This window comes from Tenrec ecaudatus, chromosome 8 (assembly GCF_050624435.1).
Source record: "Tenrec ecaudatus isolate mTenEca1 chromosome 8, mTenEca1.hap1, whole genome shotgun sequence".
NCBI lineage: Eukaryota > Metazoa > Chordata > Mammalia > Afrosoricida > Tenrecidae > Tenrec > Tenrec ecaudatus.
The window spans coordinates 90,553,916-90,695,820 of NC_134537.1; the positions used below are offsets into that span (position 1 = coordinate 90,553,916).

At 51.4% G+C, this 141,905-nt stretch overlaps 1 protein-coding gene and 1 pseudogene across 2 annotated transcripts; one reads left to right on the top strand and one right to left on the bottom strand.

Moving 5' to 3' along the window:
* The first annotated feature begins 771 nt into the window (after positions 1 to 771).
* Positions 772 to 114,749, top strand: GFRA2 (GDNF family receptor alpha 2). Of its 2 annotated transcripts, XM_075556559.1 has the most exons (9): positions 772 to 1,508; positions 6,670 to 6,984; positions 15,009 to 15,092; positions 54,637 to 54,991; positions 103,261 to 103,370; positions 104,185 to 104,325; positions 106,404 to 106,576; positions 112,350 to 112,403; positions 113,288 to 114,749. In XM_075556559.1, exons 1-9 carry the CDS (start codon positions 1,469 to 1,471, stop codon positions 113,408 to 113,410), a joined length of 1,395 nt encoding a protein of 464 aa, XP_075412674.1. In that variant the 5' UTR covers positions 772 to 1,468; the 3' UTR covers positions 113,411 to 114,749. The 2 variants fall into 2 exon arrangements, with proteins under 2 accessions (XP_075412674.1, XP_075412673.1); XM_075556558.1 differs by having other exon boundaries at positions 112,350 to 113,362.
* LOC142454598 (fructose-bisphosphate aldolase B pseudogene) lies at positions 92,276 to 93,302 on the bottom strand (annotated as a pseudogene).
* Positions 114,750 to 141,905: the final 27,156 nt, after the last annotated feature.

Below are 141,905 nucleotides of genomic sequence, written 5' to 3' on the forward strand. Positions count from 1 at the left end.
CCCGGAAAAGGGCCGGCGGGCGGAGAAAGGGGGTCTCCAGGGCTGTCAGGCGGGTCGGGCAGGAGCCCAGACCGTCGCGGGCGTGGGGAAAGTTCTCGAGCTGCGCGAGTCTGCGTGCGCGCGGGGCTAGACCCGGGGCCGCGCGGGGGGCTGTGGCTGGAGGGGGTCTTTTTCCGTGTTGCCATCGGCTCCTCGGCGGAGGCCCGGGGTACCCCGTGGAGGGTGGAGCGCCCCCCTCGCCACCGTGGGCCTCTAGGCCGAGTTTGTCCTGCCACCCTGGCGTCCGAACTCCCCGGATGGCTGGGGCGCCCGCTCCCCGCCGCCCTCAGGCTTCGGCTCAGTCCCCGAGACCCCGCGGCCGCCAGGGCTGGGACCGTGGGGTGTCGGAGGGCCCGGGGAGGGCCGCCGAGGCGTCGTCGGCTGGAGCCACGCGCGGGCGGTCCGTTTCCGACCGCGGCAGGTCAGTCCCGTGAAGGACGGGCGGCCGAGCCGAGCGAGCCAGCAGCGCAGCTCCCGGGACCGGCGCTCTTCGGCGCCTCCGCCGCCGCGGCCGTGTGGCCGCTCCGCGGAGCCCGCGCAGCCGGGGAGCCCGAGCGCCGAGCCCCGCGCAGAGGCAGAGGAGAGGGGCGGCGGGCGCGCGATCCCGGCGAGGGAGCCGGCAGGGGGAGGGGGCGGGAGGAGGGAGGAGCCGGAGAGAGGGAGAAGGGGGAGGGCGAGCGAGCGAGCGAGCCAGGGAGAGCGAGAGCGCAAGATCGCGGAGAGGAGAGCGAGGGAGAGGAGCGGGGGAGACGCGCACGCCGAGACCGCCGGGCGCTGGAATTCCATCGGAAGCAAAGTGAGGCGAGCAAGGGTTCGCGCGAGAAGACCTTGTACAAAATCCATTTTTCCTTCGGCTCCCTGCGAAAGAAGCGACTCCCGTGGCTCGCCCACGAAGCGCCCGCCGGATTGTTTCTTGGCTCAAACACTCGTTGGTGGATTTCTTTCTTTCTTTTATTTTTTATTTTTGCCGTTTATTCGGACCTCCGCCCGTGCCTCTGCTTTCAGCCCTTCACTCTCCCGTCGCCTCTGCCCCACCGCCCCGGACCCCGCCCCGGACCCCGGGAAGCGCTGGGGAATCGGACCCGCGGGGAGTCGCGCCCTCCGGGACGAGCGGAGCGGAGGTCTGCGCTCAGGACGGAGCTGCTGGCGAGCACCGCACACACACACATCACACACGCACACCGTTTCTGTTAGCCGGGAAGGGGGGCGCCGAGAGACAGCCCACCGCCCTCTTTCCACCCCACCCTCTCCAGCCCGAGGCGAGAACCGAAGGACTCCGGATCTGCGCCGGGTGGACTGCCTGGCATCTCCGCATTGGATTCGGGCTGACTATCCCCGCTTGGCTATTAGTATTGTTGTGGTCGTAATTCATTTTTAATCCGAGGGAGAAGGAAAAGGAAAAGGAGAAGCACCGTGGGATTTATTTAACATGATCTTGGCAAACGTCTTCGGCTTCTTCTTCTTTTTAGGTGAGTGCCTGCGGGAGGCGGGGGCAGCGTGCCCGCCTGAGCCCAGGGGGCAGAGTGAGCAGCGCGCTCCAGCGCCGGCGAGAAGCCGGGAACGCGGGAAGGGAGCGGGCAGCGGGCGAGGGCACGGGCTGGAGCCGGGTCCCCTGCAGCCGGGCACGAACCTCGCTGCGGACCCCGGCGGTGCTGAACCCCTGGGGAGTGAGGGCTGTGAGGGGGCGGGTGGGATGGCGGGGAGGGGGGGGGGGCGTGACTGGCTGCTTGTGGGGGGGATTGGGAAGGAGACTTAAGATACCCCAATCGTCCCCGCGCACACTCACGCACACACGCGCGCACACTCACGCACACACACACTCTCCTTCACACACGAAATGATAGCACTGATTTCCTTCGAAATAATGGGTTTAAATTGCGACAACTTAAGGGGCGGTGGATCCAACTCTGGTTCTCGCCTAGAAGCAGGGGAGCAGCTGAGTGGAGGGATCGAGAATCACGTCACTCCCATCTTTCCCGGGTGGCTCCTTGAGTCGATCCGGCTGTGATCGTGGACACGAATTTCGCCCTGAGATCCCGGTTGGACGTCCGTGCGGTGCGCTGGCAGGCATTCTCTGACTGCCAATCAACCACTGGCAAATGCACCCCTCTCCTCCACTGCGCAGGGCTCGTCCCCGCAGCTCCACTCCCTTCAACACTTTTCAAGTTTCTTCCCCACCTTCCCCTCTCTGCCTCCCAGACTCCAGACTCCAGCCCGATTGGCAGGTGGGAGTGCGGGGTGGCGAATAGACTACCTTCTCTGGTCTCTTCTTCCCGCAGGGAAGGGCAGTGAGGAAGGCCAAAGTTTGCTTCCGTAGGCGAGGAAGATGAGGTTGAGAGGGAGGAATACCGATGTGGACAAAAGACAACCCCCCCCCCTTGTCAAACCCTCTCCTCAGGCTGCCTTGAAGACCCCTTAAACCTGACATCTTATTTCCCATCTGGAATTCCCAAATCCCCTTTCCATTGACGCGCGTGAAATCTCAGTGATTTGGGCAACTGCGGGCTAGAGAGAGCATTCTTGAGGTGGAGGAGAGGAAAAAGAGGTGTTTGCAAGGCACCGGTGTGCAGAAGTCCCAGGGGAGGCAGCTTGCTGCCAGGGACTGTGCTCCAGAGGGCTCGGTGCCACGGCTTGGTATCTGTGTGTTCTCTGTGTGGACTTTGTAGCACATCCGCTCTGGGTAGGTGCGGTGCTGGGCAGTTGTCAGCCAGGCTGGCCTCCCAGTGCACCATTTCCCTCCTGCCTCCTCCAGGAGGGGCTTGGGGAAGGGAAGGCTGTGGGGAGGTAGGTGCTGGTCTGGGAAGGTCCCCAGAGGTGTTCTAAGTGCTCCAGGGTCAGGATCCAGATTTTAATTCAGTGTTGATGCCAATCCTCTCTCCCTCATGAAGTGAACATTTATCCAACCCAGCCCCCCTCTCTGCCCTGCTGGGGGCCCTACTTTGGGGTGTGGTCTGCACCATTCAGTCTCCTGGAGCCAGAAGTAGTTTTCCTCCTGGATGGGAGGGGCTGAGGGAGAAATGTGGGCTGGTGCTCCAGGGCTCTCAGTGGTCCTGAAACCCTCCCCAGCAACCCTCTGGAAAGTGGACTTTCATTCTGCAGGGGCAATGATCAAACCTGACCTATTCTCCTGGTGCTGGTTTGAAAACCCAGCTTTCTGGGCCCAAGAAGGATTACAGCCATGGGAAAGAGACAATTTTATCTCAAGGAGCGCAGCAAGCTGAGCTGCCTGGAACCCTGGGCAGGCAGGGCTTCCGAGTGGGTGAGCTTTCTGAGGTGCAGAGTGGGTTGAGTGGTGGGAAGTCTGGGCCTTTTGGCCATTTCCAGGGCCAAGACTGTGGCTTCTCAGCTGCAGAGGCCTGAGGAATTGACCCCACTGCTGGGTCTCATGCACAGCAGTGTGTGTGTATGAAAGAGAAAGAAAGAGAGAGAGAGAGAGAGAGAGAGAGAGAGAGAGAGAGAGAGAGAGAGAGAGAGAGAGAGAGAGAGAGAGAGAGAGAGAGAGAGAGAGAGACTCCGACCAACCTGTTCAGTGTCTTCCTTGGGTAAAGACAAAGACACACTGCCCGAGACCACAGGGGCTGAGAGCAGTGTTCCCCTGTGACCACAGGCCTTCCGTTCTCCTGTGGGAGAAGCCACTTCCCAAAGCCCAGTGTTAGGCAGCCACCGGGTGCCCACCCGCTGCTGCTGAAGGCCAGGGCTTAGGGCAGGAGAGGGCAAAGAATAGATTGATGTTAGGGAAACTTCAGTCCCAGGGCCTCTTTCTTGGCAGGGAGCCTTTATTTGGGAACCAACTGGAAATCCACTTGGGGAAGAGACTTCTTTGGAACTGCAGAGGTGTGCCTTTGGCTGGGAGAAGGGGAAATGCTTTCCCAGAAGCAGAGGTTCTCAATGTACCCCTCGGGAGAGGCCTTTCCTGCCCAGCCATCCCCAGGGAGAGAATGAGGTGGGGGGGTGGGAGCAAAATGGGGGACAACCTGCATTTTTCTTGCCTTCTGGCGTTGGTGGGGACATTTGACACAGGAGAGGCAGTTGCAGCTCTGTGTAGTCGCTGGGTCCCCGTGTCTGTAGAAGCTGTTCCCCCATGTGTCTTCTTTGGGTGGGTCCAAGTTGTCTCCTGATCTGGAACTTGGAAGCATCACCAGGATACCTTGTGACCTCTACTTTCTTAGAATTCTTGGTAAACCTGTCCAGGTGGCAATGAGTCCATCCTCTGACTGGTCTTGGTTGGCTCTAGGGGCTGGACAGTTTGGTACAAGGGTGCACTGGTCCCCTGTAGATCTGCTCCCATGGTCAGGTGGCTCTCCTCCCCCTCCCAATTGACAGAGAGCCTAGGAATCGGTAAAGATCATCCCTTGGGGCTCTGGGCCCCACCTGATGGCAGATGGAGTGTCTCTGTGGCCTTCATCCCTTGAGGTGAATGTCCTGACCTTTAAGCTTGCTGGGAGGATGCTAGACAGGTTTTCCCAGCCGCAGGCTCAGTCATGGTCAGAGCAGCTTCTGAGGGCATAATTGGTGCAGGGATGGAGCATGGCTGTTTGGGAGGCTCCAGCAGACTGAGTGGTGGCAGCAGGTGCAGGTGAACCAGTGTCAGCTGCTCCTGGGTGCCCCAGATGCACCCGCTTTATGCCCTGGGACCAGAGAATCTGCTGAAGGCCAGAGCTAAAGATGCTTGTCTCTGTTTGTGCGGGAGGACACTTCTCCAGCCAGGGCGGGGCCAGGCGCCCCACCCCCCAGTGCTTCCGCAGCACTGCTGATTTCTTCTCTGGTTCTGTCTTCACCTCTTCCTCTTCTGGGACAAGGCCTGCTCAGGGGGAGAAGGCTACGTCTCATCCTTTGCTTTGACAAAACTTGCAGCTTCCTCCACCACAGACCCACTCCTGCCAGCTCTCCTGTCTCTTCCTGGTGTATGCCTCCTGAATCCCTTGTCCCCTGTGGCTAACCCCCACCCCTGCGTTTCCCCCTCCCTCTTGCTTTTCTCTGGGCGGCTCTCTGGTGTGACAGTCTCGCTGCCCTGCGCTCAGCCTCTAGGTGTCGCTGTCTCCCTGCGGTAGCTTCCCCTGAGCGGGGAGGGGGGGTGCTCCTTGGGGCAATGGATAAGTGGTGTTCTGGGTGGGGAATAGGGGAGTTGGGGTGCATTCTGCAGTTTTCTAAGGAGGGGGCTTTGGTCTTGGAGGATTTCACATTTGAGGGTGGATAGAGTGGCGGAAGCCCTTGGCCCCAGGAAAGCCAGACTAGGCTACTCGTCTCTGCTTGGGCTTGTCCAGGGACAGGAACTGGAGTGGGGACTGTGGGAGAAAGCGGGGACACCAGGGTGGTGAGGTCTGCATAACCATGAAACCATTTTGGAACCTGATCCTGGAAGGACCAAGTGGGCTTCTCCCTGCCCTTTCACCTCTGTTTTTCTTCTCTAGTCCCCTCCGTTGAGGGGGGGGGGAGGGGGACATGACCCTGCGTGTTTGGACCCTCTGGAGGCAATGGGTGAGGAGGATGAGGTCAGCAGCCCTTGTCCAGTTGGAGAAAGGGGGCGGAGTGTCTGAGGGAAGGGCCTGAAGGAGGGAAGCTCTTTCCCTATGGTGGCTGGTTTGCCATCTGGCTCTTTGGAAGGAAGGGGAAAGAGGAGAGACTGGGAGAGGGCTTTTCATTGGGAGCAGAGAGCGGAAGAGAGAGAGAGGAGGAGGGGAGGTAGAGAAAGCAAAGGCATTCAACCAGAAGAGGCGATGGTGGGTGGACAGGCCTCGGTGGGGGATCAGAAAGCATAATGTGAGAGCAAAGCAGGGGACAGGGACAAGGTAAAGGAGCAGTGGAGAGAGAGGAGGGCAACGTTAAGGTCTCTGTCAGGTAGATTTGGACGCTCAGGTGTGCAAGCCCCGGGCTCAGAACCGGGTGATACCTCCCGGGCTCAGCATGCCTCAGACCATGGGCCCAGCTCTGCCTCTCCCGGTGTTCTCTGGAAGCTAAGCAGTTCATGGGTCTCTTGTATGACCTCGGAGTACCACTTCCTTCTTTGGACCTCAGTTTCCTCGGGGAATGGCCTGTATGGTCTCCGAGGCCCTGCCAGACTATGAAAGTTATATGATTTTCTGCTGGTTCCAAGGCTGAGCACGCTGTGTTGGCCGGGCCTCTGGCTGGAACTGGGGTTTATGGGCGGGCTGGGTAGTATTAAAGGGAGAATTCCCTTGAGTCCCATTCCTTTGCTCTCCCTTGCAAGTCCCGCAGCCCCTGGCTTCTCCGCGGAGGCGGTGGAATCTTCTCTGGACTTGGCGTCTTAGGCTCTCTGTGCATTCCCGTGAAGGCCGAGCCCACAGTCTGGCTGGCTTTATCGCACTGTGTTCATAGGCCCAGAGCCAGCTCCGAGGAGCGATGGAGCGGAAGTACTAGAACCAAGATGAATGACAGCTTGAGTCCTCCTTTGGGTTTGGGAAAGGGAATTGTTATATTGGGTTCCTTTCACCGACTGCCTTTCGTCTGGTCTGCCTTGTGGTAGGGGAGCCAATGCATGGTTGGCCTTGGTGTGCCTTGGCATCAAAGGGGTGTGAAGGTCCCAGAAGGGTCCAAGCCCCCAGGCCTGTATCTTGCGTCAGAGATCGTGGCGGCCCTCATTCATGCTTGTCTTCCCTCCCCACTACCCAGACGAGACACTCCGCTCTTTGGCCAGCCCTTCCTCCCTGCAGGGCCCCGAGCTCCACGGCTGGCGCCCCCCAGTGGACTGTGTCCGGGCCAATGAGCTGTGCGCAGCTGAATCCAACTGCAGCTCCCGCTACCGTACACTGCGGCAGTGCCTGGCAGGCCGGGACCGCAACACCATGCTGGCCAACAAGGAGTGCCAAGCAGCCCTGGAGGTCCTGCAGGAGAGTCCGCTGTACGACTGCCGCTGCAAGCGGGGCATGAAGAAGGAGGTGCAGTGCTTGCAGATCTACTGGAGTATCCACCTGGGGCTGACCGAGGGTAAGTCTGCGTGGGACCTCAGAGGGGGTGGCAGACTGAGATGGGCATATGGGGGACCAGGGGTTCCGAGGCTGGACATGGCCATGGGATTCAATGAAGTACCCAGTTCTTTACCACCAGGGGCTCCCAGAACTCAGGAGGTGTAGCCACCTGATGGAGAGTGGCCACCATGGTCAAAGAAGCCCAAGGAGGACAAAGAGGCAGAGGGCCAGTGAGAATGTCAGAGAGGGCCAGGTGGCGGGGAGGATGAGGGTGGGCGGCTAGAGAAATGGGGAAATGAGCAGGGACTGGGGAAGAGGAAGGACAACAAGGGTGGAGTGGGACGGTGACAGAGGGTGGGACAGGAGTAACCAGGCCAGGGGGAAGTGAGAACAGGATCGAGAGATGGGACTGCTCACGTGTGCAAATCACGCTACACATGGATGCCCTCAGCGCCCAGGCAAGGGGCTGGCTGTCCTGCGCCCATTCTTCCTGATCTTGCCTCCTTTCAGACAGTGTCCAGATTTCTTGGCTGCTGCAGGCCTTTAAGTTGTGTTTGGACAACAAACCCCACGTCTCCTGATACACCTTCCTTCACAGCCCAAGGAAGAATCCTGTCAATCCCTCCCCTAGTGACACCCCCACACTATCTACTTCCTTCCTCACCAAGAGCTCATGTGTTTATTAAAAGATAAACTTAGTTAATTTTAATAGTTTCACCGACATACAACTCACACGTTACACGTTTCAATAGTTCAATCATATTCATAAGAGCTGTGCAGGTATCACCAGCATTGATTCCGGGACATTTCTTCTCCCTCGTACTATCGGCTCTGCATTTCCCACCAGTTTCCCCTGCCACAGCCCTTTGGACCCATCAGTCCAGTAGTTGTCCGTATAGGTTTCCTATAGAGAAAATCATACACAGTCAGGGAAAAATGCAAACAGACGGTCCCACCAAGAGGAGAGGATGAAGCCGAGAAAAACCTCAGTCGAGAACAAAGCAGAAAATATGAAAAACGAGCAATTCGACATTAGAGCAGGAGGGAGATCAGTGACAAGGTGTAACCCCCTCTCGGTCTAACTTCAGCCGCACTGATCCACCCTGCAGCATGCTCTGTCTGATAACAAGACCTTTCCCATCTCGGGGCCATCGTCAGAGGGGGTTCACAAGAGCCTTAATCCAATCAGGGATCCTTCAAATGGGGTTGGGGCTTTGACTGTCATCTGCAGCTTTCTGCGAAGGTGCATATTTATTAATTCCACTAATAGTCACTGAGAATTTACCTCGAGGCATTGTGGGAATGGCAGAGAACAAGCTGTGTGGCGCCTTTGCCGGGGGTGCAGATAAGTAAGAGGCTTCTGTAATTTGCTGGCATGCGTGCTGCCATGTGGAAGCCATGGGGTGCTGAGGGAACCCACCAGAGGGCCATGGCACCCCTCCTTGGGAAGCTCAAGAAGTCATCCCCAAAGAGGCGACCTCCAAGAAACTGTGTGAGGTAGAGGGACTAGCATGGGAAAAGCCTTGGATGTGAGAGAGTCGATCCTATTCACACAACCGGAAGTGATTCAGTATGAGTAAAGGGTGGGTCAGGAAGCGGTGATGGAGTGAGGAGAAGCGGAAAACAGGGCACAGTATGTGGTACACAGTAGGGAGCCCTGAAGGTTAAAGCAAGAGGTTCGGATGTGACCACCTCAGATGTGCGATGATCAGACCTAGACTTTGGAAGGAACTATTCAGTTCCAGTAGAGAAGGACTGTCAGAGGGACTGTCTGGAGGTCACCGCTGGAGTGACTGTGGTCGACCAGAACAGGGGTGGGCAGAGGCGAAGGTGGCTCGGAGAGCTTTTCACAAGGCCCCACCAACAGGTCCTCAAAGCGACCTCATAGAGGTCATCCTGTGCTCTCGTTGGCGTCCGTCCAGAAGGGTGACAGTGCCATTTCACAAGAAGAGGCTAAGGGAACAGAGGGAAGGCGAGGAGGTTTTTGGGGGATATGTGCCCTGCAGCCAATTAGACATGCAAGTTTGGAACCTAGACGAGGAACATGGACTGGTGATGACGGAGTTTTTGGAGGTGAAATCCTCTTGCACATGGCGCCTAGGGTCAACGGAGGAGTGGGAGGGGTCAGGAGGGGGAGGAGGAATAGACAGGACCCGGAGAGGATCACTGGACTTTGAAGGGATGATGGAGGCAGGAGGCCTGCAAGGCTGATGGAGGGAGCTGGCACTGGAGAGAGGTCGGAGGGCGACCAGTGGAGCAGGGGTGAGCGCATCCTCAGAAGGAAAGAAGGTCCATAGCGTGGAAGACATTCCGGTCAAGCAGGAGACGGACTGAAGCAGGGGACTTGCCCTCACTGCCCTCTGGGAGAGCTTCACGGGTGACCAATGGGAGCAGAAGCCTGGCTGAGGAGCAAATGGGAGCCAGGGAATTGGGAGTGAAGAGTCTGGACAACTCCTGGAACCGTGGCACGAAGAGGGGACAATAACGAGGGATGACTTTTATATATTTTTAAAGATGGGAGTGGCCTGAGCCATGTAAGTTCTGAAGGAGGGACAGGAGAGATGGCAATTTCTAGGTGGTGAAGAAAGGGGACTATTCTGTGGAACAGCACTCTTGGGACCAGGAAAGGGTGGACCCAGGGCATGGGGAGAGATTGGCTTTAGGTCAGAGGAGCAGCATTTCCTCGTGGTGCTGGCAAGGAAGGTGCCCACCAAGAGGCTCCTGCACGTCTGGTGGCAGGAGAGAGGGATCTCTGAGGGGGGCCAAGATGGCTCAAATATGGTCCGAGTATTAGGGAAAGGAAGTATATCTACTAATAACCTTACTGCCATTCACAATGTAGTAATTCTTCATGGGTCAGGCAGCCACTTCTCCCATTCTAGTCACTGCAGTTCCCTAGAGGGAAATACTGTCCTATTCTACAGGAGACATGGTGCTGCCCTTCCCGAGCACCTGACTCTCTTGTGCCAACAGTGAAGGCTCCTGGCTGAGGTGAGTTGAATTGTGCTTGTTTTTCTAGCAGCCCAAAGGAGCATGGGCAATACGTTGGGTGGGCTTGCTCCTGGCCTTGGAAAGGGCAGCAGAAATACTGGCTTGTAAAGCTGGGTGGGGAAGCTGGGCCTTTTACCCCAAACAGCTCAGTGGCTCCCTCCTGCATCCTTGCCTGGGAGCGCCGGGGAGGACTGAGATGATCTGAGCCAGAAGGAATGAGCTATTCTCACATCATGATCAGCACAACACCCCGGAGCACTTGGGCTGTACACCGCTCCATTGGTTTCACGGCCCTTTCCATCCAGGAAGGTGCCAGGTGGCACAAGCGGCTTACGCTTGACTACTCATCTACAAGTTGGCCCTCGGGCCACCCAATGGCTCCATGGAAGACAGTCTTAGAGATCTGCTGCTGTAAAGATGGATGTTGTCGGGAGGGACCCTCGAGTAGATTCTGACTCGTGGTGAGCCAATGCGTAGCAGAAGGAAACACTGCCCAGTCCTCCTGCAGCCCACCATCATTCCTTTGGCTGAGGCCACTGAGCCCATCCTTATAGCCACGATGTCAGTTTCACCTAGGATTTTCCTTCTTTTTTGGCCAACTTTACCAAGCATGATACTCTTCTCCTAAAGACTTCAGGATCCAAAGAGGCCATGGAACAGTTTTATTCTATAATGCATGGGATTGTGATGGATCAGAACTAACTCAGTGACGAGGAGCTCTTAGTTTGTTTTCAACCTCTGGGTCGCAACCCCTTTGGGGGTCGAATAACTCTTTCACAGGGGTCGCCTGATTCATAACAGTAGCAAAATGACAGTTATGAAGTAGCAACGAAGATAATTTTGTGGTTGGGGGGTTCACCACAACATGAGGAACTGTATTAAAAAGGGTTGTGGCATTAGGATGGTTGAGAACCACTGGTCTAGGGAATGCCTGGCTGGAGATGATTCATTTCTTTATTTACACCACCACCCCTGCTAAGCATCTACTATGAATGAAGAGCCGCAGCCAACACTCAGGCCAGCTTACAGGCTGGGAGACATTTCTCCTACCCCCCCCTTCTTAAGCAAGCAGACCACCTGCCTTTCTCCTTCCCCAGAAGCTTGCCTCTTTCTCTGGGAGATCCAGTAGCCCTCTCTGACTAGGTCTTGGGGTCCACAGGTAGTTCATTCCCAGAGCTGAGGAGGGGGAGCCAGGGGGCCTTTAGACAGACGTAGAACTCCTGTTAGTGCCAGGGTCTAGCTAAGAGTTGCTTATTCATGGTCAGGGTTGAGCAGTGCCCTTCACGGGGGAGGGATGGCTGCCAGGACTCCCTTCCTGTTCTTTACACTTCATAGCCTGGCTCGGGCTTGGGACAGAGGGGAGAGGAAGGGTCGTTGAGAAGAGAGGTTGGCACAGCTTTGGAATTTTCTTCCGACTCTTGGCCTTTGCTTGTCCTCTGCTGATGGGTGAGTCCCGGTTGGGTGTTCCTCCATGTGCTGTCTCTAAGGCTAGATTCCTGGTCCCCACTCAGAGCTGCTCAGCATGTGCGAAGGGCTGGTGGGTGGCCCTGGGTTGGGAGGAGTGGGTTGTGGCAGGAGTGTGGCCTCAGAAGATGTCAAGGCGCCAGGGATCATTTGGTCCCAATCCTCTCGTTTGATGGGGAGGCGGAAGGTGCAGGGAGGTGTAGTGGTATGTCTAGGCACACACAGCCAGTTGGTGGCCAAACCCAGGCAGAAACCCAGGCCTCCCCAACTCCTTATCTAGACACCTTTTCACTGACCCGAGGAAGACCTCATGGCCTAGGGCTTGTCTTTCTAGGCTGTGTCATTGCCTCCACCACCACCAGCAGCAGGATTTACACAATGCCCTGTCACTCTGCTGCACGGGCTATTAGAGGCCTATTGCTTGTGACACGGACATTCAGGGATAGGCCCCTCCCACAAGCCCTTTATAGGCGGGTGCCCTTGGAATTGGACATCCTGGATCTGGCGTCATCTTGGCTGCTGGGCCTCCCGAGTGGCCTTGACGTCAAGATTTCCCACTGGTGAATCTTGCTGCAGGAGCGGTTGCCATGTGCTGACTTAGACAGGATGGGCTTACCAATGGGCCCTGGAGGTGAGCTTTACCCTTCCAGAACCGTAAGTCCGGGGATAGGCAAACTTTTGAGAGGGAAGAGGCACGCGATGCGGTCCCTCGCAACAATTTAAAAAGGACCCGACAGCCACAAATCTATTTTCCCCAATAAAGGAAAGCACCACGATCTGAATAATGTCCTTTAAACCTCTTTAAGTTTCACTTCAGAACCACAGGTATGAAGCAAAACAGCCGCACGCGGCTCTGGGCCCCAGTTTGCCAACCTCCCTTTAGTGCCGTCAGCCATGCGGCCCTGCCTGGTCCCACGCACACGAGGCTCTAGATGCAGGCGGAAGGACACATGCTCCTAGGCAGGAGAAGGCTTGACCCGTGAGAAGCTCTACACCATTAGTGTCTGGTTTAAGAACAGGTTCGGTCCAGTAACAGTGCATTTTTTGGAGAAAGTAGTCTTGTGGTTAAGCATTTGGACTCTGAGCTGCGGTGGTCGGGTTTAAATTCGGACTGACCCACTCACACAGCTGTGGCCTTGGGCAAATTCTTTAGTGTCTCAGCCCCTTACCAGTAAAACAGGCATCTGGTGTGCCGCAGAGCGTTCTGTCACTGGAGTCGTCCTGGAAGCTGCGGGATACGGTGCTCTGCTTTGTGGTATAGACAACTCAGGACTGATGGACCTATAAGGACAGCAAGTAAAACAAGGGTTTTGGGGAAGGTAAAAGGGAGACGATGCCAGGATGTCCAGAAAGGAAAAGAGTGTTCGGAATCTGATTGTGGTAGCAGGTGTATAACACTGCTTGACGTGATGGAACTGTGGGATGGTGTGATCTATGTATTAACTCCCACTAATAATAAACCTAACAAAATAAAAGAACAGAAAAGGGTAGAACCTCAGCACTGAGTATTCGAGGATTAAACAAAGTGATGTGTCTAACGGCTTTTCAGTAGTGCTTTCAGTAGCTTGGAGAACGCTCCTACAGCGTAGAGAGGAGTATAGCCTTATTTTCGTTGTCACCGTGGCTCCCTAAGGCAGTGCAGTTGCTTAGACAAGTACACTTCGCCCAACAGAGGGCAACTGCCGGCAACCCCCCAGAAGGAGTTCTCCGGGAGTAAAAGTGCCATCGAGATTGTCCAGCCTCTGGTGGCCCCAAAGGCCCCAGGGAGAAGGGGGGAGTGGAGACTGGCTTTAAAGAGTGAGTAGCATTTGAATTGGCAAATACTAGCCGGGTGCCCGCTGTGCTGGCTGTGGGGGTGTAAGGAGTGCTCTGTAAGGAAGGGGGTGGAAGCCATTTCTCTGTGGGGGCAAGCACGTGCTCACTGCCCTCTGGGGCCTGACCCTTTTACGGGGAGCATGCCGGGCAGAGCAGACACTCCTTGATGTGGGACGCAGCTGAGGACACCTCAAGTGTCTGACTGGTGATCCCAAGGGCCTGGCTGAAGGAGCCTCTCACAGGAGGGTCCACGGCCACTCTTCTTCCTGCAGGTACACCCCAGCAGTCTGCTGGTTTGTAGGCTCTGAGCTCGGAGGAGATGGAAGATCAATGTGTGGGGCTGTGGGTCACACCTGTCCCCCCACCTCCTCAGCACACAGGCACAGTCTAAGTGATTATCCATTGATTTCTCCTCACGGCATCGTCTCAAGAGGGTATTTCCTGCTGTGCCGAGGTCCTGGCAGCGGGAGCAGATTCCCCATGAAGTGGTGGTGGTGGTGGGTCCCCAGGCCAGCCTGCTATGCCGAGGTCCTGGCAGCGGGAGCAGATTCCCCATGAAGTGGTGGTGGGTCCCCAGACCAGCCTGCTATGCCGAGGTCCTGGCAGCGGGAGCAGATTCCCCATGAAGTGGTGGTGGTGGTGGGTCCCCAGACCAGCCTGCTATGCCGAGGTCCTGGCAGCGGGAGCAGATTCCCCATGAAGTGGTGGTGGTGGTGGGTCCCCAGGCCAGCCTGCTGTGCTATTCATCTCCTGTCATTCTCTTGCTTTTGCCTTTCCTGAGCCTCTGAGGTACCCCCAAGTCAGGAGAAGAAGGTCTGATAAGCTGCAGGCACAGGCGGAGGACGGAGGAGGCTTGTGGGAGGAGGGGTCCGGCAGACAGGAGCTGGGGAGCAGGCCTTCCAGGCAGCAGATGCGCCTCTCAGGGCAGATCCACCTGGTGACCTGACTGAAAGTGAAGAGGCAACACTGCCTCCTTAAGTGGCTGGGTGGTGTGGTCGGTCGGGTTGCTCACTGCAAGGTGGGCAGTTCAAAATCACCAGCCACTCTGCGGGAGAAAGAGGAGGCTTTCCACTCCTGTGAAGACTGGACAGTCTTGGGTACCCGCTCAGAAACGCACAGGGGCAGTTCTCTGCTGTCTGAGAAGGTCGCCAGGTGCTGGAATGGAGTCGGAGGCAGTGAGACAAGTGGCCTGCGCAGAGAAAGTGTGGGGTGGTGGGGTAGGAGAGCGTGTCTACGCCGGAGTCAGGGCCCCCCTGAAACCAGCTGTGCCATCGCAGGCAGGCGGCTCTACCTCTGCCAGCTCCCGCGATCTCTGCCCTCCAGAGTGAGGGATGCGTGCCAGGTCACCTTGGCAGGCTCTTCAGGCCCCCATCCTGGCGTTGCCCCTGGCCACCCGTGGGGCCTCATTGTTCTTCCTCTCCTGTGCCTTCTTTCCCGAGCACCTGGAAGTCGGAGAAGGGGCTGGCACGCAGGGCATTCCATCATACAAAGTGGGTTGGTGGTAGCCTGTTAGGGGGGACCTCTCCTCTAGTTGTAGAGAAACAACCTTCCTTCCGTTATGGAATGTTAGCCAAGTCCCTCTTAACTTGTACAGCACGATCCACTTGGGGACAGGCTTCCCCATATACCGCCACCTTTCACAGCATGGGGCCCAGAAGTGGAAGTTCCCTCCAGTCACTTTGCTTTGTGGCCTCGGGGTGCCGTGGACAGGTGTTCATACTGCCTCTCTGACCAGCTTCGGGCCAGTGTCTAATGCCTGGTTCTCTCTTCCAGGTGAGGAATTTTACGAAGCCTCGCCGTATGAGCCGGTCACCTCCCGCCTCTCAGACATCTTCAGGCTTGCCTCAATCTTCTCAGGTAGGTGTGGTGTGGTGTGACCTCACCTGTCAGCTGTGAGCCTCCGAGACTCTCCTCTCGTCCACGTAGCAGCCAGAGCTCTGGGCGTGGGCTTGGGCCCTGCGGACTTTCTCTGGCTTTACTTTGACCACCAGTCTTTCAGGTTTCTGAGCCAGATCTGTGCAGTGAGACCAGGACAGGGACCTCTCCCGGTACTGTGTGACATCAGCATTTATGGAAACGAGGCAGCGTGATGCCGGTCATGTAGGAAGCTCTTGAGTCTGAAACCTGATGCGCCGCCCGTCTTGCCCTGCTGTGCGCTTCTCTCTGGTCCCCTGGCTCTTCTGCTTGGGAGCCTTTCTACATTCATTGGTCCAGTTCTTTACTTCCCTGCTCCTCACTCTCCTCAGTTATGAGGTAGGAGAGCCTAGTGGCACCTAGCTCGTTGGATCGGTGTGAGGGAAAAATGAGTCGGCGTATTATAAGCCATGCAGAGTCATTAGCTGGGGTTGGTGACATTCGTCTGCAAGTTCACTGGGCTCTGGGTTTCCCCTCCCAGCCTTCTTCCTCTCCTGAGAGTTCTAGTCTCCATCTACTCTGAGGGAGATCTGGGAGGGAGCCCCTCTCTACACCTGGCCTACTCTGGGACCCGAGGAGGATCAAGGTGGAGCTCTGGGTTTGCCTGCCACACTCCATGGAAAGGAAGAAGTGCGCTTTGGGGATTTTCCTTTGTGGCTTTGTTCCTTTGGGCTGCTGGGAGCTATCTGTGGGCTGAGGATAGCCACTTCCTGCTTGGGGTACAGGGAGGGGCTTCTCCAGGGTTGGGTTATCCAACTAGCAAGGTAAGCGCAGACTTACATATGCTTACTTACTCCTTTGTAGTGAACAGTTTCACATGTTTTTTTAGATGGGGTCCAGCCCCCCCCCACCCCCTTACTCTTTTTGTGCCCACCTGAGATCTAATTCCTGCTCTCTGGAGGCTGATGTTGCCCATGCTGAGGTGTATGCCCTCCAGGATTGAGGTGAGATCAGAGTGTCTGCCCCAGTGGGAGAAATCTTGGACCCATGGGCAGATGGTAGTCATCTGGACAGGCCTTTGGGTCTTGGTGGAGGTGAGGGGATTGTCGGGGTGATTGATATGGTGAAGAGTCTGCCCTGGGCCCTTCCCATCATGACTCTGTCTGTAAGTCTTGTCCACCTTCTGGGGCTCGACACAGCCGCGGACAGACTGAAGTCCTATCCAGTACAGATATCTGATCCTCCATGCTCAGATTTTCTGATGGGTCCTGAAGAGAAACCCACCGTGTTCCAGTCCTTTTGACTCAGTGTCCTGGATCTGAGATGTAGTTTCAGAATGGTTGGCATGTGGATGGTTGGCATGTGGATGCTCTGGTGGACCCGGATGCACCCATTTGCTACCCTACTATAGTGTTGCTATCAGCTGGGTACTAATGCATGGGCAGGTGCCACTGGGCTTACCTTTAGTAAATAAATAACGTTTGCCCTGTCTTCTGACTGTTCGAGATCACAGGTCCTCACCTTAGGCCAGGCCCCTGCTGCTTCCTGGAGTCACATTTAAGTGTCTTGCTAGCAGAAAATCTTTACTTAATGGACTTGACACTCTGCGGGACAAGGATGTTGACAAGACAAATGAGGAAATTACTCAGCCTGAAGCTCACTGAACAGCGCTGTTACCCGAAGCCCAGAGATAACTGCGCCCCACGCCGCCCTCCTTCCCTGTGCTCTTGGACACTGTCTACTGGGAGAGGGAGGCTCTGGGCTGCATGTCAGCTCCCGATGAGGAACCCCTGATGACCATGGTCCACCCAGAGCAGTCCTAGTGGGGTGCTGGTGGCTAGGCCTATAGGGGGAGATTGGGGTGCTTGGCGAGGTGTGGTCCAACTGCCCCCACCTGGTGGCCCCACCATCACGCCACCAAGCAGGTCAAGGGAGGGGGTGCGCAGACAGGAGGCTAGATCTGCAAGACCAGGGTTGTCATGCAGGCTCTGCGGCAAATCAGCTGTGGGACATCGGGCAAGTCACTTTGCTGCCTTGCCCAGTGCCTCCCGACCTCCTTGTCATCAGACAATGACAGTACTGTGCAGCATACTAGGCTGGGGGGAAGAGGCTGCTTAACTAGCTTGGTGCTAAGGACACAGCCTGCGAGCTAAACGATCAGATGCGGGCACATAGACATCACCTGTGGAACACTGACAGGGACGTCTTGGCTTCAGGATCCAAGACCCTGTGCTGATGGTCTAGCTGTACAATGCTCCTAAAGCCATTGTTCTGCAGGATTGTATGCAAGCGGATGGGCAGCCCCTCTCCACTGCCACGCACCCTGTTTGGGCATATGCATGTTCTTTCTCTGTGCCCTGGTGGAGAAGCCACAGGTGTGGGTCAAGAACTCTTGGTGGCCCTCCTCTCGGCCTATGCCACACCAGGGACTTGAAGGAGAGGGTTGTTGTTGTGTCCTGGGGGCTCCTTTGCCACCATCTCTTTCCGTCAACTGTCTGAGAATCTGGGACCTGCTGTGGGGGCCTCTGTAGAATGGGTGTTCTTTTTATGAACTCTTGGTTGTACTCTATGTTAGGGTTTTTGGATGTCCCACTAGGGTTATGTTGGTAGAGGAAGCTGCCAGGATTCCTCTGAAACCCTCTGACATCCAGAGACCCCCAAGGAAGGGCAGGTCTTCTCTCTGGCCATCCCACTCAAAGGCCTGGGTTCTGACACTGGCCCTGAGATTCCTGTATCCAAGCTCAGGAGGAGAGTAGTTTGCCCCCCCACCCCCATCCCCACCCCCACCTCCCACCTTAGGGACAGTGATGTTGGAGGCATTCAAATGCTCTGCACCAGTCTTACAGGTGAGAAGAACTATTTCATGGAGAAGAGCTGAGGTTTGTCCTCAGGTTAAGAAGGTCTGGCATGGAGGCAACCTGGAAGGCCTTAAGCCAGATGGTCCTGGATTTGTATCTGGCTCAGTCCCTTGGAGGCACGTGACTGTGTGAATCTTGGGACTCACTGTGACCTTGTTGAGCGGTAGTGCCTGTATTTGTAGAGTGCAAGTGGGATACTTACATGAACACTGATAAAGAGATTTCACGGGGAACGGATGTATGCAGAAGGCCTGCTCTGTGCAGGGTCTGCACTAGGCTTTAAGTAGCCAGCCATCCTCTCCCCTGGGGATGGATGTTCCGTAGAAGCGGGATGCCTTTGAGAGGGGCTGGAGGAGCGAAAGTTGAAAGTCCCTTCCACCCAGGCTCTGTGAACCTGTGACCATTGGGTCAGATCTGGGGAGGAGGAGAGGATGTGGGAGGGCAGAGAGAAGAGAGAAAGGCTTCTAGGGGCAAAAAACGGGATCTTTTCAGGCAGTGGCTGAGGGAAGGGTGGAGTGGAGACAGCAGGGTGTGCACCTGAGTGGAGAGCAGCCAAGAGGAAGTGCCGCTGCACAGCAGGGCGATGTGTATGGGGGGTGGAGGGGTGGGCGGCGGATCAAAGCCAGGATGAAAGGGACTGGGCGGACCAGGCAGCGCTTTCCCTCATAGCAACTGGAGCCAAACCTAAGTGACAGGGAGAAGCCACAGGCAGATGGTCTCTGCTGTCAGCAGGTGCTGCTTTTGCATTCTTGGTGCCAGGTGGGGTGGATGGGGCTCTCTGGGGTCGCTGGCATCCCACAGGGGCCTTGCCAGAGGCTTCCGCACAGGGAGTGTGTATGCAAACACCTACTTGCTTTTCCTTAGCTCGCAGGGTCCTTGGAAATCCTGGAGGGCTACTCCCACCAGCTGTCAGGGAAGGAAACTGACGCTGACAGAGGTAGACCCGGCTTTACATTCTACTCCCACCTGTGCCCAGTGTGTGACCATCACCCAGCCACTCACCTCTAGGCTCCGGTGTCCCCTTGCACAATATGAAGCTTCGAGAAACCTCAGCCGCCTAGGCAGCGGTTCTCAGCCTGTGAGTTGTGACCCCTTTGGGGTTCGAACGACCCTTTCACAGGGGTTGCCTGATTCATAACAGTAGCAAAATGACAGTGATAAAGTAGCAATGAAAATAATTTTATGATTGGGGAGGGGAGGTCACCAAAACAAGAGGAACTCTCTTAAAGGCTTGTAGCATGAGGAAGATTGAGAATCACTGGTCTAGGGCTGTGTGTGTGTGTGTGTGTGTGTGTGTGTGTGTGTGTGTGTGTGTTTACAAGGACTAAACGAGGTAATGTGGTTTAAATGCTAAGTCCCGTGCCTGGCAGACTACACTCACAATATGTCCACAATTTAAAAATGATCAAGTGGTGTCTCCAAGATCAAATGACTGACCGTGGCAGCGCCAACCTCCAAGATGGTATTCTGGAGATGACTGGCTGCTCCTCTGGTGGTGCTTGTGGGCTCGGTGGCAGCTGGAGTGGGAGGTGCCCGGTGCTCAGCTGGATGGCAGTGGGATCCCCACACTCAGCAGGAGTGCTGGGCAGAGAGAGGCAGCCTGAGCGCACTGCCCTAAGCCCGCGTGGGAATGCGTGGAGCCTGGTGAAGAGGCCTGGCTGGCTGAGTTTCCATGGATTTGGGAGGTGCTTGTAGGTAAAAGCGACAGACAGCATTTACTTTGGTTGACCAGCAAACCTCTAGGGAGGGCCACCTGCCTGTGTGGAAGCAGGAAAGGGCCAGGGATGTTCATGTGAGAGACCCCTGATGTCGCCTTCCGTGGGGTTCAAAGAGCGGAGGCCCTGTGCTCACGCCTACCCTGCCACAAGGCGTGTGGCATGGCCCCTGGAGAGCAACTGCACCCCTCCCCCTGGTGCCGTAGCCGTGGCCCTTTCTCCTGTGCTGGCTGGTGCATGATTGTGGACATTGCTGTCTCACTGCATAATGCAACCATTCTGCGCTGTTTTCTTCTTGAGTGCCTAATACATATTCATGAGAGATTTACGAATAATGCATGGAACATGGACTTTGTGGCCTGCGAGACCTAATTTCAAATCTTAGCATTGTCATTCCCAGCTTGGAGACCTCATGGGGGAGGGTGTGGCAGGGGGGGGGGTCACTTGGAGCTTCATTTCCCTCGTCTGTATGACAATCTGTGCACCAGCTGTGGAGTCTGTCCTGCCGGTGCCTCTGTCAGTGGGCAGCGACATGCCCGCAGTGCCTGGTGCACAGGGCATATGAGGTGGTGTGGTGATGGGAAACGGGACTGGACGGAACCGATGGTTCAGGGTAGAGTACAGATCTGCACGTGGACAGGTAACTGGGAGGTCCACAGCTGTGAGGTGACACATGTATGCCATTTTTTCCTTTTTAAAATCGTTTTATTAGGGGCTCATACAACTCTTATCACAATCCATATATACATCAATTGTATTAAGCACATTTGTACATTCATTGCCCTCATCATTCTCAAAACATTGCTCTCCACCCAAGCCCCTGGCATCAGCTCATTTTCCCCTCCTTCTCCTCTCCCCCTTCCCTCCTCCCTCATGAACCCTTGATAATTTGTAAATTATTATTTTGTCATATTTTGCACTGTCAGATGTCTCCCTTCTCCCACTTTTCTGTTGTCCGTCCCCCAGGAAGAAGGTTATATGTAGATTCTTGTAATTGGTTCCCCCTTTTCAACCCACCCTCCCTCCACCCTCCCAGTATCACCACTCACACCACTGGTCCTGAAGGGATCATCCGCCTTGGATTTCCTGTGTTTCCAGTTCCTCTCTGTACCAGTGTACATCCTCTGGTGTAGCCAGCTTTCTAAGGTAGAATTGAGATCATGATAGTGAGGGGGTTGGGAGGAGGAAGCCTTTAGGAACTAGAGGAAAGTTGTATGTTTCATCAGTGCTACTTCGTACCCTGACTGACTCATCTCCTCCCCGAGACCCTTCTGTAAGGGGATGTCCAGTGGCCTGCAAATGGGCTTTGGGTCTCCACTCCACATTCCCCCACTCATTCACTATGATATGATTTTTTTGTTCTGATGATGCCTGATACCTGATCCCTTCGACACCTCGTGATCGCACAGGCTGGTGTGCTTCTTCCATGTGGGCGTTGTTGCTTCTGAGCTAGATGGCCACTTGTTTATCTTCAAGCCTTTAAGACCCCAGACGTTATACCTTTTGATTTAGCTTTCTTCACCATCAGCTTTCTTCACCACATTTTATTATGCACCCATTTATCTTCAGCGATGGTGTCAGGGAGGTGAGTGTGGCACCTTCTAAGGTGGTGGTGGGACCTTGGGGCTGAGCAGGTGTATTGATTGGGCTGGTTGGGAGAAGGGGTAGCTGTAGAATGGGGACTTTAGTAAGCACTTGGTGGAAGCGGGGGTGTTGGGTTGGAGAGGGATTGAGGGGTTTGGAGCCAAACCTCACGGGAATAGTCTTCTGTTCGGGAAACACTGAGTGCTCAGACACCGGATCTGAGCTTTTCCCACCATCTTGTCGGGAGGCAGACTTGGAAGCCGTGAGGTGGAGTCTTGTTAATGCCATGCACAAGAGCATCCCTGAGCCCTGTTGGAAGAGTACTGGGGAGACTCTTGACCCTGGCCCTTCACCGGGGAGTCTTGGAAGAGGAGAGCGGGATCTGGAGCAGACATTCCCGCCTGGGGCTTGGCCCAGAGGCCTGACTGATGAAGCAGCCACACACAGGGAGCTCTGCCGGGAGCCTGGAGCCGGAGGGCTGTCCGAGGCTAGTGCACACAGGCCCCGTGGTGGATGGGAGGGTGGCCTCTCTGGACCGGGCTTGTAGACACTCCACTCCTGGAACCCCAGGTTACCTGCCTGGCTAGAAGGGCCTGGGACCCTCGGGAGGGCCTGTGGTGCACTGGGTGGGAGAGGGGCTTACTCCTGGGCTCCAGAATCACCCAGTCCCTCCAAGAAAGTCACATGAGTGTCTCCTCTGAGGGCTGGGGGCAGGGCTTGGGGTCCCACCCTGTATACCCCATACTCTGTCAAAGGAGTGCCCCCCTTGCCCCGTGTCTGGGTTGTTGAACAGACGGGTAGAAGATGAGGGTTTAATGCTTCTGGGGTTCGGGTGGGTGCCTCTGAGAGAACTCTTTCGGAGGGAGGGTGGGCGGGGGCTGGCGGAGGATGGAAGGCACAGGCAGCTTCGCTCCGCGCCCCCCTTCATGGTGGCTCAGGCGATAAACTGCTTATCCTCAGGTTGTCTCCCTGAGCCGAATGCAGAAGCGTGTTATTTAAATTTCAAAATCACATTCTGCTTCTAACAGCTGTCAGAGACTCTGAGTGTCAATGAAAATTGGGCTTTAGCTCTGCCACCTTTGATGCCTCCCCTGCCAGGGGGAATCGGTCTGATGGTCAAGTGGAGGGGATGTGTATGGGGTGGGGAAGAGGATGTGGGGTGTCGGGGTGAATAGGCTCAGGGCACCATATGCTGATCTGCTGTGGGGCCCAGCTGGGAGGAAGCAGACTCCTCATCAAGGTGCCAAAGCGTCGGCAGGGTAACTGACACCAGTGTTCCCAGGCTCTGGCTTGTGAGGGGGAGGGCTTGTTCACCCTAAGATGCAAGAGCAGGGTCTTAGTGTTTGGGTATCCTTGTGTCCAAGGAAGATTCGTGATGGGGGAAAAAAAAGTAAGAGAAGAAAATGTAACCCCAGTCAGTAACTTGTAATGGCGACAGTTCAGTTCAGATACCATGGTTGGGATGTGTGTGTGTGTGTGTGTGCGCGCGCGCGCGCGCGCTTTCTGGTATCTTAGAAATAACAACATCTAGCGCAGCAGTTCTCAACCTGTGGGTCACGACCCCTTTGGGGGTTGAATGACCCTTTTACAGGGGTCGCCCGATTTATCACAGTAGCAAAATGACAGTGATAAAGTAGCAACATAAGTAATTTTATGGTTGGGGGGTCACCACCACATGAGGAACTGTATGAAAGGGTCATGGCATGAGGAAGGTTGAGAACCACTGTTCTAGGGAGTCAGCTACTTCCTGCTCCTGCTGTCTCCATGATAGGCTTTGCTAGCAGCTGGGACGTCGGGTGTTCTTAGATTCTCCCTGCTCGTTGTTAGCGCTTATGATGTTCTGGGCAATCAAGAAGGCAGAGAGGACAAGAATCGATGATTTGAATGTTGGTGTTTGTGAAGAATATTGAAAGTACAAGGAGATGGATTGACACGGTGGCTGCAACAACGGTGGGGCTGGCGCAGGACCAGGTGCTGCTTCCTTCTGTTGTGCACAGGGCTGCTGTGGGTTGGAACCAACTCGGTGGCACCAAACAGCAAACAACCATGGACGAATGTAGAAAGTACCAGGAGAACAATCAAGTCTGCCTTGAAAGAAGTACCGCCCGGAGTACAGGTCCTTAGAAGTAAAGATTACTTTGGACATAGGATCCCTGGTGGTGTAGTGTTTATGCCCTGCGCTGTGATCAACAGGGTCGGCAGTTGGAAACCACAAGCAGGCAGCCCCATGAGAGAAAGACTGGGCTTTCTACTCCCGTAAACCCTTATCTTCTCAGAAACCCACTGGGGGTCGCCCTGAGCCGGCATTGACTCGAAGGCAGTGGGTTTACGTTGGACAGATTTATCAGGAGAGATCAGTCATGTTTGGTAAAGTAGAGCATTAGCAACACACAAACAAACAGGAAGACCTTTGAGGAGATGATGGGACGGACAGACACAGGAGCCGCGGCCATGGGCTCCAACATGCCCATCACGGGCATTGTGCAGACCGGGAAGTGTGCTCTGTTGTACGCAGAGCTGCTAGGAGCCAGACCGAGTCGAAAGCCCCTAACAACAACAGTGGTGCTCTTGCACGGAGCCTTGGTGGTGCTGTGGGTCAGGCAGTGGGCTGCTAGCTACAAGGTCAGCAGCTCAAACCCTTCAGCTTCTCCGATGAGAAAGATGGGAATGGGTGCTCCTGTTAAGATTTACGGGAACCCTTTATAGATCACTACCAGTCAGACTCGACTCGTCGGCATTGGGTTTGGTTGGGTTGTTTGGCATTATAATACTCTCACAGGGCTCGTTCCCTCCTTGGCATGTTCTAGGCTTAACTATTGATGATCTGCACTCTAGTCTACCCTGATATAAAACAGGGTTTGAGTGGATAGACTGGAAAAGTTGTGCCAACTCTGTTTCTCAACTAATTTCTTTATCGCCATGGGACTGGAGAGGTAGGCAAAGGACTAAGAGAGGGATTAGTGAGTGAGTGAGTGTGTGTGTGTGTGTGTGTGTAGGTGGGGAGTGTGTGCAAGCATGACACAGGTGGTGTGTGGTGGGAGCACCCGCTGTGTGGAGGGGAAGGGTGGTGGCTGTGAGCCTTGGCAATGACATCCTGTCTAGAGGTGACAGGGAAGGAAGGAAAGGAGGGAGGGAGAAAGGCTGAGTAGGGAAGTAGAGATGGGAGATGTGGCTCCTCCCTGACTCAGAACGGAGTCTCAGCTCTTAGTCCTCACTTCCACTACTCACACACCTCTTCTCCTAGGGAAGCTCTGGGGATAGTGCACAGAGATTCAGGGAAACAGGGTACACAGGGACCCCTAGAAGGCAGGGGGGCCAGTTTTGCTGTCAAAACTAATTTTTCTGTTATTTTTCAGTGGAATTGACCTTTGTATGTGTGGCTCTTGGAGCTTCCTACGGTCTGGAGGCTGTTTCTTTGACCTTGAGACATTTAGGCGCCCTCCCTGCAGAAGGAGTGCTCAAGCGAGTGTGCAAACAGGTCCCCAAGGATTCCATGGGCACCCCTGTGTACATGACCCTGTTGTAGATGCTGAAGCCATGCAAGTGATTAAGACACAAGTTGTATTAGCCAGAATGAAAACCAGAAGACAAGCCAATAAATTAATAGACAGGTAAGCTGGCAATGACAGTGCTAAGCAGAGAAACTGAAACAAGATGGCGACCCAAAGGCAGCGTGTGACCACTCTCTAATGAGCCTGCTCCTGGGGGGGATCACTCACAGCCAAAGTGCAAGTCATAAGAAGGCCCCAGCCACCTGAGGATCAGGCGTGTGGACCAGGAAACAACAAGGAAAAGCCCTAGGTGGGGACACGCGTGATGGGGGAATACACGAAGGGAGGCCTTGCGGCTGGAGCCCTGGACTGAGGTGGAGGGGCCCGATGGGAAGTGAACACAGAGATAGCTTGGCCAGATCATTAAGCTGCTGGAGTCCTAGCTGAAGAGTTTGGGTTTTATTTTGAGAGTGATGAGAAAGCTCTGGATGATTTTTTTCCCCCTTAACCCTAACCCTAACTCTAACTCTAGATTACAGTTGAGTAGCATAGTAAGACTTATGCTTTCAAAAAGAATATCGTTGACTGTGAGAAGGGTGGATGCCGTTGAGGGGAGGGCACAAGCAGGGAGACCAGGTGGGAGGCTGTTGCAGTGGTCCAGGGAAACAATGACAGGAGGAGAGATGAAGGAAATGGATGGAGCTGGGATAGATTTTGGAGGTCGAATAGAGAGAACATTTGGAGTTGGAGTTGGAAGATAGAATTAAGGACAACTCTGATATCTGGGGCATGAACAGCAGCGGTGGCATTTATTAGAATGGAGAAAATGAGGGGAGAAGCAAAGGGGAGAAATCAAGAGTTCAGTTTTGGCCAAGTTAGGTTTGAGATTCCAATTAGACCTCCACCTGGAAGTGCCACGTAGGCAATTAGAGGCAAACCTGGAGTTCCGAGGCAAGGTCAAGGATATATAGATCGGTAGTCATCAGCATATAGATGGTATTTATAGAGATAGCATCGAGCCATGGAACTGACCAGATTTTCCTAGGGAGAATGCATCTACAGAGAGGAGGAGGAGGCTGTGGCTCCCCAAGCAGTGGCGGAAAACTAGCAGAGGGGACTGAAGTAGGACCAGAGAGGTGGGGAAACCAGCTGTGGAAGGCCAGGCAGGCCCAGAGCCGATGCTTTCGAGAAAAGGAAGTGGTTAGCTATGGCAAATGCAGCTTAGAGGGCCAAATAAGATACATTTAGAGAAGTGACCATTGCCTTTGAAATTATGTAGGCATCATTAAGGATCTTTAAAAAAATTTTTTTAAATTAAGGATCTTGACTGAATACCTAGTGGAGGATCTTTGTGAAGTTACGGGGTTGGAAGCATGGGTTGGAAAGGACCAGAGAGAATGTGAGGTTAGAGGGTGAGCAGAGCAACAGTAGATAGTTTCATTTTAGTTCCCACTATGAAGGGAACAAGGAGCCCTGGTGGCCTAGTGGTTATACCTTAGGCTGCGAACTGCAAGGTCAGCAGTTCAAAACCATCAGCTGCTCTATAGGAGAATAATGAGGCCTCCTTCTTCCATAAACAGTTACACTCTCCTAAACCCATAGGGACAGTTCTACCCTGCCCTAAAGGGTCGCCATGATTCAGTGTTGACTTGATAGCCATGCATTTGGCTTTGTTTCTGAATAAAGGGAACAGTGAAATAGGATGGCGGCTGGAGGGACATGTGGGAAGTTTTATTCTCTGTTTTGAGGTTGGCTGTGAAAGGGCAGGCTTGTATACTGCTGAGACTGACTCACTAGCAAAGGAGAAAGTGAAACTTTGGAAGAGAGAAAAGAGTGATGCCATTGAGCAGGGGGAGAAATGAATCCTGGGCACAAGTGGCAGCATGGCCTTTGGGGGGGGGGGGCGGGCTCTTGCTCCCTAGTAACAGAGGGACAAGCAGTGTGTACAGGTGAGGTTGTTTGGTCATTGTCTTGGTTGAAAGATAATGAAGGTTTGTCCAAACCTATCTACCCCTAAGGTTTGAGGCAACGAAGTCAGCTTGGAGACAGAGGCAGACGAAACTGGGGAATGGCTGTTTCCAAAGGACATTTGCGGCTTGAGGTCTGGAATTTGAAACGAGGTCCGTCAGTCCGGTTGTGAGCTTCTCTCTAGTGACATTCTACTGCTCAGCTGCAGGCCCAGGGCTGTTGGGTAGTGAGAACAGCAGAGAAGGAGGGGCTGAGAAGTGCAGGGCGATTTGCATGTGAGGAGGGCAATGGAGGCCTGAAGTCTAAGCTGAGCGAGGAGGATCACGGAGCAGGAGCGAGTGGTGGGGTCACTAGATTTGAGGTCTGGTGAGGGTGGAGGATTTTGCTGGGTGGAGTATCTGAGAAGGAGTTGGAAAATGAAGTGAGGTTGGCCAAAGTGTGGGAGGCTTGATCCCAGTATTCCAGGGCGGATACGGTCATCAGTGAGGGCGAGGACCAGGGGATGGCGATGAGGGATCGGAATAAAAGATCATTGGAGGTAAGAAGGTCGATGAAGCGAAAGTGTTGTATTGGTGATCCTCATTGACCCGGAAGCCACTAGTACTGATGCCGGGGCAGGGACAGAAAGGGGGAGAGCAATCCAGGTGTAAGATGATTATAGTGTGGGGAGAGGAGTTGGGTCAGCAGATGGCAGCCCCAAGGAGCAACAGGGGGCGGATCTGGTGGCCTGAGCTTCCCAGGAGTCAGGCTTTTTGAGGGATGAGAGAGGTGCCACTAGGAGAAAGATTGGCAAGTTCCCCTGCCCCTGTCCCCCGCCCCTGTCCCCCACCCCTGACCCCGCCCCCATCCCCCGCCCCTGGCCCGGCCCTCGGCTCGGAGGTTGGCTTGGAGGTTGGTCATCCTACGAGGGAGATGAAAGCCAGGTCCATTTCGTCCAAATGGCTATCTCTTCCCAAGTCTGTCAAGTGGTCACATCACCGCATCTCTCCAAACTTGCTGACTTAGCAAAACTTGCTTCTTTTAATTATTACCCAAGCTTTTAGAAAGTCCAATAGATGACTTTCATAACTCATGATGGGTTTTGAAAAATGTAGCAAATGTTCCTCATTAGCTGTATTGTAAGATGTGCTTGGGTTTTGGAGGCTATGAGCTGATGGGTATTTATTGTTAGGGGGAAAGTATTGTTTTCATAATCAGCGAACAGATGTTAGTTTATGATGACACCTCACCTCCTCTGCCCATTTCCCACCATAAAAAGTGCTAGGGAGGCTTTCAGTCAATGGCATCTCCATCTATCTATTTATCTATCTATTTGTCTGTCTGTCTGTCATCTGTCTATCTGGAGGCTTTCAGTCAATGGCATCTATCTATCACCTATCTAAATTAATATTAATAAATCATTTTATTAGGGGCTCTTACAGCTGTGGTAACAATCCATACGTCAATTGTATCAAGCACACTTGTACATATGTTGCCATCTCATTTCTAAAACATATTCTTTCTACTTTCTTCTTTCCACTGAGCCTTGGTTGGTATCAGTTCTTCATTTCCTCCCTCGCTCCCCCATCCTCCCACCCCTGTGAACCCTTGGTAGTTTATAAATTATTTTTATTTTCATATTTTACACCATCCGCTGTCTCCCTTCACACACGTTTCTGTTGTTCGTCCCCTGGAGGGGGCGGGGTTGTGCATCAATCATTGCAATTGGTTTCCCCTTTCTCCCCCTTTGCCCTCCTTTCTTCCCCTTGCCCTCATGGTATTGCTACTCTCATTATTGGTCCTGAGGAGTTTATCTGTCCTGGATTCTGTGTCAAGGGCTCTTATCCATTCCAGTGTACATGCTCTGGTCTAGCCAGATTTGTAAGATAGAACTGGGGTCATGATATTGGGGAGGGAAGAGGCATTAGAAACTAGAGGAATGCTGTGTGTTTCATCGGTGCTGTACTGCACCCTGGGTGGCTCATCCCTTCTTTGTGACCCTTCTGTGAGGGGATGTCCCATTGTCTACAGATGGGCTTTGGGTCTCCATTCCTACCCCCCTCGTTCACATCAAAATGGTTGTTTGTTTTGGGTCTTCTGAATGGCATCAATATTAATGCCTCGATTCTGGTTATCAGATGGCAAGACAAAATGAAATCTGAAGTGCCATGGTGGAATGATAAAAATAATCTATCTATCTATCTATCTATCTTGTAAAAGGATGTGAGAACAGTCAAAAGTGACTGAAAAAAAATCTCCCCTTCACATGTGAAATAATGAAGGTTAGAATTTAATGGCCAGAACTGCAATGTTAAGACTAACATACCCTTAGAAGAGTTGGAGAAATGATCCTAAAAGTGGTTAAAAAGTTGACAAAACACAGACTGATCTTCGGGATTCCCAAAATAGTGTTTTTGCCTGGGTCTTCTGTGGATGTGCTGTTCACTGGAAAAGCTTGTCCGTGGTTGGCCTGCCTCCAGATTCACTGCCTCCCTGGCGAGCGTGAGGTGGCCACAGTGTCCTGCTAGGGCCGACAGTTCCAGCTAGGGTTGCAGACAAGGACAGAGTTCAGAGGGAAAATTGAAGGACAAGGGACACTTGTTGACAATGGACGCCAGGGGAAGGCCAGAGGAGTGCCGTTGCTGTGTGAAATGGGGCCAGTGCCCTGGATACACAGAACAGTAGGGGAGGAGGGTTTTGGTCCTGCTATATCCTTGGGGTTTTAGAAGACTGGTATTTGATGGCTAACCACAAGGTCAGCAGTTCAAAACCACTACCTTCTCCACAGGAAACAGATGAGGCTCTCTACTCCATAAAGATTTCCTTCCTACAGGGGCAGTTTGACCTGGTTTTACAGGGTCACTGAGTTAGAATGGGTTCTCTGGCAGTACGTTTGTTTGCTTTTTGGTTTGGGAGGTCAAAGGAGCTCTGGTGTTGAGGGGACTGCTAAAAGCAAGGTCCGAGGCTCAAAGCCAGAAGCTTTTCTGCATGGGGCAGAGATGAGCCTGTCTGCTCCGATAAAGCTTCACAAAGCCTTGGAAACTCTAGCCAGGGTTGCTATGAGTTGGAATTAGCTCACCGGCAGTGGGGTTTTTTGGGGTGGGTGGGAGGCAAGGCGGTTAGGGATGCAGGGTTTGGCCCAGCTTTCTCTCAGGAAGCTGAGGTATGGCTTCACGCTCTATGGAATTGGACTTCTGGCCACCACTCCCCGTGAGAAGGCTTGTCTGAGGCCAGTCCCGTGAGCCTGCTCTCTTAGGCTTCCCGCACGGAGCAGCGTGTCTCCTGTTGCTCAGGAACCAAGAAACAAGATAGTCTTTGACTCGGAGGAGCCGAGTGTTGTAGACAGACGGATTGACAGCGTGGCCTCCATAATGGGTGCAAACACAACAGCATTGTCAGGATGGCGTAGGGTTGGGGATTGCTCCGTTCTCGTGTACATGAGGTTGCTCTCAGTCGATGGCACCTAACAAACAGATGCAGAGGCTGGAACAGGAGACGCCACTTCAACTCGCAGGACTACGTGGAGGGGGACGGAAGGAGAGACGGAGTGAGTGCGGATGGATCCTGCCAGCCAGGCGGTACCGGGTGAGACATTTTCATTGACGTGACACCACTGAATCTCCAGCTTAGTCCTGCGTGGAGGCCGAGGGAGGAGACCTGCAGGTTCATTCTGCAAGGAAGAAGACAAGGCTCACAGAGGTTCCGTAATTGATGCAAACTTGCTCTGCTAGTTGGAAACCCAGCCTGCTGACCCAGCTCCTGAGTCCCTGCTGGGCCAGAGACCCTAACAGCCAAGCCGTGGGCAGGGAGGCTTGTCAGGTTCATGAGTTTAAGAGACAGGAGCAAGGTTTTCTCTAGCTTGCGTCACTGTGGTCTCTCAAGTGTACTGGAATGCAGGCTCCAGGAGGGCAGGGGCCATGGCAGTTTTGTTCATTTCTCCGGCATTTGCTTTACACATCGAGTATGTTGCATAAGTATGTGTCGAAAAAGTAAATGAATCCCCAAGGGACGTGGCGGGGCTGGGGGATGACCCATGAGGGTGAGAGCCATGGAGGTGATGTTGGGGTGAGCAGTCTCCTGTAGTGTCTTCTGACGGCCCCATCCAGTCATCTAGAGTGTGCTTCTTCCATCCCTGTGGCGAATTGCCACCCTGCCCCCCCTCTGGCCTCTCTGGGACAGTTTGGGCTCAGCTGACCAGTCTCATGTTGGAAACGCCCCTCTCGGCTCTCTACCTACTTATGGTCCACTACTCCCCGGTCTCCTTTGTGGGTTCTATTAAGTCACAGAGCTCAGCCTGTCCTCGGGCCTCACCTTCATTTTCACCTGAAGCCCAGGTGCCTTCGTTTCCTTAAGAGGCTTCATTCTGTAGCCTTTTACACTCATGATGCACAGTGTTGTGTCTCTAGCCCAACTCTGCCCCCGAACTCCAGTCTCAACCTTTCCACTTGGACAGTGAATGGGCATCTCAAGCTTAAACGGAAACCTGAACATCGATTGAGTTCTGCTTCTCCTCCTTCCCGGGATGTCCTTCCTTTTTGGGACCTGATGCCACCACCCACCTGGTTGCTTAGGACAAAAAATTGTGACTTTTCCTTGGGTTCTCTCTTTCCCGCCATTCTGTATCCAGCTGGCTTTATCTCTAAATAGCCTGTAGAACATGCTCACTTCACACCTGATCTGCACTCACCACCTTGGCCCAAGGCCTCACCACCAGCTTTCCCTTGCTGGTGCTTCACCTGCCAACTGTTTTCTCCTTTGTCCACTTCTGGATTCCATCATTTGTCTTCTAAAGGAGCCCTGGGGGAGTAATGCTATGCATTGGGCTGCCACCTGCAAGGTCAGCAATTCGAGAGCACCAGCTGCTTCTTGGGAGAAAGATGGGCTCTCTGTTCCTGTAAAGAGTTACAGCCTCAGAACCCCATAGGGATGGTTCTACCCTGTCCTGTAGGGTTGCTATGAGTCGGTGTCCACTCAATGGCAGTGTGATTGTCTTCTAAGCATGATCAAGGAACCCTGGCATCAGCGTGGACTATGTGCTGGGCTGCTGACCATAATGGGTCGACAGGCAGGAGAGTCACAAAACTAGAAGACCACTTAGTTCAAACCTCATTCCCCCCCCCCAAGGAGAGGCTATGGTTAAAATGAGATTCAGAGAGGAGAGAGATTTGGATGGGCCTCTGGCTAGAGGCAGAGACAGAGTGAAGGCCCAGGTTTCTAACTCCTGCCTGCTTAGCAGATCTCCAGGACTTGGTACAGGGGCCCAGGCCAGAGGAGGGTTTTCCCATGTGAATGATCCGGCCCCTGGGAATGCACTGCACCAATCTAGGAAGATACAGAGCCAAAAGTTACACTTGATCCTGGATTATGAACTACATTACAAAGGTTTTTAATTGCCGAGGGTGGGGAGAGGCTCTGAGTGTTTTTTTAATAAGAGGGGGTGGTAGGTCAGATAAATTTGGAAACCTATTGATCAGGTGCCTACAAGTAGCTGGAAGACAAGGAGGGGGGCTGAAAACACCCTGGCTGCTACTTCAGATTGGTGAGCCTATTACTTCTGCTCCTCAAGGGACATGCCTGTTTGTGGTTGGAAAGCCTCCCTTGAGGAGTCTCTTTGTTGTGGGGTGCTCACCCCCCAGGGGTGTACTCTGGTAAGAGCCAGGGCTACAGACGGCCTTCTGCCAGGGGTGGATTTGGTATGGTGAGCCGTGTGTGTGTAGTGGTTATGCTTTGGACTGCGAGCCGCATGGTCGGCAATTCGAAATCACCAGCACCTCCATGGGAGACAGCCTGGGCTTTCTACTTCTTAGAAAGTTACAGTCTCAGCAAGCAACGGGGTTGCTCTGAGTCAGGATTGACTTGATGGCGGTGAACTTGGTTTTGGTTTGGTGCTGGGTATGTGGGGAGAGGGGGCCATGGGCTGCTCAGCCTCTTCTTCAAATCATTGAGTCTCATACTTTATAAGGTGGCACAGGTGCCGCCCAGGTAGTTCACTAAGTCCAGATGCCTGGGGCCTACACAGACACCCTGATTCAGTGGGTCTTGAATGGGGCTGGTGCAGAAGAATGTAACAGACTTTTTGAGTGACTGACAAATGTACCAATATTTCCTGCTGTGAATCATATACCGTATAGTGACATACACACTCCTGGTAGGATGGGAGATAGGGTGTATGGATAATTACCGTATATACTTGAATACAAGCCGATCTGAGTATAAGCTGAGGTACCTAATTATTACCTGGGAAACCAGAAAATCTGATTGACTTGAGTATAACCCTAGGGTGGGAAATGCAGGATATGAATTAACACAGAGACCAGAGGGGAGAGATGGAGCGCAGCCACAGACACATCCTACCAGTTCAGCTGACGGCGTAAGTGAATCACTACGGGTGCTTCTGCGAATTGGAGCTGTCCACGTCATAGGACGGCTCTGATTGGTTAGATGTGAGTAAACAAACATTCAAAGCCCTGCAGTGTCAGCGGAGTTTTGAATGACGGCAATCACCCGCGGGATGTTACACCTCACTGGGGTACCACTGACCCGTGTATAAGCCGAACCCCAGTTTTTCAGCACATTTTTTGTGCTGAAAAACTCGGCTTATACATGAGTATATACGGTACTTTGATCTTACTAGTATCAATTTAATATACCAAAACACAGACATGGATTTCCCTACTAGGACAAAGAGGTATAGAAAAAAGAATTTCTTTTTAAAGCTTAGAAATGTAAGCATTTTATTTAAGAATGAAAGACTTTAAGGAGAAAATTAATTAAATATACTATACAGGTGGCACTTGTGACATGGCCCAGATTACCAAAGTGTTACTTGAGTGTCAGATCTTCGGTAAAACCCAAACCGTACAAGTCGAACCAATTGCTGCCAAACTGATTGCACCTCATGACATCTCTGCAGTTCAGAGTAGTGCAGCTGCCTGTGGTGTTCAGGGACTGTGATCTTTTGGAAGTAGATTGCCAGGCCTTTCTTCCGAGGCACTGTGAGGTGAACTTGAACCTCTCTTTCAGGGAGTTGCTGAATGCTTACCTGTATCATCCATGGACAGCTCTTTGGTAAACCCCACCCAATCCATGTGTTGAATAGTTCTTTAAAGAATCCCGGATTGAAGAGGTGCTCACAAATCACCAAGCAATCTTTTTTTAAAAAATCCTTTTATTGGGGGCTCATACAGCTCTTATCATCCATCCATCCATCCATCCATCCATCCATCCATCCATCCATCCATCCATCCATCCATCCATTGTGTCAAGCATATCTGTATATTTGTTGCCACCATCGTTCTCAAAACATTTTCTTTCTACTTGATCCCTTGATATCAGCTCTTCATTTTTCCCCTTCCTCATCTCCTCACCCTTCCTCCCTCCTAAACGCTTGATAATTTATAAATTATTATTTTGTCATGTCTTACACTGACCGATGTATCCCTTCACTCACTTTTCTGTTGTCCGCCCCCCAGGAAGGGGCTTATATGTAGATCATTGTGATTGGTTGCCCCTTTCTCCCCCCATCTTACCCTTACCCTCCTGGTATAACTACTTTCAATATTGGTCCTGAGGGGTTTATCTGTCCTGGATTCCCTGTGTTTCCAGCTCTGATCTGTACCAGTGTACATTCTCTGGTCTAGCTGGTTTTGTAAGGTAGGCTTGGGATCATGATAGTGGTGGTGGTAGAGGAAGCATTAAAAAACTAGAGGAAAGTTGTATGTTTCATCATTGCTATACTGCACCCTGACTGGCTCATCTCTTCCTTGTGACCCTTCTGTAAGGGGATGTCCAATTGTCTACAAATGGGTTTTGGGTCTCCACTCTGCACCCCTGCCTCGTTCACATTGATAAGATATTTTGTTCTGGGTCTTTGATGCCTGATACCTGATCCCATTGACACCTCGTGATCACACAGGCTCCACCAGGCAATCTTATGGTATAGATAGGGCACTGCCTCAGGGCAATACCCCAGGAGCTCCTTCACCCCCACTGTTCTCATTCCAGGGCTATCAGAGTGGGCATCATCCAGACCACTAGGCAATCTCTGCTGCATTGGTGTAGGGGAGACACAAGGAAGCGTGGCTGGGGTGGGAGTGGTGTGGAAGGAATGTGGGAGGCTGGCTTGGAACTTGTGGTCGTGGTGCTCTGCCCCCTTCTGGCCCCCCACCCCTCCACGCCCCGGCTGTATCCTCCCCTTGCTGTGTCAGTGGGATGGCTGTGGAACTTGCCAAGTGTGGTTAAATTCGGCCTTGCTCTCCCTGAGACAGCTGTTTACTATTTACTCCTGGGCTAGGTCTGGCTGATCTTTCCCTGCCTTAGCAGGCCTGGGAGAGCCCTGGGCAGATGGGGAGGGAACATATATGTGGGCAGAGGGTCTGGGTGGGACACGCTTGTCCTGTTCAGTTCAGGTCTGGGGATGACTTTCTGAGTTGCTCCTAGGTCTTGTGTGTTCTCGGATCTCTTTAGAAAGAGGGGACACGTGGAGGGAGGTGGTGTCTTGGTTTCCTGGACCCCTTGACTCTGCCATTTGGGCATCCTAGTTCAGGAGTTGGTGGCTGCACCCTGGGGTGGGTTGTGAGGAATCCTGAAGCATGGGGTCTGTGCTTGGAAGACCCCAGCTTTCTCCTCCGTGGGAATTGCCAATGACAAAAACAAAAGCCTTCAGGGCCTGAGGGACAGGGACCTTAATGATGGGTAGAAAGGCAATGGCCAGCACTTGGCCCTCAGTGCATGCCTGGACATGTTATGAGAGGTATGTTGCTACTGTCTGCTTACCCGTGCAGGCTCTGTGCTGAACCCTTACAGGCTGTCTCATCGTTTATGCAAACCACATGTGGAAGGCCAGCTTGGAAAGGAGGCTGGGAACGAGAGCCCGGCACAACACAGGCAAAATCCTAGGCTTTTTCTTCATAGTGGAGTGGGTCCCCTCAGTGGGCCCCCTCACCCCACGGTTTCATTCAGTGTACTGGGGCATCTTCCTGGATACTAGCCAATTGCTGCATTTATTTAATATTATCTTTTAAAGTCTACATTTTATTTTATTACTGTTGAGACTACACAGAAAAACGTACACCAACCCAGCCATTAGCAACATTGAATACATGGTTTCAGTCATACAATTATTCTCACCATCCTCTTTTTTTTAATCGTTTTATTAGGGTTTCATACAGCTCTTATCACAATCCATACATACTTCAATTGTGTAAAGCAATTTGTACATTCATTGCCCTCATCACTTTCAAAACATTTGCTCTCTACTTAAGCCCCTGGCATCAGCTCCTAATTTCCCCCCACCCTCCCTGCTCCCCACTCCCTCTTCATGAACTCTTGATAATTTATAAATTAGTATTTTGTCATATCTTACACTGTCCGACATCTCCCTTTACCCACTTTTCTGTTGTCCATCTCCCAGAGAGGAGGTTATATGTAGATCCTTGTAATTGGGTTCCCCTTTCTACTCCACCCTCCCTCCACCCTCCAGGTATCACCACTCACACCATCGGTCCTGGAGGGATCATCCACCCTGGATTCCTGTGTTTTCAGGTCCTATCTGTACCAGTGTACATCTTCTAGTCTAGCCATATTTGTAAGGTAGGATTGGGATCATGATAGTGGGGGGAACTGGGGAGGAAGCATTTAGGAATTAGAGGAAAGTAGTATGTTTTATCGGTGCTACACTGCACCCTGACTGGCTCGTGTCCTCAACCGCGACCCTTCCATAAGGGGATGTTCAGTTGCCTACAGATGGGTTTTGGGTCCCCACTCTGTACTCCCCCTCATTCACATGATAAGAATTTTGTTCTGATGATGCCTGATACCTGATTCCTTCGACGCCTCATGATCACACAGGCTGGTGTACTTCTTCCATGTGGGCTTTGTTGCTTCTTAGCTAGATGGATGCTTGTTTATCTTCAAGCCTTTAAGTCTACAGACACTATATCTTTTGATAGCCGGGCTCCATCAGCTTTCTTCACCACATTTGCTTATGTATCCGCTTTGTCTTCAGCGATTATTTCGGGAGGGTGAGCGTCATGGAATTCCAGTTTAATAGAACAAAGTATTCTTGAGGGAGTACTTGAGTGGAGGCCCAATGTCCTTCTGTTACCTTAATACTAAACTTATACATATATGCACATAGATCTATTTCCACATCCTCATATATAAATATATTTACATATGTACATGCCTTTATTTAGGTCTCTAGAAATGCCCTTTGCCTCCTAGCTCTTTCCTCTATTTCCTCTTGTCCCACTATCATGCTCAGTCTTCATTTGGGTTTCAGTAATTCCTCTTGGTTAGATTACCCTTGATCACACCCTACCAGGCCTCCTACACCCTCCTTACCACCGATTTGGATCACTTGTTGTTCCCTTGTCCCTGGGTTTGTTAACACCACTACCTTTTCCCCTCCCTCCCCCTCTCCCATGTCCTTCCGGAACTGTCAGTTCCATTGTTTTCTCCTCCAGATTGTTCATCCATCCTATCTTATTTAGACAGACCCGTGGAGATAATAACATGCCCCAAAATAAGACAGAGCAAAACCAAGCAATAATATACAACAAAAACAACAAACCGATGACAAACAAACAAACACGAAACAAAACACAACAAGAAAGAAAAGCTTGTAGTTAGTTCAAAGACTGTTTGTTGGCCTTTAGGAGTGTTTTCTAGTCCATTCTGTTGGGGCACCAAGTCCTGGTCCCAAAGTCCACCATCAGCATTCCTGGGGACCTTGCCGCTCTGTTCCCTTGCTGTTCTGTTGCACCCCCTTAGTATTTTGCCTCGGTGTCGCTGGATCATATCAGGCACAATTCCTACACTGTGTCTCCAGTGTTGTCTCCTGTATGGCTATGGGTCAGTGAGGGACCTCGTGTCTCATAGTGGGACCAGCCATGTGGTCCTCTCTGTAGACTAGCTCCTTTGAACAGGAACATCGTCCTCTAGGCCTGGTGGGCCAGGACGTGCTCCACTCTCTCCTCCTCCCCCTTCATCTGCTCCCGTGTGTTCTGATCAGACATGCCCCTCTCCTGGAGCTGCAGATTCAGTGACATCCACTGAAATAAATTATTCTGGGGGGAGGGGCAGATATCCCTGTAGTTGGGATTGGAGCCGGCCCCTCAGACCATAGTCATAGTTTTAATTTTTTAATTTTTATTCCAGAACTTCCACATTATTTTCCACAAAGACTGTCCCATTTTGCATTCTCACCAATAGTGGAGAAAGGTTCCAATTTCCCCACATCCTAAAGAACATGTTATTTTCTATTGTTATTATTTTTAATCTTAGCCGTCCTAATGGGAATGAAAGAGTATCTCAATGTGGTTTTGATTTGCATCTCTCTGCTAGCTAATGCTGACGAGCATTTTATTCATGTTTGGTGGCCATATGAATGTGTTGTTTGGTGAAATGTCTGTTTAGGTTTTTATGATTGAATTAGTTATCATTTTTGTGGTTATATTGTCAAAAGTTAAGACTCAGGCACCATGCAATGGACTAGGAGGTAGAATAATTCTTAGATTCCTGATGGACATAGAGTTCCTTATTATAGTTTCACAGTTGGTATTTTGTCTCGTAACTTTGCGGCAAAGACTTGGTGAATGAAAGTTTTCAATTTTTGTCAGGTCCCATTTACTTATTTTGTCTTTTTCTGTTTGTGGTTTAGTTATATTCGAAAACTAATTGTTTCAAAGTAGACTTGAGAGACCTGCTTATGTTCTTCTAAGAATTTTATGGTTTTAGTTTGCAAAGAGAGGTCTTTAATCCATTTTGAATTTGTTTCTGTGTGTGGCGTGAGGTATGGATCCTGTTTCATGTTTCTGCATGTGGAGATCTAATCTTCCTAGCACTATTTACTGAAGATATTCTTCTTTCCTCATCGGTTAGTCATGACACCCTTGGCCAAAATCATTTGGCCATAGATATTTGGGTTTATTTCTGGACTCTCGATTCTACTCCAGTGTGTCAATTGTTATACCAGAACCCGGCGCTTTGATTACTGTAGTTGTATACTTTGTTTCAGAATCATGGCGTGTGAGTCCTCTTGCTTGTTCTCTTTGAAAGTCGTCTTAGCTATTCAGGGCCTCTTGCTGTTCTATATAAAGATGAAGACGTATTTTCCCATTTCTGTAAAGGGTGTTGGGGTTTTCGTCAGGGTTGTGTTGAATCTATACATCACTTTGAGTAGTACTGGGGTCCATAGTAAGTCTTTTCATCCTTGAGGACAGAACATGTTTTCACTTTTGCAAGTAGTCTTTAATCTCTTGCTGTACTGTTTTATAGTTTTTATTGTAGAAATCCTTCATAACCCTGGTTACATTTATTCTTAGGTGTTTCATTCTCTTAAATGTTATTCTAAATGGAATTGCTCACCTAATGACCCTTTCTGATTCACCATTGTTGGTGGATAGAAACCCAACTGATTTTGTTTGTTAACCCTCTACCATACAACTTTGCTAAATTCCTCCATTGCTCTAGCAATTTTCTTGTGGGCTCATAGGGATTTCTTACATAGAAGATCATCTCCACAGATAGAGATAATTTTACTTCTTTTCCAATCTTTCTTGCCTTACGGTGCTAGCTAGGAATTCTAATTGGATGGAAGTGGTGACAGCTGCAGCTACTCTTGTCTTGGTCTCTGTTTCAAGGAAAAGCTCGCAGTCCTTCTCCATTAAATGCACTGTTGGTCGTTGGCTTTTCAAACATGCTGTGACTCATTGCATCAACCACTGGGAGTGGCCCGGCTTCCCTATTGCCAGGAGGCTGCCGTCAGACCTACCTCTGTGCCCCATCCTTCTTTATCCTGTTCGGACAGCAGCCGTTCCCCCACAGAACTTCACTTCCACTCGAGGTTTGCTAGGTCATTGCAAGACGGCAAGAAACTCATAGACAATACCCACAACTTATTTAGTTTTTTTCGGGACGTTACTAGGTTACCTCAAGTCAGGAGCAGTAAACAGTAAGGATATAGTCATTGGTCCAGAGCAGGAGCTTTCCTCAGCCAACAGTCAGGTTTTCCTCTGGTCTGCAACCTCTCAGCCACACAGTCCCCTGACTTCTGCCTCCACAGGCCAGGAAGCCAGCCCACTGCTCAGCTTCACAGCCTCACAGTCTCGGTGCCGCTCCTCTGTTCTGTCTCATGGTTTCCTTGCCTCAACCGCTCGTTCCTCTTTTCTCCGCTTCCACCAATTCAGGCAGAGATCTCAAATGTGCTCCCCTGGAGATCTTCTTTCAATGGTCCTGGGATTTTTCTCTCTTCAAAGATGGCTCATCCTTATAGCCAAGGGGGGTGGGGTGGTGGTAACCAAAACGGACCAATTCCTCTATTAGTGTGACACATCCCCTATTTGCCTAGTCCCACCTAATTATTTGGTGGGAGTTAGAGAGACATGTATATAAGAGACATATTAAGAAATTTCGGTCTACTGCAATCATATTGAAAATTCTCCTTTGTAGCCCAATCTTCTTTAAGGTTTTCGTCAAGAAAAGGTGTTGAATTTTATCATTTTTTCCCCTTCTTCCTGCATCCATAATGGTAATCATGTGGCTCTTTTGTTCTATTCATGTGGTATATTATGATGATTGATTTTCTAATCTTGAATCATTCTTGCATTCTTGAAATAAACTCCACTTGGTTCTGGTATAGGACTCCTTTATTATGCTGTTGGATTCTATTCATTAGTATTTTGTTGAGTATTTTTGCATCTATATTCATAAAATAATGGCCTGCATTTTTTTTATCATAAGGTGTTTCATCTTGGTTGGGTATCAGGGTCATGGGTCATGTTTGCTTCATAGAAGGAATTAGGGAGTATATGCTTCATGGGAAGAGTTAGGGAATATTTCTTTGGTCTCTGTTGGATAGAGTTTAAACAGTATTGGTGTAATTACTTCTCAAAAAGTTTGGTAGGAACTTTGGGGTCGGTTACTTATTTATTGTCTTCACTTGTTATAGATCTGCTGAGACTAGATTTTCCTTTGGGTCAGTATACATAGGACAAGTTATAAGAACTTGTCCATTTCATCTAAGTTACCCATTTCCCCCTATATTTTGTTCATAATATTCTGTACTAATTATTTTTGTTTCTATTGGGTCAGTTGTAATGCCCCTTCTTTCACTTTCATTTTAGTTATTTACATCTTTTCTCTTTGCCAGTCTAACTGAGGGCTTGTCAATTTTATTGATCTTTATAAGGAACTAACTTCTGTTTTATTGATTCTATCTATTGTTATCCCAATTTTGATTTATTGGTAACTGCTCTAATGTTTGTTATTTCTTTCTTCTGGTTAAAGGTTAGTTTTTTCTTTTCTCTCTGGTTCCTGGAGTTGTCAAGTGAGGCTGTTAATTGAGATCTTTCTTCTTTATTAATTTTATTTTGTTAAAAAATACTCTTATTGGTATATGATTTACAATCATGCAACCTAAAAGTTCAATTATTAGGATAAATTTCCATCTGAGTACTGTTTTTACTGCATCTCATAAATTTTGGTGTATGTTGCTTTAATTTTCATTCGACTCTAAGAAATCTGTGATTTCTCTTTGGATTTCTTCCTTGACACATTTGCAATTTGATTGCATATTATTTAATTATTTATTATTATTTAAATATTCATTTTAATTTAACTATTCTGTAGCCTAATTTTCTTTATTTTCCTTTTCTCTTTTTTTCCCTGTATGTTTTATTTTCCAGGTTTTATTCTATTATTGATAATCTAAGTCTGTTCCATTGTGGTCAGAGAATATACTTCGTATGGTTTCAATCTTTTAAAATTTATGAAGAGTTGTTTTGTGATCTCAAACGCGGTTTCTCCTGGAGAATGCTCCCTCTCCACTGGAGTAGACTGTACCCTGTGCTGTGGATGGGTGTGGTGTTCAGAAGTTGTCTATTCAATCTAGTTGGTTTATACAGTCACTCAGGTCTTCTGTTGTCTTGCTGATCTTTCTGGATGTTCTGTGCAGTATTGAAAGGGGTGTATTTCAATCTCCAACTATTATAGTAGCACTATCTAGTCTTTCCTTCAATTTTGTCAATGTTTGCTCTCTATATTTAGATGTCTTCTAAATTAATTGAATCTTTTGGCGCTATATAATGCCCATCTTTTTCTTTTGCACTGTTGACTTAAAGTCGACTTTGAATGATACTAAGGTTGCCATCCTCGCTTGCTTTTGGTCCTTAATAGCATGGACTTCAAGGGAGCTTCAGAAAGGTCATGGACAAATGGAATGGAAAAATATTGGGATTTCCCATGAACTTTAAAAATCCTTTTCTTTGTTCCCATCTTTTGTCTTTAAACCCATTAAGAATACCTTATTACTGGCCCTTATATTCGTGGCTTCAGGCTTAAATGTGTCTCTTGTATTCTTGAATCTTGGCTTTTTCTGAGATATTTATTTTTCCACTCTCTACCTTTTGATTGGAGTACGTTTCCCATTTTTGTCCATTGTAACTACTGATAAGAAGTGACTTACTCCTGCTATTTTACTACATATTTTATTGTTCATTTTTAGCCTTCTTTGCCTGTGTTATTGCTTGTTTTGTATTTTGTCCATTTACTGTAGTGAACCTTATTGGTTCCTGTCTTCTTTTCTTTTGTGTCTGTATTTAATATATTTTCTTAGTGGTTATTATGAATATTATAGCTAAGAGCTTGTAGTTTTAGCATTATCTTTATTCAGTATATTAAAGTGTATAAAAGCATTGTAAAAATATAATATTTATGTTGAATGAAAGCATAAGTTAACTTCAGCAAGATAGAAGAAATTCTATACCTATATCATTCCTTTACCCTCTTTTGTTGTGATTATCAATAATTACTTCTTTATGGTTCATATGCCCTTAGCGTAATTTTATCTTTGCTTTTCTGTTACAGTAAAGCATTAAGGGCAAAACATTTAGAATTATCAAGCATGAATACCTTATATTTGTCTCTATATTTCCCTTTATTAGGAAACTTTCTTTTTAATGTATGTCTTTGAATTACTTTCTAATACCCTTTCCCTTTCAATTACAGAACTTCCCTTAATATTTTTCTAGTTTTTTAATTTATTTTAAAAAAATTTAAAAAATCATTTTATTGGAGGCTCGTGCAATTCTTATCACGATCCACACATATACCCATTGTGTCAAGCACATTTGTACATTTGTTGCCATCATCATTCTCAAAACATTTGCTTTCTACTTGAGCCCTTGGTATCAGCTCCTCATTTTCCCCACCTCCCTCCCTGCTCCCCACCATGGACCCTTTATAATTTATAAATTATTATTATTTTGTCATATCTTATACTGTCCGATGTCTCTCTTCACACACTTTTCTGTTGTCCATCCTCCAGGGAGGAGGTTATATGTAGATCCTTGTAATTGGTCCTCCCTTTCTACCCCACTCTCCTCCACCCTCCAGATATCGCCACTCTCACCACTGGTCCTAAAGGGATCGTCTTTCCTGGATTCCCTGCGTTTCCAGTTCCTATCTGTACCAGTGTACAACCTCTGGTCTATCCAGATTTGTAAGGTAGAATTGGGATCATGTTATTTGGAAGAGGAAGAATTTAAGAACTAGAGGAAAGTTTTATGTTTCATCATTGCTAGCCTGCACCCTGCTTGGCTCGTCTCTTCTCCATGACCCTTCAGTAAGGGGGTGTCCAGTTGCCTACAGATGGGCTTTGGATCTCCAATCTGCACTCCCCCTCATTTACAATGATATGATTTTTTTCTTTGATGTCTGATACCTGGTCCCTTCTACACCTCATGATTGCACAGGCTGGTGTGCTTCTTTCATGTGGGCTTTGATGCTTCTGAGCTAGATGGCTGCTTGTTTACCTTCAAGCCTTTAAGACCCCTGATGCTATATCTTTTGATTGCTGGGCACCATCAGCTTTCTTCGCCACATTTGCTTACACACCCATTTGCCTTCAGCGATTGTGTTGGGAAGGTTTGCATCATGGAATGCCAATTTAATAGAACACAGTGTTCTTGCATTGAGTAGGCACTTTAGTGGAGGTCCAATTTTTTGTACGTTGGTCTGGTGGATATCAACTCCTAGCTTCTGTTTCTCTAGGAATGTTTTACTTTCACCTGCATTCTTGAAGTATAGTTTCACTGTATTCTTGGTTGACAGCTATTCAATTTTGGTGCTTCAAATACATCATTCCATTACCTCTGGCTTCTGATCTTTCTGTGCAAAATTGGCACTTAACCTTACTAGAGATACTTTTTGTGTGATTGTTTATCTCTCACTGCTTGTAGGACTCTGTCATTAATTTTGAGTTTATCCTGCTTGGGGTTCCTTAAGCTTCTTGGATTTGTCTGTTCATGTCCTTTCTTAGGTTGAGCACATTTTCTTTCCTTTTTTTATCTTTGTTATTTTATTTTCTTTTTCTTAAACCACTTTATTGGGGGCTTATCCAACGCTTACCACAATCCATACATACATCAATTGTGCCAACACATTCATACATTTATTGCCATTATCATTCTCAAAACATTTTCTTCCTACTTGAATCCTTGGTATCAGCTCCTCTTTTATCCCCCTCCTTCCCCAACTCCTCTCCCTCAGAAACCCTTGATAATTTATAAATGATTATTTTTTCATAGCTTACACTGTTCAATGTCTCCCTTCACCCACTTTTCTGTTGTCTATCCCCTTGTGATAGATCCTTGTGATTGGTTCCCCCTTTCTACCCCACCTTCCCCTTCCCCTCCTGGTATTGCTACTCTCATTATTGGTCCTGAAGGGTTTATCTGTTCTGGATTCCCTGTGTTTCCAGTTCTGCGTGTGTGTGTGTGTGTGTTTGTATGTGTGTTTCCAGTTCTTATCTGTACCAGTGTACATCCTCTAGTCTAGCTGGATTTGTAAGGTAGAATTGGAATCATGTTATTGGGTGGGGAAGGGGGAGGAAGAATTAAGGAAGTAGAGGAAAGTTGTATGTTTCATCGTTACTACACTGCACCCTGACTGGCTTATCTCCTCCCCTTGACCCTTTTGTAAGGGGATGTCCAGTTGCCTACAGGTATACTTTGGGTCTCCACTCTGCACTCCCCCTCATTCACAATGATATGACTTTTTGTTCTTTGATGCCTGATACCTGATCCTATCGATACCTCATGATTACACAGGATGGTGTGCTTCTTCCATGTGGGCTTTGTTGCTTCTGTGCTAGATGACTGCTTGTTTACCTTCAAGCCTTTAAGACCCCAGACGCTATATCTTTTGATAGCTGGGCACCATCAGCTTTCTTTACCACATTTGTTTATGCACCCATTTGTCTCCAGCAATTGTGTCAGGAAGGTAAACATCATGAAGTGCCAGTTTAATAGAATTAGTGTTCTTGCGTTGAGGGAGTACTTGAATAGAGGCCCAATGTCCATCTGCTACCTTAATACTAAACCTATAAATATATGCACATAGATCTATTTCCCTATTATAATATATAAATATATTTAAATATGTACATATAAATATATTTACATATGTACATGCCTGTATTTAGACCTCTATAAATGTCCTTTGACTCCTAGTTCTTTCCTTTATTTTCCTCTTGTCCCACTATCATGCTCACACTTCATTTGGGTTTCAGTAATTCCTGTTGGTTACATTGCCCTTGATCAAGTCCTACCAGGCCTCCTGCACCCTCCTTGCCACTGATTTTGGATCACTTGTTGTTCCCTTGTCCCTGGGTTTGTCAACACCTTTCCCCCACCTCCTCCTCTTCCATGTACTCCCCACCTCAACCGTCAGTCCCCTTGTTTTTTCCTCCAGATTGTTTATCGTGCCTATCTTATCTAGATAGACCTATAGAGATAATAATATGCACAAAAAACAAGACAGTAAAACAAAGCAACAAAAGAAAACAACAACAAAACTCCAAAGACAAAAAAAAAATACCTGTAAATAGTTGAAGGTCTGTTTGTTGACCTCTAGGAGTGTTTTCCGGTGGAGTCTGATGGGGTGCCACGCCTTGTCCCCAAAGTCTGTTTTGGTATTCCCTGGGGACTTCCTTGCTCTGCTCCCTTTGCTGTTGTGTTGCACACCCTTAGTGTTTTGCCTTGGTGTGATGGGGTCAGATCAGGGGCAATTCCTGAACTGTGTCTCTAGTGTTGTCCCCTGTAGGGCTATGGGTCAGTGAGGGATTGAGCACATTTTCTGTCATTTCTTTTCTTGAACTATTCTTTCTGTCCTTCTCTCTCCGCCCCTCCTCTCCTTCTGGGATGCCTATGATGCAGATATTAAGCCTCTGCAGTTGCCTCATAATTCCATACATTGTGCTCAGCCTTCTCAAACCTCTGTTCTGGTTGCTCTTCTGCATCATAATTTAACTGTCTTATGTTCTAATTGGAGGGCTGATGGTATAGTGGTTGTGCCTGGGGCTGCGATCCTCATGATCTGCAGTTTGAAACCACAGCAGCCCCTTGGGAGAAAGCCTGGGCTTTCTACTCCTGTTAACAGTCACGGCCTTGGAAACCCACAGGGGTCGCTATGAGCCAGCATTGACTCTAGGGCACTGAGTTTTCATTTATTTACTTTTTTAACCTTCTCAGCAGGTGTCCTGGTAGCATGGATTACCAGTTGGGCTGCTAGCCACAAGCTCAGCCATTTGAACGCAACAGCTGTCCCAGAGGAGGAAGAGGAGGCGTTCTGCTCCTACAGAAATATCCTTCCTTTCCCCCAGTACTTAGTGATTTTGTCTGCACTTCTTTCTGTAAGAGACACTTAGTTTAGGCCTTTGGTACTTGTTTACTAGCTCTCCTCCCTCTCTGATAGCTCCTTCTCTGCCCTTGGTTCAGTGGGATTCAAAACTTCCAGATCTCAGTTTTCAAGTTTCTCTGTCTCCCAAAACACCAGAGAACACACTGTGCAAGTCAGTCCACCAGCTGGTACTGCCACTCAGGCAAGGGAGCATCTACTCATCAATTGGGTCACTATCAGCCACAGTCCCCTCTCTCTGATTATTACTTCCTTTTTCGCTATTTTCACAATCACATGTTTAGTTTGTAAACCCCAGCTAGGGATTCCCTTTTGGGGTTGGGTGCTACCCTCCAGTTTTGCACAAGACTCTGCTAGTCAGTAGACATTGCCAGTATGCAGGCTGGTACTCAGGTAAGCCTAGGCAGATTTTCCTGTATTGTAGGTGGAAGAGGGGTGGACACTCTCTAGAAAGATCTTTGAGAGGATCTGTCTTACTGGTTTCAGAGTCCCAGTGGTTTGGAGGGTGATTGTGGGGACAGTGTCCACTTCAGGGGCCCACCCCCTGACTTCACCGTGGGGGATTTTCCATAGGAGTTTGTATCAGTCCAACATCTGACAGTTACTGGTCGGGGGAGCAGTTGTCACTCCACCTGTGTGACCTCCCTGGAGGTCTACCTGGTAGCTATAGGAGCTCGCTCCATACTTTGTAGACTGTGGTGTAGCCTCCGCTCACGATGCCTGCTTCCTCTCACATAGCAGCCTTAGTTGGCAGTTGCCAGTGCTGACTGTTAAGAGGGTGCGGGCAGACCCAAATTGATCTCCAGGAAGGCCTGTCCTGTTCATGTCACAGGCCTTACATGCCGGGTGCACAGGGAGCTAGGTAGAATGGTGACTTGGGAACAGTCTCTCTGGTGGTGGCCTTCGGTAGAAGTGGGCAACATCCTGGTAACCAGTCATTACAGGTGGAGGAAGGAGGTCAAGCTTTGGTCAGGTCCTCACAAAGGACTAGCAGAAGCCCACCTATAGATTATTATTATTTTTTTTTGAGGGAAACCTTTGCTCAAATCTCCTGTTTCCTAACCCACAGTAGCTTCAGCCAGCAGCCCTCAGCACCAACCGGAAGTGAGGGCATCCTAACGTGAATGGACTCTCTTGGAGGATTGGCCTGTTGGCTGTAGGGGTCAGAGCTATGGCGATTGCAAGGAGGCAGGTCCAATGTTGACTACAGGAGCAGATTCCAGTGCAGGCCCCCTTCTGTCACAATCCACAGCTGGCTTGCTGTCGCAATCCACAGCAGCATCTGGGGGGAGCAGGGGCTGTCGTGCTCCAATGAACCCCCAAGGAGTCTGCCTTGTTGCCATCAGGAAGCCCCCCCCCTCCCAAAGCGGGTATTGTCTGTGGGTGTGGCTTCCACCAAAGAAGACTGCTCCCTACTAAGTTGCCTTGGCAGAAGTTCTTAGCTCTGACAGACATGGGGAGCAGACAGACCGGGACTGCCTCCCTGTTGGTCCCAGAGGGTGGACCTGCGGTGTAGACAAGGAGGTCAGTGGAGTGTTTTCTGTGGGAGCAGAGTCCACTGCATGGGCTTCTGTAGCAATTCGCAGTAGGGTTGCCGCCCGCCGTGTCCGAGTGGGAGAGACGCTGGCCCGCTCCACCCATTTGCCTGGAGAGGTTGGCCTTGTTGATTTCCAGGCTGAGGCTTGGGTGCTGTCTCTCTGCCCAAGCGGGGACTGCTGTGGTTAGGGGAGCAGCTTCTTTGGGGGCTAGTTTCCCAGGTCCCGCGGCCAGTGGCCCATGTGACTGAGGGCAGGGCCGGGCCGTCAGGGTTGGAGCAGTGATTTTTCTATCCCCGCTGCTCTCTACAGCCCCCCAGTTCAGAGCCCCTCAACCAAAGCCCGTTTCCCTGCTGTATGTGGGAGGGAGGATCGGAACGCTGGTTTGTTTGTGCTGTCATCTTCCCAGAATTCCCCTGCATGTCTTGAATTTTTTTCCCTTCTTCTAGAAAATTTACCAAGTTTTAGTCCAGGGGGTTTACATTTCCCACCCCTTAGCAAAAGCTTTCAGTGTTCAAGCTCCCACTGGAAACCACCGGGGCTATAATTACACCGGCATTAGCTCAGCAACATGCTGAGAGGAGCCGGACGGAGCACCTGGGGAACCTAAAAGCAGCCACAGGCCTAAATTAGCTGCTGTTCCCGTTTGCAGTTGTCACCTTGCTCCTCTCTGGGGCCTTCTCCTGCAGCCTCTCTTCCCCACCTCAACCACAGGCTGCCGCTCTGCTCTGCACCCCGCCCTCCTCCCCTCCTCCCTCTCCCCTCCATTACCTGCACCTCTCCCCGCCCCCGCCCACCCAACCAGCCAGCCCCACAGTTGCACTGAGCGCTGAAGAACAACCTGGCTGACTGGTGGGGAGAACCTGGTGGGCATTCTCCCCAGAATAGCCTTTGGGCTGGCAGGCAGCTTTAGGTTCCTTACACCTGTGCTGAAGGAGTGGCGCAGTGGAGGGCAGTTGAGGAAATGTCCTGGGGAGCCAAATGCCCTAATGGGGTGACAGGGGCTTGTATCTCTGGAGGCCCTGTTTGGCTCCCTTTGCCACTTCACCTCTGTACTCCCCCTTTCGAGCTCTCTCTTCCGAAGCCTGTCTTGAATCGCTCTGTTCCTCCCTTGGCCCCTGCTGGTCCAGCCATTGCCCCTGCTGGTCCCTCGGTCAGGACTTCTTTCCGGTGTGTCTTGTTAGTCTTATTCTTCTGCTTCCTTTCTGATGCTTGCCTTGACTCCCGCCCCGGCCCCACCCCCAGACCTGTACCCCTGCAGCCCCTGCACCTCCCTGCCATGGTGAACGTCTGGGTGGTGTTGCCTGTGCTTCGTGTCGCCAGCTCGGCGTCTCCTCCAGGGCTGTGATCCCGTGGTCTGAGGAAGAGGTTGGCACGTAGTGAAAAGAAAACACCATACAAACCAATGGATGTAACGTTGACTCCAGCCTGTGGGGGTGTGCGGCTGAACTGTTCTCCTCAGGAGGGGCAGTGGCTAACCTTCCCCACGTGGCTCGTCCAGCCTCCCTTTCAGAGCCTCTCTGGGCAGAGGGAAACCTTCCTCCCCGAGGCTATCAGTCGAGTGCAATGCTGTTCGCCCCACGCAGGCAGATGCTGTCGCTGCTGTCAAGCAGGCCCCTGCCTCTCGGGGGTCCTGGGGCCTCTGAGGGTTTTCTTATCTGTCCTTGTTAGGGACATAGAGAGCCAGGATCTCTCATCCGCAGGTACCCGATACAGATTTGCTTATTGAATAGTTAGGAAAACAAGCGTGAGGTTGTTTCTCCCTGTGTCTTAATCTCCCGTGCGGTTTTAGAAGGAGAGGGAATGCCTCTCTTGTTGCCTTTGTCCACAGCTGCTGTGGACCAGGCCCAGGGTTGTGGTGGGTGGTTCAGTCTTTGCTGATCATTCCCTGATTTTCATTTCAGAGCTACTTCTGGTGGTCTCCTACATGGATACTTCTGCCCCCCGCCCCAAGAGTTTCACTGGCATATCATTCACATATCATACAATTCATTCGTCCCAACACCTCCACAAGTATTGTATGATCATCACCACAATCAACTCTGGAACATTTTTTGCATTCTTGTACTCAGTGTATTAGCTCCTCATTTGCCCCCAACCCCCCTGCCATCCACACGGAGACTTCTATCGTAAGCTCTGCAAAAGCCAGAATCTGCGTAAGGTGGAAACCTGCCAGAGAAGGAAAACGGCAGATGTTTCCCATTACAATGAGCAATCGAAAAGTGGTGCAAGCCTGCCCGCTATCAAAGGCAGACAACGCTTGAGACCCAGAAAACAACAAGACAGCCCCGTTGAGTGGGGCTTTCCCAGGTTCCACTGCATATCATTGTGTGCGGACTGAGGCCTGCCTCTTCGGTATCAGTTTTGCTTGCTTCATTTGAGTTGGGAGTCCTGGTGGCGTAGAGGTTACACATTGGGCTCCTAAGGGCAAGATCAGCAGTTGGGAACCACCAGTCGCTCTGTAGGAGATAGCCGAGGCTTTCTACTCCTGTAAAGAGTGACAGTCTGAGAAATCCACAAGGGCAGTTCCATCCTGTCCCATTGGGTCCCTGTGAGTCAGAATCGTTGTAATGGCAGTCAGGGAATGAGGCTTTGCTCACATTCTTGAGTGCTCGTTATCAAGTGTACACTATTTGAAGGGCAGTTTATTTTTTCACTCACCAAATACTTATTGAGCACCTACTTTGTGCCAAACCCTGTACTGGGGACTGTGGACAGAGCAGCCCATGGAACAGCCAACCCCTTGTCCACAGAGCTTAGTGTTGGATACAGACAAGCAAATACACGGGTGGCTGTCCAGTGGGACTGGTGAGGAGGGGTGTGCGGAAGCACTGCTCAGGGGAAGGAGTACAGGCAATGAGGGCGGCATCGGAAGCGCCCTCTTGATGGGATAACATTTCAGCAGAGACCTGAAAATGGAGGAAATGGGAGCTGCTGCTTCTGTGATGGCTAGTCACCCAGGCAGAGGGAACAACCAATGGAAAAGTCCCCGAGGTCAAGGCCAAGTTTGGTGTGCTCCAAGTAGAGCAAGGAGGCCAGCATGGCTGGGATGGAGTGAGAAACAAAACCAAACCAAACCCGCTGCCTTCCAGTCAATTCTGACTCATAGCGACCCCCTAGACAATAGAACTGTCCCCCAGGGCTTCAAGGCTGTAACCCTTTATAGGAGCAGACAGCCTTATCATTCTCCCTCCAGGTGGAGGGAGCCCATGCTGGTCTGAGTTCACCACCGGGGATGCAGGCATGGAGTGAGTCTGGTGAGAGGAGTAAGAACAAGGATCTGCAGGGACCCTCTAGAGCCGCATAGAAATGCCTTGCACATCACATGTGTCATTTAAAATTTCCCTCCAGCCACATGAACAAAGGAAAGAGGACAGGTAAACTTTATTTGAATAATATGATCCATATAACATACCATAGCCACTTCCACACCTAATCCAGGTTAAATTATTGAGCTAATTTGCATTCTTTATCCCTTTCTGATGAAGTTTTAAACATCTGGTGTGCATTTTCAGAATCTGGTCGCGCCTCTCATTTCAGCCCAGCCATGTCCAGTAGCCCCGAGGGGCTGGCTGCTCCTGGCGCAGGCGGAGTGGCTGCAGAGACCTGTAGGTCATTCTAAGGACTTGGCTGTGCAGGCGAGTGGAAAGCCCGTGGCAGGTTCGGGGCCCAGGGATGATGGCTCTTACTTATGTGCTGGAAGGTCCGCTCTAACTGCTGTGTGCTATTGTGGGACAGGGGTGGGGCATGAGGGCAGAGCAAGGTGAATTATTACAATAAGTCAGGCGACCAATGGTGGCAACCTGGACCAAGGCGGTAGCAGAGGTGGGGGTGAGCAGTGGTTGGCTTTTGAATATAGTTTGAAGGTAGAACTTCCAAGTTTTGTGATACAATGTGTGAAAGGATCCAGAGTCAGAAGCTCTGAGAACTGTGGCCTGAGCAGCTGTAGGGAAGACTGTCGGTAGGCAGGGGACAGGCTTTGGGGAGAAGGGTCGGTAGGCCAGGGGACAGGCTTTGGGGAGAAGGGGAGTTTGGTTTGGGACATGGTTGAGTCTGAGCTGCAGGTCTGAACCTTTTAAGTTGAGTTGCCAAATGGGCAGTTGGGTGGTGACATCTGGAGTTCAGAGAGGGGGTCTTGTCTAGCGCTCCAACAGTGGGGTGACAACATTCGAGGCTATGATGAGATCTCCTAGGGCAGCGGTTCTCAACCTGTGGTTCTCGATCCCTTGGGGGTTGAATGACTCTTCCACAGAGGCCGCCTGATTCATAACAGTGGCAAAATGACAGTTATGAAGTAGCAACGGAACGAAATGTATGTTTAGGGGGTCGCCACAACATGAGGAACTGTATTAAAGGGTCGCGGCATTAGGAAGGTTGAGCACCACTGTTCTAGGGAGCAGGTAGAGTGAGAGAAGGGAAGGACAGATGGAGTCCTGGGGCACCCAGGGTCAGGGAGCTGAGGAAAGGAGGAGCAAGCAGCCAAACAGGCAGAGGAGAGCCGAGGGAGCCAACTGGGAGGAAGGTAAGAGAGACAGACAGCAATTGGGGAAAGGGATGGAGGCCGCGGGGAGTGACCGGCCATGGCAGATGCTGATGGACTAAGTAAGTGGAGACCTGAGGACTCACAGCTGTTGACAAAAGGCCTTTCTGTGAAGCGGCGGAGGTGGGATGGGGCGGGGATGCCAGGCTGGAGTGGGGTCAAGATCGGGCCAGAAGAGAGAAATGAGACAGCTGGACAGACAACTCATTTGAAGTCTCACTTTAGTGGAGTGGGAAAAATGGGGTGGTATTGTGAGAATGGTGTATGGTCATAAGGAAGTTTCCCTCTTTTTACTCCTTTAACACGGGGACGATCTAGTAGATAGGGCAAAGGTATGATATGTGGGCAAGAAAAGGGAATGGACTGCCTCACTCATGCTCACAACAGCTGGACATGTGAAGCAGCTGTGGCATATTTTGCAGACAAGGAAACTGAGGCAAATGTTCAGAAACTTGTTACGTAGCAAATTAGTAGCAGAGGCAGAAGTTGAACTCAGATGGTGCCGTTCCAGAGTGCCCCGCCATAACCACTCTGCCGTACGGCCACTTGGCTCTTTATATTTGTGAGCTCTTTGAGAGGCGAACCTTCTCTTATACTTTTCTGTCCAACTCAGCACCTTGCAGAGGACAGTGCAGAGGTGGAGTTTGAAAGCTCTTTAATGATCATATGACCAGAGTTATGTGCAGGAGATTAGTTCAGTCACCTGGGCTCACCAGAGGGAGGGAAAGAGAGGCTCCTCCTTGGGTCTTCCTTGCCACACAGCACGGAGCGGGGCTCAGTAACTATTGAGACTCTGTGTTGGGCGGCTGGAGAATGAATGAAAAGTGCCAGGCCATCCTAGACTGTGCGTAAGCTGATGGTACGTTGGTGCGGATCTGGTGTTGGCCCAGGTTTGTTACTAGCGCTCTGGGTGGCCTTGGGCCAGTCACTTGCCCCCTCCAAGCCTCAGTTTCCTCATCTGTAAAGAGGTTGAATGAGGAGGTCTGGGGTGGCTCCTATCAGCTCCCACTAGGGTAGAACTTGTGAGGAAATCATGTGCAGAGTGAATTTCCTGCACCCCTCCTCCACGACCGGCTATCAGGATGGCCAGGAGGCACATTTTGGGTAGACAGTGTCTGGTGGTGGGGGATGGTGTGGTCTTGTGGGCCGAGGGCGGTCACCGCGGGAACATGATTCCTGGACATCCTGCTTATTTGGTGCCCCAGGGCATGGCATCAGACCCCAGGGCCCCAGCTTCCCCGCTCTTTGGTTGGCTCTGCACTTGACCTTTTTAGGTGCCTGCCTGCACATCAACCCTCACTGGGACGCTGCTGGGACCTTCACCGGGGGCTTCCTTCTCAGGTTTCTTCCACAGGTAGCACCCTGCCTCTCCCACCCCCAACCTCATAAGGGGCTTTGTTTTGAGCCGAGTTTGGGTGGCCTCCATGGTGGGGGTGACGAGGGTGGTAGTGGTTTTGGATGCTGGGGCAGGGGTGTGGAAGGTCCCATGATGCAGAGTTGACACACATGGAAGGCAGTGGCGTGCCGCTGCGTGCAGTGTGCTGCGGCCGGAGGAGCGGTAGGGCCAGACTCAGCTCAACTGCTGCCTGGTGGTGTGATCTTCAGCCCGTCTCTTCATTTTCCTATCTCCCATATTGGTAAAAGGGGCCATTCACACCCAATTGCTTGCCTGTTAGGCTTGGGATCTATTTTAAGGAGGATGTGGGATGAATCATCTGCATCCACACAGTTTGCTGTACATCCCACTGTAGCCTCCCTTGTATCCAGCAGTGTCTTACGAACCACAGCCTTACAGAAGGGAGGCCCTATGGAGTCACCCCCATTTTACAGATGAGGAGAGTGAGGCAGTGTGGTGACCTGATGGGGTAGTGGGTTAAGTGCTGGGCTGCCAACCTCCAGGCCATTAGTTTGAAACTTTCTCCACGGGAGCAAAATGAGGCTTTCCTGTCCCGTCAAGACTTCCAGTCTCGGAAACTCACAGGGCCCAGTTCTACCCCATCTCCATGAGATGGAAAGGACTCTCTGGCAGTGAGGTTGGAGCGTGTGTTTCTGAGACTGAGCAGAGAGCAGCCACTGACAGTGCGCTGAACAGTGGGAGGGTCCCCAAGTGTGCAGCGGTGCCTGTGTTCTCCACTGGGTCTATGCGGGCCTCTGATCTGCTCTCTCCTTCCTCCTCCAGGGACAGGGGCAGACCCGGTGGTCAGTGCCAAGAGTAACCACTGCCTGGACGCTGCCAAGGCCTGCAACCTGAATGACAACTGCAAGAAGCTGCGCTCGTCCTACATCTCCATCTGCAACCGCGATCTCTCGACCACGGAGCGCTGCAACCGCCGCAAGTGCCACAAGGCCCTGCGCCAGTTCTTTGACCGGGTGCCCAGCGAGTATACCTACCGCATGCTCTTCTGCTCCTGCCAAGACCAGGCATGCGCGGAGCGCCGCCGGCAGACCATCGTGCCCAGCTGCTCGTACGAGGAAAAGGAGAAACCCAACTGCCTGGACCTCCGCAGTGTGTGCCGGACCGACCACCTGTGCCGGTAAGAGTGCCCGCCCCTGCCTGTTCCGCCCTGCAGGGTGTCCTTCTTCCTCTGCTTTCCCTGGGGCTCCTCAGACTGTGAGGACCCAGCAAAACGAGTACTCCAAGGAGTTGAAGTTGACTGGGACATTCTCAGACTGACCTGTTGTTGTCCATCCATTAATCCGTGCACCCACCCATGAACCCGCTCACTCACTCACTCACTCACTCACTCACTCACTCACTCACTCACTCACTCACTCACTCACTCACTCACTCACTCATCACTGCACGCATTCAGTCAGCCGCGCTGTTTATCTGTGACGTACCTGGCCTCATGCCAAGCTCTGTGAAGGAAACCATTGAAGCTTTCATTTAAAACCCAGAGAGCCTTAACTTTAGAAGGACCTGCAGCCAATTCAGTCCCACTTCTACGGAATCCCCACCTCCGACTCCAACAGAGGCCGTGTGGCTCTCAGGGATGTGCCCGCTGCCCCTGAGCTGCTGCCCCTGAGCTGCTTCTGACTCACAGTGACCCCAGAGGACAGAGGGGAAGGGCTCTATAGGGTTTCTAAGGTGGAAAATCTTTATGGGAGCAGACTGCTGCCACATTCTTTCTCCCGTGGAGAGGCAAGTGGGTTTGAACTGCTGGTCTTGTGGTTATCAGATCAATGCTTAACCCAGTACACCACTAGGGCTCCTTTATCAGGGAATGGGCTCCTGTCCATCACGAAGAGATAGCCCATTCCACCATGGCAGCTGAGCCCGCCAAGTGCTGGGGTAAAGCATGGCCCTGGAGTCTGACGGCTTTGGGTTTGAATCCCGACCTCCCGTTTACTAGCTGGGTGCCTTGAGTCCATTAGGAAAAAAATTCCCGAGTTCCCATTCCTTACATTGTGCATTGGGCATAAAACAGCCTACTTTGCAGAGCTATTGGAAAGATTGGCTTGCACAATAAGTGCCCACCACTTAGCACACAACCTGGCATATATTCAATGCTTAATAAAATGTTGAGAAGTCCAATGATTGAGAAGGGCTTATTGTCATTACTTTTTGTTGTAGGGAGTGGAAGTTTCCCTTTTAGGTCTGTTTTCTTTCTTATTCACATACTGTCCGTACACGGAGCCCCGGCTGTGTGCTGAGCCCTGGAAATGCAGGGGGGAACGCGATGCCTCCGCAGGTGGCTCGGCCACAGGTGACTTTCTCTCCGGGATGGCACACTGACCTGGGCTAAGGTGGTGCCCGCAAGGGCAGAGGAAGGGAGGCTGCTTTTACATGACTGCTCAGTAGAATTGACGGGACAGGGGACTAGCTAAAAGCTCCCTGAGGTCAAGGCCACTTCTGTTTTGTTAACTCCATGTCTTAGTCTTGCACATAGAGTCTCGCATGTGGTGAGCCCTTTGTCCACATTTGGTGAATGGAAATAGTTAATGGTGAATGCCATGTGTCAGCTGGATAACTACGGGGTGACAGGCCATTCAGTGGTGGTGCTGTCCACATTGCTTTTGAGGTGCCTGTGGGACGTCCCCATAGCAAAGTCAGGGTCAAGGGTGAGGGTCCAGGGTTTGCCCACGAGGGTCTGGAACCTGGTTAAAAGCCTGGAGTTGAGAGATGGTTTGGGAGTTTGGAGGCACCACATTGGTGATTAAGGGCACAAGAGTGAATGAGTCCGTGTCTTGGCTGCCAAGATAAAGTCTAAGCTGGAGACAGCTTTTAAAGGCAGGTCGGAGGAAGTAGATCCAGGGGGACACTGGGGCGGTGGGGAGACAATCAGGAGAGAGTTGGTCCAGAAATCAGAGGAGAAAGGGCTTTCTGGAGGAGAGAAAGGGGGACACATGGCCTCACAGAGTGTCTGTGAGTGTGTGTGTGTGGGTGTGTACATTGTACGTGGAATTGGCAATCCACATGTGCATTGTGTAAGGTGTGTGTATCTTGTGTATGATGTGCGTGTACATTGTGTTTGTGTGATCTATGGGGGGTGTGCACTGTGTTTGATGTGTCTTACAACTTATCAGCAAGGGGGTACCGATCGCAATGATGACACAGAGCACCCCGCCCGGGTAAGGGAGACAGCAGTCAGTATAAGATATGAAAAAATAATAATTTATCAAGGGGTCACGAGTGGGGAAAGGGGGATGGAGGGAAAAAGAGGAGCTGATACTAAGGGCTCCAATACAAAGTAAGGGTTTAGAAAATAATGAGGGCAACATATGTACAAATATGCTTGATACAATGGATGTACGGATTGTTATAAGAGCTGTAAGAGTCCCCAATAAAATGATCTTAAAAAAATACAACCCATTGCCCACAGAAACAGATGGAGGTGATTTGCGCGAGCACTATGTGGGACAGTGGAGTAGTGAGAAGTGGAGACAGCTCTCGGCAGGAGGAGGGAGCGGAGAAACCTCGCAGTCACTGAGCGTGGGCTCTGAGCTTCCTGGTTTGCTGAGGAGAAAAACCGAATTCTCCAAACGTGATAGAAACCAACCCGACTCGCTGCCATAGAGTGTTCTGACTCATAGGAACCCATTGGGCCGAGTAGAACTGTTCCCTGGGATTTCCAAAGCTGTCAATCTTTATGGGAGCTGACACATCTCATTTTTCTCCCACGGAGTGGCTGGTGGATCCAAACTGCGGACCTTGCAGTTAGTAGCCCTGTGTAACCGATGGAGCTACCGGGGCTCCTAGAAAGAAGGGAGTGTGGTACTTCCTAAAGGGAAGCATCTTCTCTCTGACAGAGACCAAATTTGGACCTACCCACCCCAACCCTGTAGCGGGCGAGTCGATTCTGCCCATCTTGACCCCAGGGGTGCAGAGTGGGACGGCTCGTGGAGTTTTCTTGGTGGCGATGGAAGCCTTTCTTTGACAGTGCTCTGCTGGGTGGGCTAGAAAGCTACCCACCAGCCAAGCGCTTTGGATTTCGCCAGGAAGAGGCTTTGTTCAGAAAGAAAGACCATTACCGCAGGGAGAAGCCTTCTGTCGCAGAGATCTCAGACATCTGCAGACACCTCACGATCAACCAGCAAAAGACGCCTCCTTTCAGATGAGGAGGGGTGGCCAGAGATTAGCAGGACCTTGCAGGGGACAGCTGGACCTGCGAGGGGGAAGTGACCAGTGGGGCTCGGCAATTATCGTTATTAAAATAATACTTTATTTTTGCTTTAGATAACTTAAGAAAGGCCTTTTGCAGCAGGTACTGTTTGATTTCTTGACGGCTGCTTTCCTGGATGTTGATTGTTGATCTGAGTTGAATGGAATCCTTGACTGCTTCAATTTTTTATTTCTATCTCCACAATGTTGTTTATTGGCCCGGTTGTGAGAATCTTCTTTTTCTTTAGAGCTTATTTCCAGGAGGGATAATATAGTGTGGCTTCTAAGGAGTCTCTGTAGGGCCCTGAAGGAGATCTAGGAGCCAGTGAACCTGGAGACTTGGGGAATGTCTGTGTCTGTTGAAAGAACCCAAGTTATTTTCATGTTTTCTAACCTGCTGTTAGTAGAAGCTTGGACTAAGAGGACTGAGTGATAAACTTTCCATTGTGAAACCAGAAAAGTGTTCAAACAAGGTCAAGGCTTAAAAGGGTCAAGGACTGAGCAATCCCAGAAGACACTGAGCGAAGCAGACAGGCTTCAGGCTCTGGGATATAAATTTAAACAACAGAGACCTCAGGGCTTGTGAAAAATGCTGTGTCTCCGAAATTATTGAGTTAGTTTCGTATTACAGCAGAATGAAGTGTCTTCAACTTTTTCCAGTCGAGACCCCTTTTCCCCAGAGAAACTTACCACATGGGCAAGCGCTGCCGGAGACAACTCGGATTCATGACAAGTGTGAATTTGGATTCATATTTGGGTTCTTTTACTGTTGCCAAATGTTTCTTGGCCCCCACATTCAGTTACACTGTCCCATATGGGGCCGCGAGCCACTGTTTAAGAGGCTCGGGGACAGTGGGAGGGATGCTGTAGGACAAACAGGTGATGGGTGGTCTTGGAAGTGGTGGCTTTGGTGACCCTGGGGCCAGGCCATCTGTCGTCACCATGCTCCTGGTCTCCCAAGTGGTTCTGGGTGGGCCATTTCACTCCGTGTGAGCCCACTTTCTTCATTGCTCAAGGCCACAACCAACTGGCCTCCAGTCACCCTTCCAGCGGCAGACTTCTCATTATTTTGAAGTCCCCGTTCCAGTCTGCCTTCTTCCCCTCTTGCTACTCTTCCAGTTGAGACTATGTTCTTGGAAACAAGAGGAAGCGAGCAGGGAAACCTCTCAGGATCGATTGTATGGGAGGGTTTCTTGGAAAGACCCCATCCCCAGTCTCTTCCATAGAGCACGCCCTGTAGAGAAGCGGTGTTGCCTTTTCAAATTCTGGAGGGTCTGATTTCCTGCCCCATGTCCTGCTCTCCCCCGTGTACATGGTGCAGCCCAGGGGACCAGCCCTGGGGGTCTTCGCCGTCAGTTCTGGAGGCTGACGGAAGCCTCAAGGGGCATCTGGCGAACAGAAGCCAGTGCTTTAGAAAGCAGCCTTCTTTCTTTAACGTCCAGGTCGGGCATTTTCTTGGTTTATATTTTCCTTGCCAGTTGGCCAGGTGGGTGTCACCGGTACAGAGTTATTTTGAAAAGGGGCGCGCCCAGTGGCATGGTGTTTAGAACAGGAATTGGAGACATCTCCTCTATCCCCTCCCCATCCTCCCTTTCCCAGATCTGTTGCTAAATGAAGCCAGCCTTGATGTAGGCCCTGGAAGTAGCTCTCAGGGCTGACTGGTTGGAAATGAGGCCCTCACCCTGGGGCAGGCACTGCTTCAGAACGTGCCCTGTACCCCAATGCCGCCTTAGGTTGGGTTCTCTGGAGAATCAAAACCTGGGATGCTTCTATGCTTTTGTATCTAGAAAGAGATTTATATCAGGAAATGGCGCACATAGTTGTAGAAGGAGCTAAGTCCAGTCTGGACAAGTTAGGCTTCTGACTTATAAAAGGTGATGAACAAGAAGCAGGATGATGAAGCAGAGGAGGTGAGCACAGGTTAGTGGATGCAGAGGTAAATGAATCCAAAGTCGGTCGAGTGGATCTACCGTTTGGGAGTTTGCTGACAGCCCTTGGGATCACCAGGTGATACAACAGGAAGCTCAAGGAACCAGACGCAAAGCCCAGCTCCAGCAGAAGGTGAAGGGTCAAAGAGGGTTCAATGGTACTCAGTATCTTCTTAGATACCAGACCCAAGGAGGTGTTATCAAAGTGCTACCCCTACCCTTACTCATGAGTGTCTAGTTGACATATCCCCAACCATTCCAGGTGCCACTGGTCCCATCCTGGCTAAGCCAGCTCCTTCTGCTTATGCCTTAAGCTCGGGAAGTTGGCCCACCTGTGCATAGTTGGCTTCTTACTGAGTGAATCGTGGCCCAGGAGTCTTAGGAGACAGCCTGCCAGAGCTCACCTAATTGAAGCAAGGCCATTGATTTGCTGTGGGGCACACCTAGTGGCAGGCCTCATACATCACCTACGTGACATTTAACAAGTTCCCTTGTGCTGTCTTCTGAAATGTCACGAACGATAAAGTGTCCGCGGCTCTCTTTGATTGGGGGTTTGCAGAAGCCTTCCTTACAAAGAAGGGGTATGGATGGGGGAGGGGGTTATTAGAACCCTTACCCCATCCTTTGGTCCCGGATCAGTTTGGAGACTGACTGAGGGAGTCAGGGACACTTGGAAGCTTCTGTCTCTATCCATAGTTCCAACTGATCTTGACGTTGTCTCCCTGGAGACCAAGCTTTCTTTGCCTTTCGCTCTTTGTGAAGTTCATATTCCACGAGCCTCCAGGGCGATAGACCTAAGCCATTAAAGGTTCTAGGGAAAACCAGAGAGGCTTTTCCTTTGAAGGGCTTCTGACATGGAAGTCCAGAAACCCCAGAGAGTATCTTGGAATGAATCCATGAAATTTGGCTGAATTCTTTCACTTCGCTCCCTTCCCTTCCCCCAACCCAATTGGGCCATGACCTATTTTTTTTTTAAAGCAACTATCTCTTAGTTTGCTCCTTCTCAGGTTACTTTTGTTATAAGGATAGATGAAAAAAGAAAAAAAAGTGGTTGTTGGAGTGTTGTGGGAAGCATGATTCTGTTGACCTGTTGTCCACTGTGTCCCTTCAAAGCCTCACTTGGCAGAAGCCTACTGACACGCTAGTTTCTCTTGGTTTGCCAAGAGTATATAAATAGCTCCTTGCTGGCCCCGGGCCAGATCCTGGGCTGCCATTTAACCTCTGGGTGCTGAGGAGGTATAGAAATAGATTCTAGCCTGGGGCTACCCGGGCCCCTTAGTTCTGTGGACACTGTCCATGTCTAGAGCATTGCTAGGAAGGCGGAGAGAGTCGGGCTCTTGGACTTTGAGCAAGAGGACCCTCCCTCTTGTCTGGCTTGGTGAGTGTCCACTCTCTCTGGTCAGTGTGGGTGAACAGGTCTGGCTCATTGGGGTAATCCCACAGCTCCTCTTTGACTCTCTACAGAATACAGTGGTTGATACTTCAATGCAAGTTTCTCTCTAAATAGCTGCACATGATGATTTCTGTTGCCCCCCCCCCCCAAAAAAAAAGGGTTTGGAATTGACTCCCAACTGAAAGGCTGGTGGTTTGGATGCACTCAGCAGCATTGTAGAATAAAAGGCCTGGGAATCTACTTTAGGTCCCAGCCTTAAAATTCCTATGGATCGAGGCCTCTTCTGCATCTGTGGGGTCACCATGCATTGTAATCTATTTGCTGGTCACTCACAACAAAAGGTGGGCTATAGGGCTTCAGGGCCTTCCCTTACTTTAAAGCAGCCGTGCCTATAAATCTTGAAAGTACACTAAAAATTCTGCGTGTGTTTTCTAGAGAGAAACCCAATACTTTTATTAGAATCTCAAAGGGTTCTCTGATCCTCCCCAAGCTTAAGAAGCCCTGCTTTCTCTGGATGTTCAGCTCACCATAGCTGCCTAGGGGATTGTGAAGTAGTGTCCAGATCAGTAGCAAAGAGTGTTAGGATGGATTAGTGTTGTCTGCCATGGATGCGGGAGGGGCAGAGTGGATACCTGGCTGGAGTCTAGCCAGCCATTGCTGGGCTTGGTGGAAGTCTTTGCCCTCATGGCACCCGGAGTATAATGGCAGGGCTCTGTGTGTATTGCTTCTGTAATGTGAACAGAGACACATCACGCATTCAGTGCTACGTCATCTTGAAACCCCAATTCTCTTCTGATACCAGGTCCTTGGTGGCACCTGAGAGCAGCCCCTTAATGGGCCACAGGCTGCTTCAGACCATTTCAGGAACTTTCCTGGCATGAAGACCCTCGGAATCTGTAATGTCTATGTCAGAACAGAATTGTGCTCAGGAGTAATGCCGTCAAACTGATGGGTTGACGGAGGCCCAGGGGACTGCCCATGGTTCAAGTGCTTGGCTGCTAATGGAAAGGCTTGAGGTTTGAGTCTGCCCCGAGTCTGCCCAGAGGCACTTACTTCTCGAAGAAAGACCTGCTCATCGACTTTTGAAAAAAATCAGCCAGAGAAACACCTCCATGGCGTTCTGAAGTGGATAAGCACAGTTTATTCTGACACGTGTGGAGCCACTGTGAGTCAGACTCAACTCAGTGGCAACTGGTTCTTGGGCTTTTTGTTTTGGCCAAGGTGGTAGTGGGGTGAGACTCTATGTAGGGGAAGGAGCACACAATCCTTAGCCCAACCAGATGCTCTGAGACCCATCTTCCCTTTGCAATCCCGGGCTGGTTTCTGTTGCTGGTTTCAACCGGGGCTCGACTCATCCTTAACTGTGGGCCAAGGGTGTCCAAAGGACTTCCTTAAATGAAGGTTAGTCTGGATGGTTGAACATTACTAATGGCTCTGGGGAAATAGAAGTTCTGAACTGAAATATCCTGGTTTACAATAAACCAACAGCCAAACTCACCGCCATCCAGTTGGCTCCAACGTAGCCACTGTAGCAAGGTGTTTGATGTCTTAGCCCAGTGGTTCTCAACCTTTCTAAGCCACAGCCTTTTAATACAGTTCCTCGTGTGGTGGTGACCACCCAACCAAAAAATTATTTTCGTAGCTACTTCATCAGTGTCATTTTGCTACTGGTATGAATCGGGCGACCCCTGTGAAAGGGTTGTTCGACCCACAGGTTGAGAACCGCTGTTCTAAGGTATGGCTTCCTCCCCTTTCTATGGCCCCTGCGGGATGGTAGTCCAGTTGGTAGTTCTTTTCCTTTACCACCCAGGATGCTCCCGAGGTATCTGGGCTCCACAAAGATCCCGACGGCAGAGCCCAACTGCATCCCATCCAGGTGGTGTTCCCACTTGCACGAGGACCCACTGCATCCCTTGGAAAGGAGAATGACCTGTCTGGGGAGATGCCACGCATGCACAGTGTAGCACCATACAAGCTGGTGAGGTTTGTTCACACCAGTGGCGCTAACTACAGTTGTGTGTGTTAATAGGTAGTTCTGGTGGTACTGTTAAGGTGAGTGTTGGACTGCTAACTGCAAAGTTGGTGGTTTAAACCTGTCAGCTGCTCCATGGGAGCTGTCTGCTCCTGTAAAGACTGATAGCCTTGGAAATACTATCAAGGGTCACTCTGCATTGTGTGTGACTCGCTGCCAGTGGGTTTGATTGTGTGCTTTGGTGTGTTGATGGCGGTTTAAGACCCAGTGCCCACTCCATTGCTGATGCTTTGTTGCCTGAGGCTCCTTGGTTAATTCTGCCTCCTCATTGACGTAGGCTCTCTCCTTGCCTACACGGCCATCTTCTTTTAAACCCAGCTGCCATTGAGTCGACTCTGGCTCATTGTAACCCACGTGGGTCCCAGGGAAACTGTAGCCCATAAGCGTGTCCATGGATGATTTTTTTTTTTTGGAAGTAAATCACCAGCCCTTTTCCTAGAGGCCCCTCTAAGTGGACTCCACCCTCCAGACTTCCGGTTAGCAGCTGAGTGGGTGAACCGTACCACACAGGGATTGCTTCCTTCGTTTCCTTTTTGGGATCTGAGCCCTCATTGAAAGCTTGTTTGGGTCTCACCTCCCGGAGTCTTCCCTGCATCACTCCGTCCATTGATGCCTTAGGATTTGTCTGTGTTCTTCATGTGCCACCGACACAGCTTCATGTTAATGTCTGTGTAATTTTTCAACAAAGACCCACACAATACGACATGGTCTACCGTTCCAGTTTCATTTTCTTAAATGAACAGCTATTTATTGCTTGCTTATTATGGTAGGCACTGTGTGCAAAGCTAGAGATATACTGAAGAACGTGATAAAAAGGATCTCTAGTGCTTGGAGCTGCAAGCGTGGTCTGGGAGACAGTTAATAAATGTGAAAATGGACAAGTGTATAATTACGCTTTATGAAATGAGCAGGATGCAGGCATAGAGAATAAAGAGGGTTGTCTGAGAGTGCCCATGTGGACAGAGGGTCAGAAAACGCTTATGTGAGGAGGTGGCATTGAAACTGAGAGATAAAGAGTGAGGAAGTAGGCCTGGGGCAAATGGAGGAAAGAACATCTCGGCCAGAGGGAATGGCAGGTGCAGAAATTGATAGGCAGGGAAGAACTGGCATTTCCAAGGCACTGAACGAGGCTGGCCTGGCTGGAGCAGAGTGGGCCAGGGCAGTTCTGGGCAGGATGAGGTTGGGATGTAGGCCGGGTCAGACCACACAGAGAATTATTGGCTACAGCATAGAGTTTGGGGGTTCTCTGAGTCTGGTTGGAAGCAAGCTTTGGAAGCCAAGGAGCGACATTAGAAGCATGATATAAAATGATGACCTGCAGTGTGTAGACTGAAGAGGAGAAGACGAGGAGCTAGATACAGCGACTCCAGGAAGGAGGTTATTGTAATTTCTTGAGTTTAGTGATAAGGTTATGAATTGAGCTGCTAAGCACCAGGTCAGTAGTTTGATTCCATTATCTGCTTCTGGGGATAAAGATGAGGTTTTATGCTCCTGGAAAGGATTTACAACCTAGAAAACAGGGCGATTCTACTCTGACCTACTGGGTCATTATGAGTTGGAATCAACTCAATAGCGGTAGTTCAGGGATGATGGCAGACCAGGGTGGTGGCAGCTATACGGATGGAGATAAGTGGGCACAGTTGAGGTACTTTGGAAATGGAAATGATACACCTTGAGGATGGACATGAGGGACACATAGGAACTCTAGTGTGACTCCCGGGTTTCAGGTTTCCCGAAGCAGCTCAGAAGGTGACAGGAGAACCAGGCTGGGGAGCTAAATCAGGAATTCCATGCGGGGTTTGTTAATTTTGAGATGCTTCTGAGACATGCATATCTGGATCTTGACTGGAGTTATGTCTTCTGGGGTCACCAGCACATTCCTGCTATTCAAAACCAGGGCACTGGGCACGTCTTGTCCTAGGGAGAGGTCAGCCTGAGAGCAGGCACTCAGAGGCACCGGCACTGAAGTGGCCCAGCAGCTAAGAGAAGAGCGTGTTTGGCATAGGGAGCGGACAGCTCTGCCAACCGCTGCTGAGAGGCCCAGGAAGATGAGGACGCAAAGGGAACCACTGGGTTTGGCTAAATAGAGGGCCTGGCCGACCTCTCCATAGAGGTCTAGATGAGGTGCAGACCACAGAAACCTCACCTGAGCTCAAGAAATGTTGGTTAGTCGGCTGAACAGAGCTCCCCGGGGAAGATCCTGATGGAGAAAGAGAATGCATCCGGTCTGAAGAAAGAGCTGAAGAGCACCCAACCCCATCATTGTTAGGGGAAATGTGGGTGTGCGATTAACAGGGCCTGGGTTTGGGGTGGCCTCTGCCATCAGTGGCAGTCCCAGGACTCTGCCTTGGCTCGCTGCAGGATGGACCCTGCTTCCTGAGGTTCTTCCCTCATTGACCAGTGTCAGTGCTGAGGTCTCCCTGTGGCCCTGAGGCTCCTCAGCCTAGGGACAGACATAGGTAACTCACGCCGGTAGTCTTTGGCGCTGAGTCCAGACACTAGAACGAAACGAGGACTCTAAAACCCGTCCACCTTTCATGTCCTCTCTGGGATACGAGGCACTGGGTGATGGGTGCCCCTGACTCAGTTTCTCCTGCCACTGTCAAGAGTCTATAGCATGTGGGAAGGCCTTTTGCCCCAGCTTCTGTGCTCCTGTGAATGACCTTCGGCAGCCCACCCGTTCAGTGGGTCCACCGTCTGGAAGGCCCAGAGGAGCGTTGCTCTTCAGTTTTTAGTCTTCATCATGGGGGACGAGTTCAGCACAAGGCTGAGGATGTTGCAGAGAAGCCTCTGCTGCTACCCACCACCTGATTGCTTCCCTTGGTGATCCCAGGGGCGGTGAGTGATGTTTCCAGGGCCCACCCTTAAGGACGCGTGCTTTGTCTGCTCTGTTCCATATCCCTGGAGCTGAGGCAGCCCTCCTCCCCTTCTTATAGATAGCATTGACCTCCATGTCCCGAGAGCTGCCAGCTCAAGACCTTCCGGCCTCTCTTGAAAGACCCAGGGCCCTCTTGAAGGCAGCCTTATGATCCCAGGGTCTCTGAAGTGGATAAGCACAAGAGACCACCATCAGCCCCCTGTCTGTAGTGGCACGTGTGTTCTTGTGATTCGGATACCCGCAGGACCCGTGACACCTCCACAGGCCCTCTGGGTGAGAACTAGGAAGGGCTGAAGGGAAGAACCTCAAGGTGCCGTCTCCAAAGAGCCCTGGGATGAGGTAGGGCCCCAAAGGCCTGGCTTCAGATCCTGGCTTCGGTGTACTTGCACGGGCTGGACAGCTCAGGTGACGGCACAGAGCCTTGTTGTTCTTGTACAAGGGCAGTCACTCACCCCCATCAGGTTGATTCCAACCCCCAGTGACCCTACAGCACAGGGGAAACGTGCCCTGCAGGTTTCTGACTGACCCTCTTTACCGGAGTAGATGCCTCATCTTCCTCCCGAAGAGCGCGGGTGGTTGGGAACGGCTGAAGGTGCAGTTGGAAGCCCCATCAGGGCTCCGTAAGGGTAGTAATAGCCACACTGAACGTTTGTAGTCCATTCAGCAGGGTGTGGGTGGAGCTCCATTTCTAGGGGCTTAGCACTCAGACAGAGGGTGAAGCCCAGATCTAAGAAGCCCACAGAGTAGCTCTGGCTGAGAGGTGGAGCCAGTCCCAGCCTGGGCAGGGAGGGGTCCCGGGGGAGGCTTCTTGGAAGTAGTCTCTAAGGTGGAAGGGGGACTAGGCATATACTAGGACGTGGCCCATGTTCTATCCTTCGCAGAGGGAACATGCGATTAAAAGAAGGGGCACCTGAGGGACCCCAAAGTGGAGGCAGCTTCCCAAGGCCTTGTTTATTTTGCCAAGGAATTGGGATTTTCTCTGGAAGACAGTGGGGAGCCACAAAGCACTTTAAGCAGAAAAGTGACAAGAACAAATGGGTCTTTTCAAGAGCTGCCTTTGGCAGCTGTGTGCAGAATGGATCGGAGGAGCGAGACAAACCCAGCTGGGCAGCCAGCTAGGAGACTGCACTGCCATGGGCCAGCCATAAGGTCCAGGTTGAGTGAGAGGGGAGGGCAGGCCCCAGAGATGCTTAGAGACCTCCAGGGGTCATTACCTGAGGCCTTCTGGAGGCAGCAAGGGAGGCGGGGAGGGGGAAGAGCCCAGGATGCAGCCAAGGTTTCTGACCCGGGGCAGGCTGGCTGCCTCCAGAGGAAAGCGGACAGCAGGAGGAGATCCAGGTGGAGGGGAAAGCTCTTTGGGTTTTGAACTTGCTGTTTAAGAGCCCTTGCAAGAGGCAAGTCAGAATGTCAGTGCAGCATTTGCATACATGGGAATTTAGTTCAGGGGCAGGGGTTTGAGGTCTAGATTATGGGAATTAGTGAAATAACGCATGGAAAGCTGCAAGCATCGGCCCTGGCACATAGGCACAGGGTAAACATTAGTTCCTTCAAAGAGTTGATAAGCTCATTTGGGGAGATAGGGCCCACGCGTGTGAACACATTAAATAGGAATATGAGGCCCTGGTTAATTAGGTGTTGTAAGGATTAAACCGTGGGCTGTAGGCCTTTAGAGATGGGAGTGCAGAGTGGCTGGAAGAGGCAGCGAAGGTGGGGTAGAGACCGGGCACGCAGCTGAGCTGGAGGGAGCGGAGGGCTTCCTCGGACCTGAGCAAGGCTAACCTGAGGCATGGGGACTGCCCTGCTTAAAGCACAGGTGCACTTGAGTGGGTGGCGGTGTGTGTCTGGGAGCCTAGAGCTTTGAGATGCAGGTCAGGTCTCCCCCCACCTTTCCCCAGCCCCTCGGTCAGTCCTCAGTTTCTGAACCCAGCAGACTCAGGGTGCTCTCAGCTGGTTGCTTGATAAAAGGAGGAAATGCAGTTGGTGACCAGAGCCCTGGATTTGGGGTTCTACTAAGTCCTCCGACTACTAGTAGCTCCACTCTTTTGCTACCTCTGCCCATAACGCACTCTGACCTGGCTGGGAAGTAGAATGAGTTGCCCGATCAGGCAGTGAGCTCCCTATGGTCTGAGGTCCACAGCAGAGGTGGGGTCCCTTTGCCAGGCATCCGAGGACTGTCTGCTTAGATCCTCATTAAGTTCCTTCTGAGCATGTCTCATGGGGGCCAGGCAAAGGTGACGGGCTACACGATCCAGGAGGTTTCCCTTCTTCTCTCGCCTGCCCGCTTTCTCCGTCTCACTTCCTGCCCTCCCCAGGCTCAAAATGAAAAGAAATTTGCTGATGATGAGCTCAGTGGGTGCTCACTATACAAAGAGAATGTCAGCAAGGCAGGAAGATGGGCTAAGGAAGTAGAGCTCATCTCTAATCCTAACGCCCCCAGTAAGCCCAGCTAGCGTCCTGATCTCTTCATAGGCAACAGTGCTGTGTGATACAAGCTGCTTTGTCATATATTATCCCACCCCTCCCCCCGCCGCTCTAAATGTATGAACATTTGTTCATTTCAAGACATAGGAATATATGTTTATAGACTGTTGGGGGTTTTATTTTACATGTTTTATTGTGATTTGGGTGAGTCGACAGCACCATTGGGTTTTCTGATCAGCGATTCACGCATGTTTTGTTTCGTGGCATTGATTACAATCCCCACAATGGACAGCATTCTTCCCCACACCGGCTCTTCCTCCCATCGCCACAAATGGACTTGTGTGCTCATGGCTGACTTAGACGTGCTGTCTTAGTTTGCCCTCTTGTCCACTCCCTCCTGCCATTGGTCAAACATGCCCTCCTTGCCAGCCGTCCAGGGGCAGCACCCCTCTAGCATTCTGGAGGGAAGGGGGCACTGCAGCAAGAAGAGCACTGCAGGCTCCTGGGACTCAGCACCGCTAGTGGGTCGGCTCGGGTCACAGGGAGGATGCAGCAGAAGTCTCCCTGGCAGATGAGGAGTGTTTCTGGGTAGTTTCCATTTGTGACCTTTGCTTGTTCTCCGAGGAGGTGGGTCATTAAGGAGAGCAGGGTCCGCTTCCTGGAGCATAAGGATGCTCAAGGTGAAGGCGGTGACCGGGATGTGGGCTTTAGAATGTCTCCCAACAGGGCCGAGGACGCACCAAGGGGAAAGTTTCGGGATTGGCACGTGCGTTGCTTGCCACCCTTGAGCCCTACGTTGGGGTCTAGTATTGAGAGTGGCACAGTAGACGAGGTCAGAGAATGTTGGTGAAGCTGCACCATCTCCCCTCTTGAAGGTGGGGTCCCCAGAAAACAGAGAAGAAAAGGGGAATCAGGATTCTTCAGCTGCGCCGCCCACTTTTGGCCCTGGTGGCGGAAACCATTAAGCGCTTGACTCACTGAGAGGTTACGGGGTTGATTCCGCCCAGAGGTTCCTAGGAAGAGAGACCTGGCTGGCAATCTGTTTCTGAAAGGCCACAGACTGGTTTCCGTGCAGCAGAGCCAACTGCAAGGCCACGGGGCTCTGCTGCTCCTGTTCTGGCCTGACACTTGTCTCCAGGTTTGGGATGGGCATTTTCCCTGCACTCCCGTTTTCTTAAGTGCTTTGTTTCTCTGAGGGCCATTTAAAATAAACCAAGTTAGAATCATGGCCTGCTCTTTGCTAATCCACAACTAGTTTTTAGCAGGGTTGATCTCAAATCCCTAAGAAATCAACAGGTAGTCAGGACCAAGTGGTAACCAGTTAAGCCTGCAGGACTTGCTGTCAGCAACAGCTAGGTAACTAAAGCCTCCTAAATTCATGCTAATGCAAAGAGGTGTGGAGCTGTAATTAGAGACCTGGGCTCTATCTCCCAGCAGGCGGAGGGTCTGGGAAGAAAATGGGTCCCTCTGAACCTCATCCTCCCTACTAGCTTGGTTAATGCCTTTAAGGAAGCCCAGTGAGGACCAGGCTGCTCGGGCCAGCTTTTCTGCCTGTTTCTGCAGAGGCTCCCTCTGGAGAAACAGCTTTCTTTGCAGGAATATTGTGCTCTTGTTGCTTTAACTTGTACCTGTGCCTTTAAGGGGCTCCCTGGTAGAGGAGCCCCAGAAAGAGTCCCAGGTAACGGGCACATTGGTGGTGAAGAGTGGTCTCCACTCCAATCTCTGTGTGCGGCAGAGTTCTGGAGATTCCTGCCCATTGCCCCGTGCCCCAATCTTGTCCCCTGCCCGGGTTTGAAGGCATGTTGGTCCAGAGGAAGAGACCTTCTGATGGAATGGTGTCTAACCAGGCTGCCTGGCAGGAGTAGGGAGGGGAGTGAGCATCGGACTTAGCCTTCTGCAGCTCGTCTGTCTTTTGAGGGTCTCCAGTTTACTCCTGATGGGAGACAAGCATGTAATCTGACAGCCGTGGGGCTAGGGAAGCCATGGGGCCCAGAAATGTGTCAGGATTGGCCCCAAGGGTTCACGACTTTATTTTGAAGCAGTTGGAGGAAATCTTATATGGCAGCCCAACCAACATACGGTAGATGAAGACACTGCTCCCCAGAGAGGGCGACATTCTGCACCCCAAATCCCCCAAGTAGGGAGGGGTGGCGGGACCTAGACTAGTCGGGTCTGGACACCCCTGGGCGGTTCTCCCTTCTGCAGGGCAGCCTTGCATGGTAGAGGCTGCTGTCATACCCCTGAGTCGCAGTCTCCTTATCAAAACCAACGGAGCCAATCATGTCTATCCCGCCCATCTCACCAGGTTGGAATTGAGAGAGGGAGCACACACGAAGAAGGCACTTGCAATGCTGCAGAGGACCCCCGCCTCTCCCCCTGCTTCCCCCCACACACACCCCACCCCCCGGTTGAAAGCGAGCTGTGCTGGTGTGCAGACCTCACTAAGGAGCCATGGCAGAAAGGCAGGTCTGAGATGAGGCTGTCGGGTAGATATCTTGATGCCTGCTCAAGGGGGACTGGGAAGAAGCAGAATGCCAGCAGGCTTGGTGCCTGCCCCGTCTGGAGGTGGCTTTTGGTTTTTGGCTTCTGGCTGTGGGCAGTGGGTCTCCACAGGATCAGCTGGATCATGGGCTCAGTAGGCCTGGCAGAGGGGAAATCGCCTCTGCTTCCTCTCCTTTCCTTCCACCTCTTTTCCAGGCTCCGGCAGACAGTCCCCAGCTCTTGCACTCAGACTTGGCGGCCAACAAGAGCTGGCAGGAAGGGGTGAGGGGCCTCCAGTCCTGTGCCTCCCCCTACCTCTTCCTTCCCCCAGGAGGGCTCAGGCCTCCTTTCCTCCTCTCTCCCCACCCCTCTCCCCTAACTTGATCAACCTCCCAGAGGTCGATGGCAGAAAGGAGGGGAAGAAACAGAAATGATGATGACTTTGATTTTTTCCCTTCTTCTTCTTCCAGTGGAACCCGGGCGGGTGGTTCGTTTGCTTCCTGGACCTCAGCGGAGAATTCTCTGCCAGACAATCATCTCGGGGCTTTCATTGCTTTCTGATGCTTCTCTAGCTGCACAGGGTCGGCTATTAAATGGTCATCAAACCTCAGCCTCTATCCCATCAATAGTCATAAAGTTGGGGAGATAAAAGCCATCAGTTTTCCATTATAGCTGAAAGCAATGCTGTGGATAGCTATTTTCTGAATGCTGCAGATAGATGTGTTTTAACTTGAGCAGGGTTTCCTGTGACCCCCCAGCTCTGCTGCGGGCCCTGCTGGTTCTGGCATCACCTGCCAGGTGGTTAAAAGGGAGGTGAGGCCCGTTGTGGCTTTCTCCCCCCTCAGAGGATTCAATGGGGAGTGCCTGAGACTTGGGATGCTGGGAGGAGCCCTTGGTGGAAGGACTTCTTATTCTAGCCAGATACTGTAGGTAAAGGCAAAGAGATGGAGCTTTCTCCTTCTGGTGAGAAATGACCCCCTCTGTCTGACCTCAGGCTTCAGGCAGTTCAGGCCCCGTCTCAGTGGGACACAGTGAGGTCACTGTGGTGATCACCCTGCCTTTCTTCCTCCTTCGTCTTAGCTGCCTGGAAACCGGTGCAGATCACAGCAGCATAGAGGCCTCTGCTGCAGATGGACCACTGCAGGTGGCTTTGGGGTGCACTGGTCAGAAATCGAACCTGGTTTGCCCTTGTGGAAGCTGAGGACCACTGATGCCTTGCTCTCCTACCTCCTAAATGGGAGAGGGGCGTGGCTATTTGAGAGGTGCTTGGGAAAGGTCAGGGAGCTGAGTGCTTGCTAGCTGGGTCCCTTCCCAGGAGAAGCAGGATGGAGGATATGCTGGGGAGATGGCCTGTCCTGATAAACAGTCCCCAGGAGCTTCTCACAAAGGCGCAGGCCATTTGGCAATGGGTCTCGCATCAGATAAGTCCTCAGAATAAACTTTTAACACAAGAGGAGGCCCCTGTGACTCTTAGAACCTGGATTCCCAGACCCTCTTCTCTTCTGGGTCCCAGGGTGCCCACTCCCTGCCTACAGCCTTGCTTCCTGACTCTACTCCCTGGCCTGTCTCCCGCACTGGCTGAGGGCTTATCTGCTCAGGGGGTCATGTGCCTGGATCAGTGCCTGCAGGAATGCCATCCTCAGCCTGCCAGTGGAGAAGGCTCATTCATCTCCTCCGGCCCTTCTCTGGTTTTCCCAGAAAGCCGACGGCGCTGTGTCCTGTGCTCCGGCCCTGCCTTGTTCAATCCCATATCGGGGCTCTTCTTAGAATGTGTTGCAGTTGTGAAGGGTGTGGATGTTGCCCCCCAACACTGTGGGGCCAGATCATTTCCTGATTTTTCTAAATCTGCTGCCAGTTTTCCTCTCCCCAACCCGGGCAGCAGGAAATGCAGTCTCAGTTCATTGAGCTTTCTCTTCGCCGGTGGCAAGTACAACCCCCTCGCAAGACTCAGACTCACTGGGTCCTGGGAAGAGGAAAGAGATGGGGGCGTTGGTGATTAGACGGGCGCCACTCCCCCTGCCTGTCTCACAGTGAGCCTTCCAGAGCTCTGCTGCTTCGGCTGTGCTCCCCCAGACCTGTGGATCCCATCATGGCTGCAAAGCCCCCTGGTCTGCCCCTCCCCCCCCCCCCAGCTGCTTCCCTCAGACCACGGGCCTGCTGTGTTCCTCACCTGGGCCTTAGGGCAGGGGCACAGGACTCCAGGAGCTGTAGAAAACCATCCGTCGTTTCCCCCTTCACCTTTCTCTCCCTCCTCTCTTCTCTGCCCCCTCCACTCATTCGGCCCCAGAGCTCTTAGCTGGGTGGCCAGCCCTTTGACATGCCCTCCCAGAGCTGTCCGAGAGCCAAGCCTCAGACTCCCACTCACCCTGTGGCAGGGTGCTCAGGAAGGGGAGGGAAAGCACCTCTTTTATCCTTTTAGGAAGGATCGACACAGCTGATCCCCCACCAGGTTTCCAGCGCTCCTGTCCCCGTCCAGCCCCTGGGCTCCTGGGCAGCACACAGGCTTGTTCGCAAGGCCTGGTACAAAGCAAGGGCGCCATGAACACTTGTGGATTCTTGAGTGTGGTTTGTCTCCCTCATCAGGGACACCGCTGATCATGCCACCTTCTTTTGATGACATGGCATTTTATCCTCCCTCGGTACAGTGGCACAGATGGTGCAGGGTGAGGCCGTCAGGTGTGAGTGACTAATAAGGACTGTGTGCCCCATGCGCCTGTGCCTCGGGTGCCTGCGCCTCTCCAGCCGCTGCACCTCTCCAGCCGTCGCTTTCTTTGGGGATGTTTTTTATCTCCCCTGGGAGCTTCCCCTGCCATCCTTTTTGTCTTGCTGGTTGCCCTGGGACCGAAAACCAGATAAGCCGGGGCTTTAGCACCAATGGATTCACTGGGAGTGATGAGACTTTACTTGAAGAGATAAAGGATTTTTTTTTTAATTTAAGGACTCAAATCTCTGTGTTAGTGTACAAACTTGATACTAGCTCTCAGGAGAACTCTTCCATTGTGGCAGGCTGCCCGATCTGTGACCTACAAATGTGCCATCCCAGGGGCGCCCTTTAAAGATGAAAAATACATATTTTAAGATGCCTCTGGAAGAGGGACACGATAGTATATTAAGGTCTTTTGGAATTGGAGTATGTCTAGTGAGAAGGGTCAGCCTCCTCTTTGTTTCTCTGAGAAATGGGACAACCGACGAGGTTCTTAGCGGCCTCGGCTTTGTCTGATTAAAACAGTGGTTTTGGTTGCCAACCGGCAGGTACTGCAATTTGGGTGAGGAGAGTTTGGGTCCCCGTAGGTGGGGTTGTGGCACCAGCCCAGGTGGCCGTTCAGGGCATGAGGCTGCCTTCCTGGATGGAGCTGCCTAGTCTTCACCACAGGACCCTGACCAAGCTGATGGTGGTGATACAGTGCCTGTCCTGACCGGAAGGTCTGTGTGGATCAGACTGACAGAAGACACCATGAAGCCTTCACACGCAGATGGATAGCTCTTTCCAAATATGAAGTCCGTGCAGGCTTAGCATCAGCAGTATGCTGTAAAGGTCAAATGCCTGGCCCATGCTGGTCCAGCAGGTGAAATGCCGGCCTGTGAATCAGAAGGTTGGCAGTTCAGAACCACCACCGGCTCTGCAGGAGAAAGATGAGGCCACATGCTTCTGTAAAGAGTTACAGCCATGGAAACCCTACAGAGTCATTCTCTTCTGTTCCACAGGGTGCTTAGGTGTTGGGAGCCACTCCCTGGTGGTGAGCTCAGTGGGTCAGATCCTGGGTCAGGGGCTGTCTTTGTGCAGTGGGCGAAGTGCTTGGTTGCTAATGAAAAGTTGGTCATTTGAACCACCCACCACTCCACCTCGGTGTCTCTTGGTGTTTCTCTGTCCCCTCACACCTCACGCACATGTGTGTGCACTTAGCGCTCATCAATCCCTGTTCCAATTTACTAGTTTTCATGTGAACTCAAATAATCAGAAGAGGCACAGAATGACAACAACGTGCCTTTGGCTTTTGGGGCCCCGGTGACCTGCTCCTTTAAAGAGGACAGCCTCCGACACCCCTGGTGCCTGCCACACTCCTGTCTGAACTGGGACCCCGGGTTGCTCAACAACACACATCAGCAGGCTCTGGGGAGAGCAAATGGTTAAGCTTGTGACTATGAACCCAAAGGTTGGAAGTTTGAGTCCCCCCAGAAAGCCTCCCCTGCACCCTACAGTCAGGCCTGGCAGACTGCTCCTGGCGACAGCCCTGAAAACCCTATGGAAGGGAGTTCTGCTCAGCACCACAGGGGTTCTCCGGGAGTCAGGGTCATCTCCGCAGCAGCTGGGTAATACAAAAGGTAAGAGGTTCAAGTCCACCCAGAGGTGCCTGAGAAGGAAGGCCTGGCAATCTGCCTGTGAAAGGTCACCGCCTGTGGGGCTCGGTTCCACTTGGTGGGCATGGAGTGACCGGAAGCCACACGGTGTGTCTTCCTTACCTAGTGCTGCAAGGGCAGGAACACCGACGAGGGTGATCTTCACAGCCATGCGCTGTCTCAAGTTTAGGAGGCTAGAAGACTGAATGTAGTTGCTGGAGAAGGATCTCTCTCCCTCTCCCTCTCCTCTTTTCTATATCCTTCTCGAGGAGCCCTTGCGTCTTTCCTGGGTCCTTTGGCAGTCTTCATGTGGGGCATCTGTCTTCTTCCCTTTGTCCTGGCTGCTGGGCCTTATCTGCTCTGGTATCTCAGAACTGGTTGCTGCAAGACACACCCCACCTTGATATGGCTCCATTACTGTAATAAAGAAGACCCAGTTCTCAAGTGGGGTCATCCTCACAGGTATCTCGGTGCTAGGGGCTGATTCCGACCCACACTGACCCTACGGCCAGGGCAGAACTGTCCCTGTGGGTTTTCAACCAGGGCGCAGTATAGCTCCTAGAAAAACCACCAGTCCTCTGGTTCCTTGAGACTTCCTCACCCCCCCCCCACTCTCCCGACACCAGTCCTGCCTTTCATTTCAAGCTAGACCGTAGCATGTATGCTCGTACAGATAAGAGCACAGAATCCAGGTCAGATAATCCCTCCAGGAACAGGAATGGGAGTAGAGGTGCCAGGAAGGTAGGGGGAGGGGGGGAGAGAGGGAAGGAAGGGGGAACTGATTACAATGATCAACACATGAAGCCCCCCTCCCCCAGGGGGAGGAACAACAGAAACTATGGGGGAAATGAGATAGTGGTGGTATAAGATATGCAAATAATAATAATTTATAATTTATCAAGAGGTCATAAGGGTGGGAGGGGGAGGGAGGGAAGAGGGAGGGACAAAGGAGCTGATACCAAGGGATCAAATAGAAAGTAAATGTTTAGAAAATAATCATGGCGACATATGTACAAATGTGCTTGATACAATTGAAGTTTGGATTGTTATAAGAGCTGTCAGAGCCCCCAATAAAACGATCCATAAAAAAAAGTAGCTCTATGAGAGTAGAAACCTCATATTCGGCCCACAGAACAGCTGGTGGTTTCAAACTGCTGACCTTGCAGTTGGCAGCCCAGCATATAAGCACTGCACCACCAGGGTTTCGGATTCACAGCACACATTTCTGGAGGACAGAATCTAATCCATAACAAGACAGCGACTGGTTGCTAACTCTAAATTGACCCACCTCACTAGGAAACCTTAGGGAAGTATTGTCGCCTCTCTGGATTTGTTCTTTATCTGCAGACGAAGGGGTGGGATTAAATAATACTTATGCCAACTTTCGTGTTCCTTCAACTGTGACTTGCTTTATTTCTGGAGTTTGCAGGAAGAAGGGGTGTGTGTGTGATCCGAGGAGAACCACGAGGCTCAGGGCATTAATAAATTTCTTGCTATTTGCAAGGCTGCACAGCCCAAGGCTTTGCATTTTGTTACCACTGGGCACCTCTTACGATGATTTAAGTCCACTTGAGAATATGCAAATCAGGGTGTATTTCTGCGTACGTGTGTGCGCAGGAGGAGCACTGGTGGCACTCTCCAGTAAGTGGGGATGGTTGGGCTGCTAAATGCAACTACAGTTGGTGGTTCAAACCCACCAGCTGCTCTGCAGGAGAAAGAAGAGACTCTGCCCCCATATAGATGTACAGTCTTGGAAACTCTATTTAGGGTCCACTATGAGTCAGAATGGACTTGATGGAAGTGGGCTGAGTGTTTTGGTTTTGGGGTATGCGCATGTATGTGTGAGGAATGGGGTGACAGAGAGAAGTGCCGTGAGAGATGCAGGTGGCAGAGCCACGGCTATTGGGAACAGGCTCTTCAGAGTGGCATGAGACGCCCCAGAGTATGGATGGCGGATGAAGCTGAAAGCAAGACCTTGGGAGGAGGTGTGTCTTCATTTCCCAAGTTGTGGGAGGGGTGTGTGTGTTGGACGAACTGGTCTGTAAGTCTTGTCTGTGCAGTTGCACTGGGAATGTACTCCACCTCTTCCTGCCAGGGGAAGTCATGGGTTTGTCCCGCGGCTCTGCACCTTTTGTGGGGCTCCCTCCGGGACAGGACAGCCCTCTTCTTGGAATCACTGCAGTTACAGTCCGAGGGCTTGAGGGCTGAGAGCAGATTCTTGGACCTGCTGGGTTTCCCTGTAGCACTCGGACTTTCCAGACGCAGAAATCTGGGGACAAGGCAGGCCCCAGGGTGGGATGTGGCCTCATGGGAGTGTCAAAGCAGTGAGGACAGGGGGCCTCTGGTGGCTCCTGCCAAGGTGGCTAGGTCCCTTTGGGGAACTACACTGTATGTATTTATAGGAAGGTGTGTGTGTGTGTGTGTGTTTGTGTGTGTAGGCATGAGAGAGGGATTTTCTACATGTATGTGTTGTCCTCGTGTTCTCCCCAAAGTGTTTCTGAATTCTAGGTACTACTTCTGTAAAGAAATAACCACCTTATTTCAGAATAATGAAGTCCAGATCCTCCAAGGTTCTATAATGAGGAAATCTGCAAGTGGGATCAGGGGCAGGGGGTCCTCTAGGCTCCATTTCCAGCTCACAGGACCCTGTTGCCCTGGGGGATCTTTCTCTAATGCCTACCACCATTCCTGGTGGTCCTACCGGGGAGGGGCAGCCTCGCTCCCCGTTGACACTCCGACTTCAGTGAAAAAGCTTGTCTACTTTTTAATAAAGCTCAGAAACCCTGGTGGCATAGTGGTTATGAGTTGGGCTATTAACTGCAGGTTCAGCAGTTCGGAACCACCAGCCAGCTCCTTGAGAGAAAGACGGGCTTTCTACTCCCATAAGAGTTGCAGTTTTGGAAACTCACAGGGCCAGTTCTACTCAGGGTTGATATGAGTCAAGCTTCTTTTGGTGAGTATAGCTGTGGCCAGGCTAGGTATTTGTTAATGCTCATTGAAGGCACTGGAGGGTCAAAGGGCATTGGCTTGGTTATGTTTTCACAAGGCTTGGCTTGTCCCTTGAGCTTGCAGGCCCTGTCTGTTCTAGCCTCAGTCCACCTCACATGGTGGACATGTCTGTAAAAATCTACCACCCCAGGCGACAGGCCTAAGCAAAGGCCCAAGAGTGGGCCTGGTAGAGGGTCTGCCTCTTCCTCAGGGTGCTGACACTGGGATGCCACCACTTCTTGGCAGCTAGACTGGCCCCTAGGCCTTGCAAGATAGGTGACCAGAAATATTAAAGCTTCCATTGACCTCAAGTTCATTCCGACTTGTAGCTCCTTCATAGGTCGGAGTAGACCCGCCACTGTGGGGTTCTGAGGCTCTCACTCTTTATGGGAGTTGAAAGCCTCTTCTTTCTTCTGAGAGCAGCTGGTGGCTTTGAACTACTGACATTGCCGTTAACAGTCCAATGTATAACCCACAGTGCCACCACGGCTCCTTAAAGCTCTTGTGTGCTAGGCACTGTGTAACTAAGATTCAGGCCCACTCTCATACATCGATGACAACCTTGTAAGCATTGTTTTTATTTCTCCATATGCACAAAAGGAAACCAGAGAGTGTGACTTGCCCAAGGTCACACAGGTAGGCAATGGTGCAGCAGGCATTCAAACCAGGGCTGACCTCAAAGGCTGCATTTCTAAGGTTACCTTGTACCACTTCTCCAAACATGGCCTGTCGACCCCCAGCCCTTGGAATCAAGTGCTGTCCAGTTAAAATGCTGCTCCCTAAAGCCCTTCCAAAACTTACTGAAAGAGTCTGGTTTCCCCTGGCTTTCTGGGTGGCTTTGTTGCTGGGGAGGATGGAGAAGACTTGCAGGCAGACACACCCTGCTGGGGCGAGGCCCAGGCCTGGGATGGAACCTCTCTAGGGACCAGCACCGAAGCCGGGCCATGGAGAAGCAGCCTAGCAACCTACTTCCTCCTTACCACATACGATCAGGAGTTTATTTGCTCATCGTTGGCATCTCTGCATTCTCTAGAACTGCTCCAGTCGTGGATGACAGAGGGCTGGACCGTGGCCCAGATCTACCCGCCACTCACCTGTGGGGAGCATCCCAAACACCTTTGCACTAATAGCTTGCTGATATTTTAGCTATTAAGACAAGCCCTGCTTGTTTATCCTTTGGAAGACCAAGTATCTGCTGTGACTCCAGACAGTCATTGAAATTGAATGAGGGACCACTGTTGAGTCAATAGCACAGATGGGTTGGCCCGAGCCTGAGAGGCTGAGGGAGGCTCAGCGTGGCAGCAAGTGCCTGTGGTCAGATGGGGATGGTGCTCTCTCCACTCCTCTGACTGCCATATTTGGGGGACTCATTGCCTTGAAGCTGTGCCAGATGCCACCTTGATGCCTGACCTCTCTGACCCCTTGCTTGAGCTTGCTGGTACATTGAAGTCTGCAGACCTACGGCAGAGCCCTTGGTCATCTGCCTTCCTCATGCGGTGGCTGTGGTTGAGGGGCTGTCCAGGTCTGCAGCCCAAGGCCTAGCCCCCATGGCTATCACTGCCCTGATACTCTCTGAAGGGATCACTGCCCTCCCCCAGGATCTCTGTAGGGTTCAAGTTCTGGGAGTTGGCTCTGGTAAGGTTCTAGGCAGTCAAGACCAGCTAGCAGAGGCGAGGGAGAATCTGCCTGTGTCCCAGAGGGCCTGGGCTGTACCCCAGGTGGGCAGCAGAGGTGTAACCCTAGACTCTAGGGCCTAGAGAGTGAAAAGCTGTCCTTGTAAGAGCGTCCACTCAGGCTAGACACATGGCAAGTCTCAGCTTGCCCCTGCGTGGAGCTGGGAGGAGTGGGACCAAGTGCTTGTGAAAATGGGAGGGGAGTGCTGAGGTAGGCTCTCACACACTTCTCCAGGGGTGCCACTGCCGGGAGGAAGCTGTCTTACTGCTCTCACTGGGACCCCCAAAGCTGGTGGGACAGTTCCGATAGCATGAGAGGGGACTAGAAAGGGATGCTGATGGGCAAGTGCTGCCCAAGAAATGCTGTTAAAAATCACACACTCAATCAAACCACTAAAGAAAACTTTCTGAGGGCAGGGAGAGGGAGCAGGAGTGGTGGGGAAGATGGGGAGGGGGTATGTGGTCTGAAGGAGAGAATCTTGTAGTCTTCTAGGCAGAGAGAGGAGCCAAGAGAGAGATTTATTTCAAGGGTAGATATATTCCATGGGATTCCAGAAAACAACAGTAGGTGGGTAGATTATAGTGGCCCTGCGGTGGGCCAGACGCTCGTACGGACACAAGGTCCATCACTCTCTGGGGTGCAGTGCAGATGTGACTGTCCTGGGGAGAAGGGCAGAGTTCAGAGTTGTCAGGCAACACCAGCCCCACCCTTGGGACTGTCGTCTCCATCTTGGGGTCCTCCCTCTCAAATTCTGCCACTGCCACCCCCTCGCTTAGCCCAGGGGGTCCATGTCCACCCCGTATTGGAACCGTGACCCAACCTTTTGATTGATGTCTGTCGGCACCTCTGACAGGACTGACAGCCACAGGTTATGGTAGCCATGCTGCCGTCCACTCCCTGGCTCTCTGCTTCCCAGCCGCGTGACAGCCCTTTGCTTTTTTTAAACCTGTTTTTTGCCTCTGTACCACACTGGGGAGTTCTGTGGTGCCTATCCCTGGGTATTTCTGAGGAATAAAAGAGTTAATGTTTTGGATGGTGCCTGCCTGATACATCAGGCGTCCTGGTTGTGCTGCAGGGAAACGTTGGAGTGCTAAGCTCAGGGTCGGTGGTTTAAATCTCCCAGCGGCTCCACGGGAGGAAGGTGAAGCTGTCTGCTCCTGTCCACATGTGCAGCTCCAGGCTTCGTCGGCACTGCCCTCGACTCAATGGCAGTGAGCTCCATTTGGGTTTAGATGACACATAGTAAACATTCTGAATTGTTAGCTATGATTCTTTGTTATTCGTTTGGTAGGACTCCCTGTACATGCAAAGGCAGGACTCAAAGGAAATAATTATAGAAAACATAAGCCGGATCAAATACAGGTTTTATCCACTTGTGGTTTCAGCTCCTGAGTGTGTGGCTTAGCTTGCTCCCTTACTGGCGCTTCTTTATCCTGGGCTGAGTGCTGGCCTCCATGAAGGATGCTCCCCAGCCCCCTCTCCTGGGAATCTTGTCAGGCTATACCTTTAGAACCCACCGGTCTTTCCTGTCACTGACCCCAGCAGACCATGACATCTCACAGACCTGTAGCTCCTGGTCCTGATTGTCAGGAGCTGGACTGAAATGACCTCACCTTGAAGTCTACCTTAAAAAAAATTGTTTGCTTTTGTTCTCATTGGAATTTTTTAATTGACCATCTTACTGGGGGCTCTTACAGATATCATAACAAGCCATAAATCAATGACATCAAACAAACTTGTACACATGCTGCCACCATCATTTTCAAAACATTTTCTTTCAACATGAGCCCCATTAATATCAGGTTTTATCCACTTTATCCCCTCCCTCCCCACCCGAAGTCTATGTTTTAAGAAGAACTCAGGAATATCCTTTGGGATGAGCTGGTGTTAGTTCTTAACTCCTTAACTTCAAATTGGTTGGCGAGTTGATGCTTGGGGACCATCTTCTACTCTCAAGTCATCTGTTGTCACTCCCCCTTCTGTTACCTGGCGGAGCAGGATGACACCCAAGGGGTGTGTGTGTGTAAATTTTGAGAAGGTCTGCTATATGTGGCCCTCACCCGTCTGTCAGTTTGCTGTACTGTGGTGGCTTGTGTGTTGCTGTGATACTGGAAGCTAGACCACCGGCATTTCAAATACCAGTGAGATCATCCATGGTGAACAGGCGTCCGTGGAGCTTCGGGACTAAGAACAGATGAGAAGGAACGGACAATCTACTTCTGCACCATCAGCCACCCAAACCCTTACGAATAGCGGTGGAGCCTTGGTTGAGAAAGTGCTGGGCGCTGAGCGCCTCAGGTCGGAAGCCACAGAACCTTTCAGTCACCGCCCAAGCCTATGAAAGCTGGACAGTAAAGGGTCTGCAAGACTTCGGGAGAACTGGTGATTGTGATGTTGGCAAAGAAAATGGACTGTACCGTGGACTGCCAGAAGAACAAATCGATCTGTCTTGAGGGAAGGACAGCCAGAATGCTCGTTAGAAGTAAGGCTGGGTAGACTTCGTGTCACATACCGTGGCTATGTTCTCAGGAGGGACCAGTCTCTGCCGAAGGACAGAGGGTCAGCAAAAAAGAGGAAGGTCTTCAACACGGTGGCTTGACAGAGCAGCTGCAACAATGAGCTCAAACATGACCCTTGAGAACATGGTACAGGAGGGGGGGGGCAGTGCTTCCTTTTGTTGAGCCTGAGCCAACTAACTCTGTGGCACCTACTGACAGCAACAGCTGTGTGTGGGTGAGTAGCACCAGGTCCTAGCTTACAAGACCTCTGAGCTAGATGGCCGATGTTTACCTTCAAGCTTTTAAGACCCCAGACGCTATATCTTTTGTTAGCTGGGCACCATCAGCTTTCTTCACCACATTTGCTTATTCACTCACTTTGTCTTCAGTGGTTGTGTCGGGAAGGTGAGCATCATAGAATGCCATTTTTTTTTGGTAAGAATACTTTCGTCTATTAAATTGGCATTCTACCATTTGTAGGCCACTGGATATCCCCTTACTGAAAGGTCTCAGGGAGGAGATGAGTCAGTCAGGGTGCGATGTAGCAATGATGAAAAATACAACTTTCTTCTAGTTCCTAAATGCCCCCCCTCCCCCCACTATCATGATCTTAATTCTATCTTGCAAGTCTGGCTAGAGCAGAGGATGTACACTGGTACAGATAGGAACTGGAAACACAGGGAATCCAGGGTGGATGATCCTTTCAGGACCAGTGGTGTGAGGGGCGATACTGGGAGGGTGGAGGGAGGATGGGTTGGAAAGGGGGAACCGATTACAAGGATCTTCATGTGACTTCCTCCCTGGGGGATGGACAATAGAAAAGTGGGTGAAGGGGACACATTGGACAGGGCAATGTATGACAAAATAATAATTATAAATTACCAAGGGTTCATGAGGAAGAGGGGAGCGAGGAGGGAGGGGAAAAAATGAGGACCTGATGCCAGGGGCTTCATTGGAGAGCAAATATTTTGAGAATGATGAGGGCAATGAATGTACAAATGTGCTTTACACAATTGATGTATGTATGGATTGTGATAAGAGTTGTATTAGCCCCTAATAAAATGATTAAAATATCATTCCATAAATATTTAGGGTTTATCATTACTTAAACCAGAACTCTACCAAAAATATTCACTTTTTCTTATTAAAATAACACAAAATCAGTAAAAGATAAGCACTATATTTAAATTTTTATTTTAATGCACAGTTTAAGAAATGAACTTTTAAGTCAGCTAAATTTTATGGAAAATGAAATGTCAAATAAATTAGACCCATGTTAAAATAGAAGGTCAGCAAAAAAAAATGGCATTCTATGATGTTCACCTTCCCGACACAACCACTGAAGACAAAGTGGGTGAATAAGCAAATGTGGTGAAGAAAGCTGACTGTGCCTGGCTATCAAAAGATATAGCATCTGGGGTCTTAAAAGCTTGAAGGTAAACATCGGCCATCTAGCTCAGAGGCAACAAAGCCCACATGGAAGAAGCACTCCAGCCTGTGTGATCACGAGGGGCAGAAGGGATCTTCTCGTTTCCTGATGGGTCTAGGCTGTGGTTTGAGGCTTTCCACCTACTCTGCTTTAACACTTCCACATTTCTGCCCTTTTGGGCTCCATTTACTGGCCCTTGTCCACTGAGGCAGCCCTTGCCTTCTGCTGCCTGCTGTGGGGATTTACCTTGACTGAGACACTAAGATGCTGCCTCTTTCCTTGTACCCCCTTAGATGCCTATCACAGAAACAGGGTGAAAGATTTCAAGTCGCGTTACAGGCAATGCTGCAGATCAGTGGTGTCAAAGGCAGCCTGCCTTCTATCCCATAGGAAGAGGCTGAGTGAGTGGTCTGGGGGATCTCAGGAGGTTTAGAGCTTTTCTCATGGATCTGGGAAGCCTGCCCCCTCACATCCGTTGGAGAGGAGGAGAGGTTGCTGGCAGAGCCGGTAGGGTCGTTCTTCTTTCCAAGGATGGATCAGAGGTCCTGTAAAGGCTCCTGCTAATTCGTATCCCCATGTTCTTGGGCCCTCTTTCAATTCCGCTTTAAGGACCCACTTGTTCACATGCTCCCACAGCCAGATAGATCTATTTTTAGCTTTGTGCTACAGCATTAGCCTTGATGACCATCCCTCTTCCTGGATCTGCCCTCCCCTTTGCTTGGGACTTGGATTATGGCTCCCTTTCCTCTGTACTCCTCTGCCCTCTGCCCCATCCCTTGACAGCATCCTTCAAGATGGGGAGATGGGAATCGGGGGGGGGGGATGGGGCAGGAAACTCCAAGTAGAAGCAACAAAGATCATGAATTCAAAGTCTTGATGAGCTGTTCAAGTCTCCCGATTTCTTCTTGCTTGGCATTGTCTCCACATCGGAATTCCAATCTCTTTTCCCTCCCTTTATTTTATGGGAATAGTGTACTTCTTGGATGAAGTCAGAGGCTTCATCCAGATCCAATTCCCAGGAGCTCCAGGATCCTGGTGTGTAACGACTTTATTGTGGAGAATTTGTGCCTAACCACATGGGAACCGGTCACTGTTCTTGGCTGGAGTTGCCCGTTGCACTCCCGATTTGTACCTACGGGTTCGCTGCCCACGGGTAGAAGGCGGCCCATTGTGAGATGGCCTTTAAAGGAGCCCAAACCAAACCAGTCACCATAAGTTGACTCCAACTCACGGAGACCTCAGGATTCCAGCGTAGGATGGTACTCCGTAGAGTTTTCATAGCTATGAATGTTTGGAAGCAGTTCGCCAGGACTTTCTTCTGAGGTACCTCTGGTTTGGACTCTCCAACTTTCAGTGTGTAGCCAGTCATTCAATCAGTTGTACTGCTCAGGGACTCTGCAGTGAGAGGTGGCACACACACCTGCCCTGTACAGGGGCCGTTGTCTCCCAGGTTCGTACCCCCTCACTTGCTATGGAGTTAGACGGTAGGAAGAGAGGGCACGAGACACAGGGTGTCAGGAGGGGCCTGTGATTGGAGAGTGAGGGGTGCCTGGCCTTGCCTGTGCCTGTCAGGTTGGCACCCATGCTGTGAGCGAGCACACTGCAGGCAGAGCGGACCAAGTGCCTGTGTCCTGTTCCCCTGGATGGCGCGCTCTGTGTGCTTGACCTTAAGCTGACAGGTTGGAAACTCCTAGTTTATAGATTTTATTTTTTAAAAAGCCCTTTTTGTAAAACACTAACCTCAGCGAAGGAGAAAGAAGGAAGAAGGCGGGGGGGTGGGGGGGAGCTGAGTTCAGCAGCTGCAGTCTGCTGTATTTTTTCATCTTGCATCAGCAAGTTGGGACCACAAATAATCTGGTCTTATATGCTTCAGCGATGCTGCTGCCTAAGACTTTCCCTCCCCTCCAAAGGCGAAGGCAGCATATTCCCGGGAGCCAACAGCACGCCCCTGCCCCAGCCTCGCTGGCTCAAGCTGCGGGAGGTGGGCGGACGCTGGCTCCAGAGGGGAGGAGGAGCACTGAGGAGAAGGAGCCCAGGCACAGGCCAGCAGGGGGCTGGGTAATTAATTTCTGTGTGATTTCTGGAACCAGCTAAACATTTCCTTTTACCAGTCTCCCCGAGCCTCACATCCTTTGTTAGTTCAGGAAAAATGTCATTGATAATGGATGGTGCTTTGATAAATTGCTCCTGAGCAGCACAGTGTTCTCATTAGTCTATATAATGAGAACGAGTCCGAGTGGTAGTGCTGTAGCTGCCCAGCTATTTGCCTGATAGGAACAATATTTGTCTATATAACTTGCTAGAGAAGGACTGAAACAGAGGGTGGTGCAGGGGCTGGGGGTGCAAGTCTCCCCGAAGTCTCTGTTCTTTCAGTGGCTCCCTGGAGCATCCCTTAGCTACACCTGGGCCCTCTCACCTCCTGGTGGGCCTGGGCTGTGGTGTGAGGGCTCCTAACCTGTTCCGCTTACTCCTGCTCAATCCTGGCTCCTCTCACCAGGGGCTGGCCTGCTGAGTGAGCAGAGCAGGAGAGTTCAGGTGTGATGGTGCTCTAGAGGGCTTCTGAGGCTGTACATCTGCATGAGAGCAGTCAGCGTCATCTTTGTTGCATGGGCTTGAACTGCCAACATGGCCATTAGCTGCCCAATTGCATCATTCCTAAGGGGAAAATCAATAAACATGTAAAGCCAAAATCAAGCCCTATAGAGTCATTTCTGACTCCTAGAGAGCCGATAGGACAGAGTAGATTTGCCCCATTGGGTGTCCAGGGCTGCCAATCTTGACCGAAACAGACAGCCACATCTGTCTTCCCCAAACATTCCTGTAGTGAATGATGTTTTTCAGAAGTACTTTTGCATATGTGATTACATATGTGGGTATCACCGCACTGAGCCCAGGGAGGTGAGCCAGCATTGCCGGTAATGGATGCTGGGACTCGGAGAGGCGGCCTCTGCTTTTCTGCTTGTTTGAGAATGGACTTTTTACCAGCCTTTCTCCACAGGGACCCATTGGATTCTCCCCAAGGTACTTCGTCATGTTCTGAGTGGTGCTTAAGGACATGTGTTAATTCTTGCAGGCCACTGGGGCCTTCTTTAGTGAATGGCTATTAACGGAGACAGTGAAGATACTTTTCCAAGTTCCCAAACAAACTGCCAGGGAGGATACAAGGATGGAGGAGGAAGACGGATCCATTGTAGAACACTTTTTTTTAAAGGAGGGGGTGGGAAGGGCTGAGTGGTTTTGGAGAGCCCCCAAGCCCAAATTCATGCAACCTTGCTCTTTGTTACTGCAGTTCCAGGTCGAGCGCTCCCTCTCACGCTAGTGCAGGGAGAGGTTGGGGAGAGTTCTAGATCCTTTCAGTCCAGTCATTCATCATCCTTCCTTTTATTCATCCATCCTCTCATCCACCCATCCCTCCATCCTTCCGTTCTCTGGTCCCCGTCCTCCCTTCTTCTTTCCAAAGGTGCCAGGCACTATGCCGGGCACCGGAGATCCCAACATGAACAGAAGGATCTCTGTTCTGAAAGAACACAGTTCGTGGAGGAAACGGCTGTGCAAGCCATCTCCATTACGATACGTTGACTTAAGTACAGTAATGGGAGAATGGACAACCTGCTCAGAGTCGGAGCGAGGTGCTGCGGGGAGGTGATCTAGTGGAAGAGACCCTGAGTCGGGCAGGAGGGGATTTCAATGAGGACCCAGCAGAGGGCAGGGGGAGCAACGCCGAGGAAGAGAACATCATGGTTGGGGAGTACGTCCCCAGGGACCATGGAGGTCAACAGGGTCCTGATTATGGTGGTGGTCAAAGGAGTCAGTGATAGAGTTCTCCTTCAGGGAGGTTGGTGGGGGCTGTTGTCACCAGGCCCAGGGAGAGCACACCCCTTAGAGAAGCTGGAGTTGATCAGGCACTTGATAGCAGGCTCCATTTTCTTTCCTGAGACTGCAGACCCCTTGGTATTTATGGCTGAGGATGCTGGTCACTCACTCACTCACCACTTACTCACTCACCACTCACTCACCACTCACCCTCTCACTCACCACTCACTCACTCACCCTCTCACTCACCACTCACTCACTCACTCACCACTCACTCACCACTCACTCACCACTCACTCACCACTCACTCACTCACTCACTCACTCACTCACTCACTCACTCACTCACCACTCACTCTTGAGTCAATTCTGACTCATACTGACCCTATAGGACAGAGTAGACCTGCCTCTTTCGGTTTCTGAGGCTGTAAATCTTTTATTTTGCCTATGAAACTTTATGGGAGCAGAAAGCCTCATTTTTTCCCCCTGGGGGTTTGAACCACCGACCTTGTGAGCAGCACAATGTACACCCCCCTATGCCACTAGGGCTCTTTTACTGAGTCACGGGACTGAGCACCTTGCCCAAGTGTCTTCCACTCACAGTGATCCGAACTGGGATGTGAACCAGGTGGTTCAATGCCAGGAGTTTTGCTCCTGATCGCCACACTGTTCTGCCCCTCTCTCCAGTGGGTACGTTTTAGGCAGGTTTGCAATCCCCTCTGGCATTTTTATCTGTATGCTTTGGTTCAGGAAATGTAATTTGATGGGAAGACTTTTCTGAGTCTTTGTAACCATATGACCGAGGCTAACAGAGCTTGGGTGAATGGCATGCTGTGGAGTTTGAACGAGGGAACGTGGTGATAACAAAGATGTGGAGGAGTCTGGAGAATGGAGTACGGGGCGCTCCGTCTGTGTTAGCAATGGGGAGGATGGAGGCAGGGACTGAGAGGCTGAAAGAACTAAGAAAGCAAGATTTCGGGTGTCAGCGTCTTAGGACTGATCATCCGTGTTAGGAAGGCAATATGAGATGCGGGCCAACTGGGAAATTGGACCTTGCCCACTTTTGGCTTCCCAGGATCACCTGCTGCTACCTCAGACTTAAGGAAGTAGACATATTGCTAGGGAGAAGGAGGGAGAATGTAAGGGAAGGGAGAGAGAGGGAGGGAGGGAGGGAGGGAGGGAGGGAGGGAGAGAGAGAGAGAGAGAGAGAGAGAGAGAGAGAGAGAGAGAGAGAGAGAGAGAGAGAGAGAGAGAGAGAGAGAAACCTAACCTCATACCACCAGCAGGAACAATATAAACATTCAGAGAAAGTTGAAAGAAATCTTTCAGCTGGCTGGCTACCTAGCTCAAGGCTAACCACACTCTTAACACAATAATAAGTCAATCCTCACTGAATAATTAAATAGAGAGCCTTCATAAGTATTGACTTAATGTGACAGCAAGTCTATAGTGACTCGGGCTTTGCTTATGTAAACACAATCTCTTGTTCAGCTTACTTAGCAGTTCAATGAAATAGAACAGTCCTTCAATTAAAATCAAATGATGCATTCATTTAATTCCTTTCTCTTCTTACTGGGTAATAATAGGTTTGGAGCATAGGTGAAGGGAATTGGGGGGAAAAAATCGAGAATCGTGCATCTGCCCATCTGCCTGCGTTCTTGGAAGAAACGAAGGAGTGTATCCAGTGGTTGGCTCTTGGAGAAGGCAATAGCCTGGGTTTCCCACCTCTGGGAGACCTGTGTGGGAGACTCACTGGGGCGGTGGCTGGCTTCTGCCACACCCAGACCCTTCCACCCTCTCCCAAAGCAGGTGTGGGCCAGCTGCTATGGCTGACTGATCGGTCTCTTGGTGGTGTTCCAATGGATTGCTTTTGGTCAGCTAGGGCTCAGCGACTCCAACCACAGCCATGTCAGGTCATTTCCTACGGACACCCGCATGACTTGGGGGTGGGGAGAAGAGTTACTGGGTAAGATCCAGGCTGGGTGGGAGGCCAAGGGGGAAGGTGGTGCCCACACCCATTGATTTCCTTGCCAGTGTTCTCAGAGAACAGAAACCACCCTCCTCATGCTTTGATTCCAAAATACAGGTCAGTGGGGGCGGGAGAGGCTTGGGAGGAGAGCAGACTGGGCAAGGCTGGGAGCCGTGTACTGCAAGGGCAAATCCACGAGATGTGGAGCGAGGGGTTGAACCGCAGTCTTCTGGCTTTGTTGTTGTAAAATCCAGGCCACTGGGTCCTTATCTACAAAAAAAATAAATAATAGAGGTTTGGGGACCACATTCAGAGAAGCGTCAGAGTTAACTGGGATGCTTGCGAAAGCTCTCCGCATGGCTGTGTACTTCGTTGGAAGCGTGCTTGTTAAGAGGTAGACTCCATGCCCTTTTGGCTTGAAGGGACTGAGCTCATGCCTTCTAACCCAGTGCTTTGTGGTGAGGAGTGGTTAGCCGAGTCCCCTGATACGCATAGCCATGACAGTAAGTGTTGATGGGCTATCCGTGCTGTGCCGGGCACTCTCTAAGCACCTACAAACGTTCGAGCACTGTGTGCCCCATTCAGCCCTCTCACCAGCCCCATGATAGGAGCACTGCTGTCGCCTCCATTTTTCAGAGGAGGAGAGGGGCCAGCGACGTTTAACGACTTGCTGAAGGTGACATGGAGAGGGAGGAGCTGCATCATGGTCGAAACCCAGTCAGTGCGGCTCCAGAATCAGATCTGCCTGGAAGACTGGACGTGCTGCCCAGGACTGAGGGGCGGATGTGGAGTTCAGGGTCTCTCGGGGCACGAGACTCAAGTATTTCTTCTTGAGACAGCGTCCCGGGAGGTCTAGAGCATGTTCACAGTGGTCATGTGCTGCTAGCGAGGTACCAGGCCCTTTCTCCATCCTGCAAGCAGCAGCCCTTTCTGCAGGGAGGCGTCTGTTCTCTGAGATGACAGCTTGCTCCCTTGGCCTCTGAGTCTTGGCACAGAGGGTCAGTCGAATTTGCAGATGCTTCTGAAGCAACGGCATTTTCTCTAACCAGAGGCCTAGACAATGGTTGTTGATAATAATTTTGCATTCCTAAAGCCTGTTTAAATTAAACTTGAAAAAAATAATTATAACCTCAAAACACCCATATTACAAGGGAGCCTCATGAGAAGGAGATTCTCCTAACATGTTTTGAAATTTCCTTTGGAATCCCACTGGCTCGTACACTAGCATTGTGCCCCGCTTGTACCCAAGGGGCCCGCATGATATTGCCTTCTGCTTCCTGTCCCTTAACCTAATGTCCTTCCTTGTCAATTTTACTAGCTGGGTAGTTCTCCGTGGTGTGAAAACCCATCAGAGCCACTCCTTCGTAGTTGAGCAAGGGCCAGAGTCCAAGGCAGGCCTGTCGTCCTTAATGAATTTGATCTTCATCCCTAGGGGCCCCTGCTGTATGGGTTAGAGTTAAACAGACCCTTCGGGGGCTTGATTTTGGCTGGTATCTTGTTTAGGGCGTGTCTTTTTGGATTGCTCCGAATGTGAATAGGAACAATCACGTGAACTTTGAAGGGAAAGTTAAGCAGTAGTCATGCATTTTTGTTTTAAGTGATAGAGACCCAACTAGCCTATGAAACACAAAGACGGAAGGTATGGGCATATACTAGCAGTGGTTCTCAACCTTCTGAGTGCCATGGCCCTTTCATACAGTTCCTCATGTTGTGGTGACACCCCCCCCCACCATGATATTATTCATCACTGTCATTTTGCTACTGTGATGAATCAGGCGACCCCTGTGAAAGGGTCATTCGACCCCCAAAGTGGTCGTGACTCCCAGGTTGCGAACACAGTCAGGACGCGTGTACGGGACTCCACCCCTAGCGCCTTGTCTCTTGTTTCTGTTCTCTCGGCAGACTAGCCGCGTGTGTGTTCGTGCTGGGACGACGAGGCTGGAACTATGTTCCCAGTGTCTCTGGGCTCCCACCCCCGGGGTCACATACTCCAAACCAAACTCACTGGCATGCAGTGGATCCCAGCTCAGGGCAGCTCTATGGGGCAGGATAGCACTGCCTTGTGGGCTTCCAGGAGTGTATCTCTCTTGGCCTCTTAAGCTTTTTGTTCCTTTAGATCAATACGCTGGGGCATGGGGTGGGGAGCTGGGAGTGTACAAGGACATAGAGGCGTGAACGTTTGTCAGACCCTTGATGTGTGTACTTAAATGTTTGAATAATGTCGTTACTGGTTTTTCTTGTGTTTAAGACTATAGACTGCGAGCCCAGTAGGGCTGATCTCAGGCTTCCCTTTCTAAAGCTGGGAGAATGGTTCCTTTTCAGTCCTCCTACTCAGACTCTAGAAGAGATGGTGCTGTGCTGGCTGACGGCAGGCTCTAGGAGGTACAGGAGGCAGTGGAGAGTGACTGGGTGGTGGCAGCTCCGGAGGAGCCTGTGTGAACACACTGCCTTCTGGCTGCCTGGTTGTTAGCCAGAGCCTGTTTCCTAAAGGCCTCTTGGGTTGGCTTCTTGTTGATAGCCTTGTCCCTTCGAGCAGCAAGGACACTGGCCTGCAGATCGACCTTAGTTCCCAGAGCTTTGGTAGCGGGCCCAGGCTGATAGCATTGAGATTGAGTGTGGCATCCTCTTCCCTCATTCCACTAGATAAGAATCAGATTCCTGGAACAGCTGCAGGAACAGTCTGGCAGAGAGCTGGATGGTGGCCACAGCCCCTTGCTCTGGAGTGTACTTCTTGGCGCAGGCGTGCGCAGCAGCCACCGTGTTGGGCTTAAGAAGAGTGGCCTGTAGGTAAACGTAGTGGTCATTCGGGGCCTTGTAGACAGAAGCCAGGACTCTCTCACTAGCAGTAGACACACTGGCGGTGTTCCAGGTCAAGGTCTCCATCAGGAATGACCTCCAGTTCCACAATGGGTACCAACCCATTCTGTTGGCAGATGCTGGAATAGCAAGCCGGGCGTTGGTGATAGTGAGGTGGGGTAATGTCTGGCTAGCGATCCTCAGCACAGCGTGCCACTGCCCAAAGCCAGTCCTGTCCATTTCGTACTGAGCACCGCACTCAGAGAGCCCATCTAGTTCTCGAATGGTCGCTTCTTTGCTGCCACAGGGGGAGCAGCTCCTTGGTCTAACCCGAGTCCCACTGCCCTTTTCCTTGAGGATGGGTGTGACAGGTTTCCCTGTCTGTCCTTCTGGCGGAGGGGCTCATGGAAAAGGGCCGTGGCCCTGGTGGTCCGGTTGACCGAATTGTCTACAGTGACTGGGATTCTTGGAACTGCCGCCGGTTCTCCACCACAAGTGGTTACCCAGGGTGTCTCCAGACTCCTCCACAGCCAGGATCCCCTTTACATTGGCAACAATGAGCTCCTTCTTCTGTTTGGGGGTGAGGGCTGGAAATCAGTGGGCCATGGTGAGGGGTTGTTAGGGAGAGATGGGTCTTCTTAGATGTCAGAGGTGGTGACTGAAGCAGCAACTGCCCAATAGCAAGGCTATAGGTCTTTCTTGGAGTAGAAAGCCTCCTCTTTCTCTCAACCAGTGGCTGGTGGTTTGGAACTGCTGACTTTGCAGTTAGCAGCCTGACATATAAGGTGTTATGCCACCAACCAGGGAGGAAAAAGCTCAGGGAAGAACTCTGATGGGACCACCTTGCATTGCTTCCTTATCTGTCGGCCAGTCAGTGTGTGATCAAGAAAAGGGGGTTCTGTGATTGGCCCAGCCTGGGTCACATGTCCAGGGTTGACAACCTTTACAGGAGCTACCTGGAGAGGGGAAGAGAAATTCCCTGTTCTCACCCCATGTCCCCTGGAGCTGCTGTTCTGGGTAGAAAAATGGTAAGTGTCCACCACAGAGTTAAGGAAAGGAAGCCAAGTTGATGTTTGGTTTTATAGAGCAACTGAAGGCAGCCACCCAGAGGCGGCAGGAAAGGATGGAAGACCAGCCTATCCACAGTGAGCCCTGGAGGTGTCGGCAGGCAGCCACGTGGCTGAATTCCATTTTCCCTCTTTCTCTGTGTCACGTAACATTGAACCCACTAAAGCGAGCCCTGGAGGAGACCTCAGAAAGCTCTTCCAGAGGCGTGTGGGTCTATGAAAGCCCCATTCTCTGCATTGCCATACATCGTCTGTGTAGCCCAGCAAGAGTAATTTGCTCTACTCGGGAGCCCTTTTTCCCCTTCCGTGAAATATTCCAGTGACCTGGTCACTTGTACCAGGCGGTGCTGGCGGCTGCCTCTGGTAGTCACTGTTAGCAGCAGGGGGCCCTGGCAGCAAGCGTGGGAGGTCCCTCATGAACAGGCGCCTGCCCGTGGTGGGGCGTGCGGCTGTGTGATCTTGTCTCTCTGAGCTAAAGTGGCCCCATTGTGGAATTTGCAGAAACTCAGTTGACTTAGCAGCATCTGACACATAGCAAGTCCTTCCTCAGTGCCAGTCTTTCCTCCTCCTCCTCCTCCTTCCACAACCAGTAGAAACCCAGTGCCCCCGTGGCGGCAGCATCAGCGCCGGAGCCTGGTCCGTGGAAACTCTGAGACATTTGCAAGACTTCAGGCCACGAAGCCAGCTTAGAAGGCTCTGGGGTTTTGTGGGAGAGATGGCATCCCTGAGAAACCTAGGTCAGGTTAATTTGGCTATAGGCCATATGGCTTTAGGAGGTAGAGGTCTGGTGGCATAGTGGGTATGAGTCGGGATGCTCACGGAAAGGTCCGCAGTTTGAAACCATTAGGCACTCCACGGGAGAAAGACGGTGCTCTCTACTCCCTTAAAGTATTCTAGTCTGAGAAACTCACAGGGGCAGTTCTACCCTGCCCTATAGAGTCGCTATGAGTCAGCATCAACTAGGTGGCAGTGAGTTACGGCTTCAGGAAGGAGTCTACAGCCTGGACTGAAACAAAGGGATGGGGAACCTCATTGAGTACAGTTGCTTGTGCTTTCTTTTGGCTGAGACTAGAGCATAGCACAGAGACATGTGGATCCACCAATAACTGCGTGTCTATGTGGCGATCGGCATACGCTGTGTGTGCATGCACGCATGCGTGTATACACATGTACTGTTTGTTGTGTAGCCATCAGCCTTGTTGGATGATGGCCTGAAGCTTGGCTAATTCCGTCGCTAGGCCAACCCTACAGGCGCCACTGCCACCCAGTTAATTTTGCCTCATGGCAGCCCTTTGTGGAGTCTCTGCAAGTGTAAGTCTTGACTGGAGCAGGCAGCCTCAGCCTTCTCCCCAGGAGCGGCAGGTAGCTTGGAACTACTGACATTGTGCTAAGCAGCCTGGTGCCTAGCCTACTGTGACACAGGGGCGCCCTAGCCACACGGTGGGGGTAATTACAGCGGAGGCCAGGAGCAATGTGGGAAGGATTCTTATCATCCCAGCTCTGAAATTCCTGCTGATTGCCATTCCACATTAACAGCCGTCTGTGCAGAGGGCCTTACATCTCAGCGCGCCTCAGAGGCACGGTGGGCTTGCGAAAGTCCAGATGGCTAGGCCGTACACCGCCCGTTTCAGATCTTGTTTTTCTTGGGTGGGTTCTGGAGAATTCACACTTCTACCGAGTGTCCAGGAGATACTGATGAGCTGGTTTGTGGTCTCCACTTTATGGATCACTGACACCCCCCCAGCCCCCATGATGCTGCCTGGATAGGTTCTGCCCGTGTGGTCTACTCTCTGAACATGTACCTTTGACTCTTCCCCCCTTTGCTGCATGCATATCGGCATAGATTGATCTATGCCTCCTAAATGTGTCAATTTGACTGGGCTATAATCTTTAGTGGGTTAGCAGTTACATAATGATACAATCATGTCCAGGATGCGGTCAACCAATTTGTTTTTAACAGAGGATCAGGGTGGGATAGAGCACCTTCATTCAGGACATAGCCCTGCTCTGATGGAAGGGGGCTCTCTGGGGAGTGGGCTGCCTTGCCTTTCTCAGACAATGAATGAAAGGAAAGAGAAGCGAGCCGCGAGAGCAAGGCCGAGCTCCATCGGGGAAGAAGAGGCAGGAGCGCAGCTAGTCCTTGTGCCGAGAAGCTCCTAGACCAGGGGAAGATCGATGCCAAGACACATGGACATCTCCCAAGGATGCCAGGCCTTGGAGAAAGGAGGGGAGGATCTTCCTTCAAAACTCCGAGCTGACGGAGAAAGAAGGCCTTCCTCTTCCACACACAGATTTCCATCCTCCTAAACTGTGAGGAGACATTTTTGTTTGTGAAAGGCATTCATTAGCGGCGTTTGGCCATGGCAGTACCAGATAACGAAGATACACATGTACCCAGCAAAAGAGCGTTGCCATATGTCGTAACTAAAAATCGTCTGACCGGTTCAATATGAACTTCAGATAGGCATTGATAGTTTTATAAAAGTATAAACCCAAACCACCAAAAGTTGTTGTCCAGTTGCTTCTGACTCTTAGTGAGCCTGTAGGATGGAGTCGAATGTCCCCATGGGGTTGACGGAAGTAGACAACCACATCTCTCTCCTGTGGAGTGACGGAAGGGTTGGAACCCGAGCTTTAGATAGCAGCCAAGCATGTAGCCCCTGTGCCCCAGGGCTCCTGCCTTGGACTGACTTTTACGAAATGGAGATGGAGCTCCAGGGGGGTACTGGCTTATATGCTGGGCTGCTAACACCAGGTTGGCAGTTTGAACCCACCAGCTGGTGCTCAGGAGAAAGAGGAGACTCGCTACACCCATAAAGATTTACAGCCTCAGAATCCCACGGTCAGTTCTACTCTGTCCTATTGGGTTGACCCAATGGCAGGGAGTGAGCGCATTAAGACTGTATTTCCTCCACATCATTCATGTCACTGAACTATGCATAAGACAATTGCTTTGTTTCTTATATATTTACCCCAATGAAAAATGTGTGTGCTGTGTATGTGAACTTCACATTTGACTGGACGCCCAGCGTCCTGATCATCAAAAGAGAGATGCTCTTTCTGGCCAATGAATAGGCTACAGTTGCTGCCGAAACAAGCCCAGGGAGGGTTTGTGTTTCCGGACAGTCCACCTGCTGCCTGGAGCCCATTTGGCACTCTTCAGTGTGTCTCCGGCTGAGATGCACTTGGCTTGGGCTCATTCTGCGTCTCCTGCTGGCTTGCGCTCTTGTTTTTTCTAGCACTCTCTCCATTTGTCTATCTATTGTAGCCTGTTTGTCTGTCTATTTGACATCCATCCAGCCATTGTGTCTTATCTATCATCTACCTACTTTCCTACCTACATCTGTCTAGCTGCTTGTCTGTCTAAGTATCTATCTGTCCATCTGTCAGTCTATCATCCCTCTATCATCCATCCATCCATCCATCCATCCATCCATCCATCCATCCATCCATCCATCCATCTATCCACCCATCTTCTATCCATCGATTACTGTATGTCTCTCATGCTGCTTTGATGCTGTCTCTCTCAAAATATGAATTTCAGGGAAACGTTGATATTTGACTGCAGTGGGGTCCATTCTGACTCGTGGTGTCCCTATGAGGAGCCCTGGTGGCATAGTGGTTGTGCGCTGAGCTGCTCACCACGAGGTCAGCAGTTCAAAACCACCAGCCGCTCCCTGGGAGAAAGAGGAGGCTTTCTATTCCCATAAAACGTTACCGTCTCAGAAACTCACAGGGGCAGTTCTACCCTGCTTTGTGAGTCATCTTTCTTAAAGACACAGTGGAGACCCAGTGGGGTTGATCCAGGAAAAGTCTGTTTCTGGCAGGACGAATGGAGCCCCAGGACCCTGTGAGCTCTGGGTGTCCATAAGGAAGAGTGACAGCAGGCTCATCGTGTAGCATCAAAGGATAACATTTGCCTGGGAGACTGCTCCCCACCAGCGCTCACTCAGCTCGTTCATGCTGTGGATGGGGTTGGAGCTTGTCACCGGCTTGAAGGAAATTGACACCCCTGGTCTCTGCTGCCCATGGATGGAGGGAGTCTGCAGCAGACCCTGAGCTTGATTGTGTGTTGAGGGGTGGAGAGAAACCCAAGCAATCAAAGGCCTCCTGGTGACTTGGCCACGCCATCCTCCTAAAGGGCCCCATTTGTCACGTTCCTTGCCAGGCCTGCCTTCCTGCTAGACTGCAGAAGTGGGAGAGCAGAAGGCTTCCCTGCTTCCCTTCACTCCCCCGTCCCCTCTGCTGTCTGCTGGTCTCTGGCCGACTCCCTCTCCTCCCTTTGCTCTGAATAGAGTTCCCTCTCCTGAGGCGTTGATCTCCACAGGCCCGCTGTTACTGCAAGTCGGCCACAGCCACCGAGGGGCAAGATGGTGCTTTTCCCGACAGGATGGTCGCCCCCCGGGACCTGGCCAAGGGGCCTTGAGGATGCTGCCTGTCATCGAGGGGCTGCTTTTCTCCCTGCGTCCTTAGCACCATGCAGAAAGGAGGGTGGGGGAAGGAGGTCGTTGCTTGCTGTGGTCTGCCAGTCTGGCATTGAGGGAGAGGGAGCGGAAGCCATCTCCCCTTGGCATGGCCGTGGTGCCCAGCCCCACTTGTGCAGAACAGGCAGGTAAGTTCTGCGCCCGTCTCGGACACCGGAGAAAGCTGCTCTCTGCTTGCACCTGCAGCTGGTAGAGAAGGCAGAGCAGATGATGGCTCCTATCTGCCCCCAGTTGGCAGGGGCTGCTCCCTAGCTCTCCCCAGCTACTCTCGGGCTTGCTTTGTGTCACATTGCTGTGAAAGAGAGAGAGAGACCCGCCCAGCTGTCCCCACGGAGGACCGAAGGCACTGAATCCTAGAGACACAGCCACTGGGCAATGCAAAGCAGGACTCTCTGATGGGGGGCAGACACTTCTTGACCCTGTGAACAACTGTGCCCCAGTCCCCTTCCCCAACGATGGCCCCCTCCCGCTGCCTCCTGAACACTTTCATCTTGTTCCCTGGCCCTTCCTCTGTTCCCACCTGACCTCTTTTCCAGATGGCCTACCTGGTCTTTGTAAGTATTTAGGGCAATGCTAGGGGGCTTCTGAGAGTTGGAAAAAACCCCAAATACCTGATGATCTTTTAATTCAATTTTCCACGAACTTCTGGAAGCTCCCGTGTAGACTGGAATCCACAAAGGGCCTTTGCAGCTGTAAACCAGCTTCTCCTCCTCCACTCACCTTTCTCTGCCCCCATGACATTTGGAGAGGCCTACTGGATGGCGGAGCGCTGGTGGCATGGTCCACACTACCCGTGGCTCCAGGGGAGAAAGGTGAGGCTTTCTAACTCCAGGCAAGAGTGACAGCCGCAGAAACCCACAGGAGGCAGTTCTAGCCTATTCAGAGTCGCTATGAGTGAGTGAATGGATGACGGTGAGGCCAGTCAGTGCGCCCATGACCGCAGACTAACCCTGCTGAAGGCACGCACTGCAAATGGAGTGCAGGCCGAGGTTGAGGTAGTGGACGTGCTCATGCCAGCCCCTCCCACATGGCAGGCATGCTGCCTTGACCCTTTTCCTGTGTTTCCTTTCTGGCTGGGCATCGGCCTGCCTGCTATTCCTAGCCGTGAGGCAGGGGCACTCAATGCGCACTGGAGGAGTGGATGGAGAGGTACACCACCTAGTCCCTTCCCGGATGGAGGTGGGGATGTGAATAAGGAAATGAGTAGTCCACCACTCCAGGAACATATGTTCCAGTTGGAGAGACCAGACAGGGCAATATCACGAAGTCCTTGTGCAATTAAGTGTTAAATTGCCTGGTTGAGACTATATGTGTAGCTGGACTACAGAGATGGAGAAATCAATGGGTGCGAGGGAGGGTGGTCAGAAAGGGCTTCACGAGGAGGGGGGGAGGTAGGTCTGGCGGAGAGAGGAAGCCCACACAGATGCTCACACAGCCTTGGAATGAACTCCTGATTTTCAACTAAGGGATAATACTTTCAGGTTCTCTGGGGTGGATGGGAACACGCTCATAGTTTGGCCCGTATCTCTCTGGCTCCTTGCCTCACATTCCGCGGCCCTCCTTAGCTATGAGGCCTGCCTGTGTCTCCCATGGGCTCCTTCTGGAGGGGAACACCAAAGGGTCTGAAGATGTTGAGGGATTTTTTTTTGGAGGGGGGGTTGTGTTTTCTGGCATGTCCAAATGCCCTCCACCTGCTAAGAGTCTCTCAGGCCCACTCTCAGGTGTCTGGAGGGGGGACTGGTGGTCTGCCCGCTCCCAACTACCTTTTCCACCGCATCTTCTCAGTTGCCACCTTGGTCCGTCTGCTTTCTGTCATTGACTGGCGGGTGTCATTGACTGGCTTTTGTCACACGCGACCATGTGTTATTCTCCAGGGAGGGAAGGCTTGTTGGGAATGCTGGGTTTCCCTGTTTTAGGGCTGGGCGGAGGGTTGACAAGGAGCTGAAGGAAAAGCAAGGAGACAAACCCACGAGTCGATGAGGACAGAGAAGAACTGCTCGCCGGAGTTTCCAAGGTTGTAACTGATGGAAACAGACGGTCCTATCTGTCCCCCGCTAAGCAGCTGAAGGAAGGGGAAGCACATTTGTAGATTTCCTTCTTTTTTTCTTCTATGAAACCCAAAACCCACACCAAACTTGCTGCCATCGAGTTGATGCTGACTCACAGCGACGCTCCTGAACAGGATGGAACGGCCGCCGTGGATTCCCGGGACTATAACTCATTACGAGAGTGGATGCCTCATCTATATTTCTCAGAGAGAGATGCGAATGCTGCAGGCAGCACCCTGATATGTAGCCACTGTGCCATTGCAGAGGTGCAGAATGTTGGCTCCGGTAGGACCTTGAAGGCCCTCTGTACCCTCCTCTTGCTGAGGAGCAGTGGGACCCAGCAGAAAGGACATCCATGGTGTTGGACTAAGACCCGTGTTTGCATCCCGGCTCCTCTGTGAGTCGGAAGGCTTTAGGTTCTCGGGGGCTCCACTTCCTCACATGTAACATGAGATACTAATGATAATGGCAACCCGTCAGCTATCACTGAGGCTTATTAAAAGCTATTAAATGGTAAGAGTGCCTTCTAAGCTACAAGGGGAGCATACTTTTTATTAACTTGATAAGTGTTGTTGTTGGGTGCCACCGAGTTGGTGCTGACCCATGGTGACCCCATGCAACACTGCCTGCAATCCTGCACCATCCTCACAATTGTTCCCAGGCTTGAGCCCATTGTTGTAACCATGGTGACAAACTCATCTCGTTGGAAGCCTTCCTCTTTCTCGCCGGCCCTCTACTTTACCAGCATCATGTCCTTCTCCAGGACACAACGTGTCCAAAGTATGTAAGATGAAGTCTTGCCATCCTTGCCTTCAAGGAGCACTCTGGCCGTACCTCTTCCAGAACAATTTGGTAAATGACGAGTCCCAGGAGATCAAGGGCTTCTCCCAGGTGGCTTCTCCCGGGTGGCCTGACAAGGTCGGAGCAGAGCTGGATGGAGAACTCCTGTGCCCTGACTCTTCAGTGCTGGTGCTGGTGACCTTCCATTCCCTGCACCTCACTGCTCTTGTGGGCTGAGGGGCCTGGGACACACTGAAGAAGGTTGGATGTGCCCTTCTTGTTGATGAAGCCTGCCAGACCTTGCCTGTGTGCTTCTTGACACTGACTCTGTGCCCATTACTTTGGAATTACTCCAGATCCCGTGTTGCTACTGAGTGTGGTCTGTGAGTGCTGAGTGACCGTTTCTGTGAGCTATCAAGCCCAGCCATGGTGCCATGGGGAAGGTGGGCAGCCGGTGTCAGAATTGGTGAAGAAGGGAGAAGTATGTCTAACCAACCTCTACCTCCCAGGAATCAGCTCTTGGCTGATTCTAATGTGATTTCCCCTTCCCCCTGAAGTTAGAGGAGCCCTGGTTACACATTGGACAGCAGTTCAAAACCACCAGCTGCTCTTTGGGAGAAAGAGGAGGTTTTCTACTTCCATAAAGAGTTACAGTTTTGGAAACAGGGCAGTTGTAGCCTGTTCTATAGGATCACTGCGAGTCAGCATCGACTCGATGACAGTGGGTTTGGTTTTGGGGTTTTAACTACCGCATTGCATCTACCCATTGCTTTCTTAATGAGGCAGAGCTTGGGGTGGGTGGGTGGGGTCAACTTTCTGACTAGCTTTGAGTTCCCCCCTGAGGGTGTTGTCGTCGGGGATCTTGTTTTTGTGTTCTCAGTGTGTTCATGGTGTGCAGGGAACACAGACGAGGGAGTCTGATGGCCTGGATCCTATTTCTTCTCTGTCAGTAGCCCGTGGGGTTATCAGAGCTCTCATATTATGTTTGCTGAGATTCTACGATGTGCCAATCATTGAGGTCATATCATTGAGGTAGAGCAGTACGTTAGTTTTGAAGCTACAACTGCAAGGTGGGTGGTTCAAATCCACCAGTTGTTCTGAGGGAGAAAGGTGAGGCTGTTTGCTCCCACAAAACTTCATAGTCTTGGAATCGCTATCCATGTTTGTTACGAGTCAGAATCGACATGATGGTAGTTAGGTAAGGCCTTAGTACTTGCTTCTTGAAGCCGCTTTGAAAAACAAATGTTGATTGACATGAGGAACGTTGGTCAAGGGCACTGGCCTAAGAGGAGTGGCTGTTACTGCTTCTTGACATGTGCAGAGAGGTACATCCTTCACCGCCCAGGCTGATGCTCACAGCCCACGTGCAGAAGGCATGAGGGTAGGAGGAAGGTGGGATTGCCACACACATTCGACTCTGGGTGTCCTGATAGTCACGTAACCCTCCCAGGCCGGGCCCTGTGCTGGGAGCTGGGGTGACAGACCCGAGGCTGCCCCCAAGCAGCTCATTGCCTAGCAGGGAGCACTCTAGGCAACATAGAGGAATATTTTATACCATGCTATGGACTCTTGAGAAGCAAAGTTCTGCTTAGAGAAGGCTGAGGAAGGTGGTGGAAGGCTTCCCCTGCCCTGCTCTTTCTAAGGAGTCTCATGCCTTCCTAGGGGCTACCCCATGAGGTAGTTGTGTGACATAGCATTGGGTCCATTTGCTGATGTGAAGAATGATACTGTTGAAAGACTGGGGTAAGGTCCTGGCAGAAACGTGGCCCAACAGAAGGTGTAGCTCACGTTCCTCTCTGGTTTGCAGGTACTCTCTGCAAACCCACCCCAGGGCTTCTGAATGCCCTTTGCCTAGAATATGCATTCAGAGGGGGCTGTTTCCAGGCTGTCAGGTCCTCGTTGCCAGCCCGTCAGTGGGCAGTTCTTAAACCTCACAAGGTGCCTGGCACTTGGAGAAGTCTCTCTTTCCTCCAAGAGCTCATGGTTTGCCAGGGAAGGCAATCTGTGTGCCCATTCCCCGCCTCCAGACTTGGTTTCCCCCACTCTGCCCTTCCCCCTGCCTGGCACCCTCTCACCCTTGGAAGCTGCGGAGAGGAGACGCGGTGCCCTGGCTGCTTGGAGGAGGGCGGGAAAGCCGCCAGACTCAACTTCTGTTTTCTCCTTTGGGTCTTCTTCCTGACATCAGGTCCCGGCTGGCAGACTTCCACACCAATTGTCGAGCCTCCTACCAGACACTCACCAGCTGCCCTACGGACAATTACCAAGCATGTCTGGGCTCCTACGCTGGTATGATTGGTAAGCATCTCCTTTGAGGGTCTGGGGGTCACAGTGCCTCCTTGCTGCCCATATTTCCATGGGGCAGAGCCGAAGCCCAGCTTGGGCAAGCAGATGGGGGGAGCCTGAGCTTGTCTTTCTCTGCTGCACCTTGGGAAACCAGAGGCGAGGGTGGCTCTTTACTGAGGAGGCAGGCCTCAGCTTTTTATAATGGGGGAGGGGGGAGAGGAGAGGATAGAGGGGGAGAGGGGTGGAGGGAGGAGGGAGAGGGGAAGGGGAAGGTCCTGGAGGCATTAAAGACTTTTGAAACAATAATAAACGGTAACATTCACTGCAGGGTTCAGGCTCTGGGTTAAGCAGTCTATAATTCATTCATACAGCACCTGCTATCGGCACCCCCATTTTATAGGTGGGGAAACCGAGGCTTAGAGAAGTTGAGTAACTTGCTCAAGGTTATATAGCTAGTAAATGTTGGCCCTGGGACCCAGACCTGGAGGGGAGCCCATATCTCCAAGAATCCAGATCCCTGTCTCTTTTTGTGAGTGGAGGCAAGAGCAAAGGCTGGTGCTCTGTGGGGGCCCCTGAGTGGCCTCTCTGCTTTCCTCTATTGAGGAAACCAACATCCCTTCTGCTTCTGGCCTGTCTGCTCCCTGCTTCCCCTATGGTCATTGGTACCTCAGAGCCCACAGCTCAGACTGGGGTTGGGATGTATGTATGTTTGGGGCAGGGAGAGTAGAGGGGAAGCGAGCTTCTTTCCTGCCGTGCCTGGGATCTGGGGGCCCAAAGTGAAAAATGGACTGTTCCTCTCTCCTCCCCGCCCTTTCTCCTTGCCCAGGGTTTGACATGACACCCAACTATGTGGACGCCAGCCCCACTGGGATTGTGGTGTCCCCGTGGTGCAGCTGCCGTGGGAGTGGCAACATGGAGGAGGAGTGTGAGAAGTTCCTCAGGGACTTCACTGAGAACCCGTGCCTCCGTAAGTCCTGGAGGGCTCTCCTGTCCCCGAGCCAGCCATGCCCCTCTGTCCCCATAGCCATGCCCCTGGAATGACCAGCAATATGTTTGTGTGTGTGTGTGTATGTATATATAGTTTGTAGGAAAATTCCATTATCTTTCCATTCCATTTTCCCATGAACTTTTAAAGCCCCCTCATATAGCTCTGTGTGTGTGTGTGTGTGTATCTTCTCTACTATGTGTGTTCCCTCCAGGGAGCTTGCTTTTTGTGCTTTTAGAGGGTCACACCAGAACTCTCATGACCTCCAGAGGCCCTTGCCCCTATGACAAGTCTTCGGTCTCTGGCTGAAGGTCTCTGGTCTGTTACACCGAGACCTTTACGGAATCTATAGCCCTTTGGATTTGGTGATGTTCTGTTCAAGTCATCAAACTCCTAATGCAAAGTTGAGAGAGAGAGAGAGAGAGAGAGAGAGATTAGCCACAGTCAAGCTCTATGCCTGATCTTTCCATCTTTCTACTCACTGCTCCTCTACCCATCTGAAGACTTTCCTTTTTTCCTCCTGCCCATTCGTCCACCCCTCCCTTCTCGGTGGGACTGAGGATTTAGAGAAACAGCCTCTATCCCTTCCCAGAGGCTGGCCAGCAGTCACGGTGTGGGGCAAGCAATGCTAGAGGTCTGCACTGTGGGCCTAGGCCACCACGGTGGGGCTGAGCCCCTAGCCTGGAGGATGGGACCCCTGTACGTTTCTCACCGATGGAGCACTGGCCATTGATGCGTCGAGGAGGCAGGAAGGGCACTCCAGTCCACCATGGGCAGAATCCAGGGCTCCACAGAAAACCACGGTGGGTTGAGGGGACTGAAAACCATCTCGCCTGATGATAGCATTGACGGGCTGAGAAAGGCGAGGCTGCCTGCTTCCATAAACATGGGTTTCCAGCCTTGGAACCCCTAAGGAGCAGTCCCCCCTCTGTTCTGCAGGGTGGCTGTGGGTAGGAATCACCTTGGCAATGGTGGGCTTTTTGGACCAGCGTTGAAGAGGGTTAGGGTGAAAGAGGTACAGGGGCAGTCCTTACGGTGGGCCGTACAGACTGGAAGGAGTCTGGATGTTATTGTTCAGCAGGTGGTGGTGGTAGAAGTATAGGTCTCATTGAAATAATTTAAGGGGGTGGTGGTGAGATACGATCTCTACTTCAAGAGGCTCACCCTGGTGGTAGTGCGGAGTGGGAAGGGGTTGGGATATGGGTCTGGCACGTGACTCACAGAGAGTCTAGTCAGAGGCGGTTGTAGCTGTTTTTATTCGTTTTTGTTAGTTTTTCCTGGCAAGGACAGTGGAGATTGTGAGCCAGAGCTAGCGAGGATGAAGAAAAGAGACAGATACCTCTATAGCCACCTATTGGCCACAGATGGATGGTTGGAGAGGTGTCACGGGTGACCCACAGGTTTCTGACTTGGGAGACTTGGGTGGATAGAGATTCGCCCATCAAGACTGGGGATAAAGTGGGGAGGCCCTGTTGGGAATGGCAGGGAGAGATGTGGAATTGAATTTTAAACACCGTCGAGTTGGAGGTGTGGGGGGTACAAGGAGGTGGTGATTTCTGTAGGCACTTGGTCCTGGGGTTGAATCCTGAGGAGAGTTTAGTTCAAGCAGTGAGCTGAGTTAGTCCTCAGTGAAGTAGTGCTAACTGGGGGCACGAGGGTGGGTGAGAGCCCCCAGGGAAGGGCATGAAGGGATGCCCTTCCCTGTTGGAATGCTAGCAGAGGACAGGCCACACCGGAAGTGGGAAAGGAGCCCAGATGATCCACACCTGGGTTGTGGGCGTGGGGAAGGTCCTGAGGGAGGAGTGACCTGCGACCCTAGATGTCACCAACCTTGGCATGACTTGCTCTTTCCTTCTGGCCTTCCCATTCTGCCCAGTTTCCTCTTTTCCACATTCCTTACTACATCCATTGCTTTCCAGTCTGGCATTTCTGTCATGTTCAACCTTCCTTTTGTTATATCCTTCTCCAGATGTGAGACCCTGTGGGGCCCAGGGGAGTTGTGGTGGAGGGGCCCTTGATTTCTCAAGATCTCTTTGCTTTCTTCCCTCAACCCCCAACAGGGAATGCCATCCAGGCCTTTGGCAACGGCACAGATGTGAACCTGTCCCCGAAGAACCCCTCATTCCAGGCCACCCAGACCCCTCAGGTGGAGAAGATTCCTTCTTTGCCAGATGACCTCAGTGATAGCACCAACCTGGGGACCAGTGTCATCACTACCTGCACATCTGTCCAGGTGGGGACAGGACCGTGGATCTGCAGCAAGGGAGATGGGAGTAGGGCCTGGCGGCGAGCCTGGAGGAGTGGAAAACTATTAACCTGGAGGCCAAGGAGCAAGTAGGGACCTGAAAGCCTCGGGAGACATGTGTGTGTGTGTGTGTGTGTGTGTGTGTGTGTAAAGGTTTCATATATTTATGCATTTAGGCTTACATCTTAGAAGTGTTAAATGCCTATCACAGTATTCTGCTAGACACCAGAGACATGTAACGGTTAGCATGTCTTAGCCATTGGCTAATTACCAAGTAGTATGCTAAGCAGACTCACCGCCTGTGCAGCGAGGGGTTGCTCTTCTTGCTTTACACACAAGGAACTGATGTAGAGAGGTGAGGTGACATACCCAAGGTCACACAACTGCTTGTTGATGGACTCAGATTTGAAGTTACATGTGGCTTCACAACCTTGAATGTTTCACTTTGTACATTCATCTTTCTGTCCATGCATCCATATGGCCATCCATCCATCCACCTGTCTGTCCACCTGCCCACCCAATCATCCACCCGTCTGTCCATCCTTCCATCCATCCATGCACCTGTCCTTCCTTCCTTCCTTCCTTCCTTCCTTCCTTCCTTCCTTCCTTCCTTCCTTCCTTCCTTCCTTCCTTCCTTCCACATCCACCCATCCATCCAACATGTATTGTATGCCCTATTGTAGATGGTAGAGATCCATTGGCGAATGAGGAAGCCGGGTCTTGGGTTTTGTGTCCTTATGGTCCTGTGGAGGGTTAGCAATGAAACGAGCAGCAGCCCCGTGGTCTGTGGTCAGTCCTGTGGGAGGAGACAGAGCTGACACTTCATCACAGAGTTCCCCAGTTGCTGAGAAGCCCAGCATTGTATCCCACCAATTGCTACAGTTGATGCTTAAGAGATTAGTTCTAGGCAGACACTTCCTCCCATCACATAAACATAGAAGCACTCATACATACACTCATACCTCACAATACAAGGGCTTTAAAAGAAAGCCTAATTCATAATCTCAGGGAGGGCAGAGAAGGGAGGGGACAGTAAGTTGTTGGGTGGAGGCGGGGAGAGGAACGGTGCAGCTGGAGCTGGCACTTGAATTGCTCAAGAGAGATTGGTGTAGTCTGAAGGCCATAGGTGCAGGGAGGGAGCAAGGCCAGAATGTGTGCCAGACAGTGAAGAGAGTGGCCTGAGTGGGCAGTAGCTTCCTGGCATCACAGATAGGTATTGGCAGTGCCAGGAGGAGGGCTTCAGCAGGGCGGGGCCTCTCAGAGACATCCAACCCCTCCTAAAAACCCCGTGTACTATAGATGCAGGTGCTGGTGCCCGCCCTGGTCAGGATGCCTTCTCCCTTCCTCATGTCCTCTCCCTGGAGGGGTCCCGGCTCTGTCATAGCTGACCTCCCAGTGCTTTCATGTAGGGATGAGCGTACAGCCTTCCCATGTCCTGCTACCCTCAATTAGATCAGCCCCTCCTGGTTTGGGATGAGATGCCAGCGTCACTCTCGGACAGCTTCTAATTACACAGGCATGCTTGAGTAGCTGCCAGCATGGGGTAAGGGTCCTGCCCCACTGACAATCACCAGCTCAATTTCATGCTTGAGTGGTGGGCAGCTCTGCTGGTCAGGGCTGTGCCACCTGTCCAGTGACCACATCGGTGACTCAGAATGTCCCTCTGGACCTCAGCAGCTTCCCTCCTGCCACCTTTCCTCCTGCAGCCCTTCTGGGTGGGCTCATCTGGGGAGATGCTGACTCTGCCTTCCCCCAGGCCCTCTCTCACTGTGATTCACCTCTGGCACAGACAAGTTCACAGCCGTGGCTTTGTGTCTGCCCTCTCCACCAACCCCCTCCGCTCTCTGATGGCTCTGCAGACACCCCTTTCCCCTGCCTCCTCCCCGCAGCACTTTGCTGCGCTGTGTTTCTGGATCCTTTTGAGCCCCCTCCTGGTTTTCTGCAGACTCATTGTCTGGGGACGTGTCTTAATTTTGGTTTGATTCCAGGGGAGATAATGGACGATCTGTGTGTGAGATAATGCATGTGAAAGTGCTTTGTAAACTGACAACCACTACACAAATGTTAGGTTTCTTTCAAACCCTGGAGGTTGAGAAGGCTGCTGGCAGATAGCTTCCACAGGCTTGGCCACTCCAGGCTTCTCTAAGTCGCTCTCTGGGCTGGTCGGCCAGGGACCACCATCCCAGGAAGAGAGGAAGAGAAACAGGCTTTCAAAAGAGGCTCCTTCCCTCTCCCCCGCCCCCTGCTCCTGTCCCCCCACCCCCCAGGTTCCTTTCGCACAGAGATGGAAGGGGTGGAGCATGGCTGTGCTTTCCTGGCAGCCTGTCTTTGTCATGAGCACCTGCTTAGTGCCAGATACAGGGAATTTGGAGGAAGGAACCCAAGGGCCCTGCCCTCAGCTCACCCGAAGGGGTAGGGGGTACTCTGTCCCCTTCCTCTTTAGCTCTGCTAGCTTGGAATGTCCCAGATTGAATGGGTCTCTGCTGTCTGTTGTGGGAATTATGGGAGCCTATGGAATTGACAGCTACAGAAGAGTCCCAAGGGAATTGCGGCCTCTATGGGAGAGAGGCTGGTCCCCTGGGTACCCCCTGGGGGGGGGGAGAGAGAGAGAGAGAGAGAGAGAGAGAGAGAGAGAGAGAGAGAGAGAGAGAGAGAGAGAGAGAAAGAGAATGTTATTTTACTTAGGTCTGTCCTCCCCTGGTGCCCCTGCTTATACTGCTTGGATCCTGGGGGAAGCTTTGGGGACCCCATTCACTGACCAAGAGATGCTGCCACGGTGGCACCATGCCCTGCTCCCCAGACTATCTCAGAATGGTAGCTGGTGTCTAGGGATCCTCCCCCTACCTGGGACCTGAGGCCCAGCTAGGACAGGCAATTGTTCACGTCCACCGAGCCAGTCAGGGGCTGGGCAGTGTCAGAAACTTAGGCCTCCTAACCCCCAGGACCTTCTCTTCTGGGTGGATTGAAAAGACAGGCTTGTGGAGGGGCAGGGCCTGGGCAGAGGCATGGGGTTGTAGGGGCACCACAGAGGAACCAGGAGCAGGGGAGGCCTTGGCAAGGTGCTGGGCCTGGGCCTGCATGGTGGGCTGGGCAGGCATCTCAGAGGGCGTGCATCTGCCCTCACAGGTCCGCTCCTGCTTGCCCTGCTTCCTGTGGGTATGGCCAGGCCTGCCAAGCTCTTTGGAGCTTAGAGGAGTCCTGTGGGCCCTCTGGCCCTGCCAATAGGCTGTTTTGCATCTCCTCAACTATCCCTCCTTCCTCTGGTCCCTGGAGCTGGGGAACCTGTAAGAGGTCATCAGCCTTGAACATGTGGCTGAGATCTTTTGTTTCCGAGGCCACGAGGCCGTCCTATTGTAGGGTCCAGGAAAAGGGTTGGTCGGATGATGGTTTCTCTCATGGAAATGCCTCTTCATCCTCTCCCTCCTGCACCCTGGCCGTGCCACCCTTCTGCCTGGCGTCTCTTATTAAAAAGTGTCATCCGACTTTGGGGGTGATATCCCCAGATTCTCCTGGTCAAAGCTTCCTCCCGTCTCTGGGGACCACTTCGCCTCATTCAAGCCTTTGCCTTGTGAGCTGTGCTCTCCTGTGTGAGGCGAGCATCACTCAGGGACGGGGGACCCTGTGTAATGACCCAAGTGCTCAGCCCCTGCACTGGCTGTGAGTGGACTTCCCTTCTCCTCCTGCTTGGCTCTGTCCACTGTGCTGTCTCATTTAATGTTCACAGCAGGTCTTTGGGGCCAGTTTGTCCATCCAGGGGTCGAGAGGAGAAGACGGGCTCAAATAGACGAAGTGTCTTGAGCGTCACTTGCGTCCCTGGGGGCAGGACAGCAGGGCTCCTCTAGATGAAGAGTTCCCTCCCATGGCGTTCTCGCAAAAGCAGCAGAATCTTTTCAAAACACAGGGTCATGCAGGCTCCAATATGTAAAAGAAAAATGGAGCTGCTTTGGTTGAAATGGGGGTGTGGGCCCTGAGTCCAAACCCTGGCTACCTGTATCGGCGATTGTTGATACCACTGCCACCAGTTGCCCCCCAGTCAACTCCCAAGCTTACAGTGACCTCGTGCATGTCAAGAACATAAGATTTTCAGTGGGAAAAGAACATAAGATTTTCTACATTTGGGAAGTAGACCATCAAACCTTTCTTCTGAGGTTCCTTAGGGTGGGCTTGAACTGTCAACCTTTCAGTTACAGCCGAGTTTATAAATGTTGTCACCTCCCAGGGGTGCCCAGTTTCTCTATAAAGCTCCATATTTAGCGAACGCTGTGGTGAGATGGGGATGCAGGGAGACCTCAAGAGGGAGAGGCGGCAAACCTGCCACACCTGAAACAATTATAGCAAGAGATGGTGCTGGGGGTGCATAGGGCTGGGGTGCATGAGACAGACCCACATGGACCACAGGATGGCACTCACCTTGCAGGAGCTGTGAGCAGGACCGGGAGGTGAGACTTCGGGATCAGGTGAAGGGGAGAGGGTAGGTCTGTCAACTTGAAATGAGGACGATCATACGACCTCTGAGAAGGGCCTGGGCTTAGTCCCACAGAGCTCTGCTCAGAACCAAGCTCGGTCCAGGGCTGGAAGCCAGTCCTGAGCCCTTAGGGCCTGCAGCACATGCCTGTCTGCAGAGAGGACGAGGCCTGTGGGTGGGTTGGGCCTGATCTTGGCTCTGGGCGAAGCTGAGGCCATGGGCTGGAGAGGAGCTTCAGGGTTCCAGTCCTGAGGTGTCATCCCTGTCGTGCTTATCGACACCATGAGGGGTGGCTCTGCTCTTGGCAGGGGGCTCCATGTGACAGCTGGGGCCATGTTTACTTGTCCAGATGCCCCAGATTGTAGACTGCCTCCCATGTCCAAAGGATTATTGATATTTCCAGCCAAACAGTGACTTAGACATGATTTCTTGGGCTTCCCGCTTATGCCGGGTAGCCAGAGCTTCCCTTGACGCCAGGATAGAAACACTGCATCCCCAGCTAGTTTGGGCAGATCACTGTGTTTATGAGGACAGCAGAGGACTGTTCTCCGTGCACACCATCCAGTGGGCCGCCATCCGGTGATGATTCCAGGGTAGAGAATGGATGCACCAAACTAGCCTTCCTTTCTCATTCTGCACCTGGTCTGCCCAGCTCCTAGGTACCGCACAGCTGTTTAGGATAGGGGTGGCCAGCACCTGGCACCGTTGCCAGATGTCTGCCTAACAAGTACCCAGGGCAGACATCATGATTCAATCACAGTTCTCTTTCCCAGTGAGTCCAGATGAGAGTTCATAACCTTTCTGTAGATAACCCTCCGGCAGCCACGACAGCTGCACTGGAGCGGGCTCTCTGATGTCATTGCTGAGCCGTGGCAATCATTCACTCGTGCATGCATGCCCCTTGCAACACACTGCCCAAGTTGCCATTGTCAGCTGGACACCGCCCAGCGCAAGTAAAAAGGCATGGTCTCTACCTGTTAGGGGCTCTAGGTGAGGTCGACACACCCGCGAGTTACTACAGAACGTTACACGATGGAGGGCAGAGTCCTGAATGGTGTGCTCCAGGAGCCCGGGGCAGACAGAACCTTGTTGCCGAGGGTGTCAGAAAAGGGCAGGGGCCCACGGGGCTGCCTGGGAACGGAACCAGCCCTGCCCACTTTGGACCTTGTGCTTACAGATGCTAGCAGTAGATGTCAGGGCCACAGAATGTTTTGCTCTCATGCAAGTCAATGGACAGAACCTGGCCAGTGACTTTGCCCCAGGCCCCTGTCCTGACGAGTGCCTTCTCTCCCACAGGAGCAGGGCTCGAAGGCCAATAACTCCAAAGAGTTAAGTATGTGCTTCACAGAGGTGAGTGAGGGGCAGAGTGGTGGAACAGAGGGAGGGGTGCAGAAGCCCAGGTCCAAGCACATACTTTCCCGGGTAAATCCCCAAGTCTCCTTGCAGGTCTGGTCCTATCTAGCTGAGCTTCTGGCCTGCCAGGGTCTGGGCGGGACTCAGTCTGCTGGGAGGGCTTGCAGGGTAGGGAGGCTGAAGCCGGTCCTTGGATGTTTCCCTGGGAGAGACGAGAGGCTGCTCTGACCAAAAGTCTGCCTATGACTTCCTTAGTCTGCAAGACAAATGCACATGGCATCTACTATGTGCTGGTTCCTATGGTCCTTAAGAGCACGTAGACCTGGAAGTCGAGGCTCATCTTTAAGGGTCCCAGTGGAGCAGCACGGATAGGGCATAAAGCCTTAGGTGGTAAGATGAGAAGATAAAGCCGGGTCCAATTCTACACAAGCAGGAGTGAGAGGTCCAGAGGTCCCAGGAAGGCTGGGAACTGGGGAACCCGTCCTCTCTCCTCGCTCCTCTCTGCCCGTGATCCATCTCTTCATTCTCTGGGACTCCAATTCTCCCCCTTCCTTGGCGCAGTCACCCCGGTGCTGAGATGAGTACCCATTTTTCTGAGGGTTGCCGCCTCACCTCCTAAAGCTTCGAGGCTTAGAGCCAGGAGGGCTGGGGGTGGAAGGTGGGGTAGACCCTATAGTTCCAGCTTCCACCCTCCCAGCAGCCACCCTGGAAGCCTGGTGTTGCATTCAGAGGGTAAAAGAGAATCCCTCTGGGTCTAAAGGGAGGGGAGAAGTCCCAGCGCTGTGATCCCCGAGGCTTGTTCTTTTTCTAGTCCCGGCCCTGCTGAGTTTGTTTCATTTTGTTGTTTTCTGTTTCCATCTCCCCCACGCCTGCGGCTCCAGCTCACGACAAACATCATCCCAGGGAGCAACAAGGTGATCAGACCTAACTCAGGCCTCAACAGAGCCAGACCGACGGCTGCCATGACCTTGCTGTCCTTGCTGATGCTAGCACTGGCCTTGTAGGCCCTGGGAACTGCACTGGAAGATTTCTGGAAGCTTCACAAATAAGAGACACCCGCCTGACAAAATGGAAACATACACAGATGTGCACACACACACACACACACACACACACTCACACACACACTCACAGACACACATGTACGCATACACCTTGCAAAAAAAAAAGATTTTTTTCTCCACCTTGTCTTTGAACTTGCCTCCTCCCAGGTTTCTTCTCTGGAGAAGTTTTTCTAAACCAAACAGACAGGCAGGCGGGCAGCCTGAGAGCGGGGGTCCCTAAGCCCCCCAGGCAAGGCAAACCCAGAGCCTCGGAGGGCGAGAAGGTCCAGCCAGGCCCTTCCTTTCTCCCCATGATTCCTCACGGGACCCTTCTGAAGCAAGAGCTCATGATGTGACCCAGAGGCCGAATGGACCACGGCTGTGCCGGACTCAGGCTGGGGGCAGGACAGCTGCAGCTGCTTCCCGTGCTTGGCCCGCTCTGCGGAGCTGCCAGGGTGGGCAGAGGGGAGTAGGCAGCAGAGCCAGGAGGCTGGCCCCTGGGGGTTCCAAGTGGCCTCTGCGGCACCTCCTCTCTGCAAGGAGGGAGTTGGGTCCACCCTCCTCTCCTCGCTCCCGGGACAAGGCAGTGCAGGTTCTCTGTGGACCCCTGTGGGTGCCTGTGGGGGGATGTGGCCACGGGCTCCCCACCCCCGAACATCATGTAGGGGAGGCAGCCCCACCACAGCTCAGCTTGGGAGCTCGGCCCCACTGGGAGGGCCCCATGGCGGGAGGTAGCCAAACGTGGGCACCTGCTCAAGGGCGCCTCTCCCCTTCTTGGTGGCAAGCATTTGGACATAAAGAGACATGATGGGCATTTTTGGCTTTTGTGGTTGTGAATGGGTCCATTTGGAAGGTCGACTTCAGGGAGAAGGGCCACTGAAAGGGGCAGAGACCACCTGGATGCTGGTCTCCGGTGTGCGCACCTGCACCCTCCCCTTCTCCTCCTGCCTCCTCTTGTTCACGTTCTCGTCCTTCATTTCCAGGACATATGTCAACTGGATGTACATAGCAAGGCTCCTTTCTCAACATATATGTATATACACATCCATATACATATATTGTGTGCTTTTCCCGTTCTTCCTTTTTTTAGGAAACACAACTATCGAACTACTACCCTCCCCCTCCCCCCCACAGATGAGCGAAAATGTATTATTGTAAAGTTTATTTTTTTTAATAATGTTGTCTATAATGGGGAACAAAGAACAAAAGGAACTGACTCCCTGTGTCCCCCCTTCAGTGGGGGCGGCTGGGCTGTGGGAGGGGCTCACTGATCAGTATTCTCGCTTAACAAAGGCTCCAATAAACGTACAAGGAAGCTCTTTGCTTTCGGCCTCGTTCCAGGTTGTCCTTCTTCCCCAAATTCGTCCTTGACTTGCCGCCACCTCCTGGCCACTTACTGGGGCCCCCGGCATGCCTGGGGAAGTGCGTGCATCTGCTTGTGCATGCGAGTGAGCACGTGTATCCATCTGCGTGTCCGTGGGTGTGGGCAGGTGAGGCCTCCTTTAGGGGATTGTTTCCAAGTGGTGGGTGTGAGGTTTCTAGCTGAGCTAAGCCCTCTGGCCCATTCACTCGTTCCTCCTCCCCTCCCCATCTCCCTTGCCCAATGGGTACAAATGCCCTTTGACCCTAGATTGGAGGAGACTACATGTAGAAGTCAGGATGGAGGAGGGGAGGGCAATGTGGGGACACATTTCTGGGATGCCAGTTAGGGGTGGAGCTTAAGGGCCTTAGGCAGGGTGGAGGAGCATCGCTCACCCTGTGTCTCAAGTGTCTCCTTGTGAAGGGAGGGACTTGGTCTCTTGGGCCCAAGGGAAAGAACAAAGGTAGGAGTTCTGGGGTCAGGCCTCTCCGGAGCCAAGATTTTTCTCCCCACTCCTTCCTCCCCTCTTCCTCCTCCTACCCCCCACTGACCCTGGCAGCTGGAATCTCCCTGGAGAGGACAGGAGCTTGTCTGTCGCCTCAGCAGGCCTGTGGGCACGGGCGTGTGCAGACTTGCCAGTGTTTCTGGGCGAGCAGGAGCATCTGCAGACAGGGAGGAGGGAGAGCAGAGGCTGGAAGGCAGGGCACTTCCTCACCGTCAGCATGGCTCTCCACAGCTGCCCCGTAGTCCCACTGTGTCATGGTCCCACTGTGTCGTGGTCCCGTGGGGCATTGAGATGTTATTTTCCAGCCTTCCCATCCTTGCTCCTCACAAGTGACCGCACCCAGGCTGGGAAGAGGGGCTCGCCGTGGTGCTGGCTGTGGGGCACAGGGCTGGAATGCGGCTGGGAGCAGTGAGCCAGCGGCCCTTTCTCCGGTCACTGTGGGGGTGCTGAACATCCATGTTCTTTTGAAACAGCACGTCCTCAAGTTCACATAAATGAGTGTTTGCAAAGTCAGATGTAAAGCACTTCCTGGGAGGATCTGGGCGGAGGTGGCTGTGGAACCTCGCAGGACCAGGAGAGGCGAAGATGGCAATGCAACAACATCTGAAGAGCTCTGAGATGGACAGCTGCCAGTCACTGCCCGCTGGCCGAGCCGGGGCCTCGGACCTCTGCTGCCTCCCGTGGGTGGGAGAGGGAGAATATGTCCTAGCTGGGATCCCTAGTGTGTAGTGGTTTCTTGAACTACATCATGGGAGAGAGAAAACTCCTCCACAGTTTGTATTTCTGATGGACTTTTAGGAGGAGGACCAGATGCGGGAAAGCTTTCCTCCATTGGATAGCACAATGGCTAATTTTACTATTAAATAGTTCTTTGGCGATGGCGATTCTCATTCTGTGATCCTGTCACAACAAGCAAACAACATTGGGGAGTCTGGAAGAATCACCTTACTATTTAAATGTCATCATGCTCAATGGAGAAAAGATTGAAGTTGTCAAGGATTTCATCTTGCTCAGATCTACAATCGATGCTCATGGAAGCAGCAGGCAAGAGATCAAAGGATGCATTGCATTGGGTCAATACGCTGCAGAAGATCTCTCGAAAATGTTGAAAAGCAAAGATGCTATTTTGAGGGCCAAGGTGCCCTCGACCCAAGCCATGGTATTTTCCATCGCCTCCTGTGCATGTGAAAGTTGGACATTGAGTAAGCATCACAAGGCAAATGATTCATGTAACTACGGTGTTGCAAAGAATGTTGAAATGAACAAACAAGAGTATTGAGAGGAACAAACACCAGTTTTGCAGCAAGTGCAGCCAGAATGCTTCTCAGAGGCAAGGATGGCGAGACCTCTTTGGTCACGTTGGCAGGACAGACCATGTCCTGCAGAAAGTGGTCCTTCTTGGCAAAGAAGAGGGGCAGCTCCAAAGAGGAAGCTCTTCAACGAGATGGACTGACGCTGAGTCCCCAGAGTCCATTCTAACTCAGGGACCCGAGAGGACAGAGTAGAACTGGCCCACAGGGGTTCAAAGGCTGGGACTCGATGGGAGCAGACAGACAGCTTCCTCCTCTTCCCAGAGAGCAGATAACGGTTCCAACTGCTGGCCTTTTAGTTAGGGACACAACCTGTAAGCGACCCACGGGACCACCCGAGCTCCTCAGGGAACAGCAGAGATAGATCAGAGACTGTTTCAGAGTTATTTCGTGGAGAGTGCAGACACATGCACTCCAGGTCTATGGCGCCTTTGCGCCAAAGTCAGCAAAGTGTATAAAAGTACCTTCTTGGTCGCCAGCCTCCTGGGGATTCCTGATCTGGGGAACTTACCTGCAAGGCTGGTTTATCCATGTTTTCTAAGTTCCAGGGCATTGTCAAGTCTAAAACCACACGGTAGAGATTTCTCCCCATGCTGGAGAAGTTTCTAGCTGGGGAATATTTGTCTCAGAACAACCCCAGCCCTTAACTCTGACCTCCCTCTTGACCTGCCTGCCCTCTTTAGCACAGAGGCCTCTGGTGACATTCAGCCTTGGAGTGCTGTCGCCTCTGCCCTGTGCCCTGGTGGTCTTCCAGGACCAGACTCAAGGTGGTTCTGTCGGGTTTCTGCACCTCAGCCCTTGCCTTTCAAACCTCTTGGCAACAACGGTATCCTAGAACTGGGTCCAACCTTGTTCTTGTGAATACTCACAGGAAACAAGTCCTGGCTTGGATTACCTGGGTCCTGGCATCCCTCCAGACCTGCCAGGGCGGCCACCCCTGTCTTCCAGATTCCCACTCACAGCTCACTGAAGTAGCCCTGCCCCCTCAGGAGCCCGGGCTTAACCTCCTTGGTGCTATTGCTTATTGTTTCCCTGGTCCCCCAGCGGGAGATGGTCCATCTACAGTGGCTTCACTCTGCGTCAGGAGCCCTGGTGGCATAGTGGCTCCCTGTTGGGCTGCAGTCCACAAGATCAGCAGTTCAAAACTGCTCTCTCCTCTCTTAAAGAGTCGGAAACTCGCAGGGGGCAGTTCTACCGTGTCCTAGAGGATCGCTATGAGTCAGCATCGACACGATGACTGAGAATTGACTTCGGGTCCAGAGGGTCTTTGTGTGTGTGCGAGAGATCTCCTGTTCCTAGTTCTCAGTCCTGTTCTCTGGCTGCTAGATGCCGGAATCAGACAGGGAAGAGAGACTTCACTTACAGAAGGGCAAAGCCCTCAGCGCCGGCCGGGAACAATCTTTGACGGCATTTTCTAATCTGTCAAGTGTGTTAAACCGCCGCGCCCCTGCCCCCAAGTCTGCTAGGACCCAAGGCCAGGGGTATGCCTTGACTAATGCGAACAAATGCACGCATTTCTTGAAAGTTCTGTGGGGAGTAGTTGTCTTTTCCAAAGGAATTTATTTATTTACTTTTGAAAAGCCAAAATCCTTAGAGCACAAACTGGGAAAGAAGGTTGGTGGCATCTCTGGCGTGGGTGCCCAGTCAGTCAGTGGGTAGCTTAAGCAAAGCCTTGTCCAGCCTTGGTTACCTCTCCTGCAAAGTTGAATTAGATGATAATTCAGGTCCCTTGGGACTCTAGGGAACCCCTGGTGGTGGAGCAGTTAGGCGTTGGGCTACCAGCCCCAGTCAGGCATTTGAAACTTCCAGGCTCTCTGCGGGAGAGACAGTGTTTCTACTCCCTTGAAGAGTTACAGCCTCAGAAACTCACAGGGGCAGTTCTACCCTGTCACCCGGGACAGCTACGAGTCAGCATCCACTCGATGGGAGGTAGTGAATGCTTAAGTGAGAGATGCTAGACAGGTTCTAGAGGAAGAGGGAGGAGAAGAGGGAACGAGAGGTGAGAGGCAGAGAGAGACAGTGAGACTGACTATAAGCCATCCATCCCGGGTGCCCTTGCTCAGCATGCCAACAAGCCCAGAGAAACCCTTCCGATATCTGTCTGATGGGCGCTCGCCCGGTCTGTCACAGTGACCACTTTCCATTTGTACATCCTGATGTGTTTTCCTTAGCGCCAGACACCCTGCGTTATGGTCACACCTCCCACGTGAAAGCCAGTGAGTAAACAGAAAGGGCATTGGTATCTATGCAAAGATGTTGTTTACAAAATCAAGGCTGTGTGGAGCATCAATTAACCAGAACATTATTTGCCACACTCTACATTTAGAGTGAAGTGAAGGTATTTTTTTTTTTTAGGTGTGTGTGTGTGCGTGTGTGCTGTACATTCCGGAGAAGAAAAATGAAAACAAAGAATGTTGAAGGTTGTTAACAGCATTACTGAAGACAAAAACAAAATCAAATATAGGAATTAAAAAAGTATAAACACACTATTTTAAGACTTCGCTTGTGCTGATGTAGATCCCACCATGTGCCAGATGCCATTCGGGAATTTATGAACATGAACTTCTGAGTTAGAATCGACTCGATGGCATTGAGGTGGGGTGTTTTGAGATCCAGTGAGCACGGTGTTGGAGTTCCCATTGTATTGATGACAGGACTGAGGCGTGGAGGTTACTGTTTTGTACAAGATATCATAGCCACTGGTAAGTGGTGGCTCAAGGAACCCTGGTAGCATAATGGTTAAGCACTTGACTGCTACCCCAAAGGTTGCTAGTTCGAAACTGCTTAGTGACACTGATTCCTGCTCAGGAAACAGCTCAGAAAACCCTATAGCACACTTTGTCACACAGGGTCCCTGTGAATCAGAGTTGGCAGGCAGTGTGACCAACAAGTGGCCATCAGATACAGACTCAGGACGTGCCTTTATCTAGAGGCTGTGCTGGTGCCCCGAGTGTGCCATCCCACATGGGCCCTGCACTGCGCTGGCCTCTGACGGCTCCACCAACGCGGTGCTGCAGCTCCTCTGGACTTCATTGCTGCACTCCCCTCTCCCTCTCCAGGCTCCTGAGAATGGTGCCTTCTGAGGCTCCACAGAGACCGACTATCCGCAGATGCAGGCCTGACTGGATCTTTGTGGGCTTCACGAGGGAGGGAGGGAGCTCTGTGAGTGACTTCATCAAGTCACAGTTCGCACGGAGCCAGAAGAAGACCGAGAAGGGGAAGGAAGATGCTGTCCAACAACATGGACCCCACTGCCAAGGCCTTTCTGGAGGGACGAGAAGGTGGTGGTGGAGTTTCAACTTCATATTTGCCAGTGGGATTTGCTGGGAGATACGTGGTGCTTTGCTGGAAGTGGCTGTTGATGGAAGACAGCTGGGTTGGATCTGGACCTCTTTCGCCACGGTGGTTGAGTGGAAAGAGCGTGTGTTTGGGAATCATGTAGACTTTCCTTCGAATTCCAGACATTGACTAGAGTTCCACCTCTAAAATGCCCATCTCATGGGAATGGTGCAGAATTAAATGGACACACTGTGAGAGCTCAGTCCACTGGCCCTCCCGACAGGCTGCACAGGACCCCAGGCCGCCTGCAGGCTCCTTGGGGCAGTGAGAGGACCTGCAGTGGCTCCGTCCTTGGCACTTCTCCCCACGTCCTCATCGCTGTGCTCTGCGAAGTGCCGCCAGACTCGTTGTGACCCCCCCCCCCCCCTGTAAAGGCATGGCCGTTCATCAGGCACTTGGGCTGAGCTGTGGGTTGTGTTGCCAAGTGAGAAGTGAGAGGGGAGGAGGAGAGGCAGAGCGGAGAAAAGGCAGTCCCTTGCATTTGTGAAACAGAGTGGATGTGACCTGAGAGTCACCTGGGGCCCTGGCTACCCTGCATCCAAATGTCAACTTCTCTGGAGTCTTCTGATTGCTCTCTCCCTCAACCATGAACGGAGGCAGAGAAGGGGCAGTGAGAGCCAGGGCAAGCTAGGAACAGGGCACATCTGCTAGACGGGGGCTGAACAGGGGCAGGGCAGAGGGCGATGTCGGCACCGAGGGAGGCCGCCTGTGAGGTATCCCTGGTTGTGCAGAGCAAGTATCGCTCCTTCGGGTTCGCGGGACTTCCTGCAGGCAGGGAGCCAGGGCAGTGCAAAGCCCACTTTGGGGATCATTCCCGAGTCACCAGAATGTTTTCTGAGTGGAGCCTTGTCTCCTCTGTGTTTTTCCCAATAGAAAATAGGCTGACAATGGGGTGAGAGTGTGGTGACATGTGACAACTCACTTTCTTTGCTCTGGCATTCTAGCGTGTACTGGAAAGCTTGACATGGGACCTGGATTCAAACCCTGCCTCTGCCATTCCTCGAAGCTTGGTGATAGTAGCTAATTTACTAGACTGCTCGGAAGCTTCAGAAAGCTCACTGTGAATCAAGGGTCCCCAGACTTTTCCTGCTAAGGGCTGGGTGGGAAACCCAGACTTTCAGGCCATTTCATCTTGTTTGCTAACCATCTCTGCCTTTGTAACTAGACCGCTGCCACAGGCAACGTGTCAAGGACTGGTGTGGCGGCAGCCCAGGAAAACTATTCACCACAGCAGGCCCGGCTGGTTTCAGCCCATCATTGACAACCAAGATGACCTCTGGGATGGTTTGATTGTCTGTCCCCTCCTTTAATCCCATCATGGTTGATCAAGCACAATGCTGGCAAACAGAAGAGGGGATAGTGCTGGCGACATGAGTTTCAACCTAACCACCATCGTGAGGATCTCCAAGGACCAGGGAGTGTTTTGTTCTGTTGTACCGGGAGTCTCTCCGAGTTGCAACAGACTCCAAGGTGTACAAAGGAGAACCCCCACCTCAAATATAATTCAAGGAGGACCTTTGGTAAGCCTTAACTAAGACAAAGGCCAGACCAAGACAGAGACACGTGTCTGGAGGAGGGAGACCTTTAGCACAGCAGCATAGTGGCATTATCCAAGGGTTGGCTGAGATTCATGGCCTTCGAATCATATGGGAGGGCAATGGAAGCTGCCACAAAAGCATGATTGGTGGTAGATCAAGACATCATCTCCAGGAAGGACTACAGAAATACGGAAACAGAACCATGATTGCGATACAGACAGTATGTCAGACAGAAGATCTTATAAGATTGGCCCAGGGCTTCTGCCCAAGGCAGTCGTGGCATGACTCATGAGGATGCTGTATGGCAGTCTCCATCAGGAACATCCCCAGGCAAGCCCCTGAGGGAGATTACCCTTCCTTGAGCTGCTCAGGGGTGGTGGTGATGGAGGGAATCCACTTTCCAGTCACTCTGCCCGAGGACAAAACTGTGCATATCCCTGGTCAGTAGTCGGAAGGAATTCCGTGGAGGCTTCCTCCAGGTGGGGACTTGGCAAATGGACTTTGGGCGTTCACTCTTAGCCATAGTCTTCTGTAAATGGAGTGCCCAGAGTTTAATTCAGGCAACGTGACCACAGCGCTTTAGAAGCAGTGTGACCAGCAGTTGATGGACTGACTTGGGAGCTGGATCCAATGGGAGGCCGTGCTCTATACAAGGCCAGGGACCAAGAGGGCACATGGGGCCCAAATCACCCCTAGGTTTGAGGGAAGAGGGGGGTAGTCACCCTAAGGTAGACACTTAGCTTCCAGGGGCTGCTTTCACAGCAATACCACACGAGGATGACTCTGCGGAGCAGAACTTCATTTTTGGCAGTGCAGGAGGCCAGCTAAATCCAGGGCCCCAGCCCTGGCATAAGGCCCCCTCTCTGCCGATTCTGAGCGAAGAACTCGACTTTTTGCAGCATCCCTCAGATCTTTGGGGGATCTTGGCACCCATATCTCCCCCTTTGTGTTTCCTGGTCACCGAGCCTATGTAACTGGAAGAACGGACGAGGCTTAGGACTCGCCTCCACGGAGAGGACCCCATTAGCATAACATTAAACTGTGTCACAGAATTACGTTACGTTGCATTGCACGTTCCATAGAGCTTAGGCTTCCAACACATTGTTTTGTGAACTACAACTCAACTTATAACCCTGAGAAACTCACAGGGGGCTCGGTGGAAGGGCAAGAAGTAGGGACAAGTCCTACAGTGGGGCTGAGAGTGTGAGGGGAAGAACCAGGCTTCTGACACATGTACATGCAGATTGGGGCCAGGGATTGCCACTTAGGACCACGAGGCTGTGTTCCACACAAGGCCATTGGACCAACATGGCGAATGGGGTTGAAGTCAAAGCAAGCTCAGTCAACTCACCCATCCAGACCCGCATTAGGCTTTGGCTATGGGGAGAGGGCATCTTTTCCTAATTTGCTTAAAGATGCTTGCAAGTGCCAGTTGAGCACCTGTACATAAGGGTGTATGAAGATGTCACTCTGCAATGTGCGGGGAGAAGGCTGCGGCATGGTCGGGCAGTCATGGAGAAGTCGCTTAACCTCTCTGAATTTCATTCTCCTGAATGGAAACTTGGAGAACAGCGTATCTGAACTTCAGCTTTGTAGCTAAGTCTAGGATGCCAGCTCTGTCTGCGTTCATTGGCTCGGTGCAAAATGACTCGGAAGGAGACAGAATTCATCTCCCTTTTAATAAATGTTGCCACCCTGCTTGGGCGCTCGAATTTCCCCCTGAATGTCTTAGCCAGCACCGTGGACTGCTGCTGAGGGGCTCACTCTGGAATAAAGGCACAACTGTGCATTTTACCCCGTCCCATCTCCTCTTCTGCCGTGTCCGGGGCGCACAGGGCAATGGTCACACTGCCTGGGGCACGTGGAGCAGTGGCTGCCCCATCCAGCCTTCCTCCCTAGGGGAGGGCGCACTTGAGTGATCTGGACGCTGCTCCACAGTCATGGGCCATCTAGCCCCCTCCTCTGGACCACCAGGCAGGAAGTGACTAATTCTTGTCAAGCATCTCTGCTTGAGAAGGTGGTGCCCAGCCAAGGTTGATGCACTCTGGCACATTGGAACTCTTGCAATCAGGGGAGAGGCTTCTAGGAAACCTGTCTTTCTTGACTTTGTCTGGGCCTGCACAGTGGTCTGAGTTCTTCCTCTTTCATGAGGTTGATACTTTAAAATAAAGCACGAGGTTCTTGCCATACCCTCTTTAAAAATCAGAGTCCAGCCTGCTGGGTCAAACAAATACTTGGGAGATGACACCTCCTTGCCCAGTTCACACTTCCCTTTTGTCCTCACAGGAAGATGAAAGGCTTCATGGTAGGGGCCCCAGCTTGGAAGCCTTCAGAACGTTCCTTTTGCTTCTGAGCTGGATGAATGTGAGGCCACAATGACATGATGGTTCCTGAGTCAACGCCTCCCTCTGTCTAGCATCTCTACCAGGGACCGTGAGGGTGGTTGGGGGCTGCTGAGAAAACCTGCTCTTTAAAACAGAAGAAATGTTGTCTCAGCCACAAATGGAAACAGTCTGGAAGTAGTATTGTCCTGAAGGACAGAGATGACCCTCCACTGGGTCCTGGGCCTCGCTTTCCTGAATCACCTTGCTCGGTCCCCGGGAAAGCGGGAGAGCGGGCTCCGAGAGAAGGCCAGCAGTCTGAGAAGCCTGTGTGCAATCCCAACTGTGGGTTGGGGGAGTGAGTTGGAGGAGGCTGACCTGGCCTGGGGACCTCATTTCTCTTTGTGCAGGTGCCAGCCGCGTTTTCCACACACCCCCCTAACATCTGCTTCCTGAATCGCCACCAGACAGGGCCTTGCTCAGAGAGCAGGCTTAGGGTGGTTTTTCCAGCCCACCCATGGAGAGAGCTCAGCCTGCGCCAAGATCCTGGGGGTCTTGCCTCGGACTCAGGAGTCTGCTCCTCTTGATGGGGACATGGAATCAGACCAGAAGTCCACTAAGTGCATGTTACCATGTTAGGAGAGCGCATCCCACCCACATGGTTTGCCCAAGTGTTGTCACCTCCTCCCTCCCGCCTCCAGTGTTGACTTCTTTAGAGTTCACTGGATTTTCTTGTGTGACCTCCATCCCTCGAGGGCAAACTCCTGTGCAAACCCTCAGGTACTTGGGTAAAGAGTCTGAGTTTTAGCATTTGGCTCCTGCAGGGAAGTGCAGTGCAAACTCTCAAAGGCAACTTGACCGTGGGCGGACTTGAGGGAGAAGCTGCCTCCTTCCTCCTTCTGCTGCAATAGATGTGATTGATCACGTGATAGACTTCCAGCTGTGGGATGGAGTCTCCCAGGGCTGCCCCACAGAATGCTCTCTTGTGGGGATTCCCTCACAGTCAAGTCCGCTTGTCCTCTGTGGGATCATTGCCTTCCTTCCCAGGCCCTGTCCTTTGAAACATCCTCTTTCCTTCAGTCTCACCTTTGCTGGTCTCCGTCGCTCAGCAGAAACTCACTGGCATCCAGTCAACTCTGACGCCTAGCCACTCCATAGGACAGGGCAGAACTGCTCCTGTGGGTTTCTGAAATGGAAACTCCTCCTTCTCCTGTGGAGCGGCTGGTGGCTTCGAACCGCTGTCCTCAAGGTTAGCAGCCCAATGTGTAACCCACGACACCACTAGGGCTCCTGTTGCTCAGCAGGGGCTACCACATATTTAACTTGCAAAGGTGGGCTTTGGACAGCAGATGCGGGGTCTGGGTATGACTTAGAGGCGCAGATAAAGTGACGCCTGTTTGCTATGTTTTATTAGCTTTGGGATAGACCCAGAATTATAACTTTTCTCTTCCAGAAGTTTCCCTTTTCAACCTTCTCCTTTAGAAACCTTCTTCTGCATGGCACATCTTCTCTGTCATCCCTTTGGGGGTACAGGTAATTTATTCAGCATTTCTAAGCTTTGGGGAAGTGAAGGCTTGGCTCCTCTAAGCCCGTGGCTTTACAGCATGGTGGCTCATCTCAGCTGCCTGGATCCAAGCTGAGCATCATCCTGGGAAGCCATTGACCGCCAAGTCCCTGAACTAGCCACCAAGGGTGACTCTTGCTTACCCTGCCCCACTGCTCCTGTCTAGCTAGCGCATTTATTCTTATGTAAACACTTGGGATTGTGATGTGAATGAATGTCTACAGAGCAAGTTGGCTTTGCCCTCAGCAACTCATCCACCTTCTTCCAGACATTGATCGCAATCCCCCCCGCAATCTAACCGCACGCTGCCCTCTCCCTCCCTGGGTTTCCCCTTTCCATTTGTCCTTCCTTCCTACCCTCAGAGCTTTCTCCCCAGGGCAAATGCTGCTCTTGGGATCTCCTATGGTTGATTGTTCTAAGGAGCCCTAACCTCCAGGTGTTAGAGTTCACTGTATGAAACCACAAAACCCAAGCCACTGCCATCCAGTTGATTCTGTCTCATGGGAAGCCTCTACAGCAGTGGTTCTCATCCTGTGGGTCTCGACCCCTTTGGGGGTTGAACAACCCTTTCACAGGGGTCACCCAATTCATAATAATAGCAAAATTACAGTTATGAAGTAGCAACAAAAATAATTTTGTGGTTAGGGGCAGACACCAAAACACGAGGAACTATATTAAAGGGCCGTGGCTTGAGGAAGGTTGAGAACCACTGCTCTATACGCCTTCCACGGCTGTAAAGCTTTATGAGAACAGATAGACACAGCTTTCTTCCACAGAACGACCAGTGAGTTCGAACCGCTGACCTTGCTGTTAGAAGACCAATGCTTAAGGCCACCAGTATAGGGCCGAGTCTCTTGTTTGAAAGTGAAGCCACCGGTGAGTTCAGTTGCAGGCCTGAAGGCCAGCTGGGGGTGTTGGAAGAGAACCCTGTGGGGAGCGAGCCTGGGCTGCTGATGGGGATTTGGCCATCTGCTTCAGTAAGTTCAGTCAAGTTCCTCTGCAGGAAGCGGGTCTTATAATCACGCTGGCAGTCATCTGGATTCCTCCATCCTGTTCCTCCCAGCGAGTGCTTCTTCTGCTTGTTACCCAGCCGCAGCCTCCTGGTTTAAAAAATGACGCTCCAGCTTAAAAATACCGTCCGTCGACAAGTCTCTTTCTCAGTGTGCACCAAGAGTGCGTGCTTGCTATGTGCACTCTGGCCAGTTGCCTTTGTTAAAGAAACTGGGAAATTAGCCCGGAAAAGTCTACCCAATGCTCTGTCCAAGCTTGGAGGGGTTAAGGATGAGCATCAACTTGAGACTGAGGAGAAGGGGAGCGAGTTGGCTTTATTTACCAAGAGAATGATAATGATAATAGAAGGGGTGGGGGGGGGCGGGGGAATCAAGCCTTGCTTGTTCAGGTATGTGATTGAGAAACACCATCAGCAGAGGGATGAGGAGCTTGTTAGAAATCACCAGGCCATTATAACGGAGATCAACAGCTGCCTCTCAAAATGGGAAGGAAATAGATACAATCTCAGGAGGATGATAAAATTGAAAAATTCCAGTGTGCCTGGGTGAACAAACATGACTTTATAAAAATTCTATTTGGGTGAGCTTCCTTTATGGTAATTATCTTCCCTCCCATCATCCACGATGGAGCCTGGAGCATTGACCAAGAGCCAGAGGTCAGGGGGAGAAACTTCAGACGCCTTGGCTTCTTGCCAGGGGTATCAGGACTCCTGACTTTGAAAGGCAAGGGAAAAGAGAGAGACGAGGGATATGAGAGGCCACGGCTTACGTTTTATGAAGTTCCTAACAATCATATGCTTAAAAAAATCGCCAGTGGGTTCATGACACTGTGCTCAGATCTCTGGGGAGATGAGTCTACAGTGTACCGAACACTTCAGCTGAACAGGGTCTCATGACTGAGTGGGCCATTTCCTCAACTTGGATTCTGCCATGGTGGAGTCTAATTGTCAGAGAACACACACACACACACACACACACACACACACACACACACAGAGTTTCTTATTGGCAAAACATTGACGGTGAATGGAATTGTTTACTCTTAAAATCTCCTGAACCAACCCTTCAGTAACTTTGGGGAAAGCTGGTTGACCACCAAATCCAAGGGAAACCAAAACTCGCTACAACGGAGTCTTTCTACTTTCCTAAGTGTGACATCCTTCTCCCGGGTCTGGTCTCTTCTGATGACATGTTCAAAGCATGCGAGACAAAGTGTCACCATTCTCACTTCTAAAGAGCATTCTGGCAACACAGTCACTGCCATCAAGTCGATTCTGACTCACAGCCACCCTACAGGACAGGGTAGCACTGCCTCTGTGGGTTTCCGAAACTGTGACTCTTTTTTTTTACATTTTATTAGGGGCTCATACAACTCTTATCACAATCCATACATACATCAATTGTATAAAGCACATCCGTACATTCTTTGCCCTAATCATTTTCAAAGCATTTGCTCTCCACTTAACCCCTTTGCATCAGGTCCTCTTTTTTTCCCCCTCCCTCCCCGCTTCCCCCTCCCTCATGAGCCCTTGATAACTTATAGATTGTTATTTTGTCATATCTTGCCCTATCCGGAGTCTCCCTTCCCCCACTTCTCTGCCCTCCGTCTCCGAGGGAGGATGAACTGTGACTCTTTTTTTTTTTTTTTTTTGTATATAAGAAAGAGGTTTATCTACAAGAGCAGTTAAATATTGAGAAAACATCATAGCCCAGTCGGATCAAGTCCATAAATCCGACATTAGCCCATAGGTCCGACACCAATCTATAAAGTCCTCTTCAGACTAACAAAACACATGCAACGATGCTGAATGCAGCAAGATCACAGGTCAGTGGGTGGGCAGTCTTACAGATCCAGTGGCATTGTAAGCATTTCAAGGCTGAACTGTGACTCTACTGCAGCAAAAATCCTCATCTTTCTCCCAAATCAAAGGGAAGAGGGCATAAAGTGACTCTCCCCTGTAGCGATGGCCCTTCAGCCTGGGCCTGCGTTTTCCCAGCTCTTTATGCTCTGAAGGTGACCCCTCTGAAAGAGTGCCCCTCAGTGGACCTGGGGGAAGCCCACTCGGCAGGTGCGCTGCCTTCCCCCAAGGACTCTGCTCCTGCCTTAGGCCTTGAGAGCCTGTCATCTCCCGGGCAGTTGCCTCCTTCCCCGGGCAACTTAACTCTGCAAATTGGAGAGGGGTTCTCTACACCCCTCGTTTGACCTTTCCCTCTGCACATGACCTCAGAGAGAAGTCACAGGGAGAGTAGTCAGGGAAAGAGAAGCATCCACAGAGGGGGCTGGGGGAAGTTTCCCCCTCTCCCTCTTCTGGCTCACCTGCCTTGGCTCCTTCCGGCGTCTGGCTTCCCTCCTCATGCTGGAGACAGCCTCACCGTGAAAGATGGAGGGCCTCTTGCACACTGAATCCCTATGGGCATGCCCCTCTTTGGGTGGGAGATTCTGTGGGTGGTGCTCAGGTGTACGGAAGGAGGGTGTCTTGTTTGTTGGGGCCTTCTTTGCTGGTGGCTCATTGCAGCAGGATAAACAATGCCTTGGGCTGGGCCTTTAGGGAAAGGGCGTGGAAGACTATCTGCCGGGTCACATTCACTCACCTTCTGCGTCTCTTCCTTCCTCCTTCTCTCAATTGAGTACTTGGCAGCAGGCGGTGGGGCAGGCAGCTCAGGCAACACAGGAAGGGTGGGAAGGAGGGAGAGCTGTGGAAGGGCAAGGCAGGAAGAGGGACTGTCTCAGAAAGGATCAGCTCCTTTTTCAGGCCCTTCAATAAGCTCTAGTCGGGTGACCTTCTTCAATAAGCTTTAGTGGGGTGACCTTCGGAAACCACTTAACCTCTCCAAGTCTCAATTTGTCACCTCTAAAATGGGGTTAAGTGACATTTACTTAAAGGAGCATGGGTATTTAATGAGGCAGTGTGCATAAAGCGTTTGTGCAGATTTTGGAGCATGGTAGGTGCATAAAAAATAAAGATTCCTTTTTAAAATTTCCTTTTTCCTAAGGCCCAGACTCATTGCCCATTCCTACACTCTTTTGCGAGGTGGAAACAACCTGGAGGAACTGCAATAGTTCGACTCCTTCTAGAAGACTGTTAACTAGACGACAGGCTGATGTTTTCCTCCTGGCTCCGCTGGGAGGGCCTGCTGTAAGGGAGGAACTTAACGAAGGTCTCTGCACTGTCTGCAAACCCATTTTGGAAGACAGTGTCCATTATTGGTAATGTTCTTAAATAAAGAGAGATGCGATCGAGACTTCAGTGCAGGGGAGAGTAGTCTCCCTTGATGTTCGCCCATAAAAAACAGATCGCAGTTCCCTTTTGTGTTTTGCTGACCGGAATACTCAATTAAGTTTTGTGCTCGGGAGCTCTCATGCCTGAAATGCTTGTTCCACTCAGCCTCCTTTTACACATGCCTTAAGGAAAACTTCCTCTCACGCTCCAAGTCTGAGGGAGAGTCCCAGCTCCATGCTCTCACCTCCGTCAGGACACTAACCCACTGACAGGCTGATTGTCTCCATTCATTTCTCTCAACACACACACCACCACCACCACCACCAACAACAGCAACAACAACAAAACAAAACAAACTTTAAGGCCCTTGGGGACCAGAGTATTGTGGCTCTATTGGCCCTGCACACCTAGCACAGAGCCCTCAGTATCTGGAGCTCATGATTAACAACAAGGTCAGCAGTTCGAAGCCAACAGCTGCTCCGAGAGAGAACGATGGGGTTTTCTACTCCTGTGAAGAGTTCTAGTCTTGGAAACTCACAGGGGCAGTTCGACCCTGTCCTGGCGGGTCATTCTGAGTTGGAACAGCTAGATGGCAGTGAGTTTGGTTTTAGGATGATTTGCTCGGAGTCCCTGGGTAATGCCAAGTGCTCACATGTTCAGCTGCTGAGCAGCAGGTTGGAGGTCTGGGTTCCCCTGGAGGTGCCTTAGGAGAAGGCTTGAACTTTGACAAATGACACAGCACAGCTCCATTCTAATGTGCATGGGCTCATCCGAATCAACTCAATGGGGGGTGATGTACGGACAGGGTACGGTATGCTCCATAAATGCCTGATAGGGAAGAGATGCAAAAATGGTTAACTAAAGCCTGCTAGTTTAGGCTTCAAGCACAATTGTGTATCTCCCCTTTACTCTGTGGGTTTCCTCCTTGGGCAATTTGATATGTGGTGTTATTGTACATGCTTGATTAAGCGCCCCTTTAAGCTCTTTTGGAATTCTGTGGGGGTGGGAGTGTAAACAAATGACGGCCAAGTAACTGTCTCTTTGCCAGCTCCAGACGACCAGCCCCTAAGTGCTGGAGAGCGTGGACTCTGATGGACAGCAGGGCATGCCGCTACCTCCTGCTCTGTTACTTAAAAGTTACTGTGTGAACTTGCACAAGCTGCTTCACCTCTCTGGGGCCCCTTAAGCTCCAAGCTCCCTGCCATCAAGCTGCTTCTGACTCATAGCTCTGGTGGTGCAGTGGTTATTGGTGGGGCTGCTCACCACAAGCTCAGCTGTTCAAAACCACCAGCTGCGCCTCAGGAGAAAGTTGAGGCTTTCTACTCCGTAATGAGTTACAGCCTCGGAAACCTATAGGGGCAGCTCTACTGTATCCCACAGGTCACTCAGGTGTCTTATTTATAAAGCAGAGGTCACCGTCTCCCCCTCAGACTATAAAAGATGAGATGAGAGCAGGCAAGGACAGCCTCAAAAGTGAAATGGAGGGGGGAGGAGGGGGGAAGAAATGGGGAGCTGATGTCAGGGCTCAAGTGGGAAGAGAATGCTTTGAAAATGACCATGACGGCATATGTGCAAACGTACTTGACACACTGGAGGAATGTATGGATTGTGAAAAGAGATGTAAGAACTCCCAATAAAAGTATTAAAAATATTAAAAGTAAAACGGAGGCCCCGTCATTGGCCCATAGGAAGTGCTCAGCAAAGGCTGGTGGCTTTAGGATGAGCAACAGAAAGTGCCGGTCAGTGACAGGACGTGGTGTAAGTGTCCTGCCATCTAACCTAACCGGAAGCTCCTGGAGGTCCGGTGCCTTCCCGAACTGTCCCCTTATGTAACCTTGGCTGCTTCGCACACTGACTCAGCATCAACAGACGTCTGAATCTCACTGCAGAGAATGTTCAGGCAACCATGGGTCTGGCCCTGGACGGGCGGGCGGGGGGGAGTTTGCGATCGGGGCCTCTGACTCCCCATTTCACAGTTGGAGCAAGTGGGCTCAGTTCCCCCTGGATAGAGAGAGGGAGGCCAGTGCAGAGGTCGTCTAGGCCAGAGGGTGACCACTATGGCTAGGGAGCTGTATGCAGCTCTTTGGGTCCCTACAGGTGGCTCTGAAGTAAAACTAAAAAACATTTGAAGACGATTGTTTTTTTCAGATAGTGGTGATCGCATTTGTTTGTCAAAATATATTTTGCCTTTCGAATACATTTTAAATTGTAGTGAGGGAAAGGGTTGGTTCTTCCATCTCAAAAGTTTGCCCACCCTGGTCTAGGCCCCAGTGCCGGGCTGTGCTCAGGTCAGGCCTAGAACCTGCACTCCAGCCATCCATTGGATGGGCTCCCTGCCATTGGTCTGGCTCTCAGCAGAGGTGCTCCCAGGGAGAAGCTGTGAGCCAGGCCTGGGCCGCCGCCCTCTGAGGCATGTGACTTCAGAGTGCTTCCTGGAACAGCAATAGTGATGGCCCCAGGCTGCTCTAATTATCCGTGGTCCAGGCATAGAACTCCATACTTCCAAAGTGCTGTTTTACAGCCATTATCTCACTGCCTCCCAGCAGGAACTGTGTGAGTAGGTTGGGCAGGTGTTTTCATCTGGGTCCTCCGCAAGAGGCTCCAGGGCCAGAGAGGTGACGTGATGGATTGGCGTGCCCTCAGCCGGTTCATGTCAGGGCAGTGCTGGGATCAGACCCGCAGCCTGGGCCCCCCGGCTTCCTGCTTTCAGCCGGTGCCAGTGGGAGAGCTGGAGGGGATTGTAGCTGCAAGCTGGCACCGTCTCTGAAGTCTGCCCTGAAGAAGGGCAGAGTGAGCTCAACCCATCCAGGCTGCGGAAGCTGAGGGAGCCGGCCCTTTCATGAGGCCACCTTCGCCCATGGCTTACAGCATGCGTGGGGCGTTCAGGGAAGACTGGGGCTGACTCTGAGGGCCTGGATTTGTCCCCAGGGCTGGGTTCAGAATCACAAGCTCCGACAGGCAGTACTGCCAAGGAGAGTATTAATGCCATGGTGGTGGGGTGTGTGTGTGTGGGGAGGACAGCGTGCAGAGAGAGAGCTCTGAAGTTTGCCTCTGAAGCTGTATCATGTGTACACACACGCAGCCATTCTGAGCAGGCTCCCAGACACACGCACGGATCGGCATTTAGCAACTTTCCAAATGTGAATCGCAGTATAAAATTTAATCCACGTTTAAGGGCTTTAAAGCATAGCCTATTTATTCAGCATCTCTTTATGAAGCCCTCTCCAATTTATAATCTATGCAGAAACTCATTCCACATTGCTGTGAGCTGGGCGTTAACCCTTAACGGGAAGTAAGACTTCTCTCCCTGGACAGAAAGTCGCAGCTCCTAAGCCATGGAACAAAGGAGCCCTGGGGGATGGGACCAAGTCAGGAGGCACTAAGTGGGGACCTGTTCTACCTGACAACCTCCCCTCCACCTCAATGGCCAGCTTCTTCCCTGGGTTTTCTGGAAAGCTCTTCCTGCTCAGGAGCCTGAGATGCCAGGAGCCCTATGTATTCATCCAGTAGCACTGACTCAGCGTCTACGATGGTAGGAAAGGTCATGGATTTCACTGCTCACCAATGAATTCCTGGTGATCGATGGTGAAGACCGCCACTGGAGTCCCTATGGAGGACAGGTCTACTCTAACATTCATGGACCAGAACCAAGTGGTACTGTGTGCTGGCCCGCAGGATCCCCAAGAGGGTCTTCTTTCAAAAAATCTCTGAGGAGACTAACTGAGCAGCCTGAGCGTTCTATGCGGTGTGTGGGCGGCTGTTATCCCTAAGGTCTTCCACCTCTCCCCCCTCCCGCCCCTCTCCGTTCTTCCCCAGGGCAAGAGGGAACACTTGGTGGGCATCTTGGAAAGAGCCCCAAGCCCTGCTCTATGTTCTTCTTCCATCCTCTGGCTGTTCCCTGAAGATTTCCCCGGAAGCCTAGTCCAGGAGGAGGAAGTCCTTCCGTAACACTTGGGCTGATGAAACCAGATTTCTTTACTGTCTCAGCCTGGAGACTGACTCAGGCCTTAGGGGGATGTTTCTTCCACTTCTGTTGGGGAGTGAGCAGTTATGCTAATTATTTGTCGTCTCAGTTACATAACCAGGCCTTTGTCAGCGGTTTTTCCTTGGGACCTTCTGTGAAGTTGGGGTTGCTGTTCATTCAGCATTTCTGATGAATGCCCCAGAAAGCCCATTGTGCTGCACTGTGCTTCCTGCCCCGCTGGGCTGTGTGGGCCACCGGGGTGCTGACGGGATGGGAACCCTCCTCCGGAGCTCGCACTCAGGCTCTTCCTATTATGGAGGCAGCTGTTCCTCAGGACGGAACATCCAGGAGACTCTCCACGCCATCTGCAGAGGCGGGGCTTGGCGGTGAGCTCTGGAGCACAACTGGAAAAAGGAACAATGTATTGGAAAGGGGCAGAGTGCCTCAGAGAGCTCTTCTCCTAGGACATGGCCGTGCCGGCCACAGCCAACTGGGACCCTTTGGTTAAAAAGCTCTAGCTTTAAAGCCCATTAATGAAAATCTCATTAATGACAATGATAGTCCCTTAGTTGTTATGCACTGGGCTGTGATTTCAAAGGTCTGAACTTCGATACCACCAGGCGCTCTTCTGGAGAAAGATGTGGGGGTGGGGGGTGGAGGTGGGGAGGCTTTCTACACTGGTAAACTGGTAGTCTCAGAAACCCATGGGGCCAGTTCTACCCTGTCCATTGACTCAATGGCAGTGAGGTGAGGTGAGGTGAGGTGAGGACCTAGGCCCTGAGGATTGGACTAGGCATCTTACACATTGTGATAGTTAGGTTATTGTGCCAACCTGGCTGATAAACACATGTGGGATTAATTGAAGGGCTGCGAGATGAGTGGCTCCATGAGCCTCCCCTAGCTAGTTCTCTTGTTTCTTGCTCTCTGATGATCAGACCAGGTGCAGCTGCCTTAGCTAGTTCTCTGCCTCAGCTGGCAAGGCTCACTTCCTTCAAGACATCCCTGAGGAGAAGCCCCATTGACTTGCTCCGATGCAGCCCTGGGTGCTGGAGCAGCCGTGTGGAGACCCCTGCCAGCGCTGAGATGCTTACACGTTCACTGCATTCAAAGACTTTCTACCCACTGGCCTGTGATCCTCCTGCACTCGGCATCACTGTGCTTTGTGAGTTTGGGGAGGATTTTGTAGATTGGTGTTGGACATATGGGCTAAGTCAGATTATGGCTTGGACAGGATGGGGTTGGGATGCTTTCTGAATGTATACTTACCCTATATATAAAACTCTCATACATATGGGTTTCTATTTGTTTCCCTAGATTACTCAGCCTAACACACATATATTTCCTTCTTTATTCCTCTTAATAATCCTGCATTGTCTCTACTTCACAAGGATGGAAACGGAGGCTAAGAGGTTTAATAACTTGTCCAAGGTCACTTAGATTTGGGAAGAGGTGGTGGTGGTGGGTATGGAGGCAGGGATTTTAACTTAGGGCTTCCTGCTTATTAAGGAGCTCTGGTGATGTAGTGGTTCATGTTGGGTTGCTAACTGCAAGGTCCACAGTTCAAAATGACCAGCCGCTCCAAGGGAGAAAGGTGGGGTTTTCTGCTCTCATAAAGAGTTCCAGTCTTGGAAATTCACAGGAAGTTCAACCCTGTCTTGCAGGGTTGCTATGAGTTGGCATTGACTCAATGGCAGTGAGCTGGTTTGTTTTTTTTGGTGGCGTTGGAGGGGGGGTGACAATGCTTACTGCTTTGTTCGTGTGTTCATTACTATAAACACATTGTAGATGTCTTCTGCATGGTGAGCACTGAACTGCAAATGAAGTCTTTGGCCATGGGAAGCTGAGTCTAATGGGAAAGGGGTTCTTGTGTGCACCTGATGCAATGGAGTAATGGGGTGAACGACCCAGCTCTAACAGGATACTCAGCAGCCTCTCAGTGGGGCTGCTCCCAGGTGGCTGGCTAACAGTAGAATGGAGCTCAAGGGTTGCTTTGAAGTGGTAATGGAGTACTTGAGCAGACCTTGAAAGGTTGGGCAAGAGGTAGCAGACTGAGAAGCAGAGAAGAGCATTCCGGCCGAGGGAATGGCATGTTCGGATGCACAGACAGTTGAGATAGGTTGCTGCCTCTGGAACTCGGAGCTGTTTGGTGCGGCTGGAATAAGCTAGATGCTAATACTCAGGGGCTCAGAGGTCTGGGATGGGAGAGGGGCTTTTATAGCCTGGCGGGGGATTTCAACAACCTCCCCATTTTGCTCATCACTAGTGTCCACCAACACCTGTCATTAGAACCTTTAAAATTCTAAGCCCATTTTGCCCCCCCCCCCCTTTGGTATCAGTGTTCTGGGCTTCCACTCCTTGCAGTAAAATGTGGCTTATTGCTGAACTCCGTGTGCGGGCATGTTTGAACATCTGTACCACATGTTCACTTGGGAACATTAGTGGTTCCATGGTAGACTTTTCACCTTCCATGTGAGAGGCCTGGGTTCAATGCAGCTCCACTGCCCATCTGCCCATGTTGGTCTGCATGTTGTTTTGGTGCTGAATAGGTTTCAGCAGCTTCCATCCTAAGACAGACTAGGAAGAAAGACCTGGAAGTTTACTTAAAAAAAAAAACAGCCAGTGAAAACCTTATGGATCCCAACAGTCCTTGCAACTGATGCTGCAGGACCAGCAGCACAGCCCTGATGGCATAGTGGCTATGTGTTGGGCTGCTAACTACAAGATCAGCAGTTCAAAACCACCAGCCACTTTGAGGGAGAAAGACAGGCTTTCAACTTCCTTTAAGAAATACAACTTTGATACCCACAGGGACAGTTCAACTCTGCCCTGTAAGGTTTCCATGAGTCAGAATTATCTCGGTGGCAGTGAATTTCCCAGGCTTAACACTTACAAGGTGCTCACTAAACTGGTGACTTATCTTCTTCTGTCCTTCTATCCTCCCAAAGACACGGAGCAGTCCTTGTCCTAAACGGAACTTGCAGGAGTTCATGCAATTCGAGCACAAGTGAATCTCCTCAGCGCTCCTCATGCCTTTTCAACAAGTCTCAGATAACAAGCCTGGACTAAAAACAGTTGGGCAAACTTTGGCCACAAGAAAGCAGGAGGGTCTAGGGGAGCACGGAGAATGCTGACTGAAGAGTGACAACACTGCCCCCACCACACGACCGCTCCAGCCTCCACATCCCGATTCTCTACCACCACCCCCAAATTCTTAGATGGGGAGGTTTACTTACTATCATAAGGATGCCAACTCTCTCTCTATAAATGATACTTTTAACACCACCTCAGTAAATTTGCCAACAGCTCCCCAAATCCCCAGGATTGAGGCTGGACATTTCATAGTGTATATAATAAAAAGAAGAAAAATTCTCCAGAGTTATCTGAAAAGAAAAAGGAGCAATGGTAGACGAGGTCAGCCCTACCAGATAATGTGAATATACTGCAAAGCCTCAGTAATTAAAACAGTGTGGTACTGGGGTGGATAGATTGGCCAGTAAAACAGAAGGGCAGTGTAACTGTAGACCCCAATATACATTTATTTGTGAAATTAGTCAGTGATTCCAATGGTACTGCCCATCAATGTGGTAAAGATGGTGTTTTTAACATAGGACATTGGTTCAGCAGAGTAGCCATCATTGGGAAAAGACAAACTTGGCTCCACACTCCGTATCTCATTCTGGGAAACCCTCCAAATGGAGCACAGATTTAAATTTAAAACAGACAGCAAAAAATCCCAAACATTAGAATATTATAAAGAAACACAAAATCCCAAACATTAGAATTTTATAAAGAAACACAAGGAATGAGGATTGTCTTTCTAACAATGATTAGTTAGAAAGTCTAGAAGGTCATGAAAGAAAAGATGGATTAATTTAAGTACACAGAAATAAAATCTTGCGTGTCAAAAAAAGCCAAAAAAACACTGCAAGCAGTGTCAGAAGGCAAATGATGAACTGAGGGGAGATCATTTGCAACTCATATGGTAAAGAGCTACTTCTTTAATATAAAACTAATTAGAAATTGAGAAGAATAAGGTTCACAATCCAATAGAAAAATGGACAAAGCCATAAACCTTGAGTATGCACACACACACACACACACACACACACACACACACACACACGATGCCAATGATCCTTCGCTATTTGAATCGTTGCTCAAGCTATTCATAATAAGAAGCACAACTTAAAAGAGCTCTGTTGTTCTGTGTGGACATGTTGGTCGGAGTATAGCGAGCCTGTGCGCAGTAGTAGACAGCACTGCCTTGTCCTGCTCACAACTGTCCTTTTGTTGAGCCCGTTGTTGCAGCTGCTGTGCAATCCACTTCATCAAGCTCTTTCCTCTTTGTGGCTGCCCTTCTGCTTCACCAAGCAGATGGCTTCACAAACACGCTTCGGACTTATAATGCACGTGTCATGCAATTCACGAGCTCCATCATATTCGGGAGAGTTGTGCAATCACCGCTGCAATCAATTTCAGAGCATTTCCTTCTTTTGTGTGCTCACTGCTCACTCCACAGTTGGCCTCACCCTCCCCTGCCAAAAGCAGCCTCGTGCTGTAGTGGTCACGCATTGGGCTGCTAACCACAAGGTCGGCAGTTTGAAGCCACCACCTGGATAAAGATGGGACTTTTTACTACTGTGGAGAAATTACAATCTTGGAAACTCAGAGAGGCAGTTCTACCATGTCCTATAGGGTCGCTATGAGTGGCATCCAGTGGATGGCAGTGAGTTTGTTTTTATTGGCCCCTGCCAAAGCATGATGTCCTTTCCCAGGGACTGGGCTCTCCTGCGAACATGTCCAAAGTACATGAAATGAAGTCTCATCATCCTTGCTCCTTAGGAGCATTCTGGCTGTACTTCTTCCAAGACAGATCGGTTTGTCCTTCTGGCCGTCCATGTGCTTTCAGTATTCTTCACCAGCCCCGTGATTCAAGTGCATCGATTCCTTTTGGTCTTCCTTATTCAATGTCCAACTTTCACATGCATATAAAGTGATTGAAAATATTATGGGGGTGGATCAGACACACCTTAATCTGCAAAGAAACGCCTTTACTTCTCAATACTTTAAAGAGGTCAGCTGCAGCAGGTTTCCCAATGTGCTGCAAGGGCTACCATTTTCATCTCTCAACTTTGGAAACCATCCCGAATCTTGACTGTCTCGGCAAAGTTGTGCAGACACGTCCACTCACCACCATTGCTGGCGGGAGTCTAAATTGAAATACCTCTATAGATGAGACTCTGTCAACATCAATCCAAATCACAAATGCATGCGCTCTTCTTCTCAATAATCCCACTGCTGGACTCTCTCCTACAGGTACACCTGCACAAGTGTGCAATGACACATGTACAGAGCCATTCATTATAGCACTGCTTATAATAGCAAAAGACTGGAAACAACCCAATGTCTGTCAACGGGGGCTGGATGAATAAATGATAAGACATCTGCCTAGTGGAAAACTATGGGGAGACAGGATGGGGGAAAATCTCCATGTGTGGATTTATAAGTCATCTCTGAGCTACTTTGTTAAGTTAAAGCAAGGTACGGAACATGTAAATAGTATCCCATCTTATGTGAAAAAGGCAAGACATGAGAATATGCATCCACGTTTGTGCCTACATGTTCATAAAGAAACATTAGAAAGATAAACCAGGAAGGGATCAAAGGGACTTTAGTGTATGGTGAAGGGGAGGGAGACTTCTCTGACCCAACTGGCCCTTTAGGTTTGTTTCCACCGTTATAAATCTTTACAGGAGCAGAAAGCCTCATCTTTCTCATGTGGAGCACCTGGTAGGGTAGAACGCAGAACTACTGTGGCACCAGGGCACCTCCATGAGGGAATAGCAGGGAATAATCTGACTCAAAACCATGGCAGAGGAACAGAGGCTGTTGAAAGGTTGTCTCAGTCTCGGTCCTTAGGCAATGGTTTCGAGGTCCTCTCTGAGGTGCTATGTAAAAGTTAGATAGTCATGGAGGTTCAATGCCAAGAATTAGCCCTTCAGTCACTTGGCTAGTCAAGTTTGCTGCCAAGAGGACTCAAGAGGGGCTCTAGCTGTCGAGTTTCCAACCAAGATTCTCTCTAGGCCCGTAGCCAAGAGGGGCAAGATGGATTGAGAACTTTGCTTGGAGCCCTGGGAGGGCTGTTAGCAGCCTAGGTCAAGGGCAGAACAGACCCTACACAGCGCTGGGTTTTTCCTCACCTCTTGGCCTCGATTTTCCATAGGTACTAATGAATGAATGACTTAGCACATTAATTCATTGATTGGTATCCAGCAGGGAAAGTCTGCTTCCTCCCTGCCTTTCTCCAGGGACTGACTGCTGAGGGCTGTCTTGGAAACATGTGTTTTCTGATACGCTGTCAACAACTTGGAGTTGAGCAGGAGGCCCAGCTTGCCAAACCACGGCCTGCGGTAGGTAACGGGTGGGAAGCGGGGTGGGACATGCTGGCCCGCGGCGCCCATTATTCTCCATCCCCCTGTCCCGCCTGGATTCCAGCTGTGACCCCAAGCCCTGCTTGGCCATCTATCCCGTTGCTCTGGTCCCACGTCATATTGTAGGGGTGAGGAGGAAAGAGAACTCAACCTGGGCATGCCTCTTCTTCTCTGCTGACCTCAGTTTTCTCCCTAGCCAAATGAGGGGACTGCTCTAGAAGACCCAGCAGGAACTCTGATTCTTGCTGCCCCCCACCCAGCCTGGCCGCTCCTTCCGGCCAACATCTGGGCAAAGCAAAGTCGCTCTGCAGCAAGGCGGCCTCACCCAGCCCTTGGCCCTGAAAGGCAGAGTAGCTTCAGCTGGCCTCCCCACCCAGGAGGAGGGGCCAGATCCTTTCTTTATATCTCTGAGTTCAAGGGTAGATGACAGTGAGGCTAAGAAAGGAAGCTTCCACAAGGAGCCAGCCTGTCCCCAAGCCGACAGCAGGAATGCTGGCCTCAGTGCTGGCTGGCTCCCCTCCTTCCCCCTTCCCCCAGGATGCGTAAACAGTGTGCATCCAACCTCATCTGGAATCAGACATTTTTCCTCTGTTATTTTCTTTAAGTTTTTCAGGAATTCAAGGCCCATTTCCTGCGCGCTGCACAACCCCTTCCCCTTCCCCTGGTAAGAAGCAGGCTATTCTCCCAGACTCCTGAGCCCAAGCAGGAGGAAAGACTGCTTCCCCAGGGATCTGGCTGATGTGCCCAGGACACCAGGCCTCAAGGGTGAGGCCGGTCCACCTTCCCAGCAGGCTCCGGGCCTCCCACCCCCACAGTGGGTCGGCTGTGTTCATCCTGAGTCTGCTGCTCGTGTAGTCCTCTACCGTGGGCTCTCTGGAGTGGGGAGGGAAGTCTATGGGGTCTTCCCCACCGAGATCCAAGCTGTTAGGAAAGTTCTCCTAGTTACCAGGGCCCAGAGGGCACCGAGGAAAAACGACACATTAGCTTGCGTGAAAGGTGCTTGCAGGGAGCTGCTGCTCACAGGGCACAGTTGCTGGGCAGCCAAGGATGTCTCTCGAACTGCCTTACTTTTCTCTTGGGAAGTATCTTCTCTCTCTGACCCTCTTTTTAACCCTCTGCTCATGCTGTTAGTAGCCCCTGTTTTCCAGAATCGTCCCCACACCCGCCCGCTATTCCCCCACCATAAAGTCCCACTCCTCAGAGCGTTTCCTGTGCTCATCCACCTTTAAACAAATACTGTCTCCACGTGCCAGGATCAGTGGGGACACGGCAGTGCACCAGCAACCAGCTCTACCTTAAGTCAAGTGGAGGAAAAGTGAATGCAATAAGGGGGGATAGAGTCCCTGGGGCTCAGCAACGACCTTCTGAAAGAAGAGATACAAATAAGTACTCTCTCCTTTTCCACTGAAGTTCATTGTTCTGGTTGAATGTGTCCCCCTGCTGCCCCAATGTATGTTGAAGTCCTAACCCCCTGTCCCTGTGAAATGTGACCCTGGCTGGAAATGGGGTCTCTGAAGATGCCTCTGGATTAACTTGAGGTCATGTTGCAGTAGGCTGGGTCTTCATTCCATACGACTGGTGTCCTCTTAAAGGGGGAGGCAATGCACAAGAACAAGGAGATAGAGGAAGGACACCACAAATGCCCAGAATGCCCTCTATCTGAAACTGGAGGGAGATTTGGGGGAGCTCTTCAGTAAGCATTAAACCATGCACTAGCTTCTAGGTTGGCACTTTAAACCCACCAGTGGCTCAGCACGTGAAAGATGAGGTCGTCTACGCCTGTAAAGATGTACAGCCTGGGAAACCCTAGATAGGGTGCTTATGAGTCAGAACAGGCCCCACGACAGTCAGGTGGATGACTAGAAACTAGGACAGAGGCATGGAACAGTGTCT

Coding starts and splice junctions, on each gene's coding strand:
- GFRA2 (XM_075556558.1), top strand. CDS start 1,469: ATGATCTTGGCAAACGTCTTCGGCTTCTTCTTCTTTTTAG. Junction 6,985..15,008: donor CCACCTGGGGCTGACCGAGG/GTAAGTCTGCGT, acceptor TCTCTCTTCCAG/GTGAGGAATTTTACGAAGCC. Junction 54,992..103,260: donor CGGACCGACCACCTGTGCCG/GTAAGAGTGCCC, acceptor TCCTGACATCAG/GTCCCGGCTGGCAGACTTCC.